The sequence below is a fragment of the Miniopterus natalensis genome, chromosome 2 (genome assembly GCF_054644295.1).
Source record: "Miniopterus natalensis isolate mMinNat1 chromosome 2, mMinNat1.hap1, whole genome shotgun sequence".
Taxonomy (NCBI): domain Eukaryota; kingdom Metazoa; phylum Chordata; class Mammalia; order Chiroptera; family Miniopteridae; genus Miniopterus; species Miniopterus natalensis.
The window spans coordinates 93466389-93610567 of record NC_142082.1 but is presented as its reverse complement, the minus strand read 5'-3'; the positions used below and the strand labels follow the sequence as shown (position 1 = coordinate 93610567).

The 144179-nt window shown below is 38.6% G+C and overlaps 1 protein-coding gene across 3 annotated transcripts; it reads right to left on the bottom strand.

The window, feature by feature from the left end:
* Window positions 1-71261: 71261 nt before the first annotated feature.
* Window positions 71262-127284, bottom strand: USP18 (ubiquitin specific peptidase 18). 3 transcript variants are annotated; one of them, XM_087814404.1, is made up of 11 exons: window positions 126988-127284; window positions 122572-122668; window positions 116894-117039; window positions 80392-80451; window positions 80229-80308; window positions 79782-79928; window positions 78916-79005; window positions 77681-77848; window positions 73740-73871; window positions 73172-73221; window positions 71262-71885 (listed from the first exon to the last, which is right to left on the bottom strand). In XM_087814404.1, the coding sequence occupies exons 2-11, from the start codon at window positions 122595-122597 to the stop codon at window positions 71840-71842; spliced, it is 945 nt and encodes a 314-aa protein (XP_087670530.1). In that variant the 5' UTR covers window positions 122598-122668; window positions 126988-127284; the 3' UTR covers window positions 71262-71839. The 3 variants fall into 3 exon arrangements, with proteins under 3 accessions (XP_087670530.1, XP_087670531.1, XP_016051271.2); XM_087814405.1 differs by having other exon boundaries at window positions 127096-127276; XM_016195785.2 differs by lacking the exon at window positions 80392-80451 and having other exon boundaries at window positions 127096-127184.
* Window positions 127285-144179: the final 16895 nt, after the last annotated feature.

Sequence of the window (144179 nt, the reverse complement as noted above, 5' to 3'; positions counted from 1 at the left end):
CTCAGAAAAAGACACTAAAAAAACAATACTTTTTACCACTGAAACTAAAAAATAAGATACCTAGGAATAAACTTAACCAAGTATATAGAAGACCTGTACTCAGAAAACTACAGAACACTGAAAAAAGAAATAGAGAAAGATATAAACAAGTGGAAGAATATACCATGTTCATGCATTGGAAGAATTAGTATCATTAAAATGTCCATACTACCCAAAGCAATTTATAAATTTAACGCAATTCCTATGAAAATACGAACAGCATATTTCACAAACCTAAAACAAACATTTTGAAAATGTATATGGAACCCAAAAAGACCCCAAATAGCTGCCGCCATCTTGGTAAAAAAAAAAAAACAAAAAAAACAACACCCCACAGTGTTAGGGATCACTTTATCGGACATCAAACTGTACTACAAAGCCATTGTAATCAAAACAGCCTGGTATTAGTACAACAACAGACATATAGATCGATGGAACAGAACAGAGACCCCAGAAATAGACCCATGCAATTATTGTCAGTTAATATTTGACAAAGGAGGCAAGAGCATACAATGAAGTAAATACAGTGGTGCTGGGAAAATTGGACAGATACATGCAAAAAAATGAAACTAGACCACCAACTTTCACCATACACAAAAATTAACTCAAAATGGATAAAAGACTGAAATGTAAGTCACGAAACCATAAAAAACCATGGAAGAAAACATAGGCAGTAAAGTCAGACATCCCATGTAGTGGAATTTTCACTGATACATCTCCTAGGGCAAGACAAAAAAAAGAAAAAATAGACATATGGTACTACATCACACTAAGAAGCTTCTGCACAGCAAAAGAAAACAGCTTCAAAATACAAAGGAACCCCACAGCCTGGGAAAACATATTTGCCAAGGATGTATCTGATAAGGGGCTAATTTCCAAAGTGTACAAAGAACTCATACTACTCAGCAAGAGGAAGACAAACAATCCAATTTAAAAAATGGGCAAAGGACCTGAACTGACACTTCTCCAAAGAGGACATACAGATGGCCAAGAGACATTTGAGAAAATGCTCAATGTCACTAATCATCAGAGAAATGCAAATTAAAATCACAATGAGGTATCACTTCACACCTATAAAAATGGCCACCATCAACAAATCAACAAACGATATGTGCTGGTGAGGGTGTGGAGAAAGGGGAACCCTAGTACACTGCTGGTGGGAATGCAGACTGGTGCAACCACTATGGAAAACAGTATGGAGGTTCCTAAGGGAAATAACCCAGTTAGAGAAAGACAAGTACCACATGCTCTCACTTATATGTGGAATCTAATGAACAAAATAAACTGACTAATAAAATAGAACCAGAGGCACAGATTCATGGAACAGACTGACAGAAGTCAGAGGAGATGGGGGTGGAGGAGAAACTTGGTAAAAGAAGGTGAAGAGCCTGGCCGGGCGTGGCTCAGCGGTTGAGCGTCAACCTAGGATCCAGGTGATCGGGGTTCAATTCCCAGTCAGGGCACATGCCTGGGTTGAGGGCTCGATCAATGACTTTCTCATCATTGATGTTTCTATCTCTCCCTCTCCTTTCCTCTCTCTGAAATCAATAAATATATATTTAAAAAAAAAAAAAAAGTGAAGAGAGTAACAGAAAAACATATATGCATAGCCCATGGATGCGGACAATAGAATGGTAAAAGCCAGGAGAGGGATGGAAGTGGGCAAAGTGGAGAGTAATAGGAGACAACTGTAATAGGGTGAACAATAAAATAAATAAATAATAATAATAAATTTACTTGACTTATGTTGCTCAGTGGTTGAGATGACCCATGAATCAAGAGGTCACCAGTTCAATTTCAGGTCAATGCAAATGCCCAGGTTGAGGGCTCAATCCTCAGTAGCGGGCATGCAGGAGCCAGCCAATTGATGTTTCTCTCTCATCAATGTCTCTATCTCTTTATCCCTTTCCCTTCTTCTCCCTCTAAAGTAAATTGAAACATTAAAAAAATAAAATAATATTTTTTAAAATTAAAGCTTATTATCTGAAAAGAAAAACACCATATTAAGAAAATTGTAAGTTAAACCAAAATTGATATATTACTACTCACTTATTAGAATGACTAAAATGCAAGCCATTGACAGTACCAAATGCAGTAACTCATTCATTGCTAATGAAAATGTAAAATGCCACAGACACTTTCGAAGATAACGTAGAAGGGTTTTTTGGTTTTTTTTCAAGACTAAAATTATAATTACTATACTATCCAGCAATTACGCCTTTTAGTATTTACCCAAATGAGTGGAAAACGTATGCCTACCAAAAAAACCCTGCAAGATTGAGACCTAAGACGGGAAGCTGGTATCTGAATCACCTAATGTTCTACCCAAGTGAATGACTACTGCAGTATACCCTGTCCTCCAAGCCTATAAGAGAGTAGCTGTGCAGGGGAGTGGTGGGCACAGGAGACCCATCTGAGGCTCTTCAGCTCACCCTGGGATTAGGGGATTTTACCGCCTGGGGGACTGCCTCTTTCCCATATTCCCAACTAAAAGCCAAATCAAGTGTTTTTTCCAAATAAAGTCTCAACTGGCTCCGCCAAAAGCAAACAAAAAACTGCACATAATTGTCAAGATTTAGAACAACAAAGATGTACTTCAATACATATAACCAAACTGTGGTATATCCACACAATAAAACATTGTTCAGTGATTAAAATAAATGAGCTATCAGACCATGAAAAGAAATGGAGAAATAATAAATTCATTTGTTAAGTTAAAAAAAAATTTAAAAAACCAAAAACATTTGAAAGGCTACATACTGTATACCCATACATATGTCCAACTATATGACATTCTAGAAAAAGCAGGACTATGGAAATAATAAAAATATGAGTGATTGCCAAAGAGTCAGGGATATATTAGAAACAGTGAATACATAGAGCCTAGGGGAATTTTAGGGTAGGTAGTGAAGCTACATTTATGTTCCTGTAAGGAAGGATACCTGTCAATATACACTTGTAAAAATACAAAGAAAGCACAACACAAACCTTGACTGTAATGTAAACTATGGACTTTAATTAATAATAATGTATCAATATTAGCTCACCAATTGTATTAAATATACCACACTAAAGCAATATATTATTAACTGGAGAAAGTGTGTGTGTGTGTGTGTGTGTGTGTGTGTGTGTGTGTGTGTGTGTGTGTGTGTGTGTGGTAGGAAAAGGGAATGCATGAGAACTTCCTGTACTTTCTCAGTTTTTATGGTAAATCTAAAATTTCTCTAAAATATAAACTATATTAATTTTTAAAGAGAAATGTAATGAACAGACATTTATCAAAGGAAGATAAACAAATGAGAAATAATCGAATAAAAGATGCTGAACATCACTAGACATTTGGGAAACACAAATAAAAATCATGATATACCACTTCACACCCAGTAGGATGATTATAGTAAATGAGACAGACAATGCCAAGCAATGGTGAGATATGGAGAAATCAGAACCCTCACATGTTGCTGGTGGAATCATGGTAGAGCCACATTGGAAAAGTTTGGTAGCTCTTCACAATGATAATGATAGAATTCATTACCGTGTGCCTCAGTAATTCCTAGGCATATACCCAAGAGAAATGAAAATCTATCCACACAAAAACTTGTACATTAATATTCATAGCTGCATTATTCATTATAGCCCAAAAGCAGAAATAATCCAATTATAATCAACTGATAAATGGATGAACAAAATTTGATATGTTCATACAATGGAATATTATTCAGTAATTTAAAATGAAAGTAATACTAGCACATGCTATAACATGGATTAACTTTGAGAATATTATGCAAAGAGAAAGAAGTCAGACACAAAAGACCATATAATGTATGATTTTATTTATTTGAAATATTTATATTAGGCAAATCCATAGAGACAGAAAGTAAATTAGTGATTGCCTACACCAGGACAGGGGATAAGGTGGGAGCATCTGCTAATGTGTACAATTAGTACAAAGGTGCAGGGATTCCTTTTGAGATGACAGAATATTCTGAACTTGATCCACTGTGAATATATTACTCTTGAATATACTAAAACACATTGTATTATGTACTTAAAAAAAGTTTTTTGCCTTTAAATAGTACATTATATATTAGACTTTTCATTCTTCTTTGTGTTTTGCATTTGAGCCTCCATTAAAGTTTAGCATTAATCATCTCATTTTTTACAGACAGAGACATATGACTGCAATAGGTTAGGCTAGTTAGTTGCAAAGCTAGCAAGCAAATGGTTTATTCTGTAAACCCTCCCTCCTACTCCATGTCCTCACTATCACCATTTTCTGTCTCTCCACAGAACAAGAGCAGGTTGTAGCACAGAGGGACCTTAGAGTCTGTCCAATTTTTCTTTTCTTTTTTAAAATTTATCTTTATTGTTGAAAGTATTAACCCCCTCCAACCTGCATCTGCCCCCCACCCCCAACCTTCACCACACTATTGTTTTTGTCCATGGGTTATGCATATATGAATATAAGATATAAATTCTTTGATTAATCTCTCGCCACCCACTTCCCCACCCTCACCTTCCCACTGAGATTCACCAGTCTGTTCCATGCTTCTGCGTCTCTGGATCTATTTTGATCCTCAGCCTATTTTGTTTATTAGATTCCACATACGAGTAAGATCATGAAAAACTGAATCAGAAAGAATCAGAAAATCTGAATAGACCAACAACTGATCAAATTGAAGCAGCAATGAAAAAAACTCCCAGTAAACAAAAGCCCTGGTCTGGATGGGCCTCACAGGGGAGCTTTCTAATTCTTTAAGTTGTAGGGTTAGATAGTTTACTAAAACTTTGTCTTGTTTTTTGAGGTAGGACCCTAGTGCTATGAGCTTCCCTCTAAGGACTGCTTTCACTGTGTCCCATAGATTTGGGATTGTTGCATGTTCATTTTCAGTTCTTCCCAGGAAGTTTTTTATTTCTTTCTTGATCCTATTGGTAACCCATTCGCTGTTTAATAACATGCTATTTAGACTCAATGTGTTTGAATGTTTTTGAGTGTTTTTGCTGTAGTTGATTTATAATTCATGCCATTGTAACCTGGGATACTTGATATCATTTCAATTTTGTTGAACTTGTACAGATTGGTTTTGTGTCCCAACATGTGGTCTATCTTTAAGAATGTGCACTTGAGAGGAATGTATATTCTGCAGATTTGGGGTGAAATGATCTGTAAATATCAATTAAATCCATCTGATGTAGTGTGCCATTTAGAGTCACTGTTCCTGTTTTTTTGTCTGGAAGATCTGTCAAGTCAGTGGGGTGTTAAAGTTCACAACTATGACTGTATTGCTGTTGATCTCTCCTTTAAAGTCCTTAAGGTTATTGTTGACAGGTTCTTATTTATTGCCATTTTAGTTCTTTCTGCCTATGTTTCTCTCTCTATTTCTACTTCTAATTAGAGGAGTCCCTTTAACATTTCCTGCAATGCTGATTTGGTGGTGATGAGCTCCTTTAGCTTTTGTTTGTTTGTTTGGGAAGCCCTTTATTTCACCATTTATTTTGAATGATAACCTTGCTGGATAGAGTAGTCTTGATTTCAGATCCTTGTTTTGCATTACCTTCAATACTTCATGTGGTTCCCTTCTGGCCTATAAAGTTTCTGATGAGAAGTCAGCTGACAGCCTTATGGGAGCTCCTTTGTAGGTAACAGATTGCTTTCTCTTGCTGCCTTTAAGATTCTCTCTTTGTCTTGAATTCCTGTCATTTTAATTATGATGTGTTTGGTCATGGGCCTCTTTGGATTCTTCTTGCTTGGGACTCTCTGTGCCTCCAGAATTTGTGGGACTTTTTCCTTGACCAGGTTAGGGAAGTTTTCTGCTATTGTTTCTTTAAACAGGTTCTCTAACCCTTGCTTACTTTCGGCCTCTTCTGTCACTCCTATGATGCAAATATTGTTATGTTTCATGTTGTCCCGCAGCTTCTTTAGACTGTTTTTTTTAATTGTTTTTTCTTTTTGGATCTCTGATTGATTTCTTTCTACCTTGTCTTCTAATTTGTTGATATGATCCTCAGCTTCCTCTAATCTGCTATTTATTTCTTCCATGAGTTCTTTATTACTGCTATGTCATTCTTCACTTCTGACTGGTAAATTTTCATAGTTTTCATATCTTTTTTTTATGTTGTTGAGCATCCTTACAATCAGCATTCTGAACTCTATATCTGATAGACTGTTTATCTCCATTTCATTTAGGTGGTTTTTTGGGGGGTTTTTTTGAGGCTTTTCTTGTTCTTTCATTTAGGGCTTATTTTTTGGTCTCCCCATTTTGGCTGCCTATTTGGGTTTGTTTCTATGTATTAAGTAGGCCTGGTGGGACTGTTTTTTTTAAAGGTCTCTGGTGAAGACCAATGTCAGACACTGTTTGTGCCTGGCCTTAAGTACCCTGCTTGAAGCTATCAACAACCCACAGTTGAGGTCCCCTTTGTTGGGGCTTGGTGCATTTAATAGGACCAAGATGCACAACAAAGTCTGTTTTTCTAAGGCCCAGGTCCAGAAGAAGATCCCGCAAAGACTCAAAGCACTCTGAGGTCTGCCCCTGCTTATAGGCTGATTGATCTGATTCTCTTAATGAGCCTCAGGCTATAGAAACTCCAGGGGGTAGGGCGAGCGATTTTCCAGCAGGGTGAGGCAATTGCTTCCCCCTCAGGCAAAAGTTGCTTGGAAGGCAAATGTTTGCCTCTGAAAGATGTCCTCTGCAGTTTGGGGGAATGACTAGGCACAGAAACCGAGAAGGGTGCCCTCTGAGCTCTATCTCAAGAGCCCACAACCTAGATTCTCCTCACACAGCTCCAGTCCACTCTGCCTTCCCTTTGCTGGAGCCCAAAGTGAGTGGCTGCACATGAAACTTTGTGTGTTGGCTCTTTAAGAGGGTGCCTGCATTTCCAGTCATCTCTCCCTGACAGACAAAAACCTGGCTGCTTTTCATAGCCAGATGTTATGTGGGCATCTTTCCCAGTTCTAGTGCTCTTGGCTGGGAAGCCCAGCCTGGGGTTTAGGCCCCAGAGTCCTCAGTGGGAAGCTGCCCCCCTCTCCACACACACACACAGCTGAGATATTCCTCTGGACCTTCAGCTGCTGCCTGTGGGAGCCCAGCCAGCCCTCTCACACTTCCACACTTCCTACCAGTCTCTATGTGGTCTCCACTTTTCCTCCTTGGTTATGAGGGTGCTCTCCAGCTCATCTTCAGTTGCAATTGATTATTCAGGTTGGTTTTTGTATATTTTAGTTGTAATTCCAATTTGGCCCCAGGAGAGTGTCAGTGTAACTTCCACTCAGTCTGCTGCCATTTTTAATCTCTGTCCAATTTTTCTTATTACTGTACTTACAGATCCTTGCAGGTACCATGTGAATGTTCAGTCACGCTGAGATAAATTTTTATCTATTATATACAAAATGTCATTTATTGGATTTGGAAGATGAGGTGTGTTGATAACTTACTTTGCTCTTATTTGAAAGTCTTAAAAAGCTATACATGTGGGTCAATGTTAATCCTACAAGTAACACTGGAGAACTTCTGTAGGATATTCCCAAAGATTTAGAAAGATTTCCTTTTCTGAAGGCACCATTTAAATTTTCATTTTAATGTTTTGCCTAAGTAGATTTGTCAGGGAAATCTAGCTGGACAGTCTTGAATGTTAATTTCTCTAGAGTACAAGTTTCTCATAAGTAAAATGGAGATGATTAAGGTGTGACCTTATTAGGTTATTGTGATGATTTTATGTAATAGAACATGTAAAAGATTATCACAAAAAGAAAAGAAAAAGAAAGACAATCTGTAAACTGTTAGTAGGGTGAGGTAAAGCTAGAGAGGGGGTTGCAATGTCTCCAGTTAGGACACTACTATAATTTAGAATACATGTAGTAAGTTTCTTAACTAGGGTACTCGAGACAAAAATGGAAAATAGGGAACAGAGAAGAAAAATATTTTGAAGTTTTATCAAAAAATTTGATAACAAAAAAACAAAAAAAAAATTGATAACATTTTAGGGTGATGGACATGGGAATGTAAGAAATCAAAGTTGACCCAAAGAATTCTGAGCCAGAATAAACAAGACATTGATGTTGCTATTAAATAGAATCTAAGCTCAGCAATTTTTTCCCCATTGAGTTTTGTCAAATGGGAGTGGAAAACTGAAGTAAATTTGAGAAGAATCTATAATCAAATGGTCTTTGCTTCAAAATAAAAATAGATTTAATGACTATTTGTTAAATGAATAAATAAATCCTCTGTCATACTAATACATCTTGCAACTTGTTAGCTCCTTTGAATATATATGTTTTAATTTCTACATTCAAGCTTAGTCCAAAATAATCTGAAAAGGAGATGTCGTAAACCAAAACAGATAACTTCTCTAAACTTGGGTGAGTGAGAAAGGCAGGCAATGTGTGCTTTCTGACACAGTTTTAGAAAATTGACTATGGACTGAATAGAAGATAATATGAAGAAATTCATGTTAGTTTTTTGGTGGTGTATACTGAAGTACTGTATGTGCTTTTTGAAGTAATTCAGCAAAAGGGAAAGAGAGGAAAGGGAAATGAATATATAATAAAATCTTGTTAATTGTTGAATCTGAGTGATGGGATTATATTAGCCCTTTCTTTGTTTTTATTTATTTTCTTTTTCTTATAAAGAAAAATTTCTTAATCTTTCTTTAATTTATAAATTTCTTATAAAGAAAAAGAAAGTAAATGACAAGTATAAAAAAACAAAAATCAAGATATTTTAAAAGGTAAAACAAAACAGCTGAAAAACCTTAAAACTGACTACTTCCTGAATACTTGCTAAATAAATAACAAACATCGTGTGGTTTGAGCCAGTCAATCATATTTTTGTTGCTTATATTTGAATACATTGAAATCAATACACCTTGTCCCTATACATGCTATTGAGAACAGATTATTAAATTTAAATTTAAACACATTACTATCATAAAGTACATATTTATGGTTTTAAGAGCTGACTATAATATGAATACTTAAGATTAACAAAGGCATAGTTCCTTTTAAAATTGTGGTGCTCTTTAAAATGGTTAATTATTTTATACATCTAGCTCATTCAAAAAAGTAATCAGCCTGGCCGGGCGTGGCTCAGCAGTTGACCGTCGACCTAGGATCCAGGCTATCAGGGTTCGATTCCCGGTCAGGGCACATGCCAGGTTGCGGGCTTGATCAGTGACTCTCTCATCATTGATGTTTCTCTCTCTCTCTCTCCCTCTCCTTTCCTCTCTCTGAAATCAATAAAGAGATATTTAAAAAAAAAAAGTAATCAAGCTTTTTGCATATATGCAATAATATAAGATTTGGAAAAATGAACAAATAGTCAAAGAAGTCTGTATGGAGGGAAATGAGGTGTTTAGGGAAGTTAAATATATATGCACATAAATATTTTATTTAGTGTGGGTTTCAGCTCAGAGACAATATCGTGATAAGCCATAATCTATCTTCATAGGTACTGGGATATTCAAAACAAAAAGAAATGTCAGTGTCCTGTTTCTCATTAGATATTAATAGTATAAGCTATGTAGGAAAAATGGCTAAATTCGACTCTCTACTAAAATTATATTTTAGCATAGCTAAGAGCATGCTTTACTTCATGTTATCTTTAACTAAACATATATAGTGTTCATGAATAAAGCCGTTTCTTTCAATTATTGAAAAGTGCAAGTTTGGCCCAGCAGGGCATGGCTCAGCAGTTGAGCGTTGACCTAGGATCCAGGCGATCAGGGTTCGATTCCCGGTCAGGGCACATGCCCGGGTTGCGGGCTTGATCAATGACTCTCTCATCATTGATGTTTCTGTCTCTCTCTCTCTCTCCCCCTTTCCTTTCCTCTCTCTGAAATCAATAAAGATTTTTTTTTTAATCAGATTACAGAAAAGTGCAAGTTTGGTCATGATTTTCCATGGATAAAAATTACTAAATATTTATGCCAGGGGAAAAACCAGCTACCTTTCCCAACAGGTTAAGTTTCTGTCCAAGAGATTTTATTTTTATTTTTCAATTAAACAGAGAAATAGCAGGCAGTCTATCATATTTTTCTGAATTTCGTATATTTTTCAGTTCATAAAGTTTTTAAGTATCTTCACTTACAATTGTTGGTTATTTTAATACATCAACACTCTTTTTGCCCACATTTAAAGAAGATCAGTGGTTGCTCTTGTATTTTGTTTTAATAACAAACTAATCAAAATAAATGTACTTCTCTTTGAGATTATTTTTAAATTTCAATAAATAAATATTCAAGAAAATTTAGTTTTAATAAACTAAAACAATTCATATCTGCTTCTTGACTTTTCTGAACAAAGAATACTAAAATAAAATAAAATGTTAAATATGAGTTAGGGGATGTGGTTCCATTGAAAGCAGCATTGGCAAGATAATCTCTATGTTTACCCAAGGTACTATAATTCTACCACTCTGTGAGTAAAAAAAATAATCCAGTTAATTTGAATGCTTAGAAATATTTCCTTTACTGCAAATCATAAACCCAGATGAAGAATAAGATGAAAACACATTGACATGACCTTAAATATTTGAAATTTTTTAGTAAGGTGGGGAACAAAGGATTTATTTCTCTAACTAAAGAATGATTAGATTAATTTTCCCTCATTTTCCCATTAGCAGCTCTGTATCTTATTCCATCCTTTCTCACTTCTTACTCAACCATTTGAGCTTCTCTATCACTAAACTTGTAATGTATTCCTTGCCCAGGCTTCAAAGCGATACTAGCATTCATAGATAAAAGGCTTCATGCACTGTCCGAGCTAGGACTGCCTCAGTAACCTTGAAATGATGACATGAGCACATGATAAATACCCTGACACAAAAAAAGCTATTTTTAAGGGGAGGCCCCCCACAACTATAAGCAAACCTTTGTTGCTCTATCTGTGAGCTAAAGGATCTGTCCTCCCATTGAAAGGCCCGAGTCGACAGACTGACTACTCCAAGCTGCTGACACAGTGGGACAGAACAAAGAATCTGTCCAAGTGTTGATCCCCTTAGTTCAGTGCAGGCCAAGTTCAGCTCAGCCATCTATCAAGGCCCTGGAATGTGCAGCAAGTAAATACCCACATTCTGCCAGGGGAAAAGAAAAGCTAGGTCATTGACTCCTCACAAGAGGAAGGAAATTCCTTACATCAAAAAGGCACCAACAGCCTTCAGTTAGGTCTGCACTGTATAATGGGTAGATTTTCAGCAAGTGCTCAAAAGACAAATGATGCTTTTATCTTGCATTCTCCCCCTTTTCAGTAAGAGTTTATGTTAAAGCCACTTAACTGTCTGGAGTGCAGCCTGGTGAATTACCTGTTTGTAGGAATCAAGCACATTACCTGATCATGTGACAGAAGGGAGTGGGGAGGAGGAGATTTTTGTAAAACTGGTTTTGCTTTGAAGGATCTTCAGCAGTTTTCTGAATGCTCACAAAGACTTCTATACATTCTGGCCCCATAACATGAAAGGATTAAACTGAACAATATGTCAAGTTGAGATACCGTCTTGTATTTCCAGTTATTTTATTAGTTTAGCCTTATTAAATTGCAAGTTCTAAAATCAGCCATTCATTATTGCAAAAAATTGTGAAGTGAATAAAAAATATATCTCTGGAATAGTCTAGACAAGCTTTGGAGCTAAACACCCAGCAGAATTTTAAGATAAGGCTTCATTGGGTAAAGTGAAACAATCTTTGAACTAAAACTGAAAGCCCCTAAAAGTCACTTCTGGAAGATCAGCATTTTGAGGATAGGAATCTTAAATGTTAACAAAGTTGAACTAAAATACCTAAAATGATTAATTGATGAAATTAGCATGAGGTTAGAGCTTTTTGTTACTGAAATATATTTAGATTCCAAGAAGGAATTTTTTTCACATGTCACCCTGATTGAGCTATCCGCTTTCTGTTTTAGACATTTGCTTTCTTTATATATTTGTAATCTCTCTCCACTGAGAGTACATGGTGGATATGAAGAAAATGGCACTACCCAATAGAAAATTATGTACTGAGTCTTGTTATTAAGGCTAATTTCAAAAGTTAATAGTAACTTTAGTGCCTACTACACAGGTTTTTTTAAAAACCAAATAAAAGTGCATATGAAATTGGTTTGAAAAACAAATCTGAAATATTATGACTAATCCATCCTTAGGTTAATTTTAGAGTGTATCTCACTAATATGGAATGTAAATTTAACCTAAAATTCTGTTTTACATTCTATTTTGAATTTTCATCTCTTTAGCAGACAAAGAAATTATGGACTATTAACTGCATAAGAGAAGAGAAAAGTGGACTCTTCAGGACTTTCTGCCCTGGATACCAATTATTTGATAATGGAACTCTCAAATTGGTGCCATTTCTAATTGATACCCAAATCCCATATTTGGCCAGGACAGTGAACCTTTAAATAATCTAAACTTAAAATTCAGGTCTCAATTTCAAATTGAGAAGGATTGATTACTATTTGATGAAAAATAAGTAGATATTTAAAGAACTTGACAAATGCTCTAATTTATAAATAATACATTTATCTAAACACATAATTTCAAAAAGATAAATTATTAGATATTTATTCATATTACAAAAGGTTTATTGACTTTACCAAAATACCACAGCATTAGTTATTCAAAGTATAGTTGTTCTTTAACAACTTTGTTGAGATATAATTGTATATATCATAAACTTCACTCATTTAAATGTACAATTTAATGGCTTTTAGTATATTTTAAAAGTTGTAGCCCTGGCCAGTATTGTTCAGTTGGTTGGGCAGCCCCCCATGCACTGAACAGTTGCTGGTTTGTTTCCCAGTCAGGGCACATACCCAGGTTTCAAGTTCAATCCCTGGTAGACTGCTGACCAATGTTTCTCTCTCCCTCTCCTTCTCACTTCTTCTCTCTCTAAAAATCAAATTTTAAAATCTTAAAAAAGCCTTTCCCATTAGCATTCACTCCCCATTCTTTTTGCCCCAGGTCTAGGCAATAATTAATCTACTTTATGTCTCTAAACATTTACATATTCTGGATAGGTAAATGAGTTCCTATAATATGTGGTCTTTTTTGACTGGCTTCTTTCATTGAGCATATTTTTGAGTTTCATTCATGATCCAGCATTTACCAGTACTACATTCCTTTTAATTACCAACTAATATTCCACTGAATGGATATACAATATTTTGTTTATCCATTCACCATTTGATAGAAAATTTAGTCATTAGAGAAATGTAATAAAAAAGAACACATTACATCCACCAGATGCTATATTTAAAAGGCAGGCAATAGCAAGTGTTGGAAATGTGGAAAAATTTAGAACCCTTATACTTTGTTGGTAGAAATGTAAAAATTGTGCAGCCACTTTGTAAAATAACATTTCTCAAAATGTCAACTACTGAGTTATCGTATGTCTTCCAATTCCATTTCTAGGTATATAACCATGAGAAATGAAAACACATGTACATGAATGTTTATAGTGGTATTATGCATAATAACCAAAGTTTATTTTACACACTATTTTCACAAATGTATTTCTAATACAAAAGTTGATATGCCTAAATTCTATATAACTTATAAACATCTCATGTGACAGTATGCTTAGGGGAAGCTTTCGAAGGGGATATTGTGATAACATTGCCAGGTTTAGATGATCAGTTTCCTGAGGACCAGACTGCATGCTCTCTTGTTTGCTTTACTTTGATTTTAGATATCATCTAGGAAGCATTATGAATGTAGAATTTCTAACAAGCTCTTGAAAAAGTCTTCATTATTAATTAAAATGACTTTATTAAATATGAACAATACAAATTAGTAATTATTATTATTGTTATTGTTATTTTTCTGATAGAGTACTTTGTCTTTGATGTATTAACTATAATCAAAATCTTCATCTTCAGAGTTTGCCCCTTACCTTTAGCGCCCTAGTAAGTCACCAGGTCAGCAAATTTTAAAGACATCTAAGTTATCTAAATGATATTTCATCTCTTCTCTTATTTTCAATTAGTTTATCTCAGCTATGACTCTGTCTTCCATATGTGTGTTACCTGAGCCAAGCTGCATGCTTTTTTTAAAATTTGCTTTTAGAGAGAGGAAGGAAGAGAGAGAGAGAGAAACATCGATGTGAGAAAGATTAATCAAATTGGTGGCCTCCTGCACACCCCCCACCCAAGTGTGAAACCCAGGCATGTTCGCTGACCGAGAATCGAACCAGCAACCTTTTGGTACATGGGAGGATGCCCAACCAACTGAGCCACACCAGCCAGGGACAGGTGGAATGCTTTTTAAAGACTGTCATTTTAATGACTCTGTTTTCTTCTTTTCTTTTTTAATTTTATTTTTGTTTAAAATATTACAGATGTCCCCTTTTCTCCCCAATGATCCATTTCACCCCACCCCACCCCCATCCCCAGTCCCTCTCCCCACCATTGTCTGTGTCTTTGGGTTGTGCATATAGGCATATAAATTCTTTGGTTACTCTCTCTCGCTCCACCCACCTGACCTCCTCCATCCCTCTGACATTTGTCAGTATGATCTATGCTTCCATGTCATTGAATCTATTCTGTTCATCAGTTTATAAGTTCTTTAGATTCTACGTATAAGCGAGATCATGTGATATTTGTCTTTCGCTGCCTGGCTTATTTCACTTAGCATAATATTCTCCAGGTCCATCCATACTGTGCAAAAGGGTACGAGATTCTTCTTCTTTGCAGCTGCATAGTATTCCATGGTGTAAATGTCCCACAGGATTTTTATCCACTCATCTACTGATGGGCACTTGGGCTGTTTCCATATCTTAGCTTTGTAAACTGTGCTGCTATGAACATCTGGGTACATATATTCTTTCTGATGAATGTTTCAGGATTCTTAGGATACAGTCCCAGGAGTGGAATCACTGGGTCAAAAGACAGCTCCATTTTTAACTTTTTGAGGAAACTCCATACTGTTTTCCATAGTGGTTGCACCAGTCTGCATTCCCACCACCAGTGTCCTAGGGTTCCCCTTTCTCCACATCCTCGACAGCACCTGTCATTTGTTGATTTGTTGATGGCAGCCATTCTGACAGGTGTGAAGTGATACCTCATTGTGGTTTTAATTTCCATCTCTCTGATGATTAACGACCTTGAGCATTTTCTCATGTGTCTCTTGGCTATGTGTATGTCCTCTTTGGAAAAGTGTCTATTCAAGTCCTTTGCACATTTCTTAATTGGGTTGTTTGTCTTCCTCTTGCTGAGTAGTGTGAGTTCTTTGTACACTGGAAATGAGCCCCTTATCAGATTCATCCTTGGCAAATATGTTTTCCCAGACCGTGGGATTCCTTTGTATTTTGAGGCTGTTTTCTTTTGCTGTGCAAAAGCTTCTTAGTGTGATGTAGCCCCATGTGTTTATTTTTTCTTTTTTTGTCTTGCCCTAGGAGATGTATCAGTGAAAAGTCCACTATGTGGGATGTCTGTGACTTTACGCCTATGTTTTCTTCCAGGATTTTTATGGTTTCGTGACTACATTTCAGTCTTTTATCCATTTTGAGTTAATTTTTGTGTATGGTGAAAGATGGTGGTCTAGTTCCATTCTTTTGCATGTATCTGTCTAATTTTCCCAGCACCGCTTATTGAAGAGACTGTCTTTACTCCATTGCATAGTCTTGCCTCCTTTGTCAAATATTAACTGACCATAATGGCATGTGTCTATTTCTGGGGTCTCTGTTCTGTTCCATTGATCTATATGCCTGTTGTTGTACCAATACCAGGCCGTTTTGATTACAGTGGCTTTGTAATACTGTTTGAAGTCTGGTAATGTGATCCCTCTCACTCTGTTCTTTTTTCTCAAGATGGCTGCAGCTATTCCGGGGTCTTTTCTGGTTCCATATAAATTTTCAAAATGTTTGTTCTAGGTCTGTGAAATATGCTGTTGGTATTTTAATAGGAATTGCATTGAATTTATAAATGGCTTTGGGTAGAATGGATATTTTAATGATGTTTATTCTTCAAATCCATGAGCATGGTATATTCTTCCACTTGTTTAAATCTTCCTCTATTTCTTTTTTCACTGTCACGTAGTTTTCCAAGTACAGGTCTTTTACATACTTGGTTAAGTTTATTCCTAGGTATCTTATTTTTTTAGTTGCAATGGTAAATGGTATTGCTTTTTAAGTTTCTCTCTCTGAAAGTTCATTCTTGGTGTATAAGAATGCCATTGATTTCCAGATGTTGATTTTGTATCCAGCTACCTTGCCAAATTCATTTATCAAATCTAGTAATACTTTGATAGAGTCTTTAGGGTTTTCTCTGTACAGTATCATGTATGTGCAAATAATGACAGTTTTACTTCCAACTTTCCAATTTGGATACCTTTTATGTTTTCTTCCTTTCTGATGTCTATGGCGAGGACTTCCAGTACTATGTTGAATAAAAGTGGTGAAAGTGGACATCCCTGTCTTCTTCCTGTTTTTAATTAAAATGCTGTTAGTTTTTGCCCATTGAGTATGATGGTGGCTGTAGGTCTGTCGTATGTGGCCTTTATTATGTTGAGGTATGATCCCTCTATTCCCACTTTGCTGAGAGTTTTTATCAGAAATGGCTGCTGGATTTTGTCGAATGCTTTTTCTGCATCTATTGATATGATCATATGATTTTTGTCCTTCATTTTGTTTATGTGATGTATCACATTTATGGACTTGCGGATGTTGTACCAGCCTTGCATCCCTGGAATAAATCCCACTTGGTCATGATGTATGATCTTTTTAATGTATTACTGGATCCGGTTTGCTAGTACTTTATTGTGGATTTTAGCATCTATGTTCATCAGGAATATTGTCCTGTAATTTTCTTTCTTTGTAGTATATTTACCTGGTTTGGGGATTAGGATGATGCTGGCTTCATAAAAAGAGTTTGGGAGTTTTTCCTCCTCTTGAATTTTCTGGAATAGTTTGTATAGAATAGGTGTTAATTCTTCTTTGAATATTTGGTAAAACTCGCCTGTAAATCCATCTGTTCCAGGACTTTTGTTTGCTGGGAGTTTTTTGATTACTGCTTCAATTTCATTAGTTGTTATTGGCCTATTCAAGTTTTCTGCCTCTTCTTGATTCAGCTTTGGAAGGTTGTATGCTTCTAGGAATTTGTCCATTTCCCCCATGTTGTCCAATTTGTTGGCATATAGTTGCTCATAATGTTTTTTTACAATTCTTTCTATTTTTATTGGGTCAGTTGATATATCGCCTCTTTCATTTCTGATTTTATTTATTTGGGTCCTCTCTCTTTGTTTCTTAGTGAGTCTGGCTAAAGGTGCATCAATATTATTCACCTTTTCAAAGAACCAGCTCTTGGTTTCATTGATTTTTTTGTATTGTTTTTTTAATCTCTATGTCATTAATTTCTGCTCTGATTTTTACTATTTCCTTCCTTCTATTTCCTCGGAGCGTTTATTGCTCTTCTCATTCTAGTTCTTTTAGTTGTTGTGTTAGATGGTTCATTAGAGCTTTTCCTTGTTTCTTGAGATAGGTCTGTAATGCTCTGAATTTTCCTCTCAGGACTGCTTTCACCGTGTCCCATAGGTTTGGGGTTGTTGTCTCTTCATTTTGGTTACTTTCCATGAAGAGTTCAATTTCTTCCTTGATCTCATTGGTAACCCATTTCTTGTTTAATAACATGCTATTTAGCCTCCATGTGTTTGAATATTTTTGAGTTTTTTTATAGTGGTTGATTTCTAGTTTCATGGCATTGTGATCCGAGAAGTTGCTTGATATGATTTCAATCTTCTTATATTTGTAGACACTTGCCTTGTGCCCTAATATGTGGTGTATTTTTGAGAATGTTCCATGTGCACTTGAGAAGAATGTGTATTCTGCTGCTTTGGGGTGAAATGTTCTGAGAACGTAAATAAAATCCATTAGGAATAGTGATTCATTTAAGGTCTGCGTTTCCCTGTTGATTTTTTGTCTTGATGACCTGTCCAATGCTGACAGTGGGGTATTAAATTCCCCCACTATGATTGTGTTGCTGTCAATCTCCCCTTTAAAATCCCCCAAGAAATTTTTTATATATTTAAGTGCTCCTATATTGGGTACATAAACGTTTATAAGGGTCATTTCCTCCTATTGGATTGATCCCTTTAGTAATATATAGTGACCATCTTTGTCTCTTGTTATGGTCTTTATTTTGATGTCTGTTTTGTCAGAAATAAGAATTGCTACTCCAGCTTTTTTTTCCTTTCCATTTGCATGGAATATTTTACTCCTTCCCTTCACTTTTAGTCTGTGTGAGTCTTTTGCTCTCAGGTGGGTCTCTTGTAGACAGCATATATTTGGGTCCTGTTTTCTTACCCATTCAGCTACCCTTTGTGTTTTGATTGGACCATTTATTCCAGTTTACATTTAAGGTTACTATTGATGTCAACTTATTTAATGCCATTTTTCTCCTTTATGCTGATGTACCTTTCTCTCACTATTCTTTCTTTTTCTTAAAGCAGTCCTTTTAGCATTTCTTGCACTGCTGGTTTAGTGGTACCAAACTCCTTTATCCTTTTTTTGTCTGAGAAGCTTTTTCTTTCACCTTCAAATTTAAATGATAGCCTTGCTGGATAAAGCAATCTTGGTTGCATTTTCTTGCTTTTCATTACTTGCAGAAATTCATGCCACTCCCTTCTGGCCTGAAGAGTCTCTGTTGAGAAATCAGCTGTCAGCCTTATGGGGGTTCCCTTGTAGATCACTGCTTGTCTGCCTCTTGCTGCCCTTAATATTTTCTCTTTGTCTTTCACATTTGCCATTTTAATTATGATGTGTCTTAGAGTGCATCTCTTTTGGTCCCTCTTGTTTGGAACCCTCTGTGCTTCCTGAACTTGTGTGGCTTTCTCCTTCGCCAACCTAGGGAAGTTTTCTATAATTATTTCCTCCACCAAGTTCTCTATCCCTTGCTCTCTTTTCTCCCCCTCTGGCTCTCCTATAATGCAAATGTTGTTTTGCTTTATGTTGTCCCAAAGCTCCCTTAGACTGTCCTCATGCTTTTTAAGTGTTTTTTCTTTTTGCTGCTCTGATTGTGTGATTTTTTCTACCTTCTCTTCTACGTCACTTATTCTATCCTCTGCTTCATTGAGCCTGCTTTTAATTCCTTCCAGTGCATTCGTGATATCAGATACAGCATTCTTTATCTCTGTCTGAGTTTTATTTATGGTATGTATTTCTTTTTCCATGTTTTCACTAAGGTTCTCAGTCTTATCATCTAGAGTCTTCTTAAGTTCCTTGAACACCTTCATCATCCATCCTCTGAAGTCCATTTCTGATAACTTCCTTAACTCCATCTCATCAACGTCTTTTTCTGGCGATGTTTCCTTTTCTTTAATTTGGGGGTTGTTTCTTTGTCTCCCCATTTTGTTAGGTCTTAGTGTTTGTATCTATATGTTACATATACTTGTTGTCTCCCAGTCTTGTGGGATGGGATTTTGTCTTGTGGGTCCAGTGGAGCCCAGAGGTGTGTTTTCCTTATACCTCTGAGCTCTTTGCTCTAGGAGTGTCTTGTTGGTGTCCCTTTTGTGGTTTTGTTATGTTCTCCTGTTGTGTTTGGGTCTAGATTGTTGTTGATCAGTCCTTGGGATGACCCTCGTCTCAGGTTAGCTAACTGTGTCTCAGCCCCAACCTCTATGCATAAGCTGTTGTACCGGTGCTGGCAAGGCAGGACAATACACAACTAAAATTCCAGGAAGCAAGAGGTTTCTTACAAAATATCTTGACAGTCACAATGAAAACAACCCATGTGAAAATAAAACTGGGAGAGTGAACGGAGAACACACACACACACACACACACACACACAAAAAGTGCTTAAAACAAAAGATAGAGAGAAAGAAAAGTAATGCTTAGAGAGAGAGAGATGTATATTGTTGTTAATACTGGTGAAAACTTAGAAAATAATAATGAACTAAAATGTAAAAAATAGAGAAGCTATTGGGAGATAACAGAAGCAGAGAAAAGATTCTGAAAGAAAGGCCAGCAAAAAATTAAGGGAGAGAATAGGAATAGGATAATAGTTGAAAATGAGAAAACAAAAATACAATAAAGACAATAAGAGAAAATAACAATCGGACAGGAAGACAGAAGGGAGCATAAGGAAAGAATGAAAGAAAAGTAGAAAAAGAAAAAGAAGAAAAAAGTTGTGCCAATGGATTGAGAGGAGAGAGAGAGATAAAGCCCAGGAAGGCAGGGAGTTCTGTAAGAGATTTGGGGGAAACTATAGAGGAAAGCAGCAAACTTGGTTATAATGATAAGGTCCCAGTGGTTAAGCAGGGATATGAAGAAAGTCTTGATATTAGAAGTAAGGATAAAACAAAACAAAGCAAATAACCAAAACAAAACTAAAAACAAGCTAAGCAAGACAAAATTCTTTTATAAAAAAGAGAAGAAAAAAAAATTTAGTTAAAATTTAAAAAAAAATTATTATAAAATTTAAAAAAGAAGAAAAAACAAATTTTCTCCCCTTTCTCTTCTCCCTAAGGAAAAGAGAGAAAAAATAAACAAACCCACAAACAAAAAACAAACAATAAAACCCAAAAACCAAAAAAAAAACAAAAACAAAAAAACTAAACTAAACTAAACAAAAAAACAGCAGAAAAAGAGGTAGTCAATCAGGTGAGTTTCTTCTGGGCAACTTATGTTGTCTGAAGGTCACTGCTTTTTGTGATTTCAGTTCTCCTGGGAAGTGCTTGTGTATCAGTCAATGTATCAGAGCCGTCTAGGTTTGGCTCTGGTGTCCTTAGGTAGATGGTTGATCTGAGGCTCTCCATGGACCACCTCTTCTTGTCAGCTATTTTGCAACTTTGTAGTTGCCTAGTCTTACTCCAGAGTCTTCTGTAGAGTCTTTAGGATGCAGGGTGGCTAGTGTAGCCCAGGGTATCACTCCCCTTACAGGTGTCACTGTCAGGCGCTCACTCTGCAGGAGTTAGTCTCTGCTCCACCACCAGCTCCTCAGTCCCTATCCTGTCCTCTGATTCTAATTCCTCAGGCTCTGTCCTACTGCAGCTTCAGATTGATTTCAGCCTGTTGCCTTTTCTGTATGGGTCATTTCAGCAGCCTGGGTTCAGTGGGTTAGATTAAAAACATATTCTGGTGAGCCCTTTGCCTGCCCAGCCCCCATCAGGGGATTTCAGCCTTTCCTCCAGTTCCCAAACAACAGTCCGTGAGAGTCTTATTCTTATAAAGTCCTCCTGTGAGCTGCTCTCCCTTCCCCCTCAGGACTGTGCCCTGCGGATGTGTCTGGGGCTTCAGTGAGGGGGACCCACCCCTTTCCTATTGGGGGCAGTGTTCCAGGCTGCAGGAGAGGCCGGCAGGCTCCGCCCCTCCCTGATCAGCTCTGGTTGGCTGGTAGCACCAGGCAGCTCCTCAAACCATCTACTGTGCAGACCCCAATCACAGCCTCTATTGGTCTGTTCATGCAGTGCACACCGGGAAGGTGGGAGCCAGTTCTGCAATCAAACTCACAAAAGCACAAAGCAACACACAGGCAAAGAGTCTGCCCTGCTGGGTCCCACCGCCCTTGCTCCAAAGCAGCCAGTGGGAGGGTGCTCCACACAGCTCTCCGAACCCCTGATCTCAGCAAAGCTGGAGCGGCTTCATGTGCCACCACTGCGCCCCTCAGGGCTGGTCACAGATCCCAGCCTCTTGGCACCGGGAGCTCAGGGCAGGAGGACTCCTCCCCTCCCCCATGCCACGCATACTCAGCACTTTCTGGGGCTCAACACAATGCCCCACAGGGAGGCAGAGGGTCCCCCTGTGTGGCTGCTCAGCGCAGTCCTCTGGTCCCTCACCACTTGGGTGCCACACCTTGGGACAGCTTTCCCTATTGTCGGCACCCCGAGCACCAGACACCGGTCGCAGCTGGCAGTAGAGGCTTTGTTTCCTAGGAAGGCGCCATGCCCTCTGGGACTCACCGCTCCCCTGCGTCCCTCTGCCCTGTGTGAGGGGCACTCCTTCCCCTCTCCTTGCTCCTGGTGTGAGATCCCCACTTTTGGATGCCGTCCACACTCCCAGGGCAGGAGCTTTGTAGCCTCCAAGCCTCGGGGCTCAGAGCCCAGCACAAGCTTCAGGGGGACTCCCCCTTCCTACACACCCCCTCTCTTACCGAACTCCGTGGTGTTTCTTCAGTGCTCCACACTCCCACTTTGCCCACTCAGGTATGTTTCTCTGGTTTTTTCAAGCTGGTTACATAGGATTTTAGGAGTAAATTGAGTCCATGGCTGGGAGAGGGGGAGCTCTGCTGCTTCTCTCAGGGCGGCCATCTTCCTCGCCCCCAGTTTTAGTTTTTGCCCATTGAGTATGATGGTGGCTGTAGGTCTGTCGTATGTGGCCTTTATTATGTTGAGGTATGATCCCTCTATTCCCACTTTGCTGAGAGTTTTTATCAGAAATGGCTGCTGGATTTTGTCAAATACTTTTTCTGTGTCTATTGATATGATCATATGATTTTTGTCCTTCATTTTGTTTATGTGATGTATCACACTTACTGATTTACGAATTTGTAACAGCCTTGCATCCCCGGAATAAATCTCACTTGGTCATGATGTATGATCTTTTTAATGTATCACTGGATCTGGTTTGCTAGTATTTTAGTAAGGATTCTAGCATCTGTGTTTATCAGAGATATTGGCCTTTAATTTTCTTTCCTTGTAGTGTCTTTATCTGGTTTGGGGATTAGGATGATTCTGGCCTCATTAAAAGACTTTGGGAGTTTTCCCTCCTCTTGAATTTTCTGGAATAGTTTGACTAGAATAGGTGTTAATTCATCTTTGAATGTTTGGTAAAACTCGCCTATAAATCCATCTGGTCCAGGACTTTTGTTTGCTGGGAGTTGTTATTTTTATTACTGCTTTAATTTCATTAGTTGTTGTCAGCCTATTCAGGTTTTCTACCTCTTCTTGATTCAGCTTTGGAAGGTTGTATGCTTCTAGGAGTTTGTCCATTTTCCCCATGTCCAGTTTGTTGGCATATAGTTGCTCATAATATTTTCTTACAATCTTTTGTATTTCTGTTGGGTCAGTTGATATATCGCCTCTTTCATTTCTGATTTTATTTATTTGGGTCCTCTCTCTTTGTTTCTTAGTGAGTCTGGCTAAAGGTGCATCAATCTTATTTACCTTTTCAAAGAACCAGCTCTTGGTTTCATTGATTTTTTTGTATTGTTTTTTAATCTCTATGTCATTAATTTCTGCTCTGATTTTTATTATTCCCTTCCTTCTACTTCCTCAGGGCTTTTCTTTCTGTTCTCATTCTAGTTTTTTTAGTTGTTGTGTTAGATTGTTCATTAGATCTTTTTCTTATTTCTTGAGATATACCTGTAATGCTATGAATTTTCTTCTCTGGACTGTTTTCACCATGTCCCATAGATTTGGGGTTGCATCTGTTCATTTTCATTACTTTCCATGAAGTGTTTGATTTCTTCCTCGATCTCATTGGTAACCCATTCATTGTTTAATAACATGCTATTTAGCCTCCATATGTTTGAATATTTTTGAGGTTTTTTCATAGTGGTTGATTCCTAGTTTCATGGCCTTGTGATCTGAGAAGATGCTTGATATGACTTCAGTCTTCTTATATTTGTAGACACTTGCCTTGTGCCCTAACATGTGGTGTATTTTTGAGAATGTTCCATGTGCACTTGAGAAGAATGCGTATTCTGTTGCTTTGGGATGAAATGTTCTATAAATGTCAATTAAACCCATTAGGTCTAGTGAGTCATTTACGGTCTGCATTTCCCTGTTGATTTTTTGTCTTGATGATCTGTCCAATGCTGTCAGTGTGGTGTTAAAGTACCCCACTATGATTGTGTTGCTGTCAATCTCCCCTGTAAAGTCCCCCAAGAAATTTTTTACTGTTTTCTTCTTATTTCTACCTTAGGGTTAGGGTGCTCCAGGCTCAGGAGGAAAAGGGAGAATTGATTATCTATAGATATAAATAGACCTGTCTTGCTGAGGTGTTTGTGGAAATACCCTAAAGAAGTGAGAGAATAGTTTTATTATTATTTTTCATCTAAAGTTTAAGCCATTGCTATCAGATTACTCAATTCCCTGCTTTCAATTTTTAGTGAAGCACATTTTTTTTTTACAAGTCTTGGAATATAAAACTTAATAAGCACTCTAAATAGGAAAATCATATACAACTTTAGAATGTGTCCTTCATTCCTTCATTGTATCCTATGTGTGCTGAAAATAGTGTAAGGCACATTGCAATTTCTCAATGAAGGTTCTAAAATGGATGACCTATAGAAGTGAAGATAGTGTTGCTGAGTAGTTAGAGCCTCTGCCCACTCACTGGAAGGTTCAGGGTTCATTTCTCTGTCAAGGGCACAAACATACCTGGGTTGCAGTTTCGATCCCCCACCCCCATCAGGGTATGTGCGGAAGGCAACCAATCGATGTGTCTCTCTCACATAGATGTCGCTCTCTCCCTCTCTGTCTCTCTGCCTTTCCTTCCCTCCCTTCCACTCTTTCTAAAAATATCAATGGAAAAAATATCCTCAGATGAGGAATAAAAAAAAAAGGTAAAGAAAAGAGCTGAAGCTGGAGATAGGGACAAACAGGAGTTTAAAATGATTAGATTTCAATTGCAGAAATATTTAACTGGGCTCAGTATTGGGGAAAAATTGGAGAAGACGAGACAAGACAGAGACAAGATGAGACGCAGAGAGTCTGTCCATGTAGAGAAAATGGGGGCCTGAGCTAAATATAGGAATTAAAACAAAAAAGTATTATTTGAGATAGGTGGAGGAAATTGACTCTGTGAAGCTGAACAACTCACTGAACGTAGAGGGTAAAGGAAGCACCAAAGATGGCATCCAGTTGATAGGATCAGATGATGGCCCAAAAGAGGCCCTGTGCACCTAGGATAGGAACTTACTTGGATTGGGATTGGAGAAGGAAAGTTAAGTTTGGTGCCAGTGGAGGGTTCTGTGTCTGGATAATAACCTTGGGAGTAAATGAGCTCTTTGGGAAAAGGGCATAGGATGAGGAAAGGATTAAGCATGGAGCCATAGGAACTGATAAAATGTAAGGTATAGACAAACTCCCTCACTATAATTAGAGGGACTAGGTTACTCAGAAAATCCATTGTTATTAATGGAGCTTCAACCACCATTGTTATGGGTTTAAAGGTGTCCCCTAAATACACTTACGTGGATGTCCTAAGTCCAGAACCTCAGAATGTGACTGTATTTGGAAATAGGGCCATTGGATGTAATCAGGATGAAGTCCTACTGGAGTAGGGTGGGCCTCTAATCCAAAAAAATGCCTTGGAAAGAAACAGACATAGGGAGAACACCATGTGGAGACTGGAGTTATTCTGCCACAAGCCAAGGAACTACCAGGTGCTGGGAAAGAGGCCTGGAACAGATCCTTCCTTAGAAGCCTTCAGAGGAATCATAGCCCTCCTGATATCTTGATCTCAAACTTAGAACTGTGAAACAATAAATTTCTGTTTTTTTAAGCCACACAGTTTGCAGTACTTTGTTTTGGCAACTTCCACAAACTAGTACAACACCTGCCCTATGAAAAGAAGTGAAGTTTCTCTTTATTATATTCCAACTTTCTGTAACACACCCTCTTCTAGCTTCTGGCATTCTTCTTCGATATTTGCCCCCCGATTCTCAGAGGTTCCTACAGGGATAGGTCCCCCCCATATGTACTCTTCCCTTATTCCCTAGAACCCTGAAAATCTAATTACCCTGGCACATCTCAGCCACTTCAGACAGCCTAGATTCCCCCACTGCTTGAAATAAGCCAGGAAATAGCACTGTACATCAATTTTCTTATTTCAAAATAAGGTGGTTAGATTTCAAGATCATTTCCAGATCTGAGTTTCTAAAATGAATTGGATTGAAAATAATTCGCAGAAAGGTGGGGATGAAAGTAACAGTTTTTCCCTACTTTCCCCCCTCCTCCCTCCCCTCATCTCTCCTCACCCAAAAACTTCCTAGGCTTTTGTCTGAGCAAAGGTAGAAACCCGCCTTGGGACATTAACTGATAAATCTTCGTGATTTGCTTGGCATATTTTTTAAGCTTTTCCTATAGGCCTCTAAAATATGAAAGCCCACAACTTAAAACACACTGTATTACTATTTTTTCCCTTTGTCCTAAATTGTCACCTTAAAGCTTCAAACTTTACTATGATTTGAGGTTAAACATGACTTGTAAACTCACATTTATAAGTCCATGATTCAAATTATTCTCAGACTTCATCCTAGAGTCATAGTTGTCTTAATTCTACCACTCCCAAAGCCTGTATAATTTTTACTTCACCTTTTGTTCCTCTTTCTGTGCTGTCAAGATTAGATTATTCTTCATTTGCATTTATAACCTCTCCTTCTCCAACTACATTATTCTAACTTGCAATTCCAAATTCAGGTTTTTTTCATAAAACTAAACAATCACCTAACAAAACAAAGGAAGGTCCTTAGTGTCATTTTGGCTTTAGAATCTGCAGCTCACCCTGGAATTAAGCACCCTGCACCAAACCCGTGGTGTTAGCAGCATGTCTTAAATACTCTTATCTCAGTGTTATTAAAATTTTATCACATTCCAACTTGAGGGGAAAAATATGCATATTTTTTAGATAAGACAGCAATCACTCAGTCCAAGGAATATACCTGAGAGTAACATTTCTCACTGTTGTTGTTTTTTACTGTCATTATGAAAGCTGTGAAATGCAAAATTCATAAAAATAGTTATATCACTCCATAAAGTCCAAATATATTGTTATTTCAGATCTAGTAGTAACTGATAAAAAATTATATGTTCTTTCCAGTTTTAGCTTTAGTATGAATTTTTAAATATTTTATCCTAATATCAAAATAAATAAAATTTTTGTTCTTTCATCAACCAAGCACAATCCAGGGTCTTAAAAAAATAAAACATTGTTATCCAAAAGCCCAGTTTATAGTGTTGAACTTTATTTTTAACTTAGTGCTTTTATATCTAAGTATGTATTTTATTGGCGTTTCACAATTAATAGGAAGCAGCCCTTTAATAAGTGATTGACAAATAGCCCCACTTACAGTATACGGTAATGATCTATTCCTCAAAATAGGGGGGTACCAGGGACATTAATTAAGAGTCCTTTATCAGTGAGGATTCAAGATATTTATCTCAAAACAGCTCTCTCTGGGTCATGTTGCTTAAACTATTTTCTTGATAAAGGAAATGAGTGTCCTATCCTGAAACTAGTAAGTGACAGAGTTAGGACCATCTCTATCCAGGTTTACCACATCATCTGATTTCTGCTCATCAGAAAAAAAAGCCTTTAACAAGACATCTATCTTAATGAAAATAATCTGAATTCAAATTTAGTAGATTCCAAGTTAATAGAGTTTTACTTCACTATTTCTGAAATTCTACCTATTGTAAGTGGGATTTCTTTCCAATTCTGAGTCCCAAGATCTATTCTAAAAAAACTTTCGCTGTCTCTCTCTGACTCTCTCCCTCTCCACTTCTCTCTCTAACACACACATGGGATGCACACATACATTATTACCCATGTTTAGGGAACTGTAGACTTGTTTTTACTTCCATATAAATCAGTGGGATAGAACACATATTCTTTTTTCCTGGCTGCCAAGGCACAATAGGTATATTAGTGGATTTATGGTGCCATCATGTGGTAATATGAAGATACTCATTGTATTTTTTTACATGACTTTTTCCTTTTTATTGAATTTATTAGGGTGCCATTGGTTAAAATTATATAGGTTTCAGGTACACAATTTTGCAACACATATTCTGTACACTGTATTGTGTGTTCACCACCCCAAGTCAAGTCTCCATCCATCGCTGTTTATCCCCGCTATACCCTCCTCCCACTGCAGTCACCACACTGATGTCCATGAGTGTTTTCTCTTTTTCTTTTCTATTTTGATCAATCTCTCCACCCACTCCACCCAACTCCACAACCCCTCCCTCAACAATTGTCAGCTTTCTATCTATGAGTTTGTTTCTATTTTGCTTGTTAGTTCATTTTGTTCATTAGAGTCCATATATGGGTGAAATCATATGGTACTTGTCTTTCTCTGACTGGTTTATTTCACTTAGCATAATGCTCTCCAGGTCCATCCATATCATTTTTAATTTATGAAATATTTCAAATGTATTTTAAAAGTCCAGAAATACTATATTTACTTCAGATCCCTCTCTTAATTAAAGAAATAAACTTTGCAGATGCAACCAGGTCAATCCTCCCCACCATTTCTCCCTTCTCAGAGGTAACTGCAGACTTTTGAATATTTAGTTTTGTTCTTTGTCCAAACAAATATATATTTATTATTTATATATATAGTCATAATGACAGTAAACTATTATTTTGTAATTTGAACTACATATACACATACACATAGATACATGTGGCATAATTCTAAATATATTCTCTTTCCTCAATGTCAGGGCTTTTAAACTTCTATGTTCTTGTTGGTGTGTTGTTATGTTGTTACTGTTATGCCTTGCTCTTCTGGCTAACACTTTAACCCTGATGTTGAATAGATGCGATGATAAAAGACAGCTTTCTGTAGCATTCTTGACATCAAAGGATTGTTTCTACTATTTCACCATTATGCATAATATTTGCTGTAGGTTTTGGTAGATAGCATTTAGCAGGTTAAGAAAATTGCATTTTGTTCCACATTGCTAAAAGTTTTATATTGAATAAATACTATTTTTAAAATCTTTTTTCTGTATTTATTGACACAGGGCCTAATGTGTTCCCTTTTTGAACAATGAAGTGAACCACTTTCATTATCCCTGCCACAGTTGAGCAAATTGGAGGATGTAGGTTAACTCTTTATTTTTATATTAAAAATATTACAAAGAAAATGACCTTGAAAATACTGTCTTAGCTAGGAATACACTACATAACTTTGTTTCTGTCAATGATGAACTGCATATAGAATGGTTGTCCCATAAGATTGTAATGGAGCTGAAAAATTCTTATTTCCTAGTGATGTCATAGCTGTCCTAACACTGTAGCACAATGTTTTACTCATGTGTTTGTGGTGATGCTTGTGTAAAGACCTGCTGCACTGCCAGTTGTATAAAAATGTAGCAGATACAACTATGTACCAGTACATAATACTTATAGTAATAATAATAATAAATGACTGTGTTACTGGTTTATGTACTTACTATGCTATATTTTTTATCATTATTTTAGAGTACACTCTTTCAGTTATAAAAAAGAATGTTTGCTGTTAAACAACATGCCATTTCTGCTGGGTACAGCCTCATACATCTCACATTCTCTATCTTTTTTTAAAATTTTATCTTTCACTTACAGTTAACATTCAATATTATTTTGCATTAGTTTCGGGTATACAGCATAGTAGTTACACAATCATATACTTTACAGGTGTTTCCCCTGATATATCCAGCACCCATCTGGCACCATACAGAGTTATTACAATATTGACTATATTCCCTATGCTGTACTTTATATTCCCCATGACTATTTAGAAACTACCTATTTGTACTTCTTAATTCCTTCACCTTTTCCCCCATCCCCCAAACCTCCTCCCCTCAGGCAACCATCAGTCTGTTCTCTGTGCAAATGAGTCTATTTCAAGTTTGTTTTTTTATATTAGTCTTTAGATTCCACATATAAGTGAAATCATACAGCATTTGTTTTTCTGTAATGGACTTATTTCACTTAGCATAATACACTCTAGTCCATTTAAGCTGTCACAAATGGTAAGATTTCCATTTTTAAATTTTATTTATTTATTTATTTATTTATTTATTTATTTATTTATTGCTAGTTGGTAAAAGAGTCCAAAAGAGGATGAATAAAAAAATGGGCTGAGCATCGTCAGTTATCTGGTACAGGCTGCCTTTCTCTTAGCTCACAGTATGGTGCTGCCTCTGTCTTAAGCTGCTCCTTTACTGTAGACAATAGGTTTGGCTTTAGATTTCATTATTTTTATGGCCAAGAAATATCCCAGTGTATATATGTACCATATCTTCTTTATCCACTTATCTAATGATGGGCACTTAGGTTGCTTCCATATCTTGGCTATTGTAAATAATGCTGCAATGACCATAGGGGGTGCATATATTCTTTTGATTTACAGTTTTGGGTTTCTCCAGATATAGACCCAGAAATAGAATCACTGGGTATTAGGCAGCTTTATTTTTAATTTTCTAGACTCCCTATTAGAGGTTCTACAAATTTGCATTACCATAAACAATGCACATGAATTCCCTTTCTCCACATCCTCACCAACACTTGCTTGTAGATTTTTTGATGATAGCCATCCTGACAGGGTGAGGTGATACCTTATTGTGGTTTTAATAAGCATCTCTCTGAGGATTAGTAACATTGAGCATATTTTCATATGTCTATTGGCCATCTGTATGTCCTTTTGGGAGAAATGTCTATTCAGATCCTCTGCTCACTTTTTAATTGGATTGTTTGGGGTTTTTGGTGTTGAGTTGTATGAGTACTTTATAAATTTTGGATGTTAACCCTTTATCAGATGTATCATTGGAAAATATCTTCTCTCTCATTTAGTAGAATTTTGTTTTGTTTTGTTTTGTTTTGTTTTGTTTTGTTTTGTTTTGTTTTGGTCAATGGCTTCCTTTGCTGTACAGAAATATTTTAGTTTGATGTAGTCCCATTTGCTAATTTTTCTTTCGTTTCCCTTGTGGAAGGAAATATATCGGGGAAAAATATTAGTAAGAGAAATGTCAGATATTTTAAAGGCTATCTTTTCTTCTAGAAGTTTTATGGTCTTGAGAACTACATTTAAGTATTTTATCCATTTTGAGTTTATTCTTGTATATGAGTGTAAGAATATGGTCAGGATTTTTTTAATTTATTATTTATTTATTTTTGCATATCTGTTCAATTATCCCAATACCATTTATTGAATAGACTATCTTTACCCCATTGTATATTCTTGCATGCTTTGTCAAATATTGATTGACCACAGAGTAATAGGCTTACTTCTATGCTCTATATTCTGTTCCCTTCATCTATATGTCTATATTTATGCCAGTATCAGGCTGTTTTGCTTACTATGGCGTTGTGGTATAGTTTGATATCAGGTAGTTTGATGCCTCCAACTGTTATTCTTTTTCAAGATTGCTCTGGCTATTTGGGCTATTTTGAGATTCCATATAACTTTTGGGATTATTTGTTCTAGTTCTGTAAAATACACCATTGACATTTTAATAGAAATTGCATTGAATCTGTAGATTGCTTTGACTAGTATAAATATTTTAATGATGTTAATTCTTCCAATCTGTGAGTATGCTTTGTGCTTTCATTTATTTGTATCTTTAGTTTCTCCTTCAATATCTTATCATTTTTTGAGCATAGGTCTTTTATCTCCTTGGTTTCATTTATTCCTAGGTATTTTTTCTATGCAATTGCAAATGGGTTTTTTTTTCTTAGTTTCCTTTCTGATAGTTCATTATTGATGTATAAAAATGCAACCAATTGCTGAATATTTATCTTGTATCCTGATAGTTTACTGAATTCATTTATCAGTTCTAGTAGTTTGGTGGAATATTTAGGGTTCTCTATATTCAGTATCATGTCATCTGCAAAAAATGACAGTTACTTCTTCCTTTCCAATTTGGATGCTTTTTATTTCTTCTTGTCTGATAGCTGTGGCTAAGACTTCCAGTACTATGTTGAAAAAGAGTAATGGAAGTGGACATTCCTGTCTTGTTCCTGATGTTAAGGGAAATACTTTTTGACTTTCCCCAGTAAGTATGATGCTAGCTGCAGGTTTGTCAAATATGGCCTTTATTATGTTGAGTATGTTCCTTCTATTCCCACTTTGCTGAGAGTTTTTATAATAAATTGGTGCTGGATTTTGTCAAATGCTTTTTCTGAATCTACTGATATAATCATATGATTTTTATTCTTCATTTAGTTAATCTGGTGTATCACATTAATTGACTTGTGGATGTTGTACCAAATTTGTATCCCAGGAATAAATGCCACTTAATCATGGTGTATGATCTTTTTCATGTATGGCTAAGTTTGGTTTGCTAATAATTTGCCAAGGACATTTATATCTATGTTCATCAGGGATATTGGCCTATAATTTTCTTTCTTTGTAGTGTCTTTATCTGTTCTTGGAATTAGGATAATTCTGGCCTTGTAAAATGAGCTTGGGAGTCTTTCATCCTCTTGAATTTTTTAAATTTATTTTTTATTGAATCTATTGGGGTTATATAGGTTTCAGGTGTGCAATTCTATAATACATTATCTATATATTGTATTATGTGTTTACCACTCCAACTCAAGTCTCCTTCCCTCACCATTTATTTCTCCTTTATTCTAGCTCCTCCTACCCCTCATTCCTTCTGACAATCATCATACTGCTGTTTGTGTTTGTGAGTCTTTTTTTTTCTTTGCTTAATCGCTTCACCCTTTTTGCTCAGGCCTTAACGCCCTCCCCTCTGAGAGCTGTCCGTCTGTTTTCTGTACCCATAAGTCTGTCTCAACTGTGGTACATTTACACAATGGAATACTACTCAGTCTTAAAAAAGAAGGAAATCTTTGCTTTAAGACACTATGGATGAACCTGGAGAGTATTATGCTAAGTGAAATAAGCCAGTCAGAGAAACCCAAGTACCATACAATTTCACTTATATGTGGAATCTAATGATCAAAATAAACCATCTTCTTGCTTTTTGGAATACTTTGAGATGGATAGGTGTTAGTGCTTCTTTAAATGTTTGGTAAAATTCACTTGTGAAGCCATCCATTCCAGGACTTTTGTTTGCTGGAAGTTTTTACATTACTGCTTCAATTTCACTAGTTGTAATTGATCTATTCAGATTTTCTGATTCTTCTTGATTCAGTTTTGGAAGATTATATGTTTCTATAAGTAATCCATTTCACCCAGGTTTCTAATTTGTTGGAATAAATCTGTTCATAGTATTTTCTCACAATTCTTTGTATTTCTGTGGTTTCACTTGTTACTGCTGTTCTTCATTTGTGATTTTATGTTTTTGGGTCCTCCTTTTTCTTGATGAGTCTGGTTAAAGGTTTTTCAATCTTCTTTATATTTTCAATCAGTTCTTGGTTTCATTGATCTTTTGTATTTTTTTTTAGTCTATTTTATTTCCACTTTGATCTTTATTATTTTCTTACTTCTAATCACTTTAAGCTTTGTTTGTTGTTCTTTTTCTAGTTCCTTTAGGTGTAAGGTTATATTATTTATTTGAGAATTTTCTTGTTTCTTGAAGTATTGCTATGAACTTTCCTGTTTTGCTATGAACTTCCCTCTAAGAATTGCTTTCACTGTGTCTCATATATTTTGTGGTGGTGTGTTTTAATTTTTATTTGTCTCAAGGTAATTTTTTATTTCTTCCTTGATGTCATTGTTAACCCAGCCATTGTTTAGTGACGTGTTATTTAGCCTTCATGTGTTTGTGTGTTTTTATTTTTCCTCTTGTAATTGTTTTCTGGTTTCACACCATTGTGGACAGAGAAGGTGCTTGATACAATTTCAATTTTTCTTAAACTTGAGATTTATTTTTTGTCCTAACATTTGGTCTGTCCTAGAAAATGTTCCTTATGCACTTGAAAAGGATGTGTATTCTACTGCTTTGATGTGAAATGCTCTGAAAATATCAATTAAATACATCTGGTCTAGTGTGCCTTTAAGGCTTTTGTTTCCTTGTTGAATTTCTGTCTGGACGATCTATCTATTAATGTCAATAGGATGTTAAAATCCCCAACTATGACTGTATTACTGTTGGTCTCTCCCTTTATGTCTATCAAGATTTTCTTTATATATTTAGGTGCTCCTATAGTAGATTCATAAATGTTTATAAGAGTTATATCATCTTCTTGTGTGGGGAGCTGCTGTGGCCCCAGTCATGGAGGAGCTGCCTGGGTGAACTGCAGATGTGCTCCCCTGCTCCCTGGGAGATGTGGGGAGCTGCTGTGGCCCCAGGCACAGTGCCTGGGTGAGCTGCAGATGTGCTCCCCTGTTCCCAGGGAGGTGTGGGTGAGCTGCTGTGGCCCCAGGCACAGAGGAGCTGCCTGGGTGAGCTGCAGATGTGTTCTCCTGCTCCCTGACCCAGACCTTGAGGCACCAAGGTGATACTAATTTAGCTTGCGGCCATAAATTCTAGAAAGGAAGCTGGCCCTGGGCCTGAAGGGTTAAGGGACAGTCAAGCCACATACCAAGCCAAGGACTCAATCCTCCCCAAAAAGTTCCCATTAGAAGCCGAGACAAAGGTAGTTACCAAGGCCTGAGCTCCTGCAGGAGGCAGGATGTTTACTCTGAAAGAGCATTCATACGGCCTTGAAGGAATTATTTTGTATCGGGTAAGGGGAAGGAATGTGGGGCGGGGTGCTATTCAGCAAAAACAACAGAGCCAGTATAAATTGAGCTTGGAAAATAAACTCGGGGCTGCAGCAGTCACGAGCTGCAGTCCTCCCTATCCCATCTTTTTTGTGTCTGTCTTTTCTCCATCCTTGCCCCTTCCTCAGGACCGTTCGACTCTGCCAGCAGGCTCCGGCATTCTTGGATTGATCCCATTATCATTATTAATGTCCTCCTTTGTCTCTTATTATAATTTTTGTTTTAAAGTCTATTTTCTGATATAAGTATTGCTACCCAGATTTTTTTTCATTTCCATTTGCATAAAATATCTTTTTTCATCCCTTTACTTTCAGTCTGTGTGTATCTTTCATTCTGAAGTGGGTCTCTTGTAGGCAGCATATATATAGGTCTTGTTTTCTTATTCATTCAGCAATCATGTCTTATTATTATCAACTACATTCCCTATGCTGTACTTTACATCAACAGGAATATTATGTAACTACCTATTTGTACTTTTTTAAATTTATCTTTATTGTTGAAAGTATTACAGATGTCCCCTTTTCCCCCCATTGACCCCCTCCACTCCACTTCAGCCCCCTCCCCAAGCCTCCACCACACTGTCGGTCCAGGAATTATGCATATATGCATACAAGTTCTTTAGTTAACCTCTTGATTTAATCAATTTATAGTAAAAGTGATTATGGATATGTATATATTTATTGCCAGTGTATTCTTTATAACTATGTTTCTTTTTTTCTTCTTCTAAAGAAGTCCTTTTAACATTTCTCATAAAACAGGTTTGGCAGTAATGAACCCCTTTAGCTTGTTCTTGGCTGAGTTCTTTATTTCTCCTTCAATTTTAAATGGCCTTGCTGGGTAGAGTAGTCTTGGTTGTAGGTCCTTCCTTTTCATCATTGAATATTTTATGCTAATTCTTTCTGGCTTGATGTTTCTGTTGAGAAGTCAGCTGACAGTTTTATGGGAGCTCCCTTGTAAACTGTCTTTCTCTTGCTATTTTTAAGATTATCTTTATCTTTAACCTTTGCTATTTTAATTATAATGTGTCTTGGAGTGAGCCTCTCTGGGTTCATCTTGTTTGGGATTCTCTGTGCTTCCTGGACTTGTGTGTCTTTTTCCTTTACAAGGTTAGGAAAGTTTTCAGTCATTATTTCTTCAAATAAGTTCTCAATCTCTTGCTCTCTCTCTTCTCCTTCTGGTACTAACTTCTCTTGATTGCATCATTTTCTCTTGTGCTTGATTTAATCCCATGTGGCTTTATATAGTAACAGACTGTACTGGCTTGCTGTCTAGGAGCAATAAATTATACCATATAGCCTGGTTTAAGCATCTCCAATCTTTTGAGGATGTCTGGTTACACATTCAAGACCAGTTACTAATATTGCTTCCTGTTTGACAATGCTGTCAGATGCCATCAATGACATTTTTAGATAAGCCCCAACAGGTTTGCTGGCAGAAGAGACTGCAAATGCTCCAGGCCTGAAACTGCACAGAACTGTTCAGTACTTTAGATCTTTCTTTTTCTTTTTTTGGTCAAGAGTCAGACCAAAGACTTGCAAAACCTTGCACCTAGTTGCATAGGTGAATCCTTGCAAAGTGTTCTCACAAGTGGTGTATATTCCAGCTCCCTGCCCACTCAGGTCCATTCTTCAGATTTGGCAAGGATGATTTCTGGGACTGGTCTGGGTATCCCACAGCTTCTGTGCAAAAAGTTTTTAATGACTGAAGAAGAAATCAAGAAAGAGGAAAGGAAATAAAGATGGCAGGAGGGATACTAGCAATAGCACTGATTGCAGACAGACTCCCTAGCAAAGCAAAGTGAGAAACAAAGAAGTACATCCTGAAACATGCTATGAAAAAAATAATAATAATGTGATGAAATAAATCATGGCATTTTATTAACATCTGTTTGCAGTGTCCATAATATTTTGCCACTTTGAGCTTTTGAAACTTTATAATATACCAATCTTTTATTGTATTAAATTTCTTTGTGTGACATAGAAAATATAGACAGTGACCTTTTGAGATGAGAGATTTCATTTCAGGCAAAAAGAGAAAGAAGATCTTTCCTTTTCATGTTGTTTTCTCATTTTTCTTTAATATACATAAAATATATATTTGTATTTTATAGTCAGCAGAGAGTTATAAAAGTCATGGGATTATTTAATGGTTTGTCCTGACAATCACAAAGTAAAACCTACCTAGTCAGAATTATTAATCTTTTTGTGTATTAATATTTCATTAAAGACCTTTTATATCTATGTTCTCAAATAAGATATCTGCTTCTAAGTCTTTATTTTTTTCTATTTGTTGCATGTTAATTCAGAGCTGCACATAAAGAAACATCAGATTTTCCCTCATTTTTATAAATTTATATGTGTTCGAAATTTGATTCATGAAAATTGATATGCTATTTGGGATATCATGCTATCAAAAGAAACTGTCTTCAGCATCATTAATTTAACAAATAAGCCACCGCTGATTGTGATTAATTGTCTATTTGTTATTTAAATCCTCGTTATCATTACTCACTTTTATTTGATTGATTTGTTTTCTGAGAGTGGTGTGTTAATAGTAGAACACCTGTAATATTTATATCTTCCCTAAAAATGAATTATTTTTTAAAAATTGAATCTTGTCTCCTGTTTTCGTATATGGTTATCATCTGATCATCTAGAATTTTAGTAAGAATATGTTTTAATGTCTTGTTTTAAAACTAATTAATTTAGATACACTAATTTTTCTTTTCCTCACTATTCTTGTTATGTCTTTCTGGGTTCACATTTCTTCTTGATGATGTAACTTCTTTACCAGTTCTTTCACTGAAGTCCTGTGGAAGGTCAATGTAAGTCCATTTGTATGATGAAAAATGTCTATATCTTTCTTTGACTCGCAGTTTGGCTAGATATTTATTTTAGATTCAAAGTAATTGATTTTACTTCGTTAACTTACTTAATATTTCTGAGCCTCTGTATCTGTAGCTATAAAATGGAGATAAAGCCCTAAAGATGATGAGTGTAACTAATATAATGCATGCAGAGACTGTCAATCATGATGCTTAGTAGGTATTGTCACCCATAGTGAAAGACATGATCATCACTATAGTCTTCAGAAAGTATGTTCTTAGAGAATGCCTGATTAAATCTTTCTCATTTAATTACAACTGCCCCATAATGTTCCATGCAATAAATACCTGATTTTTTAAAAGTATTCCTAGTTGATGGGCACAATATTTTCTCTGTTGTTGGTAATATAGTCTGTGAAATATTGAATAATATTTACAAACTACCTGTGGAAATGTACTTATTTTTGCTATTTAAGTTACCTAAATATATAATAAAATTGTTGATCCTAATGGTAAAGTCATTATTGAATTTGATGTAAGGTAATGGCCACGTAATTTTTATATTAGATATATACAGTTGTATTGCCCTTAAAAAAGTATTTATAAGTTTGCTTTCCAAATCATATGGTCTAAAGTGTCTAGGAGTCTGCCTCTTGCCAGTGACCTCTGTGCCGCCAGGATATGCTGTGGGTCTGAGGAGAGAAATCATGACATTGAAGGGATGTTAAACCATCCTGATCACTGGGTATTTTCTGGCTTCTAATCACTTTTCTTACTCTGTTATGACTTTTACCTTAGGCACAAATGACCCAGATGTATGTCAATGTATAAATTTTTAAAACCTTGATACTTTTCTACCATGAAATACTACTCAACAATACAAAGGAATTATTCATACATGCAGCAACATGGATGAATCTTATGAGAGTTATGCTGGTGAAAAATTCCAACCCAACTGTTATATACCTAATGATTCCACTGATATACCACTTTTTACATAGCAGATTTATATAAATGAGGTACAGATAACAGATTAATGGTTATCAAAGTTAAAGGTGGGGGATGAAACCTGAAGGGAAGAGATTACAAATATAAAAAGGTAACCTGGAGTATGCAGATGGAAATGTGTATCTTGAACTGTATTAAGGTCAATATTCTGGTCTGAATCTAACACTGTTTGTATTGGGGGAACTTGAGTAAATTGGGCGCATTGGATCATGTTGTATTATTTCTTATAGTATCACATAAGTATAAAGTTATTTTGAAATAAAAAGTTTAATCAAATATTAAAAGGTTGACTAGAATTTATAGTATTCAGTAATATATAAAAAGGTAAAACATCAAGAGCAAATAGAGATCATTCTAGGAATTGAAGGCTGATTCAATATTTAAGAATGAATGTTCATTAGATTCTACATATATATGAAATCATATGGTACTTGTCTTTTTCTGACTGGATTATTTCACTTAGCATGTGGAATCTAATGAACAAAATAAATTAACAAAAAAATATAGAGAATAGACTGAAAGCTATGAGATGAGAGGGGATTGTAGGACTGGGTGAAAAAGGTTGAGAGAGCCCTGGCCAGTCTGGCTCAGTGGTTAGAGCATTGGCCCTTGGATTGAAGGGTCCTGGATTCAACTCAGGCCAAGGGTATGTACCTTGGTTGCAGGCCCGATGCCTGGCCCTGGTCAAGGTCTTTTGTCTTTTTCACATCAATGTTTCTCTCTCTCTCTCTCTCTCTCTCTCTCTCTCTCCATTCCACTCTCTTTGAAAAGCAATGGAGGAAGAAACAAGATGGTAGCATAGAAAACAGCTGCACCCACCACCTCCCACAACCACATCAAAATTATAACTAAAATACAGAACAACCATCGCTCAGAGCCTCCTGAAATCTGGCTGAACAGAAGCCCTACAACCAGGGAACTGAAGAAGCATCCAGACCTGTAGGCGGGACAGAGACGCGAGCACATAGGGGCTGAATCCCGGAGATGTGGCCACGGGCCCAGACCCAGTGCTGCAGTTTAAGCCCAAGAGGGACACCTCCCTGGAGGAGGTTTCCTGGAGGAGAGAGGTCCCAGCCCCACAGCAGGCCCCAGAACAGGCCTCCAGGGCCACAAAGAGAAGTCCCAACAATTTGGGGCTGTGAAAACCAGCAGGACTGTCGCTGAGAGACATGGAGGCTGCTGGAGTCACAGGCAGCTCCTCTTAAAGGGCCCATGCACGGACTCACTCAGATGCACTCCCTCTGAGACCCAGCACTGGGCAGCAGCTTGAAAGGAACCTGGGACATTGGGGAGGAACTAACCTGCCTGAAATCTGGGCGAGAGGTGGATGGGCAGCTTTCTCCCAGGCAAAAGGGCTGGCAGAGGCCATTGCTCCTTTGGTGAGCCCTCCCTGCACACAGCCAGCAGGCAGGCACCATATCTGAATTTCCAGCAACTCACTCACACCTTTGGCCCAACCGCAGTGATTTCTGGAAGCCCCACCCCTCCCTATGTGCAATCTCATCCAAGCGGTTTCCAGTGGCTTTTTTATGCAAGTGGCCTTTCGAGCCTTATGCTTAGGACTTTCTTAAAATCTCTCAAACAAGCAGTAGTGTGCCCCATATGGCTTAATAAGGGGCCCCAGGCCTGGCACTAGTGGCAGCCTGCATTGGTTCATAGCTTGGCCTCTCCTGGACAATGTCAAGCTCAGCACAAGTAGCAGCCAACTACGGTTTGCTGTGTAGCTCATGCTTAGTGGTCCTGGGCAAGGCACTGGCAGAGGCTGACTTTGCACCTCCCAGGAGGCCCCAGAGACAATGCACCTGGTGGTCAGACTCGACCATGCTGGATTACAACCCTACCACATCCACGAGTGAGAGGCACACCTTTATTTACAATTAATAGTTGACAAAGAAGGCAAAAATATACAATAAGCTAAAGATAGTCTATTCAATAAATAGTGTTGGGAAAATTGGAAAACATGCCAAAAAAATGAAATTAGATCACCTTCTTACACTACACACAAGAATAAACTCAAAATGGATTAGACTTAAATGTTAGATTTGAAACCCATAAAAATCCTAGAGAAAAACATAGACAGTAAAATCTTGAACAATTCTCATAGCAATATTTTTTCTGATATATCTCCTTGGGCAAAGGAAGCAAAAACAATTTAACACATGGTATTACATCAAACTGAAAAGGTTTTTTACAGCAAAGGAAAGCATCAACAAAAAGAAAATACAACCCACTGAATGGGAGAGCATGTTCACTGATACATCTAATAAGGAATTAATATCCAAAATTTGTAAAGAACTTATAAAACTCAACACCAAAATAACCTAAGAGTCCAATTTAAAAATGGGCAAAAGGCCTGAACAGGCACTTCTCCAAACAGGACATACATATGGCCAATAGACATATGAAAAGATGTTCAATGTCATTAATCAGAGAAATGCTAATTAAAACACCAATGAGATATCACCTCACACCCATCAGAATGGCTATCATCAAAATGTAAACAACAAATGTTGGCAAGGATGTGGAGAAAAGGGAACCCTTGAGCACTGTTGGTAGGAATGCAGATTGGTGCAAAGGAGTAAGGAGTTACCTCAAAAATTAAAAATGGAACTGCCTTATGACCCAGCAATTTCAGTTCTGGGAGTTTATCCTGAAACACTACTTCAAAAGAATACAGTGGTACCTCGGTTTTTTAACATCTCCATTGATGAACATTTTGGTTTAGGAAGGCTGTAAACCTGGAAGTAAATGCTTTGGTTTCTGAACACTCCTCAGAAGTCAAACATGGTACATGGCTTTCACTGAGTGCAAGATCCTGAGGCCTAGCTTTTGGCTGTTGATCCCTCGGTTTTCAGATGTTTCAGAACTCGAATGGCCTTCTGGAATGCATTACATTCAAAAACCAAGGTACCACTGTGTATGCACTCTTATGTTCATTGCAGCATTATTTATAACAGGCAAGATTTAGAAGCAGCCCAAGTGTCCATCAGTAGATGAGTCAATAAACAGCTATGGTACATTTACACAATGGAATACTACTCAGCCATAAAAATGAAGAAAATTTTGAGGAGATTGGAGGCTGGCAGCAGAGTAGGTGAATCTTTTCCCCACCTCCTCCCAGAATCTAACTGGAATTAAAACTACATTGGGAAATATTCACCCTGAAATACCAGCTTTAGACAGGCTGAAGAGGATATTTTTAAACAAGGAAGGGCAGAAACCACCTCAAGACTGGTAGGAAGAAAGGGGACATGAGAGGCACTGACCCAGCACCCAGGATTGGCAGGCCAAAGGTGTAGATGATTCCCAAAGAGAACAGAGAGTCCTTGGCCCCAGGCAGGGCTCAGCAGTCTGGGAGAGCCAGAGCCGGGAACAGTTGCCAACAGAGCAACCAGAGGTGGGGCTTCTATCAGCCAGGGAGCTGAGCTGCCCAGAGACCAAGCCACTTTTTTAAAGAGCTGAAGGACAGGATTTTCATTACCCAATATTCACCCTGGGTTTTGGCCTAGGGAGGGTGGTGCAGACTACAGTCCCCTGAGAAGAGACAGGGATGAAAAGAGTTAGGGAGAGTCACAATAAGGGCAACTGCCAGGATATCTATGCTGAGTCATCCATCCCATATCACTACAGACACTTTTCCTGAGACACACAAACCCCTCCCAACAACAGAAACCTGGTGAACGGCAAATACTCTGCTTCCCAGGATACAACTCACCCCACCCTAAGGAATCATGCTTGACAGACTCTGCATCTTGATCCCTGCTGAGGAGGCAGTCTTAGGAAGTGTCAGTGGCTGGCTTCAGGGCAGGGACATTCCCTGCACATTCCTAAGAACCTGGCTGGTGCTTCTCTCTCCAAGAAGAGCTGATAGAAACTCCTGGTTTCAGGCAGACCCCACCAGCCTGCCTAAAAGTGACTCCAACCTGCTGACAATAAGGAATTGGTCAGGGTACACACCCACTATTTTCCCTGAAGTCTGAACTTTTAATGACCCCCCCATAGGGCCCCATGCTGCTAAAAAATAGGCTTGGTAGTTCAGCTTAGCCCCTACCATTTATTTCTTTTCCTTCTTTCACTTTATCTTTCTTTCTCCTCCTTTTACCTTTTCATATTTTTTTCTTTCTGCATTTCTTTTTTACCTTTTTCCCTTTCCTACTCTTCACTCTTATTTTTTTCCTTTTTTATTCTCTCTTTCCTTTCAGAGTTTTTTTCTTCCCCTTTCCTCTTCTGGTATTATTTTGTTTCTATTTTTTTCTTTCTTTTTCATTTATTATTCTTATTCTCTTTTCTAATTCTCTTTTGTGGTTCATTTTTCTGTGGCTATCAGGTTCTTTTGTATGTTTTCATTGGTTTCCTGCTTTGTTTTGCTTTGTCCTGTCAACACCTGTACAACAGTTCACACAATGTAGTTGAAATTAGCCTTACCGTTAGCCAGCGTGAGAATAGAACCCGCCCTCAAATGGGACAACAATAATCAAGAACTAATTACAACAGGAGACCAAAATAACCCAGAAAACCTTAATAGGCCAATAACAACTAATAAAATTGAAGCTGTAATAAAACAAAAACCCAGAGACCAAAAGTCTGGGACCTGCTGGATTTACAGGCAAATTTTACCAGACATTCAAAGGAGAATTAGGACAAATTCTGCTCAAACTATTTCAGAAAATTCAAGAGGAGGGGGGACTCTCAAGTTCTTTTTATGAGGCCAGCATTATTCTAATCCCATAACCAGATAAAGACACTACATAAAAAAAAGAAAATGACAGGCAAATGTCCCTGATGAACATAGATACTAAAATCATCAACAAAATATTAGCAAATCAGGTCCAAAATATATTTAAAAGATCATACACCATGACCAAGTAGGATTTATTCTGGACATGCAGGGTGGTATAATATTTGCAAATAAATAAATTTGATAGATCACATAAACAAACTGAAGAACAAAAATCAAATGAGCATATCAACAGATGTAGAAAAAGCATTTGACAAAATCCAGATCCCATTTTTGATAAAAACTCTCAGAAAAGTGAGAATAGAGGGATCATACCTCAAAAGAATAAAGGCCTTATAAGACAAACCTACAGCCCACATCATACTCAATGGGCAAAAAATAAAACCATTTCCTTTAAGGACAAGAACAAGACAGTGTTGTCAGCTTTCACCACTCTTACTCAACATAGTACTGGAAGTCCTTGCCAAAGCAATCAGATAAGAAGGAGAAACAAAGGGCACCTAAATTGGAAAGGAGGAGGTAAAACCTTCATTATTCGCAGAAAACATGATATTGTACATAGAAAACCCTAATGATTCCACAAAAATACTACTAGATTTCATAAATGAATTCAGCAAGATACAATATTAACATCCAAAAATTGACAGCATTTTTATACACCAATAATGAACTCTCAGAAACTAAAAAAACAACACCATTTACCATCACAACAAAAAGAAAATAAGAAACTTAGAAATAAACTTAAGGATGTAAAAGACCTGTACACTCAAAACTATAGGAAACTCAAAAAAGAAATAGAGGAAGATACAAATAGGTGAAAGATTATATCATGCTCATGGATTGGAAGAATTAACATCATTAAAATGTCCATACTACCCAAAGCAACCTATAGGTTCAATGCAATTCCTATTAAAATACCAAAGGCATATTTCACAGATTAAAATATTCCAAAAATTTATATGGAACCAAAAGGACCCTGAATAGCCCCAGCAATATTGAGAAAGAGGAACAAAGTTGGAGGGAACACTATAACAGATATCAAGTTATACTACAAAGCCACTGTAATCAAAACAGCCTGGTACTGGAACAAGAACAGACATAAAGATCAATGGAACAGAATAGAGAACCCAGAAATTGACCCACACCATTATGGTCAATTAATATTTAACAAAGGAGGCAAGAACATACAATGGAATAGTATGTTAAGAAATGGTGCTGGGAAAATTGGACAGGTACATGCAAAGAAATGAAACTACAGCAGCAACTTACACCAAACACAAGAATAAACTCAAAATGGATAAATGACTGAAATGTAAGACATGAAACCATAAAAGCTATAGACAAAAACATAAGCAGTATAATTTCCGCCATCTCTTGTAGCAGAATTGTCTCTGGTATGTCTCCCAGGGTGAAGAAACAAACAAAAAACAAATGGGACTACATCAAACTAAAAAGCTTCTGCACAGCAACAGAAAACAGCCTCAAAATGCAAAGTAACTTTTGGTATGGGAGTACATATTTGCCAATGATACATCTGATAAGGGGTTAATTTTCAAAATATACAAAGAACTCATACACCCCAACAAGAGGAAGACAAACAATCCAATTAAAAATGAGGAAGGATCTGAAGAGACACTTCTCCAAAGAGGACATACAGATGGCCAATAAACATATGAAAAAATGCTCGAAGTCACTAATCATCAGAGAGATGCAAATTAAAACCACAGTGAGGTATCACCTCACTCCTGTCAGAATGGCTACCATCAATAAATCAACGAATGACATGCTGGCAAGAATGTGGAGAAAAGGCAATCCTAGTACACTGCTGGTGGGAATGAAGTTTATTAAGTTTATTACAGCCACTATGGAAAACTGTGTGGAGTTTCCTCAAAAAATTTAAAATAGAACTGCCAGTTGACCCAGTGATCTCACTCCTAGAAATATATCCAAAGAAACCCAAAACACAAATTAGAAGGAATATATGCACCCCTATGCTCATAGCAGTGCAATTTACAATAGCTAAGATCTGGAAACAGCCCAAGTGCCCATCATTGGATGAGAGGATTAAAAAAGCTGTGGTACAGAATACTCAAAAGAACAGTATGCAGCAGTAAAAAACAAAGGATCTGTTACCCTTTGAAACAACATAGATGGACCTGGAGGTTATTATGCTAAGCAAAATTCACCTGTCAGAGAAAGACAAATATCACATGATCTCACTTATATATGGAATCTAATGAACAAAGTAAACTGATGAACAAAATAGGACCACAGACATGGAAGCTTGAAACAGACTGACAGAACTCAAGGGGAAGGTGAGAAGGAAGGTGGAAAAGGATTAATTAAAGAGCTTATATGCATATAGGCATAGCCCATGGACACAGACAATAGACAGGTGAAGGCCTGTGGTGGGGTGAGAGATGCATCGAGGAGGGCAAAGGGGTATAAGTGGGGAACATCTGCAATACTCTCAACAATAAAATAATTTTTTTTAAAAGAACCAATTAAGACAGGACAAACCAATAATCCACACAAGGGAATTTCCAGGAATATCCAGATGAGGAGATCAAAGAGATGGGACAATGGGGTCCCATAGAACAGTTATTACATAACACCACCCCTTGAAAACTGGGAGCCATAGCAGTTTGATATAATACATAGAAACAAATACAAAGGGAGAGCAAAAATGGGTAGACAAAGAAATAATCCCCAAAAAAAAGGAAAGGAGGAAGTTCCAGAATAAGAGATAAATGAAATGGAGGCAAGCAATTTATCAGATATAGAGCTCAAAGTAATTGTTATAACAATGCTCAAGGAACTGAGTGAGATTTAAAAGAAATGTAGTGGCAATTACAAAAGCATGAAACAAGAAATAGAAACCATGAACAAGGATGACTGGGAAAATAATAATATATCTGACATCAAGAATACACTGGAAGCTTGGCCAGTCATGGCTCTGCGGTTGAGCATCAGCCTAGGATCCAGGCGATCAGGGTTCAATTCATGGTCAGAGCAAACGTCCGGGTTGCAGGCTCAATCCCCTGCAGGGGGCATGCAGGAGCCAGCCAATCAATGACTCTCTCATCATTGATTTTTTTTTCTTTTTTTATATTTTAACTTATCTTTATTGTTGAGAGTATTACAGGTGTCCCATTTTTCCCCCCAATTGACCCCTCCACTTCACTCCCATCCCCTCCCCAGGCCTTCACCCCATTATTGACTGTGTCCATGGGTTATGTATATATGCATATAACTTCTTTGGTTAGTCTCTTCCCACCCTACACCCTCCATCCCTCTTTCCTCTGATATATGATTGTCTGTTGCATGAGTCAATGTCTCTGGATTTATTTAGTTCATCAGATTCTTTTGTTCATTAGCTTCTTCTTAAAGAAAACCCTTCAGCTTTTCCTGTAGTGCTGGTCTGGTGGTGATGAACTCATTTAGCTTTTTCTTATCTGTGAAGCTTTTTATCTGACCTTCAATTCTAAATGATAGCTTTGTTGGGTAGAGCAATCTTGGTTGTAGTTCCTTGTTTTTCATTGCTTTGAATATTTCTTGCCACTCCCTTCTGGCCTGCAAAGTTTCTGTTGAGAAATCAGCTGACAGTCGTATGGGTGCTCCCTTATAGATAACTAACTGCTTTTCTCTTGCTGCTTTTAAGATTCTCTCTTTGTCTTTAATCTTTGGCATTTTAATTATGATGTGTCTTGCTGTGGGCCTCTTTGGGTTCCTCTTGTTTGGGATCCTCTATGCTTCCAGACTTGTAAGTCTATTTCTTTCCCCAGGTAGGGGAAGTTTTCTGTAATTATTTTTTCAAATAGGTTTTCAACTTCTTGGTTTCTTTCTTCCCCTCCTGGCACCCAATAACATGAATGTTGGGCCTCTTGAAGTTGTCCTAGAGGCTCCTTATGCTATCTTCATATTTCTGGATTCATTTTTCTTTTTGCTCTTCTGGTTGGGTGTTTTTTGTTTCCTCATGTTCCAAATTGCTGATTTGATTCTCAGTGTCCTCTACTCTACTGTTGATCCCCTGTAAATTATTCTTCATTTCAGTTCCTGTAGCCTTTATTTCAAATTGGTACTTTATTATGTTATCAATTTTCTCAGTTATTTCCTTAATAGTCTGCTCGAACATCCTTATAAACAAAATTCTGAACTCTATATCTGGTAGTTTGCTTCCATTTCATTTAGGTCTTTTTCTGGAGATTTCTTCTGCTCTTTCACTTGCAACATGTTTCTTTGTCTCCACATTTTGGCTGTTTCCAGGTTTTTGTTTCTATGTGTTAAGTAGAGCTGTTATGTCTCCTGGAATTGGTAGAGTGGCTTTGTGTAGTAGGTGTCCTACGGGGTCCAGTGGCTCAGCCTCCCCAGTCACCTGAGCTGAGCTTTCTAGGTACTCCCCTGTGTGGGCTGTGTGCACTATCCTGTTGTAGTTGAGCCTTAGTTGCTGTTGGTGTCACTGGGAGGAACTGACCTTAAGGCCAATTAGCTGTGAACCAGCTGCACCTACAGCCAGAGAGCTGCTGTGCTGGAGACACCTCTAATGGAGCAGGATTTATTTCAGTGGAGCTTTGGTGTTCACCAAGTGCACCCCTTGACTGTGTCACTCGTGGATGAGTATGACCACCAGGTTCACTGTCTATGGGGCCTCCCAGGAGATGAAAAGTCAGCCTCTGCCAGTGCTTTGCCCAGGGCCACCCAGCATGAGCTATTCAGCAAACCATAGTTGGCTGCTACTTGTGCTGGGCATGGAGGTGTCTATGAGAGGGCAAGCTATGAAACAATGCAGGTTGCCACTAGTGCCAGGCCTGGGGCCACTTATCAAGCTGTATGGGGCATGCTGTTGCTTGTTTGAGAGATTTTAGGAAAGTCCTAAGCATGAGGCTCGAGAGGCCACTTGCATAGAAAAGCCCCTGGAAATGGCTTGGATGAGCCTACAGGTAGGGAAGGTTTGGCCCTCCGGGAATCACCGGGCAGTGGCCAAAAGTGTGAGTCAGGTGCTGGAAATTCAGATATGGCACCTTCTTGCCGGCTGTGTGTGGGGAAAACTTGCCAAAGGAGCAATGGCCTCTGTCAGCTCTTCTGCCTGGGAGAAAGCTTCCCCTCCAGCTCCCTCCCTGATTTCAGGCAAGTTAGTTCCTCCCCAAGTGTCCCAGGTTCCTTTCAGGCTGCTGCCTAGTGCTGGGGCTCAGAGGGAGTGCATCTGGGTGAGTCCATGTGCGGGCCCTTTAAGAGGAGTACCTGGGACTCCCTCAGCCTCCACGTCCCTCAGCAACAGTCCTTGCTGGGTTTCACAGCCCAAAGTTTTGGGTACTTCTCTTCCCAGCCCTGGAGCCCTGGGCTGGGGGCCTTGTGTGGGGCTGGGACCTCTCACTCCTCTGGGAAACCTCTGGCCCAAGATGTCCCTCCTGATTTAAACTGCAGAACTGGGTGTGGGCCCATGGCTGTGTCTCTGAGATTCAGCCGGGACCCGCCGGCATCCCTGCCCCTCCTACTGATCTCAGTGCTTCTTCAGTTCCCTGGTTGTAGGGCTTCTGTTCAACCAGATCTCAGGAGGTTCTGAGTGATGGTGGTTCTGTATTTTACTTGTAATTTTGATGTGGTTGTTGAAGGCAGTGGTTGGAGCTCTTACCTACACCGCCATCTTCTCTACCTCATCATTAATGTTTCTATCTCTCTCTCCTTCTCCTTTTTTCTCTCTGAAATCAATAAAGATATATTTTTTTTAAAAAAGAATACACTGGAAGAAATCAAAAGTAGATTGAATGAGACAGAGGATTGGATCAGTGATTTAGAAGACATCCAATTAGAGCAGCAAAAAGAGAAAGATTTAAAAAGCAGGAGGATGGTTTAAGGGAACATTGGGGCAGTATGAAATGGAGCAACATGTGCATTAAAAGGTACCAAGAAGAGAAGAATCTGATCAACAAATAGAGAACCTGTTTAAAGAAATAATGACAGAAAACTTTCCTAAACTGGTGAAGGAAAAAGTCACACAAGTTCCAGAAGCACAAAGAGTACAAACATGATGAACCCAAGAGACCCATGCCAAGACACATCATAATTAAAATGACAAATATTAAAGGCAAAGAAAAAATCTTAAAGACAGCAAGAGAGAGACAGAAAGTTAACTACAAGGGAGTACCTATTTTAGAATGTCCCTTAATTTCTCAATGGAGACACTCCAGGCCAGACAGGATTGGCATCAAGTATTCAAAGTAATAAAAAGCAAAGACCAGAAATAAAGACTACTCTACTCAGCAATGCTATCCTTTAAAATTAAAAGCAAAATAAAGAACTTCCTAGACAAACATTTTTTAACAAAAAGGATAAAGGAAGAGGGAAAATGGCTGCACTGTAAGAAGCAGCAGAGCACCTCCACTCCCAGCCACACACTCGATTTGTTCCTAAAATACTACTTAACTGGCTTGGAAAAACCAGAGGTACATACCTGAGTGGATATAGTGTGAGTAGGGCATACTGAAGGAACATCATAGTGTCCAGTAAGAGAGGGGGCATAGAAAGAAGGAGTCCCCCTGAAGCCTGTGCTGAGCTCTGAGCCCCAAGGCTTGGAGGCTGCAAGCTCCCTTCCCTTGGGAGTACAGACTGGCATCCAAAGGCGAAGATCTCACACCCAGAGTGGAGGAGAGGGGAAGGAGTGCACTGCACAGAGGGCAGAGGGACCCAGGGGAGCTGTGTGCCTGTGAGGAAGGGACAGTGTCTTCCTAGCAAAACAAATCTTCTAATGGTGGAAGCAACTGGCATCTAATGCTCAGGGTGCTGACCATAGGAAAGGCTGTCCCAAAGTGTGTGGCATCCGAGTAGTAAGGGAACAGAGGTCTGCACTCAACAGCCGCACACAGGGAACCTCTGCCTCCCTGTAAGGCATAGTGTTGAGCACCAGAAAGCATTTAATCTGCATGGTGCAGAGAAGGGGAGGAGAGCCTTCACACACTGAGCTACTGGTAGGGAGAGTCTGGGATTTGTGGCCAGCCCTGAGAGGTGCCATGGTGTCTCTTGGAGCTGCCCCAGCTTTATTGAGATCAGCAGTGCAGGGGAGCTGTGTGGAGCTCACTTTGTGTCCCCTCCTACTGGGTGCCTTGGTGTGCGAAAGGGGGGACCTTGCAGGGTGCATTCTCTCCTTGTGTGTTGTTTTGTTAGTTATTGAGATTTGATCACTGAACTGACTCCTACCTTCCCAGCATGCACTGGGTGTACAGACGAGCAGAAGCTGGGATTTGGGTTTGCATAGTAGACTGTTTGAGGGGCATGCCTGGTGTGACCAGCCAACCAGATCTGGGAAGGGAGGGGAGTAGTGCCTGCCTGCCTCTCCTGCAGCCTGGGAGCAACACCCCCAACAGAAAAGGAGCTGGTTCAGCTAACTGAAGCTGAAGAAATCCCCTGCAAGGAAAGTCCTCAGGGGGAAGGGAGAACATCTTACAGGAGGACATTACAAAAATAAGACTCTCAGGAACTGTTGTCTGTAAACTGGAGGAAAAGCTGAAAACCCCTGCTGGGGGCTTGGCAGGCAAACAGCTCACTGGAATGTCTTTTAATTGAACCCACTGAGCCCAGGCTACTGAAACTGCCCATAAAGAAAAGGCAACAGCCTGAAATCAATCTGAAACTGCAGCATGCCAGTGCATGGGGAACTAGATTCAGAGGACAGGGTAGGGACTGAAGAGCTGGTTGTGGAGCAGAGACTAATCCCCATACAGTGAGGGCCTGACAGGGAAACCTCTAAATACAGAGTGATACCCTTGGCTACACTACCCATCCAGCACCCTAAAGACTCTACAAAAGACTCTGGAGTAAGACCAGGCAACTACAAAGTTGCAAAATAGCTGACAAGAGGAGGTGGTCCACGAAGAGCCTCAGATCAACCATCTACCTAAGAACACCAGAGCCAAAACTAGACAGCTCTTCACATTGGCTAATGCACAAGTGCCTCCCAAGAAAATAGAAATCAGTGAGCCTCAGACAATATAAGATGCCCAGAAGAAACTCACCTGATTGACTGTCTTTTTTGTTTGTTTGCTTATTTGTTTTTTCTCTTTTTCCCTTAAAAAGAAGAGAAAGGGGAAAAAACTATTTGTTTTTTATTCTTTTTAAATTTAATAATATTTTTCTAATAGAAAAAAATTTTTAATTAATATTTTTCTTTTTTTATAAAAGAATTTTGTTTTCCTTAGCTTGACTTTTGTTTTGTTTCTCTGTTTTGTTTTGTTTATTTGTTTGTTTTGTTTTATCCATGCTTCTACTATCAAGACTTTCTTGATAGTCTCTGCTAAATTGCTGGAACGTTGTCATTATAGCCAACAAGCTAACTGCTTTCCTCTATAGTTTCCCCCAAATCTCTTATTGGAATCCCTCCCTTCCTGGGCTTTATCTCTCTCTCTCTCTCCTCTCAATCCATTGGCATAACTTTTTCTTCTTATTATTCTTTCCTTTGTTTCTTTTGTTTTCCTCCTTTCTGTATTCTTGTATTTTTGCTCAATTGTTAGTTTTTCTTATTCTCTTTATTGTATTTTTATTTTTTCATTTTCAACTATTATCTTATTCCTGTTGTCTCCCTTAATTTTTTGCTGGCCCTTCTTTCAAAATCTTTGCTCTGCCTCTATTATCTCCTAGTAGCATGTCAACTTTTTGTATTTTAGTTTATTACTATATTCTAAACTTTCATCACTTTCAGCATTATTTTTCTTTTTTTTTAAAGCTATTTTTTTTCTTTAGAATTAGTGTTCTCCCTTCACTCTCCCACTTCTGTTTTCACTTGGGTTGTTTTCATTATGATTGTCAAGATATTTTGTAAAATACCCCTTGTCTCCTGGAAGTTTAGTTGTGTATTTTGTCCGGCCTTCCCAGTACCCGTACAACAGCTTACACAATAAAGTTGGGGCTGAGACACACAGTTAGCCAACCTGAGAGGAGAGTCCTCTCAAGAACTGGTCAACAACAATCTAGACCCAAACACAACAGGAGAATCCAAAGAACCACAAAAGGGGCACCCACAAAAGGGACATGCCTAGAGCAAAGAACTCAGAAGTATAAGGAAAATGCACCTCTGGGCTCCACTGGTCTCACAAGACAAAACCCACCACACAAGACTGAGAGACAACAAATATATCAAATATATACATACAAACACTAAGAGCCACCAAAATGGGGAGACAAAGACACAATCCCCAAATTGAAGAAAAGGAAAAAATCACCAGAAAAAGACTTTGAAGAGATAGAGTTAAGCAAGCTATCAGAAAGAGAGTTCAGAGTATTCATTATAAAGATGTTCAGGAACTTAATGAGAAAAATAAGGTACTAGAAAATAAGATCGAGGACCTCAGTGAAAACATGAAAAAAGGGATACCTAACATAAACAAAAATCATACAGAAATAAAGAATGCTGTTTCTGACATCAAGAATACACTGGAAGGAATTAAAAGCAGGCTCAATGAAGCAGAGGATGGAATAAGTGACTTAGAAGACAAAGTAAAAAAAATTAATCAGAGGAGAAAAAAAAACATTTAAAAAGCATGAGGACAGTCTAAGGGAGCTTTGGGACAATCTAAAGCAAGACAATATTTGCAATATAGGATGTCCAGAGGGGGAAGAAAGACAGCAAGGGATAGAGAACTTGGTGGAGGAAATAATGACAGAAAACTTCCCAATGCTGGCGAGGGAAAAAGCCACACAAGTTCAGGAAGCACAGAGGGTTCCAAAAAAGAGGGACCCAAAGAGACCAACCCCAAGACACATCATAATTAAAATGGCAAATGTGAAGAAAAAAGAGAAAATATTAAGGGCTGCAAGAGAGAGACAAGGAGTGACTTACAAGGGAATCCCCATAAGGCTGACAGCTGATTTCTCAACAGAAACACTTCAGGCCAGAAGGGAGTGGCATGAAGTTCTCAAAGTAATGAAAAGTAAAAACATGCAACTAAGATTGCTTTTTCCAGAAAAGCTATCATTTAAAATTGAAGGTGAAATGAACAGCTTCCCAGACCAAAAAAAAAAAAAAAAGCTAAAAGAGTTGAGTACCACCAAAGCAGCATTGCAAGAAATCCTAAAAGGACTGCTCTAAGAAAAAGAAAGGATAGTGAGAGAAAGGTACATCAGCATAAAGAGGAAAAATGGCTTTAATAAGTTTATATCAGTAGTAATGTTAAATATAAATGGAATAAATGGTCCAATCAAGAGATATACAGCAGCTGAATAAATAAGAAAACAGGGCCGAAATATATGCTGTCTACAAGAGACCCACCTGAGATCAAAAGATTTACACAGGCTGAAAGTGAAGGGATAGAACAAAATATACCCTGCAAATGGAAAGGAAAAGAAAGCTGGAGTAGCAATAGTTATTTCTGACAAAAAAGACTTCAAAATAAAGAACATAACAAGAGACAAAGATGGTCACTACATAACAGTAAAGGGATGAATCCAACAGGAAGAAATAACCCTTATACATATATATGCACCTAACATAGGTGCACCTAAATATATAAAAATTTCTTGGTGGAATTTAAGGGGGAGCTTGACAGCAACACAATCATATTGGGGACTTTAACACCCCACTGTCAGCATTGGACAGATCATTAAGACAAAAAAATCAACGGGGAAACACAGACCTTAAGTGACTCACTAGACCTAATGGATTTAATTGACATATACAGAACATTTTACCCCAAAGCAGCAGAATACACATTCTTCTCAAGTGCACATGGAACATCCTCAAAAATAGAGCACATGTAAGGACACAAGGCAAGTCTCTACAAACACAAGAAGACTGAAATCATATCAAACATCTTTTTGGATAACAATGATGAAAATAGAAATTAACCACTATAAAAAAAACTCAAAAGTATTCAAATACATGGAGGCTAAATAGCATGCTATTAAACAACGAATGGGTTACCAATGAGATCAAGAAAGAAATCAAACACTTCAAGGAAAGAAATGAAAATGAATAGAAAACAACCCAAAGTCGATGGGACACAATGAAAGCAGTCCTGAGAGGAAAGTTCTTAGCATTAGAAGCCTATCTGAAGAAACAAGAAAAAGCTTTAATGAACCATCTAACACAACAACTAAGAGAATTAGAACAGGAACAGCAAGAAAAGCCCCAAGAAAGTAGAAGGAAGGTAATAATAAAGATCAGAGCAGAAATTAATTACATAGAGAATAAAAATCAATACAAAATATCAATGAAACCAAGAGCTGGTTCTTTGAAAAGATAAATAAGATTGATGTACCTTTAGCAGACTCACTAAGAAAAATAGGAGGAGCTAAATAAATAAAAGCAGAAATGAAAGAGGTGATATAACAACTGACCCAACAGAAATACAAAGGATTCTAAGAAAATACTATGAGCAAATATATGCCAGCAAATTGGAAAACATGGGTGAAATGGTCAAATTCCTAGAAGCACACAACCTTCCAAAGGTGAATCAAGAAGAAGCAGACAACCTGAAAAGGAATGAAAACAACTAATGAAATTGAAGCAGTAATCAAAAAACTCCCAGCAAACCAAAGTCCTGGACCAGATGGATTTACAGGCGAGTTTTACCAAACATTCAAAGAAGAATTAACACCTATTCTATTCAAACTATTCCAGAAAATTCAAGAGGAGGGAATACTCCCAACCTCTTTTTCTGAGGCCAGCATCATCCTAATCCCAAAACCAGATAAATTCATTGCAAAGAAAGAGAATTACAGGCCAAATACCTGATGAACATATATGCCAAAATCCTAACTAAAATACTAACAAACTGGATCCAGCAATACATAAAAAAATCATACACCATGACCAAGTGGGGTTCATCCAGGATGCAAGGCAAGTATAACATTTGCAAATAAATAAGTGTGATACATCACATAAACAAAATGAAGGACAAAAATCATGTGATCATATCAATAGATGTAGAAAAAGCATTCAACAAAATCCAGCGCCCATTTCTGATAAAAACTCTCAGCAAAGTGGGAATAGAGGGATCATACCTCAACATAATAAAGGCCATATATGACAAACCTACAGCCAACACCATACTCAATGGGCAAAACCTAAAACCATTTCCATTAAAAACAGAAACAAGACAGGGATGTTCACTTCCACCACTCTTATTCAACACAGTACTGGAATTCCCTGCCACAGCCATCAGACAGGAATAAAACATGAAAGGTATCCAAATTGGAAATGAGGATGTAAAACTCATTATTTGCTGATGACATGATATTGTACATAGAAAACCTTACAGACTCCATCAAAGTACTACTATATTTTTAAACGACTTGGCAAGTTAGCTGGACACAAAATCAACATCTGGAAATCAATGGCATTCTTACAAAACAACAATGAACTTTCAGGGAGAGAAACTGCAAAAACAATACCACTTACTATTGCAACAAAAAAATAAGACACCTAGGAATAAACTTAACCAAGGATGTAAAAGACCTGTACTCAGAAAACTACAGGACACTGAAAAAAGAAATAGAGGAAGATATAAACAAATAGAAGAATATACCATGCTCATGGATTGGAAGAATTAATATGATTAAAATGTCCAAACTATCCAAAGAAATTTATAAATTCAATGCAATTGCTATTAAAATACCAATAGCATATTTCACATATCTAGAACAAACACATCAAAAATTTATATGGAACCAAAAAAGACTCCGAATAGCTGCATCCAATTAGAGAAAAAAACAACAGAGTGGAAGGGATCACATTACCAGACATCAAACAGTACTACAAAGCCATGGTAATCAAAACAGCCTGGTATTGATATAACAACCGGCATATAGATCAATGGAACAGAACAGAGACCTCAAAAATACACCCACACCATTATGGTCAGTTAATATTTGACAAAGGAGGCAAGAGCATACAATGGAGTAAAGACAGTCTCTTCAATAAGTGGTGCTGGGAAAAATGGACAGATACATGCAAAAAAATCAACTAGACCACCAACTTTCACCATACACAAAAATAAACTCAAAATGGATAAAAGACTGAAACGTAAGTCACGAAACCATAAAAATCCTGGAAGAAAACATAGGCAGTAAAGTCACAGACATCCCACGTAGTGGAATTTTCACTGATACATCTCCTAGGGCAAGACAAAAAAAATAAAAAATAGACATATGGGGCTACATCACACTAATAAGTTTCTGCACAACAAAAGAAAACAGCCTCAAAATACAAAGGAACCCAACGGTCTGGGAAAACATATTTGACAAGGGTGTATCTGATAGGGGTTAATTTCAAAGTGTACAAATAACTCATCCCACTCAGCAAAAGGAAGACAAACAACCCAATCAAGAAATGGGAAAGGACCTGAATGGACACTTCTCCAAAGAGGACATACAGATGGCCAAGAGACATATGATAAAATGCTTAACGTCACTAATCAGAGTGATGCACCTTAAAACCACAATGAGGTATCACTTCCCACCTGTAAGAATGGCTACCATCAACAAATCAACAAATGACTTTTGTTGGTGAGGATGTGGAGAAAGGGGAACCCTATTACACTGCTGGTGGGAATGCAGGCTGGTGCAACCACTATGGAAAACAGTATGGAGGTTCCTCAAAAAATTAAAAATAGAGCTGCCTTTTGACTAAAACACTAATCACAAAGAATATATGCAACCTTATGTACACAGCAGCACAATTTACCATAGCTAAGATCTGAAAACACCCCAAGTGCCCATCAATCGATGAGTGAATAAAAAAGCTGTGGGACATATACACCCTGGAATACTACACAGCTGTAAAGAAGAAGAATCTCATACCCTTTGGTATAGTATGGATGGACCTGGAGAATATTATGCTAAGTGAAATAAATCAGGCACAGAAAGACAAACATCACATGATCTCACTTATATGTGGAATCTAAGGAACTTAATATACTGATGAACAGAATAGATTCAATGACATGGAAGCATGGATCAGACTGACGAATGTCAGAGGGATGTAGGAGGGTGGGTGGGTTGAGGGGGAGAGGTTAATCAAAGAATTTATACGCACATATCCACAACCAAGGACATGGGACAATGGTGGGGAAAGGGACTGGGGAGGGGGATGGGACAGGGTGGAATGGGTGACTGTGGAGAAAAAAGGACATCTGTAATATTTTAAACAAAAATATAAAATAAATAAAAAATTTTTAAAGAGGATAAAGTAGTACATTACCACCAAACCAGCATTGCAGGAAAAGTTAAAAAGACTGTTGTAATAAGAAGAAATTGGGCGGGGTGGGGGGATGCGGGGAGATAGGTAGAAAGAAAAAAGGCAGTAAATAAGTACCGTTCAAGAATAATATTAAAAATAAATACACTAAATACTGCAATCAAAAGACATAGGGTAACTGAATGAAGAAGAACGCATGACCCATATATATGCTGTCTACAAAAGATTCACATAGACTGATATTGAAGAGATTGAAAAAAACATTGCATGTAAATGGAAAAGGAAAATAAAGCTCGCGTAGCAAAACTGATATCTGACAAAACAGACTTCAAATCATAGGCCATAATAAGAGGCAAGGAAGGACACCACAAATACTAAATGGATTATTCTAACAAAAGGATATAACCCTGGTAAACATATATGTACACAATATAAGAGCACTTAGGTATTTTAAAAAAAAACAAACTCATGGAAGACTTTAAGGTAGAGATAGACAGTAAAACATTCATAGTAGAAAACTTTAACACCACACTGACATCACTGCATAGCTATTCCAGACAGAAAATTAATAAGGAAACAGCATCCTTAAATGATGCAATTAGATAGATTTCACTGATACTTGCAAAAGAGAACATACATTCTTCACAAGTGCACAGGGGTCATTCTCAAAGATAGAGCACATATTAGGACACAAAATAAGCCATAACAAATTCAAGAAGATTGAAATCATATCAAGTAGATTCTCAGATCACAATGGCATAAAACTTGAAATCAACTAAATAAAAGTCCAATATATTCAAACACATGGAGACTAAATAGCTTTCTATTAAACATTGATTGGATTACCAATGAGATCAAGGTGGAAATCAAAAACTTCTTGGACATAAACAAAAATGAACACACAACAACCTAAAATCTATGGGACACAGCTAAGGCAGTCGTGAGAGGGAAGTTCATAGCATTACAGGGACACCTCAAGAAACAAGAAAAAGCTCAAATAAACAATCTAGCCCTACAACTAAAAGAATTGGAAAGAGAACAAGAAGCCCAGAGTAAGTAGAAGGAAGAAAATAATAAAAATCAGAGCAGAAATAAATGACATAGAAACTAAAAAAAAAAAAAAAAATACAAAAGACCAATGAAACCAAGAGCTGGTTCTTTGAAAACATGAACAAGATTGATGAACCTCTAGCCAGGCATATCAAGAAACAAAGAGAGGACCCAAATAAATAAAATCAGAAATGAAAGAGGAAAGGTAACAACTGACATCACAGAAGTACAAAGAATTTTAAGCCCTGGCCAGTGTGCCTCGGTCATAAAAGCATTGGCTCATACACTGAAGAATCACAGGTTTGATTCCTGGTCAAGGGCACATAACTGGGTTGCAGGTTCAATCCCCCACTTGTGTCAGGGCTCATGAGGGATGATACCAATCGATGTATCTCCCTCATATCGATGTTTACTTCTCTATTTATCTATCACTCAGTGTCTCTTTCTGTTTCTCTCTCTTTCCCCTCCTTCCCTTCCACTCTGTCTAAAGTCAATGGAAAAAATATCATAAGGTGAGAATTAACATTTTAAAAAGAGGACTTTAAGAAAATACTTTGAACAACTAACTGTATGCCGACAAACTGAACAACCTAAGTGAAACAGACAAATTACTAGAAACATACAGTCTGCAAAAACTCAATCAGGAGAAATCAGAAAATCTGAATAGGTAATAAAAATGAATGAAATTGCAGCAGTAAATACTCCCAGCAAACAGAATCCCTAGACCAGATGGCTTCACAGGTGAGTTTTACCAAACATTCAAAAAAGATCTGACATCTATCCTCCTCAAACTATTTCAAAAATCCAAGAGGAAGGAACACTTCTCAGCTGTTTTTGCAAGACCAGCATTACCATAATTCCAAGACCAGATAAAGACACTACAAAGAAATAAAATCACAGACCAATATCCGTGATGAACATAGATGGTAAAATCCTCATCAAAATCAGATCCAGCAATATATTAAAAACATCATACACCATGACCAAGTGGGATTATTATGAGGATGCAAGGCAAGTAAAATATTCGCAAATCAATAAATGTGATACACCTTATAAACAAATAGAATAAAAATCACATGATCATATCCAGAAAGCAAAATTCAACAAAATCCAGTCCCCATTTTTTAAATTTTTTCTTTTTTTATTGATTTCAGAGAGGAAGGGTAAGGGAGAAAGAGATAGAAACATCAATGATGAGAGTCATTGACTGGCTGCCTCCTGCATGGCCCCCTGGGGACAGAATCCACAAGCTTGGCACATGCCCTGACTAGGAATCAAATCCAATCTCCTGGTTCATAGGTCAACGTTCAGTCACTGAGCCAAGCCAGCTGGACAATCCAGACCCCATTTTTGATAAAAACTCTCAGCAAAGTGGGAATAGAGAGCAAATACTTCAACATAATTAAGTCCATATATGACAAACCTACAGCCAACAATATACTCAATGGGCAAAAACTAAAACCATTTCTCTTAAGATTTGGAACAAGATAGGGATATCTGCCTTCACTACTCTTATTCAACATAGTATCAGAAGTTCTAGCCACAGTCAACAGACAAGAACAACAATAAAAGGCAAAATTGGAAAGGAGGAAGTAAACCTGTCATTATTCCCTGATGACATGATATTGTGCATAGAAAACTCTAAAGACTCCACCAAAAAAACTGCTAGATTTCATAAATTTGTCAAAATAGCAGGATACAAAATTAATGCCTGGAAATATATGGCATTTTTATACACCAACAATCAACTCTCAGAAAGAGAAACTAAAAAAACAATCCCATTATCATTACAACAACAACAAAAAGAGACACTTGGGAATAAACTGAACCAAAGTGGTAAAACACCTGTACTTTGAAAACTATAAGACATTGAAAAAGGAAATAGAAGAAAATACAAACAAATGGAAACACATATTGTGTTTATGGATTAGAAGAATTTATATCATTAAAATGTCCATACTACAAAAAGCAATCTATAGATTCAATGCAATCCCTATTGAATACCAAATGCATATTCTACAGATCTAGAACAAATATTCCAAAAATGTATATAGAATTTAAAAAGACCCTCAACAGCCGCAGCAAGCTTAAGAAAGCAGAACAGAATTGGAGGGATCACAATAATTTATATCAAATTCTACTGCAAAGCCATTGTATTCAGTACAGCCTGGCACTGGTACAAGAACATATAGACCAGAAGAGAGACACCAGAAATTGACCCAGGCCAATATGGTCAATTAATATTTGACAAAGGAGGTAAGAGCAAATAATGGAGTAAAGATAGTCTCTTCAATAAAGGATGTTGAAAAAATTGGACAGGTACATGCAAAGAAATGAAACCAGACCAGCAACTTACAACATACAGAAGAATAAATTCAAAATGGATAAAAGACTTAAATGTAAGTTGCAAAACCATAAAAATACTAGAAGAAAACATAGGAAGTAAAATTTCAGACATTTCACATAGCAGTATTTTCACTGCTACATTGGCAAAGACATGGGAAAGAAAGGAAAAAATAAACAATTCAAACTGCATCAAACTAAAAAGCTTCTGCATCAACAAAATGAAAAGTGAATACACTGTATGGGAGAACATATTCTCCAGTGATACACCTTATAAGGGTTACTTTCCAAAATATTAAAGAACTCATACAGCTCAACACCAAAAAGACAAAAATTCGAATTTAAAAAAAAAAAAAAAAAAAAAAGGACATTGGACCTGAATAAACACTTCTCCTAAGAGGATATATAAATGGCCAATAGACACAAAAAAATGCTCAAAGTCACTAGTCATCAGAGATAATGCAAATTAAAACTAAAATGGGGTATCACCTCACACCTGACAGAATGGTGACCATCAATAAATCAACAAATCACAAGTGTTGGCAAGGATGTGGAGAAAAGGGAAAACTAGTACGCTACTGGTGGGAATGCTGACTGGTGCAGCTACTATGGAAAACAGTATGGAGGTTCCTCAAAAAATTTAAAATGAAACTCCTGAGAGATCCAAGATGGTCGCAGACTGACTGGAAGCTACACTGACACTCTCCCAGGACCAATCTGGATTTACAACTAAAACACAGAAAAACCATCCTGAAAAACAACTGAAGATGAGCTGGAGAGCACCCTCATAACCAAGGAGGAAAAGTGGAGACCACATAGAGACTGGTAGGAAGTGCAGATGTGAGAGGGCTGGCTGGGCTCCCACAGGCAGCAGCTGAAGGTCCAGAGGGATATCTCAGCTGTGGGGGGTTCTGCCTGAGGACTCTGGGGCCTAAACCTCAGGCTAGGATTCCCAGCCAAGAGGACCACAACTGAGAAAGGTGCCCACATAACATCTGGTTATAAAAAGGAGGAGGGTTTCTGTCTTCCAGGAAGAGGCAACTGGAAGTGCAGCACCCTCTTAAAGAGCCACCACACAAAGTTTTGTGTGCAGCCACTCACCTTAGGCTCCATAGGAGGGGGAACAGAGTGGACTAGAGCTGTGTGGGGAGAGTCTGGGGTTGTGGGCTCTGGAGAGTGAGATCAGGGGATGACCATCTGGATTCCTGTTCCCCATCATTCCCCTAGATTGAAGAGGACATCTTTCTCAGGTGGAAAACTTTTGCCTTTTGCCAGAGGAGGAAGGAATTGCCTCACTTTGCCAGAAAGCCTCTCACCCTGCCCAGAGGAGTTTCTATAGCATGTCTTGTTAAGAAACTGATAACAACCAGCTGCCCCACCCTGAGGAGTTTCTACAACCTGAGGCTCATTAAAAGATTCAGATTAATCAGCCTGCAGGCAGAGACAGACCTCAGAGTGCTTTGAGTCTTTGCCTGATCTGCTTCGGGAACAAGGCCTTGGAAGAGCAGACTTTGGTGTGCATCTTGGTCCTGTCCAAATGCACCCAGCCCCAGCAGAGGAGACTGCAAGCCTAGGGTTGTTGATAGCTCCAAACAGGATACTCAGGGCCAGTGACAAAGAGTGTCTGACACTGGCCTACCAGAGACCCTGCAAAAAGACTGAGAGTCCTAGCAGATCTACCTAATACTTAGAAACACCCCCCAAAAAGTAGGCAAAAGGGGGAGACCTAAAAACAAGCCCTAAATGAAAATACAAGAGAAGTCTCCAGAAAAAAAAGCTAAATGTAATGGAGATAAGCGATTTCTCAGATATAGAGTTCAGAATACTGATTGTAAGGATGCTCAACAGCATGAAAAAAGATATGAAAACTATGAAAAATGACCAGTCAGAAATGAAAAATGACATAGCAGAAATAAAGAATACACTGGAAAAAATAAATAGCAAATTAGAGAAAGCTGAGGATCAGATCAGTGAATTAGAAGACAGGTTAGAAAAAATCACTCAATCAGAGTCCTAAAAACAAAAAACAATTGAAAAACATGAGGACAGTCTAAGGGAACTGTGGGACAGCATGAAACATAACAACATTCATATTATATAAGAGTGCCAGAGGAGGTTGAAAGTAAGCAGGGGTTAAAGAATATGTTGGATGAAATAATGGCAGAAAACTCCCCTAACCTGGTCAAAGAAAAAGTCACACAAATTCTGGAGGCACAGAGTCCCAAGCAAGAAGAATCCAAAGAGGCCCATGCCCAGACACATCAGAATTAAAATGCCAAGAATCCAAGACAAAGAGACAATCTTAAAGAAAGCTAGAGAAAAGCAATCTGTTACTTACAAAGGAGGCCCCATAAGGCTGTCAGCTGACTTCTCATCAGAAACTCTACAGGGCAGAAGGGAATGGCATGAAGTATTCAAGGTAATGCAAAACAAGAATCTGAAACCAAGGCTACTATATCCAGCAAGATTATCATTCTGTAGATGGTGAAATAAAGAACTTCCAAGACAAAAAAAGGCTAAAGGAGTTTATCACTACAAAACCAGCATTACAGGAAATGTTAAAGGTAATGTTATTATTAGAAGTAGAAATAGAGAGAATGAGAAACATAGGTATAAAGAAACAAAATGGCAATAGATAAGTATCTTTCAATAATAACCTTAAATGTAAATGGATTAAATGTCCCAATAAAAAAATATAAGGTGACTGAATGGATAAAAAAACATGACCCAAATATATGCTGTTTACAAGAGACCCACCTCTGAACAAAAGATGCAAACAGGATGAGAGTGAAGGGATGGAAAAAAATTTTAGAGGCAAATGGAGATTTAAAAAAACCTAAAAACTGGGGTAGCAATACTCATATAAGGACATAATAGACTTCAAAAGGAAGACCAGAATGAGAGACAAGAATGGTCATTACATAGTACTAAAGAGATTAATCCAACAAGAGGATATAACCCTGATAAACATATGTGCACCAAATATAGGAGCATCTAAATTTATAAAAAAAACTTCTAGAGGACTTTAAGGCAGAGATTGACAACAATACAGTCATACTAGAGGACTTTAGCACCCCACTGACTTCACTGGATTGGTCTTCCAGACAAAAAATCAACAAGAAAACAGTGACCCTAAATGACACACTGCATCAGATGGATTTAATTGACATTTACAGAACATTCTACCCCAAAGCCACAGAAAACACATTCTTCTCAAGTGCACACGGGGCATTCTCAAAGACAGGCCACATGTTAGGACACAAAACAAGTCTCTACAAGTTCAAGAAGATTGAAATCATATCGAGCATCTTCTGGGACCACAATGGCATGAAATTAGAAATCAACCACAATAAAAACACTAAAAAACATTCAAACACATGGAGGCTAAGTAGCATGTTTTTAAGCAATGAATGGGTTACCAAAGAGATCAAGAAAAAAATCAAAAAATTCCTGGAAACGAGTGAAAATGCGCACATAACTCCAAATCTATGGGACACAATGAAAGCAGTCCTGAGAAGGAAGTTCAAAGCCCTATAAGCCTACCTCAAAAAACAAGAAAAACTTCTAATAGATTCTCTAACCTTACAACTTAAAAACATAGAAAGAGAACAACAGGAAAAGCCCATAGTAAGTAGAAGGAAGGAAATAATAAAGATCAGAGCAGAAATAAATGACATAGAAGCTAAAAAAAACAGTACAGAAGATCAATGAAATCAAGAGCTGGTTTTTTGAAAAGATAAACAAGATTGATGAACCTGTAGCCATACTCATCAAGAAACAAAGAGAGAGGACCCAAATAAACAAAATCAGAAATGAATGAAGTAACAACTGACCCAACAGAAATACAAAAGATTGTAAGAAAATACTATGAACAACTATATGCCACCAAGCTGGATGAAATGGATAAATTCCTAGAAAAATACAACCTTCCAAACTCAATCAAGAAGAGCCAGAAACTGTGAATAGGCCAATAATTGCTGATGAAGTTGAAGCAGTAATCAAAGGGCTCCCAGCACACAAAAGCCCTGACCAGGAAGGCTTCAGAGGGGAGTTTTACCAAACACTCAAAGAAGAATTAACACCTACCCTCCTCAACTATTTCAAAAACTCCAGGAGAAAGGAACACTTCCAAACTCTGTTTATGAGGCTAGCATTAGCCTAATACAAAAAACAGATAAAAACACTGCAAAGAAAGAGAATTACAAGCCAATATTCTTGATGAACATAGATGCTAAAGTCCTCAACAAAATATTAGCAAATTAGATCCAGCATTATATTAAAAATATCATACACCATGACCAAGTGGGATTTATTCCAGGGATGCAAGGATAGTACAATATTCACAAATCAATAAACGTGATACATCACATAAACAAATTGAAAGACAAAAAATCATATGGTGATATCAATAGATGCAGAAAAAACTTTGGATAAAATCTAACATCCATTTTTGATAAAAACTCTCAGCAAAGTGGGATTAGAAGGCTCATACCTGAACATAATAAAGGCCATATGTGACAAAACTACAGCCCACATCATACTCAATGGGCAAACACTAAAACCATTTCCCCTAAGAACAGGAACAAGACAGGGATGTCCACTTTCACCACTTTTATTCAAAATAGTACTAGAAATCCTAACCACAGCAATCAGACAAGAAGAAAACATAAAGGGCATCCAAATTGGAAAGGAGGAAAGGAAACTGTCATTATTTGCAGATCATTGATATTGTACATAGAAAATCCTAAAGACTCCGCCAAAAAACAACTAGATTTAATAACTGAATTCAGCAAGGTAGAAGGACACAAAATTAACACCCAGAAATCTATGGCATTTTTATACAGCAATAATGAACTCTCAGAAAGAGAAACTAAACAAACAATCCCATTTACCATTGCAACTAATAAAAATTAGATACTTAGGAATAAACTTAACCAAAGATGTAACAGACCTGTACTCAGAAAACTACAGGAAACTGAAAAAAGAAACAGAAGAAGATATAAACAAATGAAAAAATATACCATGTTCATGGATTGGAAGAATTAACATCATTAAAATGTCTATACTACCCAAAGTAATCTATAAATTCAATGCAGTCCCTATTAAAATACCAACAGCATACTTCACAGATCTAGAACAAACACTTCGAAAATTTATATGGAACCAAAAAACACCTCCAATAGTCACTGCAATCTTGAGAAGAAGAACAAAGTAGGAGGGATCACAATACCAAATATCAAGTTATACTACATAGCTACTAATCAAAACTGGCACAAGAACAGACATATAGATCAGTGGAACAGAAAAGAGAATCCAGAAATTGATCCACTCCATTATGGTCAATTAATATTTGAGAAAGGAAGCAAGAACATACAATGAAGTAAAGACAGTCGCTTCAATAAATGGTGTTGGGAAAATTGGACAGGTACATGCAAAAAAATGAAACTAGACCATCAAATTACACCATACACAAAAGTAAATTCAAAATGGATAAAAGATTTAAATGTAAGACATGAAACCATAAAAATCCTACAGGAAAAAATAGGCAGCAAAATCTCAGACATCTCTCATAGCAATATGTTTGCTGATACATCTCTTAGGGCAAGAGAAACTAAGGAGAAAATAAACAAATAGGACTGCATCAAAATAAAAAGCTTCTGCACAGCAAAAGAAATCATCAAAAAAAAACAAAAAGTGAGCCCACTGTATGGAAGAACATATTTGCCAATGACACAACTGATAAAGGGTTAATATCCAAAATATATAAGGAACTCATGCAACCTCACAAAAGGAAGACAATTAAAAAATGGGCAAAGGACCTAAATAGACACTTCTCCAAAGAGGACATACAGATGGCTAAGAGACATGAAAAAATGTTCAATGTCACTAATTATCAGAGAGATGCAAATTAAAACCACAATGAAGTATCACTTCACACCTGTCAGAATGGCTACCATCAACAAATCAATGAACTACAAGTGCTGGCGAAGGTGTGGAAGAGAAGGGAACCCTGGTACACTGCTGGTGGGAATGCAGACTGGTGCCGCTACTATGGAAAGCAGTATGGAGGTTCCTCAAAACATTAAAAATTGGCCTGCCATTTGACCCAGTGATGTCACTTCTAGGAATATATCATAAGAAACCCAAAACACCAATCACAATGCATCTCTGTGTTCATAGTAGAGCAATTTACAATAGCTAAGATCTGGAAACAGCCTAAGTGCCCATCAGTAGATGAGTGGATAAAAAAGCTGTGGCACATTTACACCATGGAATTGTACATATTTACACCATGTAAACTTACACATTTACACCATGCAGCTGTAAAATGAAGGATCTTTTATCCTTTTTATCTTTTATCCTTAGCATGGAGGGAACTAGAAAGTATTATGCTAAGTGAAATAAACCAGCCAGACAAAGACAAATACCACATGATCTCACTTATATGTGGAATATAATAAACAAAATAAACTGATGAACAAAATGGATCCAGAGACATAGAAGCATGGAACAGACTGAGGGATCTCAGGGGGAAGGAGGGGGGAGTGGGAGGGGAGAGATTAATCAAAGAAGTTATATGTTTATAAGCGTAACCCATGGACACAGCCACTGGTCTGGGGAAGGCCTGGGGGTGGGGTGGATGTGGGGTACAGGGGATCAATGGGGGTAAAAATGGGACATTTGTAATACTTTCAACAATAAAGAATCTTAAAAAAAATGGAACTGCTGTTTGGCCCAGCAATCCCACTTCTGGGAATATATCCCAAAAACCCCAAAATACCAATCAGAAAGAATATATGCACCCATTTTCATAGCATTATTTGCAATAGCTAAGTTCTGGAAAGAGCCCAAGTGCCCCTCAGTAGATGAGTGGATAAAAAAGCTGTGTTACATTTACACAATAGAATACTATGTGGCTGTAAAAGGAGCTCTTACCCTACAAGACAGCCTGGATAGACCTAGAGATTATTATGCTAAATGAAATAATCCAGTCAGAGAAAGACAAATATCACATAATCTCACTTATATGTGGAACCTAGTGAACAAAATAAACTGAGGAACAAAGTAAATTCAGAGATGTGGATGTGTGGAACAGAATAACAGATCTCAGTTGGGGTCAGAGGGGTGGAAGGGATCAGAAAAGATTAACCAAAGAACAGATATGTATATATGCATAAGCCATGGACACAGACCATAGTATAGAGAAGGCCTGGGGTGGGGCCAGGGTTTGGTGGAGGGGGGCAAAAAGGGGAAAAATTGGAGGTCATTTGTAATACTCTAACAATAAAAAAAGAATATAAAAAAAATGTACACTTGAAACCCATATAATCTTATTAACCAGTGTCACACCAATAAATTTAATTTAAAACAAAGAAAAGCTATTTTGAAACAAACCCTGAAAAAAATGCAACAATTTAAATGAATACTATCCATCTATATACAGACTTGAACATTTTTGTAATACAATTTTATGTGTAAAAGGTAATGAGCAGGATAATTTGTACACTTATAATTGATGGTGTGAGGGCACAGTGAAGATAGGGAATATATAAACTGGTATCACTTTAACCAAGCTGCTAAAATTGTTAATATTGTAATGTTTGAGGAATGAAGAAAGATTCTATTCTTGGCCTAACTAGCCTGGGAACTTAAACTGTTTGAACTTTCCAGTCCTGTGTCAATGCCTAGTCATACATCTGGACCTCCAGGTAACCCTTTCATTATCCCCTGCAGCGCTCACATGTACATCTGCCTGACTTCCATTATCAAGACCACCCGGTGTGACCAGACCTCCTGGCACCCATCATGAATAATAACCATCCTGAACCAATCCTAGGGCTATGAATGCAGGACTAATAATCCACAAGAATGTACTGTTTTCTATAAAAACTTTTAACTTTTCTCTCTTCTTTGGACACTTCTGAGTTTTGGCCTAGCTGTATTTTCATTTGCAAATTCTAAGACCCTTGAATAAATCTCTATCATTTATCTCTGGCAAAGCCTCCAGACTCTTTTTGAGTTCATGTGACACATGTAAAAATTACTTATAGCTATATGTATATGCAAATGTATATAGAAAGGACTAGAGGGATACATACCTTTAACTTCATTGAATAGTGTCCCCCTCCCCCAAGTTCATATCCACCTGGAATTTCAGAATGTGAACTTATTTGGAAATAGGGTCTTTGCAGAGCTAATTAACCAAGTGAAACAGAGGTCATATTGGATTAGGGTGGGCCCTAAATCCAATGGCTTGTGTCCTTATACAAAAGCCATGTGCAGACACTCAGGGAAGAAGACCACATGAAGATGAAGGGGGAGACAAGAATGGGTAGGATATCAAGGATTGCAGGCATCACCAGAAGCTAGGAGGCAAAAGACAGATTCTCCTTCAGGGCCTCTGGTAACAACCAATGCTGCTGACTCCTCAATTTCAGATTTCTAGCATCCTGAACTGTAAGAGAATAAATTTCTGTTGTTTTAAGCCATCCATTTTGTGATAATTTGTTACGACATCTCTAGAAAACTAACACACCTGTTTAACAATGGTTAGCTCTAAGGAAGAGAATCTATATATTTCTATATTGTTCGAATATTTTACAATGAAAATTTATTCTTTTATGGCTTTTTTTCAAAAAAAATAAATTAATAAAGAAGTTACCACCCCGCCAGAGTGGTTCAGCGGTTGAGTGTTGACCTATGATCCAGGAGATCAAGGTTTGATTCTTGATTGAGGCACATGCCTGGGTTGCCTGCTCCATCCCCAGCAGGGGGCATGCAGGAGGCAGCCAATCAGTGACTCTCTCTTATCATTGATGTTTCTTTCTCTCTCTCCTTCTCCCTCCTCTCTCTGAAATAAATAAAAATATATTTTTTTAAAAAAGAAGTTACCTACATTTTATGTTGGAATTTTCAGCTCTGCCACTTATCAAGTATGAAATCTTGAACAAGTCACTAACAATATGAGGGTCTCAACTGCTATTACCAGAAAGGGGACCTGGGCCTTGGCAGGTCTGCCTAGGTCCAGCCGGTGGTGTGCGGGTTCTTGACTTCGTGCAGGAAAAATTCCACAGCACAAGTCCAGATGACTATGAGGGAACATGTTAAAAATAGGGGCAGTAAAACAAGAAAGGGCTTAGCATAGAAGTAACAGCGGAGCCTAGGCTGGGCTGCCCTGGGTCTCTGGGAAGTCAGACAAAAGGAGGCCTTCGGAACAGGTTCAGGGGATTAGTCTGCAATAAGCTGCCTCTGCCCATTGCTGCCCTGGTTGCAAGTCTCATGGGGTCCCTTAGAGTTTAGGAGATACAGGCCTGTGGGGAAGAGGGGAAAGGGAATGGGAGGGGCACACTGAGTCCTCTGTCTTGTGGCTTTTATTTCTCTCTTGAAGGCAGGAATCTTAAAGGAGGTCACAGGGAGGTGTCTCAATACAATATTCATCAGCTTTCCAGGTGTGCTCTTTCAGGGTCATGGTCTCCGACTGGTCCGTGCCAAGGCAGAGGGTTGTTAGTCAATGTATCTGGTCCTGAGGCAGCCTTGGCCCCACTTGTCTGGTTTCACTGCTTGCCTGGGCCTGGAGGTGAAATACAACTGAGGCCTAGATGTTATCTTTAGGGAGGAAATGGTCAGGGGTCTAAACTGCATGACTGGAGATACGCTAGGGGGGATAGGTTACCCTGGGGGCAAGGTTCTTATTTTCCCAGTTTTGCCCCTCCCTCTCAGCATCTGGCCCATCTAACACAAACCACTTACTCTCAAGTTGTTGCAGAACTGGAGACGTTCACCTTACAGAAAGACCAAGCAGCACTCAGAGGCTCGAGATTCAGGAGGTTTATTTTACCCCGGCAGGCCCAGAGAAGTCCAACTCCAAAGCCTGAGCCCCGAGCGCAATTGGGCAAGGAGTTATATACCGTACATGCTTCCACCTACATGGCAGCTATGTCTTGCTAGGGCAGGGAAAAGCCCTTTCTGGTTTGGCACGCGCGGAAACATAGCAGGATGGCAATAGGGGAAGCCCCGGCGGGGAAGGGGGGGAATCGGCCATTTTAGACCTTGTTTTCCCTTATCAAAGTGTCCTTGATTTAGGGAAGATAGGATTTACTAGGTGGCTGCAAACCGCTGTCTCAGTTTCCCTGTTCCACTTGTTCTGGCTTACTGGCCTGTCTCATTGCTTCATCTGTAAAATGGAGATGTTAACATTCACCTTGTTCACTTCCCAAGTTGGTATTAGAGTCTCCCTGGACCCTTCTTCTCTCACTATCCACATCCTTTCTTCCTCAATGGCTCTAGTGACTGTAAATGCCTTACAGTTCACCCTACCATCCCTAGGGGCCTCTAATCCATGTCTCCAGCCCCCAGCAGATTCATTTTACCAAAATACTACTACATGTTCCTCTCCTTGTGAAGTCCTTCAAAGTTTCTAATTATCAATTAAACTAAATCCAAACTTCTTAGTTCAGTTCAAGACCCTCTACATTCAGAACCTTACCTACCTGCCATCATTATCACTCACCACTTGCTTCCTTGGTTTGAAACAAGGTTCATAGAAAATCTCTGAACGTGAGTCTTGCCTTTTTCAACCATGCCATTGAGTATGTTCTTCCCTGTAAGTGCATTGTCCTCCATCCTAAGCCCTTTTCTAGCCTGAAGTCTCCTCCCATGGTTCCACAATGGAAGTGATTTTTCTTTCCTTTGAATTCCTACAGAACAAAACCTCAGTATCTTTTGTATTTTAATTATTACCCATTAAACTGCAAACGCCTTTGAGAGAAAAAAAGTTTATTCATTATTGTGCCTAGCATGCAATCTTATAGAGAGTGATCAGCACATATTTGAATAACAAGTATAAAACACCCGAGTTTTATGAAATTAACATGGGTTTTAAGAATACATTTAAAAGGTATAAACAGAAATTATACTCAGCCAATACATACCAGTACAGTCACACTAGTTGTAAAATATTTAAATGCTTCCCTACCATTGCCTCTTGCCACCTGAAAGCTTCCCATTACCACTGCTAGCCAGCTCTCTCCTTTCCTGAAAGCATCTGGACTCCCACAAGCTCTCAACTAAAAGATTAATGTCTTGCACAGCAGGGAACACACAAGACACTGCTCCAACCATGTGGCCAGAGTCCACTGGTGGAAACATCCATTCTGACTGATCAAGACCTGTAGAGTATCACTGTTAAAAATTTTGATAATCACCCCTGATTACAAATAAAGTTTAATTATACAATTTGAAAACAGTGCTTCTCTTCATTGTAAAATCTCTTAAAAGAGCAGATTCAGGAATAGACAAGGAAAATGATTCTTGGTCAGTCTTTGAAGATTTAGGGTACATCCATTAAGACTCAGTCTTCATGTAAACCAGAAGATAGGCAGTTTCCCGCCTAGAAAGGAAAAAAAATGCAACATCATAAAAGAAATGAAACATTCATAGTTAACCGATACATTATTAACTCACCATAGGAAAATCAGCAAACTTTCCAGGTTGTTGGATAAAGTGTTCATCTATCCATCACACCAGAGGAAAACAAAATATGTGGCCTGGGTAAATAACCACTAAACTGCAGTTAGGTAACATCTAAATCAGGGGTTGACACACTAGGAACCCACACGTCAAATCTGACCCTGTATCTGCAAATAAATTTAATTGGAACACAGCCACGCTTTCATTCATTCATGAGTCATCTGTGGCTGCTTTGGGCTACAAAGGTAGAGTTGAATAGTTGCACCAGAGACTGTGTGGTCCACAAAGCTTAAAATATTTTTTCTCTGGCCCTTTATAGAGAAAGCCTGCCCAACTGTGACCTAAATAATGGGGGAATAACTGACAACCAGAAAGTGACAAAGAGTGAGCATCCAAGGGAAGTGGTTATAAGAAAGAGAAGAGAAAAGGAACATTGGAGAAGGATTTCAAACACAAATTTCACTTCATGCATTATTTTTCAAATGATCTGGCCTACTTCTGCAGCTGAAGTCATCTCAAATATCACCTTTGGTATACAATGTCAATCCTAACCCAGAAACTCAGCTGGAAAAACTTACAAAGTATCTAACTTAATTTACCCAACTTTTTTTTTCCAGCTTCCCCAATGTAGTTATTGATTTCTAAAAATACAGCTAATGATATTTACTAAATACAAGCTACTGCACCAGACAAAAAAGAGAAAATGAGTGATCCTTGCCCCGCAAGAGTTCATAGTCTAATGTGAAAGTTATGTAAGCAAACAATTACAAAACAGTGTGGCCCTTTCTATAAAGGAATTATGCTCAAAACACAGTGAAAACACCCGAGAAGCCCCTGGGTGAATCAGTGCAGGCTTTTAAAAAGTAGGAAAACGCCATGAGCAGAGGTACTGAACCATGGATAAGACTCTGCCTTGATGATAAGTTAAGAGAGGGTAATACTGGCCAGAAACTACATGTGCAAAGCCACGAAGAGCAAATGTAGGATATGATGTTTGGGGAGCTGCTTCCTCTTTAGTTATCGTTGGAGTCTAAATTGTGAGAAAATTATGGTGCAGTGGGATGGGTAGTGAAAAATGAAGCTGAACAGTTAGTTACTGACGAGTTATGCAAATATAAAGGTCAATTGAATCCATGAGAGCATCACACATCAATAAGAACCCAGTGTAAGCTCATTGAATTTCCATCACTCATACACTTCTCTTACCAGCGGCAGTTATGATTTCCATAGGTACACCGGATGTCTTCCCAGGATACCTGGAAGTACATAACATGTAAAGTAAAGCATCCAGCTGACATCAGTGAAGCATCCAGAGTACAGTATACTACAATCTGCCCTCCCTCACTCCTCCAGATGAATCTACCCCTAGGAACTCCCAAGACCCACAGCATTAGTGATAAATGCCATGTACATGAAGTCTCTTTTAGTACCCTTGTCCCTCTTTAAATTTGGTTATGCTCAGCCAGCCCAGACTTCAACTTCTTATTTCTAACTCTTCTTGCTTCCCATAAGTTTCCCACAGATTTTGAAGCTGCAGGGCACTGAGTTTAGAACACCAAAAACCTAGACACTGAGCTAAGTGGACTCAGAGAGCTATAAACCAGATGGGCACTTCATGCAGAAAACAGCTTTCAAGCTCATAAAAGGTCCCACACACAGAGAACAGGACCATAATGTGGCTTGCTTGACCTTGAGGACCCATCCAGCTCTGGGTTCAGAATATAGTAGAGGTAGCTAATATAGGGCAAGAAGCAATTTGGATGATGTTCCTCACCCAACAAACACTGGAGTCGTTGAAGCAGAACCATTTTCCATCTACAGAATTTCGGATATAGGCACAGTAATGACCGAAGTCAGCCAGCCCCACATGGGCAATCACAGCAAAGAGTTCATACTGTTCTCCAAGCTGAAAGAACACAAGGCATAAAATGATTCATCCATCATCCCTCCTCTTCTAACCCTCTTTTAGAATAAGGAAACATTTCATCACACATTTATTCATTGCTTACTCCGTGTCAGGCCCTGGTGCTTCAAGGGGACTAGAAAACATTCCTTGACTTCAAAAATTTCACAGCTTACTAAGCCAGAATTAGAATGCCATTGTTTATACCAGATGCATTTACAGGTAAATTCTGGAAAACACAACTTTTGCCCCAAAAAGGAAAAGGAACAACCAGCTGACGAAAAGCTGAGGAGCTAGGGGAAAAGTTCCCCAGAGAAGACATGCTTGAAATGATCTTGTAGACTGAACAAGATTGGTAGACAAGTTGTGGAAAGGGGGTATACCTAAATGTGGCCCCAGAAACTGTGAAGTTCTGCAGCATAACACTGCAGAGCGTACTAAGGAAAAGGAAGACAAGGAGGGTCCTAGGGAGCCACGAGAGATGAGGCTCCGAAGGCCAGATCAGGAATTAGAACTTTATCCCATGATGATTGGGAGTCAGCAGAAAGTTTTTAGCAGAGGAATATCATCAGATTTGTATTTGAGAAATACACTGAAATAATGTGGTTTGAAAATTGGATTCAGAGTTCATGTGAGGCAGAAACCAACAAGACACATTAGGGTATCACAACAGTGCAAGGAAGAAATGGTAATAACCTGAATAACTGCTATCAGTGGTGAGCACTAAAATGATAACCATTATTAACAAAATTATTATTAGCTAACTTAGGCACTCACTGTCCATTTGGCCAAGTCTTTACATGCATTCTTTCATTTAATAATATCCACGCAAACCTATAAGCAGGGTGCTAGTATAAATCTTACTTTACAGGGGTGAAATCTAAGCTCAGGGGGGTAAAGTAATTTACCCAAAGTTCAGAGCTTATATATAGAAGAGGCAGGATTTCAACTCAGGTCTGTCTGGCTTCAAAGCTCAAACTCAACTCCTACACTGAGGAAGTGAGAGTAGAGGTGGAGATGAGAAAACAGATTTGTGCAAAATTAAATGTACGTTATAACTGATTGGATGCAAAGGTGGGAAGTAAGCCAAAGGCACTATAAATTTGAATCCCAGATTTCTGGGTTAGAAATTAGTCTTCAGTTTGAGGTGATCATTGAAACTACAAGAATTAATAAGATGATATGTGAAAAATGGGGAGAAGAAAGGATGAAATTGAAACCAAATACCAACAAAAGGATGGGCAGAAAAGGATCCAGCAAAAGGGAAACCTAGGGTAGATCGGTTTTGAAGAAGAGTAGGATCAATAGCCTAGAATATCACAAAAAGATCAATTAAGAGTAAGACCAAGAAGTATCCATTAGATTTTACACAAAGTCATTCGACTTGCTCAATTCTTAGAAAGTCAAGATAAGAAATGATTCTCTGTGAAAAGGGAACAGTGGCAGGAGAGGCAGAGTTTTGATTGACTATGAACAGGATCTCCATGTTAGTCAGGAATATTCTATTTTCCCACACAGTCAAATAATGTTCCTAACCTGAGACTTAGAAACAGGAACAATGAAGCAGGACAAGGGTCAGGATAATGCAAATGAAGCTAAGTCACCCAAAAGGGAGGGCTCAAATTATTCTCTATTTTCATTTGGAGGCTTTATGCTGGATTTTTTTAAATGTAAGGCAATATCTAGATCTAACCATCTAATTTGCAAGAAATACAAGAGATAGAGGAACATGTAAAATCACACCAACAAGCCAATTTTGTATATCTATAAAAAAACCCTTCAACCAAATTAATTGCAAGGTAAAGGAGAAAAAACATAAAAAGTGAAACTTAACCTAAAAGAAGAAAGAAAGGAAGGGAGGGAGGAAACAAACTTTAGCAAATGCAAGTGTAGACCTTGTTTTTATCTGGATTCAAACCAAACAAATTACAGGACAGTCATGGGAATCTGAATATTGTCTGGATGTTAGATGATATTAAGGAATTATGAGGTAGAATTGGCTATTTTAGAAAAAGAGTGCTTATTCTTTAGAGAGACATAGTGAAATACTAATGAAATGGGATTTACTTCAAAATAATACAGGAGACAGGGAAATAGGAGAATAGGGGTGTTGATAAAGCAAGACTGGACATGAGTTTTGGTAACAGTTTAAGCTGCTTGATGGACATGGGGATTCATAGCATAATTCCTCACTACTTTAGTATATATTCAAAATTTTCCATAACAAAGTCATTTTTTGGTTGTTGTTGTTGTGTGTGTGTGAGAAAGAGTCTTTTTCTTTTTTTCGTTTTTGTGGTGTGGCAAGATTTATTCCAGTTGAAATAGAAGGCTACTTGTGGGTTTCCACTGTCCATCTCCCTCCATCCCACCATGGAAAAAATCCAATCTGGTCTTCATCAAGGCCAACACAAAGGCCAGTGTCCAGAGTTTCTGTTTCATATTAAAGCTTAGTCTTTTGAAGCTCACAAGGTCTGCCGTGGGCCCCAGGTGGGGCTGTTAAACCCACGTGGTTGCTACAGTGAGAACGCAGGGAAGAATGGGTGAGCACAATGGGTGAGCACACACTGTTAAGGAAGAGAAAGAACTCATTGTTCTCTGGAGCTACTGCTTGGGAAGGACCAGGAGCTTTTTCAAAATAACCAGTCAACTTCAAGCTTTCCCTGCCTCCTGACCAATCCATTCTTTCTCCAGGCTAGACTGACAGGCTTCTATGGTCAAGCACCTCTCCTTGCACCATTTTGACTTCTACTGTCATGTGCTTACCTCCCCTTTCATTGTTCTATACCTTCCCCCAATGATCTCTGGGCAACAAAATTGTGGTTCCCTGGGGAGTGTCGTTTTTAAGTAGAAAAGTTTTAAGATATACTTCATTAAGTAGACTGTGCAAGTAAAAAGAAAGAAAACTAAGAGAAAAAATTAAAATCCTATAAAGTGTATATGCCCTGAATTGGTAAATAAACTATATTATAATAGATGCTATTCTAACATATTATCAGGCCTCAATATTTAAAATAGTAGAGCATGAATAGTAAACAGACTGATGGAACAAAACAGTTCAAAAATGGGTATATACAGCTAAATGTAGAATGTGCTAAATGTAGAATTTCAAATGTATGGAGAAAAAATATTTATGTCACTTTTTTCTCAGAATTTCCCAATAAGTTATTAGCTCAAGACAACTGAATTCAACTTTACTTTGATTAAATTTGATCCAAAGTACTGGCTACATCCTTATTATTCTCAAAGTGAGCACAAGCTGTTTTAAGAAAACTTGGTAGGTATTATATTTAGAGCCCAAGATGTTGTGTTTACCTATATACATGTAAGTATTACACATCTTATTTAAAAGGAAGGTCCTGAATTATGGGTTCTTTCCCTCGGGTTCCTTGCTGAAGCATATGAGTACAAACCCAATATTTAGAAATTTAGTCTTTTGAATCTTAAAAGAAAAGCAGCTACAAAGAGCAAATGGTGGGGTGGTGGTGGTGATGGTGGCATTTTGATAACAATTCACCATTGTTGTTCAAGAACACACAGGTTTCCATCATTAAAATACTGTTTTAAAAAGTGTTTCTTACATATATAAAAATGTTTTTACGAATTACATCCAGCTGTTGGTGAGTTTTCCTCCCTTTTTGTATACCAAACATGGCCAGCAGAGGAGATAATTTCTGAGAGAATGACACAGATGAGACACCCAAAAATGCCATTTCTGATGCGTGTGTAACTTCAAACAGCTTAGGGGAGAGGGAAAAATTAAAAGGACACTGTCTAATGAGATGGCAGTTGACAGGAGGTGAGGAGCATGTCACCTGGTACTTAGCATTGCAGAGGTCCTTCTCAGTCAGAAGAAACTGATTTAAATCCAAATTCTGGGGGAAATAGAGTGAGTGGCAGATTTTTTCTGTCCGCAAATTCCTGATGGAAAACCGCATGAGGTGGATTGTCAAGGTCTGGGGCAAATGTGTCATCTTCAAGACCTACAAAAGCAAAATCACTGTGAAGATGAAGTCCTAAAGCACTTGAAATGGGTAGATTCAGAGAAATACCACAATAAATAGTATATTAAGACAGAAGCAGATACGTAGCCCATGGATACAGATAACAGTGTGGTGAAGGCCAGGGGAAGGGTGGTGGGGGCTGGGTGGAAGCGGGAAAAGGGGAAGGGGGAGTAGGAACATCTGTAATAGTGTCAACAATTTTAAAGATAAATAAATAAATAAATAATAAATAAATAAATAAAATTAAAGTTAAATAAATCTCTTCTTCCATTCCCTTAAGCATACATTTGAGACACTTATTTCTCTATGAGTGTTGTTAAACAAAACAAAGAAACAGTTTAGATATACTACATTATCTCCTGCTAGTGGCACTGTCACCAATCCAACCTAGATAATTTAACAAGAAAAAAGCACATTCATCATGTTAAAAACTTTAAATATGGACAAACTTAAAATACTAAATATTGTTATAGCATTTAATATGGGAAATTCCTAATTTACTACCAAGGTTTGTTTAGTTGTTATGACTGTGAAATGATAAAAAGAATTAAGGGTTTATAAGCAATCCTCTATTAGCCATCTATATGTACACTTCTAGTGAATAAAATGGTTTTCTGAAATGTAATTTTATGCCCCTTTAAAATACTAAAATATATGAGCTTGGGGGAAAAAAGAGGGGAGCAGACTGATACAATACAGAGTAGAGCCCCATTGGCTGTCTGTTGAGTTCTCCCGCAGAAGGCCTGAACAGACCAGGTTCTGCATGGGCCTTGGAATCCAGGGCAATAAAGGAGTCTGCTCTAAAGAGCTAGTCTAGCCTTAAGGAAGAAACTCTGTCCCTGCTCTTCGACCTTCTCTTCTTACCCAAAAAAGGTTCTGTCCCTCTAAGTGATGTGATCTGAGGAACCCTAGGATACATTGGCCAAGTCAGGAATCCCTCCCTCAACCACCATGAGGTGCCTTGGAAACTCTGTGAAGAGTCTCTCAGGAAGCCCTCTGGGGGCAACCCCAGACTGGGAAAGAATCTGGTTTCACAGAGTGAGTACCTGTTTCCCACAGGTCTTCTTCCCACAGTTCTCACAGAAGCACTTGTTCAAAAACTCCCTGGGCTGGAAGAAGCAGTGAAGGGCATCCTCCTGTCCCAGGAGAACAAGAAAAAAAGCAGGGTTGGTATTTTCCATCTAGAGTACAGCCCTTCACCCTCCAGATGGGGATTTAAGCTTTTCTTCTAGTTATCGCCTTGTCCCCCTTAATGTCTGGCTCGGAGTGGTGCACAGGTGAGGATCTCAAAAAGCACCTACTGACCAGAGAAAAAAACAGAAGGGGACACTTGAAAGTGGAAATAGAAGGGAAAAATTATGTTTTGCCAAATCAAAGGAGAACTTTGGAAGAACCATGCAAAGGAAACAGAAATGACTTCTTAAAAGCCAGTGGTGAACTAAAGAAGCCCAGTTAGTGAAGTAACGAAGCAAGAAGATGAAGGGATTAAGCAAACACACACACACACACATACACACACACACAGCAGTGGGCAAAAGTAGGCGGCTTACAGTTGTATGTGAAACACAGAGTTTATTTTTGTATTATTATTTATTATTGTATAAAATATTTTATATATATATAAAACATAGATACAGATAACAGTGTAGTGATTGAGGGAAAGGTGATGGGGGTAGGTGGAGGTGGGCAAAAGGGAGAAAAAAGGGGAAGGAAGGAGACTTTGCTTGGGGTTATGGGTACATGATGCAGTGTGCAGATGATGTTTGAGTTGTACACTTGAAACCTGTATGGTTTTGTAAACCAATGTGACCCCAATAAATTCAATTTTTTTAAAAAGAAGGAAGAGAAGCAAGGGGCATTGGCAATACTTGGTTGTGTAGGAACAGGAAATTCACCAAGAGAAATCCCTTACCAGTGTTCTCAGGGGCTTTGAGTCCATATCAAAAAGAGAAAGTGGGAGGGTCAGCATGCTATTGTTTCTGCTACTCTCTACCGTACATTCAAGGCAAATCAACGACTCCTTCATCTGAATCGTATACAGGTCCTTCAGTCTCTCCACCTACAAGACAGAGAAGGGGAGAGATAAGAAGGACACAGAGCCATAAATAAACTAGGTCAGGACAATTTCCACAAGTTGGAGCCACTAGAAAGAAGCTCCAGAAATGGCATCCACTAATGAATGCTCTTTACTCCACTCAAAAAGGTGGAAAATAATAATATTAATAATATTATGGAATTGTGATAAACATTTTATGGGATTTTCTCTTTTAATTCTCTCTGTATATTACATTAACAATTGCTGAATGAGTTAAATGAATAGCATCTTAAACTTCTGAGTTGTCTAGTTCTAGAATCTTACCAGGTCCACATCAGTGATTTGGCTCTTAATTAGGTTCCAGACTGTGAGGTAGAGTTGAGCAGCATCATGTTGGACAAACACTGGCCAAAGAGAAAAGAAACAGCCCAATCAGTGAGTCACCAAGGATACTTCTCATACTACCTAGGTGCACATGAGCACTCACCACTTTGCATTTTCTTAGCCTTTGCCTCATTTTCAGGCTGTTTCCACCACATGTTAGGCGCTTGAAATGGAAAAAGGGTTGGTATTGATTTTTGAGAGCTCCTCTAAAACTTAAAATTCAAGTTTTCTGTCCTCTGATTTTCCACCCACACTCTAATTGGACTCCTATGGCCATCCATTTCTCCGTGCTTTTATTTTCTTTATTCTCTGTATTTTCTTTATTCACTCTCCTAAAAATTGAGCAGTTTCCCAGTACTCATATCTGACCCAGGTCTTCCCCAATAGTGTCTAGGAAAACAAGAGAAAGGACCATTGCAGTGATAGATGATGCTCGCTAAGAGGAGGCAAGACTGAAGCAGTGAATTCTATATGTGTTATATAAGTAGACATAAAGCTAAAATGGTTATGTACAGTTCTCCTAAGAAAGAAACTTAGGAAGACAAAGAAATGAAAACACACCGAGGACTATCTTACAAAAGGACATATATCTGCCAAAATACAAAAACTTTGCAAGAAAAGGTCATTATTGTAAGTGTACTAAATATTCATATCTGCTATCTCAACATCATTTTATTTCCTTCATGATACTTATCACAATTTGTACTTAATGTTTGGGGTTTTTGTTGTTGTTGTTGTTTTATTTTTGTTTTGGCCTGTCTCTCTTCTAAACTATAAACTCCATGGAGGCAAAGACTCTATTACTCTTATTACCTTATCTACAGCACCAATACAATACCTTGCACATAATAGGTAACTATTATATATTAGTTGAATGGATTAATCCATCCATATTCTAAGATAATAATCCCAAAACTTAAAGACATACAGTAGGGTTGCACTGATGCTGTCTCCGGAAAATTACTTACAGAAGGCTGCCTGCTATTGAGCCAACACTGGACATAAAGGCAGAACCTTGCCATGAGAAGGCATTTTGCCTCATCTGACCATACCTAAGAAATACAGGGATATTTGTCCAACCAGTAATTGATTTAACACCTGCTATGTGCAAGGCATTGCACATGCCAGAGGAAGTTTCTGTCCTAAAAATACCTATATTCTAGTGGAGGACAAGTATTTATATAATCATAATTCAAAGAAGAATAAGAAAATTTCTCCAAAATATACAAACAAAAGGAAGGTGAGAATAAAACTGGAATAGTACAGTGAGGGTCTCTGTAAATCTACTCCCCCATAAAAGCAATGAAAATGCTGATAAAAATTGTCAAAATAAATTTTTTCACAACTCTGGAAATTAACCAAAAGTTTACAAAAATCTTAAAAATGTTTATGCAATAAAAACTACAGCATCTAAGTAAGAAGAGGTTTTTTCATCTCTTTTCAAGATGGTGGTGGAGTATTTGGATGGTGCTCTTACTCCTCCCAGATCCAAACCAGAAAGACAACTTAATTGGGGAACAATCACCCTGAATTACCAACTAAAGACTCTCTAAAGAGGAAACTTTTGACCAAGGATTGGCAGAAGAAAACACCAAGAGACTGGTAGGAAGGGCAGAAATGCAAAGGGGGCTGGCCCACACCCCTGGGTGGTGCCCGAGGTTATGGAGGGATAGCTCAGCTTCAGGAGATTTTCTCTGAGGGTGTGAAGACTAAACCCCAGAACAGGCTCCCCAGATGAGAGCACCAGAGCCAGGAACAGGTGCCCACATACCATCTGGCTGTGAAAAGTGGTAAGGTTTCTCTCTGCCAAGGAGTGGTGGAGCCAGCTAGAGATAAAGGCACCCTCTTAAAGGGCCAATATGCAAAATTTTGTCCACAGTGACTCACCGTGGGCTCCAATAGAGGGAGGGCAGTGCACCAGAGTCACCTGAGAAGAATCCTGGGTTTGTGGCTTTGGGGAGACATATGGGGCACAGCCACCAGGATCCCTGTACTGAGTCATCTTGCAATACTGCAGCAGCCATCTTTCTTGGGTGGAGCAATCTCCTCTGAGAGACATCAGCCTGGGAAAAAGCTATTATCCCATCCCCAGGAATCCCTCTCACCCCTGTGGATCTTAAGCCCTGCTGAGGAATCAGAGGAATTTGCCAGGGCTCAGAAATCTGGGCAGACTCAGGAAGGGTCAGTGACTGGCTTTGGAGTGGGGCCATTCCCCCAACTTCCCCGTGAACCAGACTGGCACTTCCCCCTCAGGGAAGGCCCAATATGTTTCTATGGATGGGCTTTGGAGGCTCCATCCACCTGACCACTAGGGGTTCTGCCTTGTCAAGGTCAAGGAAAAATCTGGGACAGACTAGGATGTGTGGCTCTGGGGTGAGGGATCACACCCACCATCTTCCCTGAAGTCTAAATGGCACCTCCCCCTCATAGGAAATGTACCGCCTCATCCTCCTGATTCTGCCAGAGGCACTTCCAGTGGCTGAGCTCTTTCAGTAACTAAAACTAACAGTGAGACAGCAGATGAAGGTAGTTGGAGGCAGATCCCAGAGTACCTTGAGATGCTTGCTGATGCACCCCTGGGCCCTGTGCTGAAAAAAGCTGGCCTCAAAGGGCAGCTTGGTCCTTCTCATGCACAGCAAAGTCCAGCAGCAGCAGCCACAAACTGTGAATCATTTGTAGCTTCAAACAGGTTGCCAAGGGCCAAGCATAGATAAGAGTTTGACATTGGTTTACACCAAAGTTCCTCCCAAAAGGTGCAGAACCAAAATACCTATTGGCCAGCTTCAAACAACATTCAAGCAGGATCCAGCAAGCTCCACAAACAGCATATCTAAAGGGAGAGTGCAGCAGGCACTAAATTCTGCTGAGGCGAACTCCAATTTTTTTTGTTTATTCGTTTCTTTATCATTCTTTTATGTCTCTTTACTTTTCTTTTTTCTTTTATATAATTTTCTTCTCCTTTTACTTTTTCTACTTTTTCTATCTTTTCTTATTGTTTTCTTTGCATTTTTCTTTTACTCTTTATTATTTTTCCTTTTTTTATTTTCATATTCTTTTCTGTTCTTTTCCTTAATTCTTCACATATTTTTTTTTTCTTTTTTCATTTCTTATTCCTTTTTCTTGTGGTGGTGGTAGTTGGTTTTTTTAATTTTCTATTTTCTTTGTTTTGCAGCACGTGTATAGAAGCTTGCATGCTGTGGTCAGGGTTCAGCCTCACTTCAGCAGCCTGAGAGTATATCCTACCCTTGAACAGGCCAACAGCAACCGAGACCCAATTACAACAGTAGGGCCAACTTAATCCACACAAGGGACATTCCTAGATCACCCAGCTCAGGAGATCAAGGAGACTGCACAACTGGGAATCACAGGACACCTACTACATAAGGTGAACCCACAAAGACTGGGAGTCATAGCAGTTCTGTCTAATACATAGAGACAAATACAAAAAGACAGCCAAAATGGAGAGACAAAAAAAAAACACAAACAGGCCCCAAATGAAAGAACAGGAAGAATCTCCAGAATAAGAGTTAAATGAAATGGAGGCAAGGAATTTGTCATAAATAGAGTTCAAAGTAATGGTTATAAGGATGCTCGAGAAATTTAGTGACAACTACAACAACATGAAAAAGGACATAAAAACGATGAAAAATAACCAGTGGTAAATGAAGAACACAATCAAGAATACACTAGAGGAATAAAAAGTGAGTTGGAAAAAGCACAGGGCTGAATCAGCAATTTGGAAGACAAGGTAGAAAAATCACCCAATCAGAGCAGCAAAAAGAAAAATTAATTAAAGATAATGAATATAGTTTAAAGGATACTATGGACAAGATAAAAAATAACAACATCCACAGTACAGGAAACAAGAGGGAGGAGAAAGTGAGCAAGGGATAGAGTATCTGTTTGAAGAAGTAATGGCTGAAAAAGTCCCTAGCTGATTAAGAAAAAACTCACACTAGTTCATGAAGCACAGAGTCCCAAACAACATGAACCCAAACCGACCCATACAGAGACACATCAGAATTAAAACGGAAAAGATTAAAGACAAAGAGAGAACCTCAAAGGTAGCAAGAGAGAGACAGTTACCTACAAGAGAGTTCCCATTAGGCTGTAAGATGATTTCTCAACAGAAACACTCAGGCCATAAGGGATTGGAATGAAATATTCAAAGTAATGAAAAGGAAGGACATGCAGTCAAGACTACTCTATCCAGCAAAGCTATCATTTAAAGTTGAAGGCAAAATAAAGAGCATCCCAGGCAAAAATAGGTAATAGGCTACATTACCACCAAAGTCTTCAATTCCAAAAGAGTGAAATCATCGTCTTGGATCACAATGGCATGAAACTAGAAATCCACTACAATTTAAAAAACTCAAAAACATTCAAACATATGGAAGCTAAATAGCATGTTATTAAAGAATTAATGGGTTACCAACAAGATTAAGGAAGAGATAAAAAATTACCTGGAAACAAATGAAAAAGAACACACAACCTAAAATCTATGGGACACAGTGAAAGCAATCCTGAGAGGAAAATTCTTAGCATTACAGGCTTATCTCAGGGAACAAGAAATATACCAAATAAATAATCTAACCCTACACCTAAAAGAATAGAAAAACAACAAACAAGTCCAGAAATAGAAGAAAGAAAATAATAAAGATCAGAGCAGAAAAAAATGACATAGAAACTAAAAAAAAAATACAAAAGACAAATGAAAACAAGAGCTGGTTCTTTGAAAAAATAAATAAGATTGATGAATCTTTAACCATACTCATCAAAAAACAAAGAGAGAGGCCCCAAATAAATAAAATCAGAAAGGAATGAGGAGAAGTAACAACTGACATCACAAAAATACAAAGGATGGTAACAAAGTCCTGTGAACAACTATATGCCAACAAATTGGACAACCTGGGAGAAATGGACAAATTCCTAAAAACATACAATTTTCCAAAACTGAGTCAGGAAGAATCAAAAAATCTGAATAGACAGATAACAACTAATGAAATTGAAGCAGTAATCAAAAGACTCTCAGCAAACAAAAGTCATGGACCAACTGACTTCACTGGTGAATTTTGCCAAAAATTAAGAGAAGTACTAACACCTATCCACCTCCACTTATTCCAAGAAATTCAAGAGGAGGGAAGACTTTCAAGCTTTTTACAAGGCCAGTATTATCCTAATTCTAAAACCACATTAAGACACTACAAACAAAGAAAATTATAGGCCAATATCCATGATGAATATAGATGCTAAAATGCTCAACAAAATATTAGCAAATAAGATTCAAGCAATACATTATAAAGGTCATACACCACGACCAAATGGGATTTATACTGGGGATGCAAAGTTGGTACAATATTCACAAATCAATAAATGTGAATCATCACATAAACAAAATGAAGATTAAAAATCACATGTCAATAGATGCAGAAAAGCATTTAATAAAATCCAGCACCCAGTTATGTTAAAAACTCTCAGCAAAGTGGAGAGAGAGGGATCATACCTCAAAATAATAAAGGTCACATATGACGAATCTACAGTCAACATCATACTCAAAGAGAAAAAACTAAAAGTATCTCCCTTAAGATCAAGAAAAATACAGGAATGTCCACTTTCACCACTCTTATTCAACAAAGTATGGGAAGTCCCAGCCACAGAGATCAGACAAAAAGGAGAAATAAAAAGCATCCAAATTGGAAAGAAGGAAGTAAAACTGTCAGCATCTGTAGATTATATGATACTGTACATAGAAAACCCTAAAGACTCCACCAAAAAATATACTAGATCTATTAAATAAATTCAGCAAAGCGTCAGATAAAAAATAAATATCCAGAAATTGGTGGCATTTTTATACACCAATAATGAACTATCAGAACAAGAAACTAAGGAAGCAATCCTAATTACTACTGCAACAAAAAATAATAATAAGGTACCTAGGAATATAATTTACCAAGGAGGTAAAACACCTGCACTCAGAAAACTATATGACACTGAATAAAGAAACTGAGGAAGAAACAAACAATTGGAGGCATATACCCTGTTCATGGATTAGAAGAATTAACATAATTAAAATAACCATGCTACCCAAAGCAATCTACAGGTTCTATGCAATTCTTATTTATATATCAACGGCATATGTCACATATCTAAACAAATATTCCAAAAATTTATATGGAACCAAAAAAGGCCCTGAATAGACTCAGCAATCTTGAGAAAGAAGAACAAAGTTTGAAGGATCACAATATTGGATTTCAAACTATACTACAAAGTCATTGTAATCAAAACAGCCTGGTACTGGCTTAAGGACAAGCACATAGACAATGGAACAGAACAGGGAGCCCAAAAACCAACCCTCGCCCTTATGGTTAGTTAATATTTGACAAAGGAGGCAAGAGCATACAATGGAATAAATTCAATAAATGATGTTGGGAAAATTTGACAAGTACATGCAAAAAATTAAACTAGACCACCAAATTACACCATACACAAGATAAACTCAAAATGGGTAAAAGAATTAAATGTAAGTTGCAAAACGATAAAAATCCTAAAAGAAACAATAGTTAGTAAAACCTCAGACATCTCTCATGGCAATATTTTTGCCAATATATCTCCTAGGGCAAGGGAAACAAGGAAAAAAATAACCAAATAGGACTATGTCAAACTAAAAAACTTCTGCATTGCAAAAGAAACCACCAACAAAACTAAAAGGGAACCCCCTGTATGGGAGAAAATATTTATGAATGATGCATCTCATAAGGAGTTAACTTCCAAAGTATACAAAGAACTCGTACAACTCAACACCAGGAAGAAAAACAATACAATTTAAAAAATAGGCAAAGGACCTGAATAGACACTTCTCCAAATAGAACATACAGATGGCCAAGAGACATTTGAAAAATTGCTCAATGTAACTAATCACTAGAAAGATGCAAGTTAAAACTACAATGAGATGTCACCTCACACCTGCCAGGTGGCTAGCATCAATAAATCAACAAACAATAAGTGCTGGTGAAAATGTGGGGGAAAGGGCACCCTAGTGCACCGTTTTGAGAATGCAGAATGCTTCAGCCATTATGGAAAACACTATGGAGTTTCCTCAAAAAATTAAAAATGGAGGGGGGAGGGGAAAGATGGTGGCACTGTGAGAAGCAGCAGAGTGCCCCTGCTCCCAGCCACAAACTCGATTTACTGCTAAAATACTGCAAAACCAGTTTAGAAAAACCACAGAAATATACCTGAGTGGACATATTTCAAGTAGGGAGTACTGAAGAAACATCATAGAGTCTGCTAAGAGAGGGGGGCATAGAAAGGGAGTGTTCCCCCTGAAGCTTGTGCTGGGCTCTGAGCCCCTGAGGCTTAGAAGATGCAAAGCTCCCTCCCATTGGGAGCATGGAGTGGCATCCAAAAGCTGGGATCCCAATCCCCAAGCAGAGGAGAAGGGAAGGAGAGACCCGCTCAGAGGACAGGGGAACCCAGGGGAACAGTGTGCCTGCGAAGAGAGGACTGCGCCTTCCTAGTGAGACAAAGCTTCTAACAGTGGCTGCAACAGGCAACTTTCACACAAGGTGCTGACCACAGGAAAGGCTGTTCCACAGTGTGTGGCTCCCAAATAGAAAGGGGCCAGAGGGCTGCACTGAGCAGCCACATACAGGGATCCTCTACCTTCCTGTAAGGCATTGTGCAAACCTCAGAAACCATTTGATCTGTGTGGCACTGGGAAGGGGAAGGGAGCCCTCCCGCTGCCAGAGGTGGACTAGAGCTGGCTATGGGGCAGATAGGTTCTCCAGCCACCTGAGCTCCTGGAGGGGCAAATCTGGGATTTTGGACTCACCCTGAGGGGTGCAGGGAGAGATCTAAAGGAGCTGCCCCAGCTTTACTAGGATCAGCTGTGCAGGGGAGATGTAGGAGGGTGACTTTGTGACCCCTCCTGCTTGGTGACTAGGCTCAGGGAGGGTGGGACCTTGCAGGGTTGATTCTCTGCTTGTGTGTTGCTTTATGCATGTTTGAGTTTTTGACTGCTTAATGGGCGTCACCTTCCTGGCTTGCATTGGGGAAACAGAGCAGCAAAAGCTGGGATTTGTCTGCATTGTGGAGAGTCTGAAATTAGAGCAATCAGCCAACAAGACCTGGGAAAGAAGGGGCAGAGCACACCTACCTCTCCTGAAGCCCAGGAGCAACAACTCCAACAGGAAAGGGGCTGGTTCAGCTCACTGAAGCTCCAGATATCCCCTGCAGGGAACGGTACTGAGGGGGGAGGGAGAATGGTTCACCGGAGGACATTACAAGAATAAGACTCTAAGGGACTATTTTTGGGGAACTGGAGGAAAAGCTGAAAACCCCTGCTGGGGCTGGGCAGGCAAAGGGCTCAATGGAATGTTTTTTAATCGAACCCGCTGAGACCAGGCTGCTGAAACTGCCCATATAGAAAAAGCAACAGACTGAAGTCAATCTGAAACTGCAGCAGGCCATTGTATGGGGAACTAGAATTGGAAGAAAGGGTAGAGACTGAGGGGTGGGCTTTGAAGCAGAGATTACCTTCCCCACAGTAAGTGCTTGACAGCAAAACCTCTAAGTAAGGGGAGCAATAGCCAGAGCTACACTAGCCATCTTGCACCCTACAGGCTCTTCAGAAGATGCTAAAGTAAGACCAGGTAACCACAAGGGGGAGGCAAAACAGCTGACAAATGGAGGTGGTCCACAGAGAGCCTCAGATCTGCCAACTACCTAAGGACACCAGAGACAAACCTACAAAGCTCCTGACATTGGTTGATACACAAGTACCTCCTAGGAGAACTAAAATCAGCATACAAAACAGTGAGCAGCAGACATGATAAGCTGCCCAGATGAAACTCACCTAACTGACTTCTTTTTCCCCCTTAGGAAAAAGAGAGAAAAGAAAAAAAAAATTTTCCTTTTAAATTTTTTAATTAATTTTTTTAATTTGTTTTGCTTTGCTTGTTGTTTCTTTTGCTTTGTTTTGTTTTGTCTTTTGTTCTATTAACAAGATTTTCTTGATATTCACTACTTAATTGCTAAGACATTATCATTATAACCAATAAGTTTACTGCTTTTCTCTATTGTTTCCCCCCTATCTCTTATTGGACTCTCTCCTTGCCCCTGCTTTATCTCTCTCTTCTCGTTCCATTGCCATAACATTTTTTTTCTCTTTTATTTTTCTCCCTTCTGCCTTCCTTTTTGATTGTTAGTTTCTGTTTGTCTCTTTATTGTATTTTTATCTTTTCATTTTCAAGTATTTCCCTATTCCTATTCTCTACCCTTCATTTTTTGCTCACCCTTCTTTCAAAATCTTTTCTCTGCACCTTTTCTCTCCCAGTAGCTTCTCTATTTTTACTTTTTATTTTAGTCTACTCTTATTATTTATTTTTTGTTACTATTGGTAATAATTTCCTTTACTATTTTTTTCTTTTCTTTTTTTTTTTTTGCTTTAGCATTTGTGTTCTCACTTCACTCTCCCAATTCTATTTTGTTTTCCTTGGGATGTTTTCATTGTGGTTATCAGGATATTTTTAAAGATACTGCTTGTTTCCTCACAGTTTGGTTGTGTATTGGCTTGCCTTGCCAACACCCATACCACAGCTCACATAATGTGGTTGAGGCTGAGACACACAGTTAGCCAAGCTGAGAGGAGAATCCTCCCAAGAACTGGTCAACAATGATCTAGACCCAATGACTACAGGAGAGCTGAAAGAACCCACAAAAGGGACACCCACAAAAGGGACACACCTAGAGCAAAGAGCTCAGAAGTGCAGGAAAACACACCTCTGGGCTCCACTGTCATACACTACAAAATCCCACCCACAAGACTGGAAGACAGCAAAAATATCTAATATATAGATACAAAATGGGGACACTAAGAGTCATCAAAATGGGGAGACAAAGAAACAATCCCCTAACTAAAGAAAAGGGAAATTCGCCAGGAAAAGACCTTGATGAGATGGAATTCAGAGTAATGATTATAAAGATGCTCAAGGAAATTAATGAGAACACGAAGACACTTAATGGAAAGGTCAAGGAACATAGTGAAAACATGAAAAAAAGAGATAAATATCATAAATAAGAATCAGGCAGAAATAAAGAAGACTATACCTGATATCAAGAATATGCTGGAAGGAATTAAAAGCAGGCTCAATGAAACAGGATAGAATAAGTGACAGAAGATAAGGTAGAAAAAAACAATCAGAGCAGAAAAGAGAAAAAACACTTTAAAAGCATGAGACAGTCTAAGGGAGTTTTGGGACAAAATGAAGAGAAACATTTGCATCAGAGGAGTACCAGAGGAGGAGGAAAGAGAGCAAGAGATGACAACAAGATGGAGAAAATAATGATAGAAAACTTCCCTAGGCTGGTGAAGGAGAAAGCCACAGAAGTTCAGGAAGCACAGAGGGTTCCAAAAAAGAGGGACCCAAAGAGACCCAGTGCAAGACACATCATAATTAAAATGGCAAATGTTAAAGACAAACAGAGAATATGAAGGGGTGCAAGAGAGAGACAAGCAGTGACCTACAAGGGAACCCCCCATAATTCTGACAGCAAATTTCTCAACAGAAACTCTTCAGGCCAGAAGGGAGTGGTTGAGGTTCTCAAATTAAGAAAAGTAAGAACCTGCAATCAAGACTGCTTTATCAAGCAAGGCTATCATTTAAAATTGAAGGTGAAATAAAGAACTTCCCAGACAAATGAAGGCTAAAGGAGTTCAGTACAACCAAACCAGCACTGCAAGAAATGCCAAAAGGACTGCTTTAAGAAAAAGAAGAAATATTGAGAGAAAGGTACATTAGAATAAATGGGGAAAAAGGCATTAAATAAGTATGTATTCTGTTTACTTAAATGTAAACAGAATAAATACTCCATTCAAAAGACATATAGTAGCTGAATGGATAAGAATAAAAGACCCAAATATATTCTGTTTTCAAGAGACCCACTTGAGAGCAAAAGATTCACACAGGCTGAAAGTGAAAGGATGGAAAAAAATATTTCATGCAAATGGAAACAAAATAAAGCTGGAGTAACAATTCTTATTTCTGACAAAAAAGACTTCAAAATAAAGATCATAACAAGAGACAAAAAAGGTCACTACATAATACTAAAGGGATCAACCCAGTAGGAGGAAATAATCCTTATAAATATATATGTATCCAATATAGGAGCACCTAAATATATAAAAAATTTCTTGGTGAACTTTAATGGGGCAATCGACAGCAACATAGTCATAGTGGGGAATTTTAACACCCCACTGTCATCACTGGACAGATCATCAAGACATAAAAATCAACAGGAAACATAGATCTTAAATGACACTCTAGATCTAACAGATTTAACTGACATTTACAAAACATTTTATCCCAAAGCAGCAGAATACACATTCTTCTCAAGGGCACATGGAACAGTCTCAAAAATAGACTATATAATAGGGCAGAAGTCAAGTCTCTACAAGCTCAAGAAGACTGAAATCACATCAAACATCTTTTCAAATCACGATACCATGAAACTAGAAATCAACCGCAATAAAACAACTCAAAAATATTCAAACATATAGAGGCTAAATAGCATGTTATTAAGCAGTGAATAGGTTACCAATGAGATCAGGGAAGAAATCAATAACTTCTTAGAAAAAAACAAAAATGAACAGACAACAACCCAAAATCTATGGGACACAGCGAAAGTAGTCCTGAAAGGTCACAGCAGTGCAGGCGTACCTCAAGAAATGAGAAAAAGATCTAAAAACCATCTAACACAACAACTAAAAGAACTAGAAAGAAAACAGCAAGAAAACCTCCAAGGAAGTAGAATGAAGGAAAAAATAAAGATCAAAGCAGAAATTAATGACATAGAGACTTAAAAAAAAAAAAAAAAGAAATCAAAGAAACCAATAGCTAGTTCTTTGAAAAGATAAGATTGATGCACCTTTAGCCAGACTCACAAAGAAGCAAAGAGAGAGGACCTAAGTAAATAAAATCAATAATGAAAGAGGTGATATAACTACTAACCCAACAGAAATACAAAGGATTGTAAGAAAACACTATGAGCAACTATTTGCCAACAAATTGGACAACATGGGGGAAATGGACAAATACCTAGAAGCATACAATCTTCCAAAGCAGAATCAGAAAGAGGCAGAAAACCTGAATAGGCCGAAAACAACTAATGAAATTAAAGCAGTAATCCAAAACTCTCAGCAAACCAAAGTCCTGGACAAAATGGATTTACAGGTAGTTTTACCAAACATTCAAATAAGAAATAACGGCTATTCTCAAACTATTACATAAAATTCAAGAGTAGGGAAAACTCCCAAATTCGTTTTATGAGGCCAGCATCATCCTAATCCCAAAACCAGATAAAGGCACTACAAAGAAAGAAAATAACAGGCTAATATCCCTGAGGAACATAGATGCCAATATCCTCAACAAAATACCAGCAAACCAGATCCAGCAATATATTAAAAAAATCATACACCACAACCAAGTGGAATTTATTCCAGAAATGCAAGGCTGGTATAATTCACAAATTAATAAACGTGATACATCACATAAACAAAATGAAGGACAAAAATCTTATGATCATATCAACAGATGCAGAAAAAGCATTTGACAAAATCCAGCATTTATTTTTGACAAAAACTCTCAGCAAAGTTGGATTAGAGGGATCATACCTCAACATAATAAAGGCCATATACGACAACCCTACAGCCAACATTATACTCAATGGTCAAAAACTAAAACCATTTCCCTTAAAAACATAAACAACAGAGGGATGTCTGCTTTCACCACTCTTATTCAACATCATATTGGAAGTCCTTGCCACAGCCATCAGACAGGAAGAAAACTTAAAAGCTATCCAAACTGGAAAGAAGGAAGTAAAACTGTCATTATTTGCAGATGACATGATATTGTACATAGAAAACCCTAAAGATTCCATCAAAGTACTACTAGATTTGATAAAGGGATTTGGCAAGGTAGCTGGATCCGGAAATCAATAGCATTCTTATACAACAACAATGAGCTTTAAGAGGGAGAAACTAAAAACACAATACCATTTACCATTGCAATTAAAAAAATAAGATGCCTTGGAATAAACAACCAAGAACATAAAAGACCTATACTCAGAAAACCACAGAACACTGAAAAAATGAAATAGAGGAAGATATAAACAAAGTGGAATAATATATCATGCTCATGGATTGGAAGAATTAATATTAAAATGTCCATACTATCCAAAGAAATTTATAGATTCAATGCAATTGCTATTAAAATACCAACAGCATATTTCACAGAGCTAGAACAAATATTCGAAAAATTTATATGGAGCCAAAAAAGACCCAGAATAGCTGTAGCCATCTTGAGAAGGAAGAAAAGCATGGGAGGGATCACTTTACCAGAAATCAAACTGTACTACAAAGCCACTGTAATCAAAACAGCCTGGTATTGGTACAACACCAGACATATAAATCAATGGAACAGAACAGAGACCCCAAAAATAGACCCAAGCCATTATGGTCAGTTAATATTTGACAAAGGAGCCTAGAACATACAATGGAGTAAAGAGTGTCTTCAATAAATGGTGCTGGGAAAATTGGACAGCTACATACAAAAAAAATGAAACTAGACCACCTACTTCCACAATACACAAAAATAAACTCAAAATGGATAAAGGACTTAAATATAAGTCGTGAAACCATAAAAATCCTGGAAGAAATCATAGGCAGTAAAGTCACAGACATATCATGGTGTGAAATTTTTACTGGTACATCACCTAGGGCAAGAGAAAACAAAAGAAAAAGTAAACAAATGGAACTACATCAAACTAAAAAGCTTCTGCACAGCAAAAGAAAGCAGCCTCAAAATACAGAGAAACCCCACAGTCTGGGAGAAAGTATTTGCCAGGGATGTATTTGATAAGCCGCTAATTTCCAAAGTGTACAAAGAACTCATACCACTCAACAAGAGGAAGGCAAACAATCCAATTAAAAAATGGGCAAAGAATCTGAATAGACACTTCTCCAAAGAAGACATACAGGTGGCCAAGAGACATATGAAAAAATGCTCAATGTCACTAATCATCAGAGATGCAGATTAAAACCACATTGAGGTATCACTTCACACCTGTCAGAATGGCTACCCTCAACAAATCAACAAATGACATGTGCTGCCAAGGATGTGGGGAAAGGGGCACCCTGGTACCCTGCTTGTGGGAATGCAGACTGGTGCAGCCACTATGGAAAACAGTGTGGAGGTTCCTCAAAAAACTGAAAATTAACTGCCTTTTGACCCAGTGATCCCACTTCTATGAATATATCCTAAGAATCCTGAAACACTAATCAGAAAGAATATATGCACCCTTATGTACACAGCAGCGCAATTTATAATAGCTAAAATCTGGAAACAGGCCAAGTACCCATCAGTAGATGAGTGGATTAAAAAGCTGTGGGACATTTATACCATGGAATATTCTGCAACTGTAAAGAAGGATCTTGTGCCCTTTGTGACAGTATGGATGGACCTTTAGAATATTATGCTAAGCAAAATAAGTCATTCAGAGAAAAACAAACATCACATGACCTCACTTATGTGGAATCTAAAGAACTTACTGATGGACAGAATAGATTCAATGACATGGAAGCATAGATCAGACTGACAAATATTAGAGGGAAGTAGTGGGGCGGGTGAGTGGGTGGGGAGAGATTAACCAAAGAACTTATATTCATATATGCATAACCAAAGGACAAAGACAGTGGTGTGGTTGGGGATGGGAGTGTGGAGGGGTGGAATGGGTCAATGGGGAGAAAAAGGGACATCTGTAATATTTTGGGGGAAAAATTAACAATGGAGCTGCTTTTAGACCCAGTGATCCCACTCCAGGGAATATATCAAGAATCCCTAAATGCCAATCAGAAAATATATATGAACCCCTATGTTCATAGCAGCATTGTTTACAATAGCCAAGATTTGGAAACAGCCCAAGTGCCCATCAATAGATGACTGGATAAAAAAGCTATGGTACATTTACACAATGGAATACTATGCAGCCATAAAAAAAAGAAATCTTACCCTTTGCAGAAGCATGGCTGGACCTGGAGATTATTAGCTAAGGAAAATAAGCCATAGAAAGAAAAATACCATATGATCTCACTTAAGTGTGGAATCTAATGAACAAAATAAACTGACGAACAAAATAGAATCAGAGGCATGAATACCTGGAACAGACTTACAGCTGTCAGAGGGGAGGTGAGTGGAGAGGACTGGATAAAGCAAGGTGAAGAGATTAGCCAAAGAGCATATATGCATAGCCCATGGACACAGACAATAGTGTGGTGAAGGTGACAGGGAGGGCCACTGGGGACTAGGTGGAGGTGGGCAACGTGGGGGTAAAATGGGGGACATCTGTAATAATGTCAACAATAAAAAAAAGATGTTTTTCATTTGTCCTATTCCCACTTCTTCTTCAGAACTCTGTGGTATTTTGAAAACCAGAGACCTTGCAACCACCGGAGGGCTTGGGCTAGGACTGGAAATCCTGAAAAATCCCATCCCAAGAGCATTTTCATTATTTGACCTATCTTGCAGCTCTGTGGAAAAGCCTCACTTGAAGGATGTTATTATTTGACCTGTTATCAAACTCCTATCCTCAGGGCATTCGGGGGAAACAATCAGTGACAATATTGCAGTAGCCTAAGGCCACAATACCAGCTGGGACAAAAAAGAGCCTGGCCAAAAACTTAAAAGACAGACCTGGAGAATGAGATGTCCATAGGAGACTTTTAAAAAGTCTGACATATTCAAAATAATCTAGAAGACCATTTTTATATCCAGGTAAAACCTGAAAGGGCCCCAATTTCTTAGATATGGCTGACTTTGAGGTGCTGTGGAAGGAAGAACTGGAGGCTAAAAGTGTCATAAGCTGCCTGAGCTTTGAAGGTGTGCCCCAATAGACACAAAGCTATTCAGCAAAGACTGCAAGTCTTATTGGTCATGGCAGTAAAGAAATCTCTGACCAATCATTAATTGACATGAAGCTAACTGAATAGAAACTTCAGTGGTCACACACTACAGGGAATACAGACTTTGTAGAATTAGTCCAGGGAGTCACTAAACAAAGAGCAACAACAAAAACAACAGCAACAAACCCCAACAATGAACTCTGATTTCTGATTTTCACTGTTGCCACACTGTATTATCTAAAATGTTTAGTTTTTAACAAAAAAATACCAAACACAAAATGAAACAAAAAAGTATGGTCCACACACAGGGAAAAAAGCAATCAGTAGAAACTGACACTGAAAAGACCCAGATGTTAGCCTCAGTAGAGAAACACTTCAGATTAGTTAATACAATATTTTCAAAGAACTAAAGAATACCATGTTAAAATAACTAAAGTTTGAAAACAATGTCTTACCAAATGAATATCTATAAAGAGAAAAAATTAACTTTTTTTTATATGATTTTATTGATTTCAGAGAGAGGAAGGGAAAGAGAGAGAGAAACATCAATGATGAGAGAGAATCATTGATCGGCTGCCTCCTGCATGCCCCCTACTGTGGATCGAGCCTGCAACCTGGGCATGTGCCCTGACCGAGAATCAAACCTCAATCTCCTGGATCATAGGTTGATGTTCAACCTTTGAGCCATGCCGGCCAGGCAGAAAAAATTATTTAAAAATACAAGATAGAAATTCTTAGTTGAAGAATACAATGACAGAAATGAAAAGTTCAGTAAAGATGGTCAACAGCAGATTTGAGCTGGGAGAAGAATCATGAAACTTAAAAATTAGTCAGTTGAGATTATAGAGCCTGGAAATGAAAGGAAAAATAAATGAGGTAGGGAAAATGAATAGAAAGGAAAAATGAATAGAGCACCCAATGGGTTCAGTAATAAATTCTATCAAACATTTATGAAAGAAATTATACCAATTCTCAAAAATCTAAAATTTTGCATAAGCCCTGGCTGGGTGGCTTGGTTGGTTGGAGCATTTTCCTGTACATGAAAAGGCTGCAGGTTCAATTCCTGGTCAGGGCACATGCCTAGGTTGAGGGCTCAGTCCCAGATTGGAGTTCGTACTGGAGGCAGTTGATTGATGTTTCTCTCTCGCTTTGATCTCTCTCTCTCCCTCTCTCTGGTGAGGATTTTAAAATATCTCTTCATAAGATAGAAGCAGAGGTAATTACTTCCTAATTCATTCTAAAAAGGCCAGCATTACCCTAATACCAAAACCAGGCAAAGACTTTACAAGAAAACTACAGATGAATATCCCTCATGAACATAGATTCAAAATCTACAATAAGATATTAGCAAATACAATCCAACAAAATATAAAAGAATTATATACCATAACCAAGTGAGATTTATCCCAGGTATGCAAGACTACTTCAACATTTGAAAATCAATTAATGTAATCCATGTCATAAACAGGCTAAAAAACAATTCACATGATCATATTAATAGATGTAGAAAAAGCACTTGACAAAATCCAACATTCGTTCATGATAAAAACTCTCAGGCAAGGAACTGACAGGAACTTCCTAATCTTCAGAAATCCTACAGCTATCATCACACTTAATGGTGAGAAATTAGAAGCTTTTCCATATGATAAGGAAAAAGACAAAAAAGTCCCCTCTCAACACTCCTTTTCAACATATTAGAAGTTCTGACTAATGCAATAAGAAGAGGAAATAAGGACATACTGATTAGAAAGGAAGAACTAAGAGTGTCCTTGTTTACAGTTGACATGATCTTTCATTATAGAAAACCAAAAGTAAACAAAAAACTCCTGGAACTAATAAGTGATCATAATAAGGTTGCAGAATACAAGGTAAATATATAAACATCAACCAATTTCCTATATATCAGCAATGAACAAGTAAAATTTTAACTTAAGAACATAATGTCACGTGCTGGCCAGTGTAGCTTAGTTGGTTGTATTTTTGTCCCGTGCACTGAAGGGTTGCAGGTTCAATTCCCAGTCATGGTGTAGACCCAGGTTGTGGGTTTGAACCCCAGTTGGGAGGGGCAGCCAATCAATGTTTCACTCTCTCATAGAAGCTTTGCTTTCTCCTCCCTCCCCTCTCTTTCTCTCTTTCTCTTTCTCTCTCTCATCAATGAAGAGCATATCCTCAGGTGGGGATTTTAAAAATTAATTAATCTTTTTTTAATATGTCTTTATTGATTTCAGAGAGAGGAAGGGAGAGAGAGGGATAGAAACATCAATGTGAAAGAGTCACTGATTGGCTGCCTCCTACATGTCCCCTACTAGGTATCGAGCCTGGAACCCAGGCATGTGCCCCAAACGGGAATCAAACCTAGATCTCCTGGGTCATAAGTCAATGCTCAACCACTGAGCCACACCAGCAGGGCAAAATTAATTAATAAAAAACACAACGTCACCCTGGGCGGTATGGCTCTGTTGGTTGAGCATCATCCCATGCACCAAAATGTTGCCAGGTTGATTCTCAGGGCATATGCCCAGGTAGAGGCTTCAGTCCCTGGTAGAGGGGGGCATGCAGGAGGTGTTTCTCTTCCTCATGGATGTTTCTCTCTCTCCCTCCCTCTTCCTCTCTAAAATCAATAAAAACATATATTTTTAAAAATCACAATGTCATTTATGTTAGAACCCATGAAAATAAAATACTGAAGTATAGCTCTAACCAAATATGTACAAGATACATATGACAGTCAGAGGAAGATGGCGGCCCTGTGAGAAGCAGCAGCGCCCCCGCTCCAGCCACAGACTTGATTTTCTCCTAAAATCCTACATAACCAGCTTGAAAAAAAACAGAGAAACACACCTGAGTGGACAAAGTGTGAGTGAGGAGCACCAAAGAAACATCACGGAGTCCGGTAAGAGAGGGGGGCTATAGGAAGGAGGAGTCCGCCCTGAAGCTTGTGCTGGGCTCTGAGCCTGAAGGCTTGGAGGCTGCAAAGCCCCGGGACGGCATCCAAAAGTGGGGATCCCACACCCAGAGCAGAGAGGGGAAGGAGCACCCTGTGCATAGGGCAGAGGGACCCAGGGGAGCGCTGAGTCCGGGAGGAGACGGCGCCTTCCTAGGAAACAAAGCCTCTAAGGGAGGCTGCAACGGGGCGTCTGGTGCTCGGGGTGCCAACCATAAGGAAGGCTGTCCCAAGGCCTGTGGCACCCAGGTGGTGAGGGACCAGAAGACTGTGCTGAGCACCGGCACACGGGGACCCTCTGCCTCCCTGTGGGGCATTGTGTTGAGCCCCAGAAAGCCCTGAATCTGCGTGGTGTGGGAGAGAGGAGGAGCCCTCCCACCCTGAGCTCCCTGTGCTGGGAGGCTGAGCTCTGCAACCAGCCCTGAGGATGTCCTCCCGCCCTGAGCTCCCGGGTGCCAAGAGGCTGGGATCTGTGACCAGCCCTGAGGGTTCCCATGGTGGCAGTGAAGCCGCCCCAGCTTTGCTCAGACCAGCGGTGTGGAGAGCTGCATGGAGCTGACTTTGGGTCCCTTCCCGCTGGGTGCCTTGGAGCAAAGGCAGAGGGACCTTGCTGGGCAGACTCTCTGCCTGGGTGTTGCTTTGTGCTTTTGTGAGTTTGATTTCGGAACTGGTTCCCACCTCCCCTGCGTGCACTGCACCGACAGACCAGCGGAGGCTGTCATTGGGGTCTGCACAGTAGACAGTCTGAGGGGTGGGCCTGGTGCGACCAGCCAACCAGAGCTGAGTGGGGAGGGGTGGAGCTGGCCGGCCTCTCCTGCAGCCAGGAGCACCGCCCCCAACACGAAAGGGGCATGTCTCACTCACTGAAGCCCCAGACACACCTGCAGGGCACAGTCCTGAGGGGGAAGGGAGAGCAGCTCCTAGGAGGACTTTACAAGAATAAGACTCTCAGAGACTGTTGTTTGGGAACTGGAGGAAATGCTGAAAACCCTGCTGGGGTCTGGGCAGGCAAAGGGCTCACCAGAATGTGTTCTTAATCGAACCCACTGAGCCCAGGCTGACAAAAAGGCCCCTACAGAAAAGGCAACAGGCTGAAATTAATCTGAAGCTGCAGCACGACAGAGCCTGGGGAGCTAGAATCAGAGGACAGGGTAGGGACTGAGGAGCTGGTGGTGGAGCAGAGACTAACTCCCACAGAGTGAGCGCCTGACAGCAACACCTCTAAGGGGAGTGATACCCTGGGCTACACTAGCCACCCTGTACCCTAAAGACTCTACAGAAGACTCTGGAGCAAGACCAGGCAACTACAAGGTTGCAAAATAGCTGACAAGAGGAGGTGGCCCATGGAGAGTCTCAGATCAACCATCTACCTAAGGACACCAAAGCCAAACCTGGACGGCTCCTCACATTGGGTGATACACAAGTACCTCCCAGGAGAACTAGAATCACAAAAAACAGTGACCCTCAGACAAAATGAGTTGCCCAGAAGAAACGCACCTGATTGACTACCTTCTTCTCTGCTGTTTTTTTGTTTTGTTTGGTTTTGTGTTTTTGTTTTGGGATTTTTTTTGTTTTTTCTTTGTGGGTTTGTTTATTTTCTATCTTTTTTCCTTAGGAAGAAGAGAAAGGGGAGAAAATTTGTTTTTTCTTCTTTTTTAAATTTTATAAAAATCTTTTTTTCTTTTTTAATTTTTTTTTAAACATTTTTTTAACAAATTTTTTTTTTTTATAAAAGAATTTTGTCTTGCTTAGCTTGTTTTTGGTTTCGTTTTCGTTATTTCCTTTGTTTTGTTTTATCCTTGCTTCTACTATCAATACTTTCTTGATATCCTTGCTTAACGACTAGGACTTTATCATTATAACCAAGTTTATTGCTTTCCTCTATGGTTTCCCCCAAATCTCTTACCAGATCCCTGCCTGCCTGGGCTTATCTCTCTCTCTCCTCTCAATCCATTGGCATAACTTTTTTCTTCTTTCTTTTTCTACTTTTCGTTCATTCTGTCATTCTTTCCCCTTCTGTTTTCCTGTCCGATTGTTAGTTTCTCTTATTCTCTTTATTGTATTTTTGCTTTCTCATTTTCAAATATTATCCTATTCCTATTCTCTCCCTTAATTTTGTGCTGGCCCTTCTTTCAGAATCTTTTCTCTGCTTCTGTTATCTCCCAATAGCTTCTCTATTTTTTACATTTTAGTTTATTATTATCTTCTAAATTTTCACCAGTATTAACAACAATATACACCTCTGGGCTCCACTGGACCCACAAGACAAAATCCCACCCCACAAGACTGGGACACAGCAAATATATCTAATATATAGATATAAGCACTAAGACCTACCAAAATGGGGAGACAAAGAAACAACCCCCAAATTAAAGAAAAGGAAACATCGCCAGAAAAAGATGTTGATGAGATGGAGTTGAGCAAGTTATCAGAAACAGAGGTCAGAGTATTGATGATGAAGATGTTCAAGGAACGTAAGAAGACTATAGATGATAAGATGGAGAACCTCAGTGAAAACATGAAAAAAGAGATACATATCATAAATAAAACTCAGACAGAGATAAAGAATGCTGTATCTGATATCAAGAATGCACTGGAAGGAATTAAAAGCAGGCTCAATGAAGCAGAGGATAGAATAAGTGACTTAGAAGACAAAGTAGAGAAAATCACACAATCAGAGCAGCAAAAAGAAAAAACACTTAAAAAGCATGAGGACAGTCTAAGGGAACTTTGGGACAACATGTAGCAAAACAATATTTGCACATTATAACAGTGCCAGAGGGGGAGGAAAAAGAGCAAGGGATAGAGAACTTGGTGGAAGAAATAATTATAGAAAACTTCCCTAGGCTGGCGAAGGAGAAAGCCACAGAAGTTGAGGAAGCACAGAGGGTTCCAAACAAGAGAGACTCAAAGAAACCCACTCCGAGACACATCATAATTGAAATGGCAAACGGCAAGGACAAAGAGAAAATATTAAGGGCTGCAAAAGAGAGACAAGCAGTGAACTACAAGGGAACCCCCATAAGGCTGACAGCGAATTTCTCAACAGAGACTCTTCAGGCCAGAAGGGAGTGGCATGAAGTTCTCCAAGTAATGAAAAGCAAGAACATGCAACCAAGATTGCTTTATCCAGCAAGGCTATCATTTAAATTTGAAGGTGAAATAAAAAGCTTCCCAGACAAAAAAAAAGGATAAAAGAGTTCAGTACCACCAAACCAGTATTGCAAGAAATGCTAAAAGGACTGCTTTAAGAAAAAGAAGGAATGTTGAGAGAAAGGTACATCAGCATAAAGGGGAAAAATGGCATTAAATAAATGGATATCAATAGTAACCTTAAATGTAAACGGAATGGGCCAATCAAAAGACAAAGGATAGCTGAATGGATAAGAAAACAGGACTCAAATATATGCTGTCTACAAGAGACCTACCTGAGAGCAAAAGGCTCACACAGGCTAAAAATGAAGGGGTGGAGTAAAATATTCCATGCAAATGGAAAGGAAAAGAAAGCTGGAGTAGCAATTCTTATTTCTGACAAAACAGACTTCAAAATAAAGACCATAACAAGGGACAAAGATGGTCACTACATATTACTAAAAGGATCAATCCAACAGAAAGAAATAACCCTTGTGAACATTTATGCACCCAATACAGGAGCACCTAAATATATAAAAAAATCTCTTGGGGGACTTCAAAGGGGAGATTGACAGCAACACGATCATAGTGGGGGACTTTAACACCCCACTGTCAGCATTGGACAGATCATCAAGACAAAAAATCAACAGGGAAACACAGACCTGAAATGAATCACTAGACCTAAAGGATTTAATTGACATTTATAGAACATTTCACCCCAAAGCAGCAGAATACACATTCTTCTCAAGTGCACATGGAACATTCTCAAAAATGCACCACATGTTAGGGCACAAGGCAAGTCTCTACAAATATAAGAAGATTGAAATCATATCAAGCATCTTCTCGGATCACAATGCCATGAAACTAGAAATCAACCACTATAAAAAACCCAAAAATGTTCAAACACATGGAGATTAAATAGCATGTTATTAAACAATGAATGGGTTACCAGTGAGATCAAGGAAGAAATCAAACACTTCATGGAAAGTAACAAAAATGAACAGACAACAACCTAAAACCTATGGGACACGGAGAAAGCAGTTTTAAGAGGAAAATTCATATCATTACAGGCCTATCTCAAGAAACAGGAAAAAGATCTAATGAACCATCTAACACAACAACTAAAAGAACTAGACCAAGAACAGCAAGAAAAGCCCAGAGGAAGTAGAAGGAAGGACATAATAAAAATCAGAGCAGAAATTAATGACACAGAGACTAAAGAAACAATACAAAAAAATCAATGAAACCAAGAGCTGGTTCTTTGAAAAGGTGAATAATACTGATGCACCTTTAGCCAGACTCACTAAGAAACAAAGAGAGAGGACCCAAATAAATAAAATCAGAAATGAAAGAGGCGATATAACAACTGACCCAACAGAAATACAAAGGATTGTAAGAAAATATTATGAGCAACTGTATGCCAACAAATTGGACAACATAGGGGAAATGGACAAATTCCTAGAAGCATACAACCTTCCAAATCTGAATCAAGAAGAGGCAGAAAACCTGAATAGGCCGATAACAACTAATGAAATTGAAGCAGTAATCAAAAAATTCCCAGCAAACAAAAGTCCTGGAACAGATGGATTTACAGGCAAATTTTACCAAACATTCAAAGAAGAATTAACACCTATTCTATTCTAACTATTCCAGAAAATTCAAGAGAATGTAAAACTTCCAAACTCTTTTTATGAGGCCAGCATCATCCTAATCCCAAAACCAGATAAAGAAACAACAAAAAAGAAAATTACAGGCCAATATCCCTGATGAACAAAGATGCTAAAATCTTCACTAAAATACTAGCACACTGGATTCAGCAATACATAAAAACGATCATACATCTTGACCAAGTGGAATTTATTCTGGCGATGCAAGGCTGGTACAACATCCACAAATCAAAATATGTGATACATCACATAAAAAAAATGAAGGACAAATATCATATGATCATATCAATAGACGCAGAAAAAGCATTTGACAAAATCCAGCACCCATTTCTGATAAAAACTCAGCAAAGTGGAATTAGAGGGATCATACCTCAACATAATAAAGGCCATATATAACAGACCTACAACCAACATCATACTCAATGGCCAAAAACTAAAATCATTTCCATTAAAAACATGAACACTACAGGGATGTCCATTTTCACCATTCTTATTCAACAAAGTACTGGAAGTCCTTGCCATAGCCATCAGACAGGAAGAAAACATAAAAGGTATCCAAATTGGAAAGGAGGAAGTAAAACTGTCATTGTTTGCAGATGGCATGATATTGTACATAGAAAACCCTAAAGACTCCATCAAAGTACTACTAGATTTGATAAACGAATTTGGCAAGGTAGCTGGATACAAAAATCAACATCCAGAACTCAATGGCATTCTTTATACACCATCAATGAACTTTCAGATAGAGAAACTAAAGAAACAATACCATTTACTATTGCAACTAAAAAAATAAGATACCTAAGAATAAACTTAACCAAGGGTGTAGAAGACCTGTACTTGGTAAACTACAGGACACTGAAAAAAGAAATAGAGGAAGATATAAACAAGTGGAAGAATATACCATGTTCATGGATTGGAAGAATTAGTATCATTAAAATGTCCATACTACTCAAAAATTTATAAATTCAATGTAATTCCTATTAAAATACCAACAACATATTTCACAGATCTAGAACAAACATTTCAAAAATTTATATGGAACCAAAAAAGACCCCCATCTTGAGAAAAAAGAACAGAGTGCAAGTGATCACGTTGCTGGACATCAAATTGTACTAGAAAGCCATTGTAATCAAAGCGGCCTGGTATTGGTACAACAGACATATAGATCAATGGAACAGAACAGAGTTCCCAGAAATAGACTCAAGCCATTATGATCAGTTAATATTTGACAAAGGAGGCCAGAGCACACACTGGAGTAAAGACAGTCTCTTCAATAAGTGGTGCTGGGAAAATTAGACAGTAACATACAAAAAAATGAAACTAGACCACCAACTTTCACCATACACAAAAATAAACTCAAAATGGATAAAAGACTGAAATGTAAGTCACGAAACCATAAAAATCCTGGAAGAAAACATAAGCAGTAAAATCACAGACATCCCACGTAGTGGAATTTTCACTGATACATCTCCTAGGGCAAGAGAAACAAAAGAAAAACTAAACATACGAGACTACAGCAAACTAAAAACCTTCTGCAGAGCAAAGAAAAACCAGCTGCAAAGTACAAAGAAACCCCACGGTCTGGGAAAACATATTTGCCAACGATGTATCTGATAAGGGTCTAATTTCCAAAGTGTATGAAGAACTCATACAACTCACACCAGGAAAACAAACAATCCCATTTAAGAATGGGCAAAGGACCTGAATAGACACTTCTCCAAAGAGGACATACAGATGGCCAAGAGACATATGAGAAAATGGTCAACGTCACTAATCTTCAGAGAGATGGAAATTAAATCTACAATGAGGTATCACCTCACACCTGTCAGAATGGCTATCATCAACAAATCAACAAACAACTTGAACTAGCGAGGATGTGGAGAAAAGGGAACCCTAGTACACTGCTGGTGGGAATGCAGACTGCTGCAACCACTACGGAAAACAGTATGGAGGTTTCTCAAAAAAATAAAAATAGAGCTGCTTCTGACCCAGTGATCCCACTTCTAGGAATATATCCTAAAAATCCTGAAACACTAAGCAGGAAAAATATATGCACTCCTATGTCACAGCAGTAGAATTTACAATAGCTAAGATCTGGAAACAGCCCAAGTGCCCATCAGTACATGAGTGGATAAAAAAGCTGTGGGACATATACACCATGGAGTACTATGCAGATGTAAAGACGAAGGTTCTTGTACCCTTTGGGACAGTATGGATGAACCTGGAGAGTATTACGCTAAGTGAAATAAGCCAGGCAGAGAAAGACAAACATCACATGATCTCATTTATATGTGGAATCTAAAGAACTTAATAAACTGATGAACAGAATAGATTCAATGACATGGAAGCAGAGATTAGACTGACGAATGTCAGAGGGATGGAGGAAGGCGGGTGGGTGGAGAGGAGAGAGTACCCAAAGAATTTATATGCATATATGCACAAGCCAAGGACCCGAACAACGGTGTGGAGGGAGACTGAAAAGGGGGTGGGATGGGGTGTAATGGGTCACTGGGGAGATAAAGGGACATTTGTAATACTTTAAATAAATAAAATAAAATAAAATGCAAAGGTTAAGGACAAAGAGATCATATTAGGGGCTGCAAGAGAGAGACAAGCAGTTACCTACAAGGGAACCCCCATAATGCTGAAGACAGATTTCTCAACAGCAACTTTTCAGTCCAGAAGGGATGGTCATGAAGGTTTCAAAGTAATGAAAAGCCAGAACCTGCAACCAGGATTGCTTTATCCAGCAAAGCTATCATTTAAAATTGAAGGTGAAGATGGCGTAGGTAACAGCTGCACCCGCCGCCTCCTGCAACCACATCAAAGTTACAACTAAAATACAGAACCACTATCACTCAGAACCTCCTGAAATCTGGCTGAACAGAAGCGCCACAACCAGGGAGCTGAAGAAGCACCGAGAGAGGTAGGAGGGGCAGAGACACGGGCGTATCTAGACTGAATCACAGAGACACGGCCGCGGGCCCACACCCGGTGCCGAGGTTGAAACCCGAAAGGGAATCTCAGCGGTGGAGTTTTCCTGGAGGAGGGAGGGGGGTCCCAACCCCACATTGGGCCCCCAGTCCAGGGCTCCAGGTGGGGAAGAGATGCCCCCACAGCTTCGGGCTTGTGAAACCAGTGGGGACTGTCGCTGAGGGTAGCGGAGGCTGTGGGGGCCCCAGCAGCTCCTCTTAAAGGGCCCACGCACGACTCACTTGGGCGCTCCCTCTGAGCCCAGCGCCGGGCAGCAGCCTGAAAGGACCTGGGGACACTTGGGGAGGAACTAACCTGCCTGGAATCTGGGCAAGAAGAGGAGGGGTGGCTTCCTCCCAGGCAGAAGGGCTGGTGGAGGCCATTGCTCCTTTGGCCAGTCCTCCCCACACACAGCCGGCAGGCAGGTGCCATATTTGAATCCGCAGCACCTGACTGACGCCTTTGGCCCCGCCCCGTGATTCCTGGAGGCCCCGCTTCTCCCACCTGCAGGCTCATCCAGGCCATTTCCAGGGGCTTTTCTGTGCAAGTGGCCTCTCGAGCCTCATGCTTAGGACTTTCCTGAAATCTCTCAAACAAGCAGCAGCGGGCCCCATACAGCTTGATAAGCAGCCTCAGGCCTGGCACTAGCGGCAGCCTGCATTGGCTCATAGCTTGGCCCCTCCTGGACACCTCCAAGCCCAGCACAAGTAGCAGCCAACTATGGTTTGCTGTGTAGCTCATGCTCGGTGGCCCTGGGCAAGGCACTGGCAGAGGCTGACTTTTCATCTCCTGGGAGGCCCCATAGACAGTGAACCTGGTGGTCAGACTCGACCATGCTGGATTATAACCCTACCACATCCACGAGTGACACACTCAAGGGGCGCACTTGGTGAACCAAAGCTCCACTGAAGTAAATCCTGCTCCATAGGGGTGTCTCCAGCACAGCAGCTCTTTGGCTGTAGTTGCAGCTGGCCCTCACAGCTGATTGGCCTGGGGATCAGTTCCTCCCAGGGATGCCAACAGCAACCAAGGCTCAACTACAACAGGACAGTGCACACAGCCCACACAGGGGAGCACCTAGAAGGCCCAGCTCAGGTGACTGGGGAGGCTGAACCACTGGACCCTACAGGACACCTGCTACACAAAGCCACTCTACCAATTCCAGGAGACATAGCAGCACTACCTAATACATAGAAACAAACACCTGGAAGCAGCCAAAATGTGGAGGCAAAGAAACATGTCACAAAGGAAAGAACAGAAGAAATCTCTAGAAGAGGAACTAAATGAAATAGATCCAAGCAAGCTAACAGACAGAGAGTTCAGAATTTTGGTTATAAGGATGTTTAAGCAGATGCTTAGGGAAATAACTGAGAAAATCAATAACATAATAAAGTACCAATTTGAAATGAAGGCTACAGGAACTGAAGTGAAGAATAATTTACAGGGAATCAACAGTAGAGTAGAGGACACTGAGAATCAAATCAGCAATTTGGAACACGAGGAAACAAAAAACACCCAACCAGAAGAGCAAACAGAAAAAAGAATCCAGAAATATGAAAATAGTATAAGGAGCCTCTGGGACAACTTCAAGAAGCCCAACATTCATATTATTGGGGTGACAGAAGAGGCAGAAAGAGACCAAGGAATTGAAAACCTATTTGAAAAAATAATTACAGAAAACTTCCCCTACCTGGGGAAAGAAATAGACTTACAAGTCCAGGAAGCACATAGGGTCCCAAACAAGAGGAACCCAAAGAGGCCCACACCAAGACACATCATAATTAAAATGCCTAAGGTTAAAGACAAAGAGAGAATCTTAAAAGCAGCAAGAGAGAAGCAGTTAGTTACCTACAAGGGAGCACCTACACGACTGTCAGCTGATTTCTCAACAGAAACTTTGAAGGCCAGAAGGAGTGGCAAGAAATATTCAAAGTGATGAAAAACATGGAACTACAACCAAGATTGCTCTACCCAGAAAACCTATCATTTAGAATTGAAAGTCAGATAAAGAGCTTCACAGATAAGAAAAAGCTGAAGGAGTTCATCACCACCAGACCAGCACTACAGGAAATGTTAAAGGGTCTTCTTTAAGAAGAAGCTAATGAACAAAAGAATCTGATGAACTAAATAGATCCAGAGACATTGACACATGTAACAGACGATCATATTTCAGAGGAAAGAGGGAAGGGGAGTGGAGGGTCGGAAGAGATTAACCAAAGAAGTTATATGCATATATGCATCACCTATGTACACAGTCAATAACAGGGTGAAGGCCTGAGGAGGGGGTGGAAGTGAAGTGGAGGGGGTCATTTGTGGGGGAAAATGGTATACCTGTAATACTCTCAACAATAAAGATAAATTTAAAAAGTCAAAAACTAAAAAATAAAAAATAAAATAAAATTGAAGGTGAAATAAAGAGCTTCCCAGACAAAAGAAGGCTTAAGGAGTTCAGTACCACCAAACCAGCATTGTAGGAAATGCTGAAAGAAATGATTTAAGAAAAAGAAAAACTATTGAGAGACAGGTACATTGGCATAAAGGTAAAAAATGGCATTAGTAATTATATATCAATAATAACCTTAAATGAAAATGTAATAAATGCTCCAATCAACAGATATAAGGTAGCTTAATGAGTAAGAAAACAGGACCGATATATATTGCTGTCTACAAGAAACCCATCTGAAAGAAAAGATTCACACAGTCTAAAAGTGAAGAAATGGAAAAAAACATTCCATGCAACTGAAACAAACAAATAAAAAAGCTGGGGTAGCAATACTTTTTTCTGACAAAAAAGACTTCAAAATAAGGACCATAACAAGAGACAGAGAAGGTCACTGCATAATGCTAATGGGATCAATCCAATTGGAGGAAATAACACTTATATTATATATACACCCAATATAGGAGCACCTAAATATATTAAAAATTTCTTGGTGGATTTTATAGGGGAGATCAACGGCAACACAGTCATAGCAGGGTACTTCAAAATCCCACTGTCATCACTGGAAAGATACCAAGACAAAAAATCAACAGGAAAACAGAGACCTGAAATAAAACACTAGATATAATGGATTTAATTGACTTTTACAGAACATTTCACCCCAAAGCAATAGAACACAAATTCTACTCAAATGCACATGGAACATTCTCAAAAATAGACCACATATTAGGGTACAAAACACGTCTTTTCAAGTTCAAGAAAATTGAAATGATATCAAGCATCTTCTCAGATGACAATGGCATGAAACATGAAATCAATCACTATCAAAAACTTAGAAATATTCAAAAGCATGGAGGATAAATAGCCTGTTATTAAACAATGAATGGATTACCAATGAGATCAAAGAAGAAATCAAACAATTCCTAGAAAAAAATGAAAATGAAGAGACATCAACCCAAAATCTATGGGACACAACAAAAGCAGTCCTAGGAGGAAAGTTCATAGCATTACAGCCGTAACTCAAGAAACAAGAAAAAACTCTACTAAACTATCTAACATAACTTAAAGAATTAGAAAGAAGACAGAAAGAAAAGTCCAAAGTAGAAGTAAGGAAATAATAAAGATCAAAGCAGAAATTAGTGACATAGAGACCAAAAAAATCAATGAAACCAAGAGCTGGTTCTTTGAAAAGATAAATAAGATTGATGCACCTTTAGCCAAACTCACCAAGAAACAAAGAGAGAAGTCCCGCATGAATAATATCAGAAATGAAAGATGCGATATAACTGACAGAACAGAAATACAAAGGGTCGTAAAAAAATACTATGAGTAACTATATGCCAATGAACTGGGCAACCTGGGTGAAACTGAAAAATTCCTAGAAACATACAATCTTCCAAAGCTGAATTAAAAGAATCAGAAAACCTGAATATGCCAATAACAACTAATAAAATTGAAGCAGTAATAAAATAACTCAAGCAAACAAAAGTCCTGGACCAGATGGATTTACAAGTGGGTTTTAACAAACATTCAAAGAAGAATTAACACCTATTCTCCTCAAACTATTCCAGAAAATTCAAAAGGAGGGAAAACCCCAAAGCTCTTTTTATGAGGCCAATATCATCTTAATCCCAAAACCAGATAAAGACACTACAAAGAAAGAAATTACAGGCATATATTCCTGGTGAACATAGATACTAAAATCCCCCAGAAAATACCAGCAAGTAGGATCCATCAATACATTAAAATGATCACACAACACCACGGAGTGTAATTTATTCCAGGGATGCAAAGCTGCTATAATATTCACAAACCAATAAATGTGATACATCACATAAACAAAACGAAGAAAAAAAAAATCCTATGATCATATCAATAGATGCAGAAAAAGCATTTGAAAAAATCCAGCACATATTTTTGATAAAAACTCTCAGCAAAGTGGGAATAGAGGGATAATAACTCAAAAAAATAAAGCCATATACAACAGACCTACAGCCAACATCACAGTCAATGGTCAAAAACTAAAACATTTCCCTCAAAAACAGAAACAGGGATATTCACCTTCACCCTTCTTTTTCAACATAATATTGGAAGTTCTATCCACAGCCATCACATAGGAAGAAAACATAAAAGGTATCCAAATTTTAAAGGAAGAGGTAAAACTTCATTATTTGCAGATGGCATGATATTGTATATCGAAAACACTAAAGACTCCACCAAAGTACTACTAGATTTAATATATGAATTCAGCAAGGTAGCTGGATACAAAATTAACATCTGGAAATCGGTGGCTTTTTATACCCAAAAATGAACTCTCAGAAAGAGAAACGAAAAAAACAATGCCATTTACCATTGCAACTAAAAAGTAAGATACCTAGGAATAAACTTAACCACGGATGTAAAACACCTATACTCAGAAAACTACGGGACACTGAAAAAAGGAATAGAGGAAGACATAAACAAGAGGGAGAATGTACCATGTTCATGGATTGGAAGAATTAGTATCATTAAAATGTCCATACTACTCAAAGCAATTTATAAGTTCAATGCAATTCCTATTAAAATACCAACAGCATATTTCACAGATCTAGAACAAACATTTCAAAAATTTATATGGAACCAAAAAAGACCCCATCTTGAGAAAAAGAACAGAGTGGGAGGGATCATGTTGCCAGACATCAAACTGTACTAGAAAGCCATTGTAATCAAAATGACCTGGTATTGGTACAACAACAGACATATAGGACAATGGAACAGAACGTAGACCCCGGAAATAGGCCCAAGCCATTATGGTCAGTTAATATTTGACACAGGAGGTAAGAGCATACAATGGCGTAAAGGCACTCCCTTCAATAAATGGTGTTGGGAAAATTGGACAGCTACATGGAAAAAAAAAAATCATACCAGATCACCAACTTACTTCATACATAAGAACAAATTCATAGTGAATAAAAGATTTAAATATAAGTCACGAAACCATAAAAATCCTGGAAGAAAACATAAGTAGTAAAGTCACAGATATCTCACGTAGTGGAATTTTCACAGATACATTTCCTAGGGCAGGGAAATAAAATATATATACGCAAATAGGACTACATCAAAAAAAAGCTTCTGCACAGCAAAATAAATCAGCCTCAAAATGCAAAGGAACCCACGGCATGGGAGATCACATTTGCCAAGGATGCATCTGATAAGGGGCTAATTTCCAAAGTGTACAAAGAACTCATACGACTCAACACCAGGAAGACAAACAATTTCATTTAATAATGGGCAAAGGGCCTGAATAGACACTTCTCCAAAGAGGACATACAGATGGACAAGAGACATATGAAAAAATGCTCAGAGTCACTAATCATCAGAGAGATGCAAATTAAAACTACAATAAGGTATCACTTCACACCTGTCAGGATGGCTACTATCAACAAATCAACAAATGGCATGTGCTGGTGAAAATGTGGAGAAAGGGGAACCCTAGTACCCTGCTGGTGGGAATGCAGACTGGTGCAGCCACTATGGAAAACAGTGTGGAGGTTCCTCAAAAAGTTGAAGATGGGACTGCCTTTTGACCCAGTGATCCCACTTCTATGAATATATCCTAAGAACCGTGAAACACTAATCAGAAAGAATATATGCACCCCTATGTTCACAGAAGCTCAATTTACAATAGCTAAAATGTGGAAACAGCCCAAGTGCCCATCAGTATATGAGTGGATAAGAAACTGTGGGACATTTACACCATGGAATACTATGCAGCTGTAAAGAAGCATCTTGTACACTTTGGGACAGTATGGGTGGGCCTGGAACATAGTATGCTAAGCGAAATAAGCCATTCATAGAAAGATAAACATCACATGATCTCACTTTTACATGGAATCTAAAGAACGTAATAATCTGATGAACAAATTAAAATCAGAAGCATGGAAGCATGGAACAGTCAGACGAATCTCCAAGGGAAGGTAGGGGTCAGTGGGTGGGTGTGGAGAGATTAACCAAAGAATTTATATGCATATATGCATAACCCATGGACACAGGCAATATTGTGGTGAAAGCCTGGAGTGGTGGGGTGCAGAGTGGAGAGAATCAATGGAGAGAAAAAGGGGAACATCTGTAATACTTTCAATAATAAAGATAAATTTAAAAAACAAAACTTTTTTAAATGCTTAGGAATAAATTTAGCAAAAGAAGTGTAACACTTGTACACTGATACAACAAACCATTTTTTTTTTTAATTAAAGGAAACCCACATAAATGGAAATGCATTCCATATTTATGGTTCTGAAGAATAAATATTAAAATAACAAACTCCACAGACTCAGTGCAATACCTATAAAAATCCTACCTGGCTTTTTCACAGAGATTAACTAAGTGATCTTAAAGTTTATATGGAATTGCAAATAGCCAAAACGATATTGAAAAAGAATAAAATTGAAGGACTCACACTTTCCAACATCAAAATATACTAACAAAGCTAGAGTAATCAAAACAGTGTGGTACTGGCATAAGAATAGACATCAAGATCAATGAAATAGAATTACAGTCCAACATGGCTGCAGATTAGGTGGAAGCTACACTGACCTTCCAAGACCAAACTGATTACAACTAAAATACAGAAAAATCATCCTGAATAATCAACTGAAGACTAGCTGTAGAGAAGCCTTATTACCAAACACTTAAAGAGGAGGCCACATTGAAACTGGTAGGAAGCACAGAGGTATAAGAGAGCTCACTGGGTTCCCACAGGCAGAAGCTGAAGTTCCGGAGGAATATCTCAGCTGCGAAGGTTTCCCCGAGAAGTCTGGGGTCTAAACCCCAAACCAGAAAAACTGGAGATGTACATGCAAAAAAAAAAGAAAAAGTAAGAAAAAAAAGGAAGGGGAGGGGAGGGGAGGGGAGGGGAGGGGAGGGGAGGGGAGGGGAGGGGAGGGGAGGGGAGGGGAGGGGAGGGGAGGGGAGGGGAGGGGAGGGGGGGAGGGGGAGGGGAAAGGGAAAGGGAAGAGGAAAGGGAAGAGGAAAGGGAAGAGGAAAGGGAAGAGGAAAGGGAAGAGGAAAGGGAAGAGGAAAGGGAAGAGGAAAGGGAAGAGGAAAGGGAAGAGGAAAGGGAAGAGGAAAGGGAAGAGGAAAGGGAAGAGGAAAGGGAAGAGGAAAGGGAAGAGGAAAGGGAAGAGGAAAGGGAAGAGGAAAGGGAAGAGGAAAGGGAAGAGGAAAGGGAAGAGGGAAGGGAAGAGGAAAGGGAAGAGGAAAGGGAAGAGGAAAGGGAAGAGGGAAGGGAAGAGGGAAGGGAAGAGGGAAGGGAAGAGGGAAGGGAAAGGGAAGGGAAAGGGAAGGGAAAGGGAAGGGAAAGGGAAGGGAAAGGGAAGGGAAAGGGAAGGGAAAGGGAAGGGAAAGGGAAGGGAAGGGAAGGGAAGGGAAGGGAAGGGAAGGGAAGGGAAGGGAAGGGAAGGGAAGGGAAGGGAAGGGAAGGGAAGGGAAGGGAAGGGAAGGGAAGGGAAGGGAAGGGAAGGGAAAAACTAGATCACCAGAGCACTAGAACTGGGAATGGTGTCCATATAACATCTACTGTGAAAAGCAGCAGGGTTTCTGTCCGCCAGGGAGAGACAGCTGAACATGCAGGCACCCTCTTAAAGGGTCAAGGCACAAAATTTTGTTTGCAGCCACTCACCTTGGGCTCTGGCAGAGGGAGGGCAGAGTGGAGTAGAACAAAATAAAGATGGACTCATAGATAGAGAGCAGAAAGACAGCTCTGGTGAGTGGGAAGGGGGAGAGGAATTAAGCAAAAAAGAGAGAGAAGCCCAGCCAGCATGGCTCAGCAGCTGAGCATTGATCTATGATCCAGGAGACTGAGGTTTGATTCCCGGTCAGGGCACATGCCCGGGTTGCTGGCTCGATCTCCAAAGGGGGGCATGCAGGAGACAAAAATCAATGACCCTCTCATCATCAATGTTTCTATCTCTCTCTCTCCCTTTCCCTTCCTCTCTCTGAAATCAATAAAGACATTTTTTTATTTTATTTTTTTAAAGGGAGAAAGAGAAAACACATAGATATGGACAACAGTGTGGTGATTACAGGGGTGGAGGGGGCTGGGTGGAGGTGGAAGAGGGCATAGATGGGATAAATGGTGATGGAAAAAATTAAATTTTTTTAAAAGAATTAGAGTCCAGAAATAAACACTTACTCTGATGATCAATTGATTTTTGACAAGAGTATGACAATAGCCTGGCTGGCGTGGCTCAGCAGTTGAGCATCAACCTATGATCCAGGAGATCGAGGTTCAATTCCCGGTCAGAACACATGCCTGGATTGCAGGCTCAGTTCCAACTAGGGGGCATGCAGGAGGCAGCTGATCAATGACTCTCATCATTGATGTTTCTATCTCTCTCTCCCTCTCCTTTCCTCTCTTTGAAATCAATATAAACATATTTTTTTTTTAAAAAAAAAAGTGTGACAATAATTCAATGAGGAAAGAATGCTCTTTTCAACAAATAGTGCTGGAATAATTAAATGCTCACATGCAAAAGAATAAAATTGGGATCCCTATCTCACAACATTCACAAAAATTAACTCAAAATGAAACACAAATCTAAATGTAAGAGCTAAAAGTATAAAACCTAGAAGAAAATAAAATAGAATTATGAGTGACTGCTAGTAGGAATGGGGTCTCTTTGGGGTGATAAAATGTTCTAAAAGTAGATTATGATTATGATTGCACAACACTGTGAATGTGCTAAAACCCTCTAAATTGTATATTTTTAAAAGAGTGAATTGTACAGTATGATGTACATCTCAATAAAGCTGTTTTGTTTTTTTTAATAACCAATTTATGAGTTTCCTTTGATAGAACATGGTTTCTCTTTATTAATCCTTTATTCTGTTTTCCTGGGATTCCTTACCTGCAGCTGAATCAGGAAATTCTTAGGCTTATTTATTTTACTAAGAGGCAGAAAAGGGGTGAGTGTAAAAGTAATATATGCATAAATAACACCAAATCTGTGCCTGTAAAAATGTAGGTTCTTCAAAATATTTCAGGTCTACATAAATGCCTTCAATACAAGGGGTCCACGGTCTATATAACCTCCTTCCTAATTCCTCTCTTCCCCCACTCACTATCTCCTGCTCACCCTTACCCTCTTCCTCCTCCTCTCCTTTCCTTCTCTCTCCCTGTCCCTCTCCTTCTCACATGCCTTCTTCCTCTTCATTACCCTCTCCTCCCCCCTCCCTTCTCCCTCTACTCTCCCTCCCTCTCCATCCCTCTCCCTCCCTTTCGCTCTCCTTCACCTTATCCTCCTCTGCTCCATCCCTCTCCCTTTCCTCCCCTCCCCTCCTTATCTCCCTCCCACTCTCACTCACCCTCTCCCCTCTCCTTCTCCCTCCCTCTCTCTCCTCCCTTTCTCCTCCCTCTTCCTCTCTTCCCTCTCCTACTCCTTCCTATCTCTCCCTCTATATCCCACATCCTTTAGAGCACTAGACTAGGAATAAGTGCTGGGAGCACTGTCTTACATGGTACATTGTACTTCTGGAGACAATAGACGAGTTCCATGGGCCGCACTGCCTTCTGTCGACTGTCCTGCATCTTCTCCAGCAGTAAGAGCAGCTGGAAGGGGACATTTCTCCTCTGCTCTTCCACTTCCCTTGGTACTGTTATCCTGTCAAATAAGAACATCCATGAACCTCCTGTTCCCACAATTCTCAATGTTAGGTGCATATTAGAAACACTTGAAGACACTTCCAAAAGTCTCCATGTCCAGGCCATTCTGTAGACTAACTAAATCAGAATTTCTGGAGGTGGGGTCCAGTTATTAAAATTTTTCAGTTTCTCAGATGATTTAAGTGTACAGACAAGGTTAAAAAATACCATACTAGTAAATCAGCTATAGTGAGTAACCTCTTGAGAGGGTATCAGCACAACTGCTGCCTCACTTCTCTCCCCACTCTGCCTAACATTCACACTAAAATAAAAGTCAGACACAGTAGGTCCTCCTGGGTCCAGAGTAAAGTGGGCATGCAGCCTAATGTCCACCCTGAAGCACTCCAAACACTCATCTAGGTCCTGGGAAGAAAGGGCAACATGAAGGTATATCAGTGTACTTTAGAAATGATTTCTTTAATTATAGGTATCTCAAAATTGTCTATGCCAATGGAAGAGGGAAAAACAGAAAGCATAGGGCAGAATAGAATGTAGAATAATACATATGTGTGTGTACCATAATATGTATATTATCATATGTGTGTTTTGTTTGAAAAAATCAATAGAGACTTTGCATGTACTTATTGATTTATTCCTCCTTTGACACTGGTCTAACCCCAAATTATATTTAATCAAATCAGTGGCTATCAATCCTGAATGCATTGTTATATCACTGGGGCATTTTTTGAATAGTACCAGTGGCTGGTACTATTTTTTTCCCCAAAATACTGAGAAGTTTATTGCATTTTTAAAGTAGCCACAATCTTAAATATCCTGTTTCAGATTTCCCCAGAATTCCTTCATAGCACATCACATTGAATATTGACATGAAGCCCTCACAATGTTACACTTGAAAACCCCATGAAGAACAATATTTTAGGAAATAGAGGGTTTAAGGCCAAATGAAATCAAATATCTAGGGGTAGTACCAGGCATTTATATTTTAAACTTCTTAGGTGATTAGAATGCACAGTCCAGAATGTGCAGAACAAGACTTTTCTTTGGTAACTTTTGAAAGAAGACTTCTAGAAGTCCAAGGCACTGTGGGCTTCCAGTCAAGATGGCAGGGTAGGTAAATGCTATGCTTATCTCCTGTGAACACATCAAAATTACAACTAAACTACAGAACCACCATCACTGAGAACCACCAGTCTAGCTGAACAGAATTCCTACAGCTAATGATATACAGGAAAAGGCACATCAAGACTGGTAGGAGGAGTAGAGACGCAGAGCAGGCTGGTCCCACATCCACATGTGGTGGTTAAAAATCAGGAGGGATATCTCAGTTGCACATGTCCCCCCAGAGGAGCAAAGGGCCCCAGTTCCACACAGGGCCACCAAGCCCAGGGTTCCAGTGCCAAGAAGAAAAGTCCTCATAACCTCCAGATGTAAAAACCAGTAGAGGTTGTGGCTGACTGAGACAGAGGGCAGTTGGAGTCCCAGGAGTTCACAAATTTATCCACTGATGGACTCACTCACTCTGAGCTCCAGTGCTGGGGCAGCAGCTCAAAAGGCACCAGGGACATAGAGGGAGGAACAGAATTATCTGGCTTTGGGGTGAGGGCTGGAGGGCGAGCTTTCTCCCAGACAGAAGGGCTGGCAGAAGCCATTGTTCCTTTGCTGAGCCTTCCCCCTGCAGGTGCAGGCAGGCACAAGATCTGAGTATCCATCAGCCTGGATAACACTGTTCACCCCGCCCTGGCGATTCCCTGAGACCCTGCCCTACCAAATTTGCAGGACCAACCAAGTCCAGTGGCTTTTCCATACAAACAGTCTATCTATTCTCGTGCTGAGGATTTCCCTACAGTCTTTCAAAGGTTCACAAACCCCAAGCAAGTAGCATCTGGCCTTGGCATGCCCCATCCTCTTGCTAAGTAGCCCCAAATCCAGCACTAGCAGAAGCGAGCATCAGTTTGCAACTTAGCCTCTCCCAGGAGCCTCCAAGTTCAGCACAAGAGGCTATCACCTGCAGATCACATTTTAGCTTATAATAGGTGGCCCCAGGCAGGGCACAGGCAGCGGTTGACCTTGGCCTAACCTCCCAAGAGGCCCCAGAACCAACACACCTGAAGGGCGAGATTCAGACCATCACCCAACCACCTCCACAAATGAGACACCCAAAAAGGTAAACCCAGCAGGCACCAGAGCCCAGCTAAAGTGAATTCTGCTTCCTAGTGTTAGACTCTGCATAATAACTCCTCCACTGTAGTTATGGCCAGTCCTCACAACCAATCAGCATGAGAGTCAATCCCTCCCACTAAAGTGCCAACAGCAATCAAGGCTCAACTATTACAGGAAGGAACACACAACTCACACCAATGACACACCTGGAGCACCGCCTCAGGTGATAAGGGAGACTGTGCTACTGGGCCACACAAAACACCTACTACATAATTCCAGTCTGCCAAGTTCAGGAGACATAGCAGATCTACCTAATACATAGGGAACATACACAGAGAGGCAGCCAAAATGAGGAGTCAAAGAAACATGTCCCAAATGAAAAAAAAGGACAAAACTCCAAAAAAAAAAAAAACTAAACAAAATGGAGACAAGCACTCTTTCAATTGCAGAGTTCAAAACACTGGTTATAAGGATGCTCAATGATCTCAGTGAAAACTTCGATAAGAGTTAGGAAACATAAAAATGGAGATAGAAAACATTTTTTAGAAGCAGTCAGAATTTAAGAAAACAATATCTGAAATGAAGAATACATTAGAAGGAAACAACAGTAGATTAGATGAAGCAGAAGTTCAAATCAATGATTTTGAAGACAACAATTTTGAAAACCATAAGAAAAGGAAAAGGAAAAAGAAGAAAAAATGAGGAAAATTTAAGGTGCCTCTGTACAACATCAAGTGTACCAACATTCACATCATAGTGATAGAAGAAGAGAGAGAGAAAGGGATTGAAAAGTTATTTGAGGAAATAACAGAAAACTTCCCTAACTTGGCAAAGAAAATAAGCATACAAGTCCAGGAAGTGCTGAGGATCCTAAACAAGATGAACCCAAAGAGGTCCACATAAAGATACACTGTAATTGAAATGCCAAAGATTAAAGACAAAGAAAGAATCTTAAAAGCAGAAAGAGGAGAGCAGTTAGTTACCTACGAGGAGCTCCCAGAAGACTATCACCTGATTTTTCAACAGAAATTATGTGGGCCAGAAGGTATTGGTGCAAAATATCCAAAGTTATGAAAGATAAGGACCTACAACCAAGATTACTCTACCCAGCACAACTATAATTTAAAATCAAAGGAGAAATAAAGAGCTTCCCAGACAAGAAAAAACTAAGGGATTTCATCACCACCCAACCAGTATTACAAGAAATGTTAAAGGGACTTCTTCAAAAAGAAGAAAAAAATATCAAAAATATGATAATAAAAGGGCAATAACTACCTATATATCAACAATTACTTTAAATGTAAATGATTAAATGTTCCAATAAAAAAAATAGGATGGCTGAATGCACAAGAAAACAAGACCCTTACATATGCTACCTACAAGAGATTCACTTCAGATTGAAAGACACACATAGACTAAAATAAAGGGATGGGGAAATATTTTTTCATGTAAATGGTAACAAAACAAAAAAAATCTGGGGTAGCAATTACTTTACCAAAAAAATGAATTTTAAAAATAAAGTCTATAACAAGAGACGAAGAAGAACCCAGCAATTCCACTTCTGGGTATATAGCCAAAGAAACCCAAAACACTAATTTGGAAAGATATATGCACCCTTATGTTCATTGCAATGTTATTTACAATAGCCAAGATATGGAAGAAACCTCATAAATTGAAACAGGTACCAAACTTATGAACGTTGGTTGTAGAGAATATTTTATGAACTTGATCCCAAAAGCAAGGGGAGTAAAGGCAAAAATAAATGAATGGGACTGTATCAAACTAAAAAATTTCTGCATAGCAAAAGAAACCAATGACAAAACAAAAAAGCATCCAACCAAATGGGAGATGATAGTTGCAAAACAACAGCTCTGACAAAGGTTTATTATCTAAAACATATAAAGAACTCATAAAACTCAACACCAAACAACCCAATCAAAAAATAAGCAGAGAACCTGAACAGACACGTCTCCCAAGAAGACATACAGATATATGAAAAGATGTTCAACCTCACTAGCAATTAGGAAAATACAAGTCAAAACTACAATGAGATACCACCTCATACCTGTTAGAGTGGCTATTATTAAAAAGACAAGTAATAACAAGTGCTGGAGAGGTTTAGAGAAAAGGGAACCCTCATTCACTGCTGGTGGGAATGTAGACTGGTACAGCCACGATGTAAGTCAGTCTGGCGATTCCTCAAAAAATTAAGAATAGAACTACTATATTACCCAGCAATCCCTCTCCTGGGTATATACCCAAAAAACTCCAAAACATGTATTCACAAAGGTATATGTACATCTATGTTCATTGCAGCATTATTCACGGTGGCCAAGACATGGAAACAATCAAAGTGTCCTGTGGTAGAGGACTGGAAAGAAGACGTGGTACATGTACACAATGGAGTAGTACTCAGCCATAAGAAAGGATGAAATATTGTCATTTGTGGCAATATGGATGAACTTTGAGAATATTATCCTAAGTGAATTAAGTCAGAGAGAAAAAACTAAGAACCGTATGATTTCACTCACATGTGGGATATAAAACTGAAACTCGTCGACACAAACAATAGTGTGGTGGTTGTCAGAGGGAAGGCAGTGGGGGGTGAAGGGGACCTAATATACGGTGATGGAAGATGATTTACCTTTGGGTGGTGGGCACATAGTGCAATATAAAGATCTTGTAACAGAAACTCACACCTGAAACCTATATGATCATATTAACCAATGTCACCCCAATATACTTAATTTTTTTTAAAAAGGAAAAAAATAGATAAAGGGATAAAGAAGAAGTAGTATGTATAGACAATGGAATATTACTTGGCCATAAAAAAGGAGTTAAATCTTACCATTTGTGACAACATGGATGGACCTAGAGGGTATTATACTAACTGAAATAAGTCAGATGGAGAAAGGCAAATACCTTCTGATTTCACTTATATGTGGAATCTAAAACACAAAATAAACAAAAAGCACAGACACAATCATAAATACAGAGAACATTTTGATGGTTGCCAAATGGGAGTGGAGTTAAGAGGATGGATGAGAAAAGTAAAGTAATTAAAAAGTACACATTGGCAGTTACAGAATAGTCATGGGGATGTAAAGGGCAGCATAGGGAATATAGTCAATAATATTCTAATAGCTATGTAATGGTTTCAAGTGGGTACTAGACTTATCAGGCTGATCACTCAGTAAGTTATATAAATGTCTAGTCACTACATTGTACATCGGAAACCAATATAATATTAAATGTCAACCATAATTGAAAAGTAAAAAATTATTTTTAAAAAGTCGAAGTAACTGTGAATAACTGAATATTTGAAAACATAAAGTGATACACATGTTTATAGCCTGAATAATAGTCTTACCGTTTCAGTATCTGGGTGAAGCCCATGTTCTTGATCAATACCTGGATCAGGGAGTTAAGGCAACATGTCTGTCCAATGTTGTGTAAACCAACTGGGTCTATAAGGAGAAAAGAAAAAAATACTGAAGACAAGACCTAGCTAAGGGATTTAACAGAAGTCATATGTTTTCCTAGAATCTACTTTAAGGACATGAAATACTGTAAAGTACTCTCAAAGGCACGAAGAATTCATTAGGGAGCTTGCAAAATAATTGGGAGAAAGAGATAAAGCATGAACTCTGAAAAGTGAAACAGCAATAACAGTTTTATTAGTCCATGGGGAAAAGAGAGATGTCACAAGAAATTGTATTACTCGTTGTTTTATGTTTTGTTTTGTTTTTTATTGTTCAAAATATTACAGCTGTCCCTTTCTCTCCCCATTGACCCATTTCGCACTAACCCACCCCCCTCCTCAGTCCCTCACCACACCATTGACTGTGTCCTTGGGTTATGCACATGCGCCTATAAATTCTTTGGTTAATCTCTCCTCCTCCACTCACCCACACCCCTCCATCCCTCTGAGATTCATTAGTCTGATCCATGCTTCCATGTCATTGAACCATTTCTGTCCATTAGTTTATTAAGTTCTGTAAATTCCACATATAAGTGAGATCACATGATGTTTGTCTTTCTCTGAAAGGCTTGTTTTGCTTAGCATAATATTCTAAAGGTCCATCTATGCTGTGCCAAAGGGTACTAGATCCTTCTTCTTTACAGCTGCATAATATTCCACGGTATAAATGTCCCACAGCTTTTTAATCCACTCATCTACTGATGGGCACTAGGACAGTTTCCAGATCTTAGCTACTGTAAATTGCACTGCTATGAACATGGGGGTGCATATATTCTTTCTGATTAGTGTTTCAAGATTCTTAGGATATATTCCTAAAAGTGGGATCACTGGGTCAAAAGGCAGTCCCATTTTCAACTTTTTGAGGAACCTCCATGCTGTTTTCCATAGTGGCTGCACCAGTCTGCATTCCCACCAGCAGTGTACTAGGGTTCCCCTTTCTCCACATCCTCACCAGCATGTCTCATTGCTGATTTGTTGATGGTAGCCATTCTGACAGGTGTGAAGTAATACCCCATTATGGTTTTAATTTGCATCTCTCTGATGATTAGTGACTCTGAGCATTTTTTCATATGTCTCTTGGTCATTTGCATGTCCTATTTGGAGAAGTGTCTATTCAGGCCCTTTACCCATTTTTTAATTGGATTGTTTGCCTTCCCCTTGTTGAGTTGTATGAGTTCTTTGTATACACTTTGGAAATTAGCTCATTATCAGCTACATCCTTGGCAAATATATTCTCCCAAACCATGGGATTTCTTTGTATTTTGAGGCTGTTTTCTTTTGCTGTGCAGCAGCTGTTTGATGTAGTCCTATATGTTTATTTTTTGTTCTGTTTCTCTTACCCTAGGAAGTGTATCAGTGAAAATTCCACTATGTGAGATGTCTGTGACTTTACTGCATACGTTTCCTTCCAGAATTTTTATGGTTTTGTTACTTACATTTAAGTCTTTTATCCATTTTGAAGTGGGGTTTGTGTGTGTGTGTATGGTGGAATTTGGTGGACTAGTTTAATTTTTTTCCAAGTACCTGTCTACTCTTCCCAACACCATTTATTGAAAATAATGTCAATCCATTGTATGCTCTTGCTTCTTTTGTCAAAAATTAACTTACCATAACGGCTTGGGTCATTTCTGGGGTATCTGTTCGATTCCATTGGTCTATAAGTCTGTTCTTATACCAGTACCAGGCTGTTTTTATTACAATGGCTTTTAGTATAGTTTGATATTCAGTAAACTGATCCCTTCCGCTCTGTTCTTCATTCTCAAGATGGCTGCGGCTATTCAGGGTCTTTTTTGGTTCCATATAAATTGTCGACATGTTTGTTCTAGGTCTGTGAAATATGCTGTTGGTATTTTAATAGAAATTGCATTGAATCTATAAATTTCTTTGCGTAGTATGGACATTTTAATGATATTAATTCTTCCAATCCATGAGCATGGTATATTCTTCCACTTGTTTATATCTTCCTCTATTTCTTTTTTCAGTGACCTGTAGTTTTCCAAGTAGAAGTCTTTTACATCCTTGGTTAAGTCTATTCCTAGGTATCTTATTTTTTAGTTGCAGTGGTAAATGGTACTGTTTTTTTAGTTTCTCCCTCTGAGAGGTCATTGTTGGTGTATAAAAATGCCATCAATTTCTGCATGTTAATTTTGTATCCAGCTACCTTGCCAAATTCCCTTATCCAATCTAGTAGTACTTTGATGGAGTCTTTAGGGTTTTCTATGTACAATATCACGCCATCTGCAAATAATGACAGTTTTACTTCCTCCTTTCCAATTTGAATACCTTTCATGTTTTCTTCCTGTCTGATGGATGTGCCAAGGACTTCTAGTACTATGATCAATTAGAGTGGCGAAAGTAGACACCCCTGTCTTGTTCCCGTTCTTAGGGAAAATGATTTTAGTTTTTACCATTGAGTATGATGTTGGCTGTAGGTCTGTCATATATAGCCTTTATTATGTTGACGTATGATCCCTCTAATCCCACTTTGCTGAGTTTTTGTCAAAAATGGGTGCTGGATTTTGTCAAATGCTTTTTCTGCGTCTATAGATATGATCATATGATTTTTGTCCTTCATTTTGTTTATGTGATGTATCACATTTATTGATTTGCAGATGCTATACCAGCCTTGCATTTCTGGAATAAATTCCACTTGGTCATGATGTATGATCTTTTTAATTATTGCTGTATCTGGTTTGCTAGTATTTTGTTGAGGATTTTCACATCTATGTTCATCAGGGATATTGGCCTGTAATTTTCTTTCTCTATAGTGTCTTTATCTGGTTTTGGGATTAGGATGATGCTTGTCTCATAAAAAGAGTTTAGGAGTTTTCTCTCCTCTTGAATTTTTTGGAATAGTTTGAGTAGAATAGGTGTTAATTCTTCTTTGAATATTTAGTAAAACTCACTTGTAAATCCATCTGGTCCAGGACTTTTGTTTGCTGGGAGTTTTTGATTACTGCTTCAATTTCATTATTTGTTATTGTCCTATTCAGGTTTTCTGCCTCTTCCTGATTCAGCTTTGGAAGATGATATGCTTCTTGGAATTTGTCCATTACATCCATGTTATCCAGTTTGTTGGCATATAGTTGCTCATAGTATTTTCTTACAACCTTTTGTATTTCTGTTGGGTCAGTTGTTATATTGCCTCTTTCATTTCTGATTTTATTTGGGTCCTCTCTGTTTCTTAGTGAGTCTGGCTAAAGGTGCATCAATCTTATTTAATTTTTCAAAGAACCAGCTCTTGGTTTTGCTGATTTTTTGTATTGTTTTTTAGTCTCTATGTCATTAATTTCTGCTCTGATCTTTATTATTTCCTCCCTTCTACTTTCTCCAGGCTTTTCTTACTGCTCTCTTTTAGCTGTTGTATTGCTCATTGTTAAATGTGTAGTACAAGCCATTGTTGAGGAGCAAAGGAAAAGTGAGAAACATTATAGAAAGTGTGCCTGGGAGAATTATGAGTTCCTGACAGGACTGAGTCAGAATTGGTATCTATGGGGCTCAGGGTTAAGAGTAATTTCAGATTCCAGGAGAAAGGCCCTGCCCAGGGTTTGGAGAAATCAAAAGAAAGTTTTGGGGGAGATCCACTAATCTAAACTCCTCTCCTGGGGCTGGAAGCCAAAAGGAACTTATGAGGAGGTGAAAAAAACAAAAGATAGTACTTCTCTAACCCACTTACAACCAATCTCTCCTTTCCCAACCCAGCCTTGGGCTCCACAGCCCCCACAAAAGTGAGTAATTTAAGAGGAAGCAAAGCCCTGGCCAAGTGGCTCGTTTGGTTGGAGCTTTGTCCCATTTACCAAAATGTCGTGGGTTTGATTCCGTCAGGGCATATACCTAGGTAGATCCCCAGTCAGGGCACAGGGGAGGCAACTAATCGGTGTTTATCTATCTATCATCTATCATTTATCTTCCCCTTCCTTTGTCTCTCTCAAAATCAGTGAAAGCATACCCTTAGGGTTGGATTTTAAAAAAAAAGAGGGAGCAAGGACCACTAATCTTAGGAGCCCCCGGGGAAAGGGCTTTGGTGTACATGAGATAGGACAATAAGAACATAAAAGCAAGCCATTGTTTTTATGGAGTAACAGATAATCACAAATGTACTATATTGAATGAGCAGAAGCACTTGTCTCTAGATATACTTGCATACAAGTACAACAATAAAGACAGGAACTAATACTAACTGCTACTATATGCCAAGCATTGGTCTAAAGCAGTTTCCACAGATTGTCTCATTTATTCCTCCCAACAACTGTATGCACTCCGTACTATGATTAGTCCCAGTTAAAGATGCAGAAATGAAGGTACAAGGAATCAGGAGTCATTAACCATAAAGCTCTACTGCTTCCGAGTATAGTGGATAAACAAAACATTTCTATGCAGTCAAAAATAGAAAGATGGGAGGAAGGTAATGACCCTGAGGGCAGTCCCAGGCACCAAACTGTTTTAGTAGCTGCTCCCTCTTCTTCTTCATGTTGCTGTTCTCCTGCTTCTTCTCAATAGGGTCTGCCGAGAAATGCTGAGACTCAACCAGGACTGATTGGGAAATTTCCTCAGGAGCCCAAACACTTTGCCCATTAGTGATCACTCCCCAGGCTGGTTGCTGTTCATCACTGCATGACCTCACTTCCAGGAAGAGCTCTCATGAGTCAGCCTTGGTGGAACTTCTGTGAAAATATACCACAGGCAGTTAAGGATAAGAGAAGGGAAAAGTACACTCATATGACCAGTTCTGCTTCCCAGGAGTCAAGTCTGGGAGGGAGATAAATGTATGTAAAGACTGGCTCACAAAGCTCTAGTGCTAGAAATGAGAACTAGGCTACACACCCACTCTCCTTGTCCCCTCCATCTCCATTCTTAATTCATCAGAGAGGATTGCCCTATTTTCTCCCACCCCCACCCCCAACTAAGGTCCTCTATTCTGGCAAATGACACAGTACTCACCAAGGAGTGCAAACCAGAGGACTCCTGTCCCCTTGCACCTCCTTTCCAGGCCCAATTCTACTGCCTAAAGGCTGCTCATAAGCACTCTCCTTGCTATCCATACCCTTGGCTTCCTTGTGTAAACAAATAATATAAACAGAGCCACTTTAAAATAAGTCAGAGCTGCCATGCCAGAACTGCCTTGCAGGTCTTATGCCTAAAACCTTTGGAATGTTCAAACGGCAAAATAACCTTTGGACTGGGACTAAAGCAACAGTGTATCTCAAAGAATTGTTTGCAAAGATAACAAGAAAACAATATTATGACTAAGGGCCTGATGACTACCAAATTGAAATTTAAAACATTGTTTAGAATTAGTGTCACAAGGTTAGCCTATCTGAACCAATAGAACTGCCTTCCCTTCCCTTTCTCATACATGCCCCTTGCCTCTGTGCCCTAATCAGAATATTAATTGGGTTTCCCCCTGAATCAGAGCTTCCTGAAGAGCTGTTCTTTTATCTCAAATAAATACTTGTTGGCTCTTGGCCTTTTGTTTTTAGGTTAACTTTGGAAAGCCTGTCCTGGCTCCTCAGGCAAGCCTAGGTGTTGTCTATGCTCCCAGACACTTTGTACACAGAGCTATTAAAATACTTGGCTCATTATATTCTAATGTGCAGAAGAGCTGTCTCTCCACTTGCAGTGAATGAGTGCATTATTCAGACTCCTGCACGACAGACACCAATCCCCGGCTGAGGGGAGTGTTAGTGGTTGACAGCTCCCAACTGAGACTCTCCAGGAATTTACCCCAGCAAGTAAAGCTGGCCCAATCCCTATTCATTGACCAGACAAGTAGTGAGTATAAAGGTTTAATGCCTTGCCTCAAGGTAAAATAGCTCTGAAGGGTCAGTCATCCAGCCCTAGAGCTCCCCTTAAGACCTGCTGAGGCCTCTGATGTAACTGTCTGGCAGGTCACCTCTTCCTTCTTACCATCCCTGCTTTGTTCACCCTTGTGATTATTTCTAAAGATACTCCCCAATAAATCTCCTGGATGCACATTTCAGACAGAGTCTTAGTGTATAAACTGACATCCAACTGTGAGCACTGTGTATTTTCAACTGCTTCCATTACACCCTGCACAGTGCATAGTGGTCATTCAAAAAATGAATGAATGAATGAATGAATGAATGAATGAATGAATGAATGAATGAATGAATGAAGATCTTATAGGGAACAAAATAATTGTTTCTAAATAACTAAAAGGCTGTCATGTGGAAGAGACATAATTAGACTTATTGGCTTTGGGGTCTGGGGGTGAGAGGATCAAACTAATGTGTAAACTACAAAGAAACACACTTCATTTCAAAACAAGTAAGACCTTTCTCATAGCCAGCTCAAGCAGCAGAAATTTGTCCCTCAAACAAGCAGAGATTGTTAGGCCAGCCCTTGAAAGAAGTAGTATAGAAAGGAATTGAACAGTTGGGGGCTGGGGTGGGAAGGGTGAGATGTGGGGAGTGCAATCTTTCATTTCTCTTCCAAACCTGAAGCCTGTGACTGGTTCTTCCATCTAAATTTTCATTTTCATTCAGACAGAAGCATTCAAATGTGCCCCACTTAAGTTTGTATTGTGAAGAATTACCGTAGCAGTTGGAAAGACAAATCACTGCTGATCCTGGAGAAAACAGTTACCTTACACAGACACAACACCCCCTCCCCACAGAGAAAATACTTTTCTCCATAATTTTTTAATATTGTTATTTTTTTTCCTTTTAATTTTTAAATTAATTGGGGTGACATTAGTTATAAGATCATATAGGCTTCAAGCGCACACTTTCATGATACAGGATCTATATATTGCATTGTATGCCCAACAGCCAAAGTCAAATCATGTAACGTCACCTTATACTTGACCCGCTTTAACCTTTAATATCCCTACCCTCCTTCCATCTGGTAACCACCATACTGATGTCTGTGTCTATGAGTTTTTCTTTATTGGTTTTTCTTGTTTGCTCATTTGCTACTTTCAGTTTTATATCACACATATGAGCAAAATCATGTTTCTTAACATTTTCTGACATCTTTTGTTTAGCATGATATTCTCAAGGTCCATCCATGTTGTCACAAATGGCAGTAGTTCATCTTTTCTTGTGCCTGAGTAATATTCCATGGTATATATGTACCACTTTTTCTTTATCCAATCATCTATCAAAGGACACTTTGGCTATCTCCATGTCTTGGCCACAGTGAATAATGCTGCAATGAACATAAGGGTGCATATCTCTTTGCAAAAAAATGTTCTCAAATTTTTCAGATAGATACCCAGGAAAGGGATTGCTGGGTCATATAACGTTATTCTTAATTTTCTGAAAAATCTCCATACTGTTTTCCATAGAGGCTGTACCCGTTTACATTCCCACCAGCAATGAATGAGGGTTCCCTTTTCTCCACAACCTCTCCAACACTTGCTACTACTTGTCTTGTTGATAATAACCATTCTAACAGTGTGAGGTGATATCTCATTGTAGTTTTGATTTGCATTTTCCTAATAGCTACTGAAATTGAGCATCTTTTCATGTATCTGTTGGTCATTTGTATGTCTTCTTGGAAGAAGTGTCTGTTCAGGTCCTCTGCCCATTTTTTAATTGGATTGTTTGGGTTTTTTGGTGTTTGGTTGTGAGTTTTTTATGTATTTTGGATATTAACCCATCATAGCTGTTGTTTGCACATATAACCTCCCATTTGGTTGGTTGCTTTTTGTTTTCGGTTTCTTTTGCTGTGTAGAAGCTTTTTGGTTTGATATAGTTCCATTCATTTATTTTTGCCTTTACTTCACTTACCTTTGGGGTAAAATTCATAAAATGTTCTCTAAGACCAAGGTCCATAAGTTCAGTACCTGTGTTTTCTTCTGTTATTGTTTCAGATCTAATATTTAGATCTTTGATGCATTTTGAATTAATTTTTGAACACTGCAACAAATTATAATTTAGTTTCATTCTTTTTCATGTGGGTTTGCAGTTTTCCAGCACCATTTTTGAAGAGACTTTCTTTTCTCCATTGTATGTTTTTAGCACCTTTATTAAAATTATTTGCCCATATACATGTGGGCTCACTTCTGGGCTCTCAATTCTGATCCATTGTCTGTGTGTGTATTTTTTGCCAATACCGTGCTGTTTTGATTATAGTAGCTCTGTAGTATAATTTGAAGTCCAGTAGTGTAACACCTCTGCCTTCACTCCTTTTTTCTCGGGATTGCTTTGGCTATTTGGGGTCTTTTATGATTCCATATAAATCTGATGACTTTCTTAGTTCCATTTCTTTTTTAAAAAGTCATCGGGATTTTGATGGGGATTGCATTAAACCTGTATATTTTGGGGGTAATATGGTCATTTTAACTATGTTGAGTCTTCCAATCCATAACCACAGAATGTATGTCGATTTCACTGTGTCTTTTTCAATCTCTTAATAATGCTTTGTAGTATTCAGTATATAGGTCCTCCACATCGTTTGCTAAGTTTATTCCTAGGTATTTTAATCTTTTTGTTACAATTGCAAAATGAATTGTTTTCATTCCTTTCTCTTAAACTTCATTGTTAGTATATAAAAATGCAGTGGGATTTTTGTATATTGATTTTGTATCCTACAACTTTACTGTATTTATTATTTCTAATAGTTTTTTGCTGGAGTCAGTGTTTTCCATAGAAAGAATCATGTAATCGACAAAAAGTGACATTTTACTTCTTCATTCACAATTCAGATGTCTTTTATATCCTTCTCTTCCCTGGTTGCACTACCTAGGAGTTCCAGTACTATGCTGAATAAAAATGGTGCGACTGGGCATGCTTGTCTTGCTCCTAATCTCAGAGGGAAAGCTTTCAGTTTTTCAACACTGGTAGTAATATTACCTGAGGGTTTGTCATATATTGTCTTAAATATGCTGAGGCTCTTTCCTTCTATACCCATTTCAGTAAGTGTTTTAATCATAAATGGATGTTATATCTTATCAAAAGCTTTTTCTGCATCGACACTACCATACAATTTTTATCCTTTGTTTCGTTTTTGCGTGTGTTTTGAATTTATCTTTATTGTTGAGAGTATTACAGGTGTCCTCTTTGCCCCCATTGATCCCCTCCACACTGCACCCACCCCCAGCTTCCAGGCCTCCACTGCACTATTGTCTGTGTACATAGGTTATGCATATATGCATATAGTTCTTCAGTTAATCTCTTCCCACCCATCCTCCTCTGAGATTCCTCAATCTGTTGCATGCTTCCATGTCTCTGGATCTACTTGTCAGTTTTTTTTCATTAGATTCCACAAAAAAGTGAGATCATGTGATACTTGTCTTCCTCTGACTGGCTTCTTTCATTTAGCATAATACTCTCTAGTCCCTCCATACTGTCCCAAAAAAAGAGAGGTCCTTTTTCAAAGCTGCATAGTATTCCATGGTGTAAATGTACCACAGTTCTTTTATCCACTCACCTACTGATGGCCAATTGGGCTGTTTCCAGATCTTAGCTATTGTAAATTGCACTGCTATGAACATAGTCATGCATAAGTTCTTTGTGATTGGTGTTTCAGGTTTCTCAAGATATATTTCTAGAAGTGGGATCACTGGGTCAAATGGCAGTTCCATTTTTAACTTTTTGAGGAACTTCCATACTGCTTTCTATGGACAGCACCAGTCTGCATTCCCACCAGCAGGGTACTACGGTGCCCTTTTCTCCACATCCTCGCTAGCACTTGTCATTCATTAATGTGTTAATGGTAACCATTCTGACAGGTGTGAAGTGATACCTCATTGTGGTTTTAATTTGCATCTCTCTGATGATTAGCAACTTTGAGCATTTTTTCATATGTCTGTTGGCCATCTGTATGACCTCTATGGAGAAGTGTCTATTTAGATCCTTTGCTCATTTTTTAATTATATTGCTTGTCTTCCTTTTCTTAAGTTGCATGTGTTCCTTATATATTTTGGATATTAACCCTTTATCAGATGTGTTATTGACAAATATGTTCTCTCATACAGTGGGCTCCCTTTTCATTTTGTTGATGGTTTCTTCTGCTGTGCAGAAGCTTTTTATTTTGATGCAGTTCCATTTGCTTATTTTCTCCTTTGTTTCCCTTGTTCTAGGAGGTGTACTGGCAAACATATTGCCACAAGAGATGTCTTGAGGCTTTGCTGCTTACGTTTTCTTCTAGGATTTTTATGGTCTCACGTCTTACATTTTAGTCTTTTATCCATTTTGAGTTTATTTTGTGAATAGTGTAAGTTGGTGGTCTAGTTTTGGTTTTTTGCATGTACCTGTCCAATTTTCAAAGAGACTGTCTTTATTGTATGCTTTTTGCCTCCTTTGTCAAACATTAATTGAGTGTAATGGCTTAAGTCAATTTCTGGGTTCTCTGTCCTGTTCCACTGTTCTGTATATCTGTTCTTGTGCCAGTACCCAGTTGTTTTGATTAGAGTGCCATAATAATACAACTTGATACCTGGTATTGTGATCCTTCCAACTTTGTTATTCTTCCTCAAGATTGCCGTGACTATTTGGGGTCTTCTTTGATTCCATATAAATTTTTGAAGTGTTTGTTCTAAATCTGTGAAATATGCTGTTGGTATTTAATAAAAATTGCATTGAATTTATAGATTGCTTTGGGTAGTATGGACGTTTTAATGATGTTAAGTCTTCCAATCCATGAACATGGTATATTCTTCCACTTGTTTATATCTTCCTCTATCTCTTTTTGCAACATCCTGTAGTTTTCTAAGTACAGGTATTTTACCTCCTTGGTTAAGTTTATTCCTAAATACATTAACTTTTGTTGCAATGGTAAATGCGGTTTTTTTTAGTTTCTCTTTCTGAGAGTTCATTGTTGGTGTATAAAAATGCCATTGATTTCTGGGTGTTAATTTTGTATCCTGCTACCTTGCTGAATTCATTTATTAAACCTAGTAGTTTTTTTGGAGTCTTTAGGATTTTCTATGTACAATATCATGTCATCTGCAAATAATGACAGTTTTTATCCTCCTTTCCAATTTGGGATGTCTTTTATGCTTTCTTCTTGTCTGTGGTTAGGATTCCAGTACTATGTTTAAGAGTAGTGAGAGTGGACACCCCTGTCCTGTTTCTGTTCTTAGGGGAAATGCTTTTAGTTTTCCCCCACTGAGTATGATGCTGGCTGTAGATTTGTTATATATGGCCTTTATTATGTTGAGTTATGATCCTTCTATTCCCACTTTGCTGAGAGTTTTTATCAAAACTGGGTTCTTTTTCTGAGTCTATTGATACGATCATGTGATTATGGTCCTTCAATTTGTTTATGTGGTGTATCACATTTATTGATTTGCAAATATTGTACCAGCCTTGCACCCCTGGAATAAATCCCACTTGGTAATAATGTATGACCTTTTTAATATAATGCTGGATCCAATTTGCTAATATTTTGTTGAGGATTTTAGCATCTATGTTCATCAGGGATATTGACCTGTAATTCTCTTTCTTTGTAGTGTCCTTATCTTGTTTGGAATTAAGCTAATGCAGGCTTAGTAAAAAGAGCTTGGAAGTAAGTGTTCCTTCCTCTTGGATTTTCTGGAATAGTTTGAGGAGGATAACTGTTAGTTCTTCTTTGAATGTTTGGGAAAACTTCCCTATGAAATCAGCTAGTCCATGAGTTTTGTTTGCTGGGAGTTTTTTTGATTACTGCTTTAATTTCATTAGTAGTAATTGGCCTATTCAGGTTTTCTGATTCCTCTTGTTTCAGTTACTGAATATTGTATGTTTCTAGGTTTTATCCATTTTGCCCAGATTGTCCAATTTGTTTGCATACAATTGATGGTCATAATATTTTCTTACAATCCTTTGCACTTCTGTTGGATCAGTTGTTACTTCACTTCTTTCTGTTCTGGTTTGTTTATTTTGGTCCTCTCTCTTTGTTTCTTGATGAGTCTGGCTAAAGGTTCATCAATCTTGTTCATCCTTTCAAAGAACAAGCTCTTGGTTTCATTGATCATTTGTATTATTTTTTTAGTCTCTATGTTATTTATTTCTGCTCTTATCTTTATTATTTCCTTCCTTCTACTTACTCTGGGCTTTTTTTATTGTTCTCTTTCTAGATCTTTAAATTGCAGTTAGAGAGATTATTAGTATTTCTTTTTGTTTTTTTGAAGTAGGCCTGTAGTATTATGAACTTCTCTCCCAGGACTGCTTTCATTGTGTCCCATAGATTTTTGGGTTGTTCTGTGTTCATTTTCATTATTTTCCAGGAAGTTTTTCATTTCTTCCTCAATCTCTTTGATAACCCATTCAGTGTTTAATAACATGATATTTAGCCTCCATGTGTTTGAATGCTAAAAGTGTTTTTATTGAGTTGATTTCTAATTTCATGCCCTTGTGGTCTGAAAATATGTTTGATCTGATTTCAATATTCTTGAACTTGTAGAGACTTGTTTTGAGTCCTATCGTGGTCTATCTTTGAGAAGGTCCCATGTTGCACTTGAGAAGAATGCTTTGGGGTGGAATGCTGTGTAAATGTCAATTAAATCCATTGGATCTAGTGTGTCATTTAGGGTCAGTTTCCTTGTTGATTTTTGTATGGAAGACCTATACAGTGAAGTTCAGTGGGTGCTGAAGTTCCCTACTATGACTGTATTGCTTTCTATCTCTCCCTTAAAGTCCTCTAGAAGTTGTTTTATAAATTTAGGTGCTCCTATATTGGATGCATATATGTTTATCAGGGTTATATCCTCTCCTTGGATTGATCCCTTTACTGTTATGTAATGACCTTTCTTGTCCCTCGTTATGGTCTTCATTTTGAAGTCTATTTTGTCAGATATGAGTATTGCTACTCCAGCTCTTTTTTTCCATTTCCATTTGCACGGAAAATTTATTCCCATCCTTTCACTCTCATCTTGTGTAAGTCTTTTGTTCTGAAGTGGGTCTCTTGTAGACAGCATATATTTCGGTCTTGTTCCCTTATCCACTAAGCTACCTTATGTCTTTTGATAGGACCATTTAATCCATTTATATTTAAGGTTATTATTGATATATACTTACCTATTGCCATTTTTATTCTTTATGCCTATGTTTTTCTCTCTATTTCTACTTCTAATCACAGCAGTCCCTTTAACATTTCTTGCAATGCTAGTTTGCTGGAAATAAACTTTAGCTTTTTTTTGTCTGGAAAGCTCCTTATTTCACCACCTAATTTGAATGAAAGCATTGCTGAATATAGTAGTCTTGGCTTCAGATCCTTGTTTTTCATTACCTTGAATACTTCATGCCATTCCCTTCTGGCCTATAGAGTTTCTGATGAAAAGTCAGCTGACAGCCTTTTGGGAGCTCCTTTGTAGGTAGTATATTGCTTTTCCATTGCTGCCTTTAAGATTCTCTGCCTTGAATTTTTGGTATTTTAATTATGGTGTGTCTGGGAGTGGCCTCTGTGAGATCCTCTTGCTTGGGACTCTCTGTGCCTCCTGAACTTCTGTGACTTTTTCCTTCACCAGGTTAGGGAAGTTTCCTGCCATTATTTCTTCAAACAAATTCTCTACCCTTCTTATCCTCTTCCCCTTCTGGCATTCCTCTAATGGGAATACACCTCCCTTAAACTGTCCTCCTGGTTTTTGTTTTTTCTTTTTGGATCTCTGATTGAGTGATTTTTTTCTATCCTGTCTCCTAATTCAGTGATCTGATCCTCAGCTTTTTCTAATCTGATGTTTATTCCTTCCAATGTATTCTTTATTTCTGCTGTCATCCTTCATAGTTTCCATATCTTTTTTCATGCTGTTGAGCATCTTTACAATCAGTATTCTGAACTCTACATCTGAAAGATTGCTTATCTCCATTTCATTTAGCTCTTTTCCTGAGACTTCTCTTGTTTTTTCATTTGGGGTTTGTTTTTTGTCGTCTCATTTTGGCTGCCTATTTGGGTTTGCTTCTATGTATTAGGTAGATTTCTAGGACTCTCAGTCTTTTTGGAGTGCCTCTGGTGCAGGCCAATGTCAGACACTGTTTGTGACCGGCCTTGTGTAACCTGTTTGGAGGTATCAGCAACCCATGGCTTGTGGTTCCCCGTTGGGTTGGCTTGTTGTTCCCTCTGCTGGGACTGGGTGCATTTGAAAAGGAACAAGATGTACACCAAAGTCTGCTTTTCCAAGGCCCAGGTCCAGAAAAAGATCAGTCAAAGACTCAAAGGTCCCAGAGGTCTGCCTCTGCCTGCAGGCTGATTGATCTTCTTCACCCAAAGAATTTTCATTTTAAATAAGTATATAATGTTAGGTTGTTTACTTGAGAACTTTTTGTTTCTTGAGATAGACCTGTAATGATATAAACTTCCATCTGATTACTGCTCTTGCTGCATCCCAAAAGTTTTGATATGTCGTATTGTCATTCTCACTTCTCTGTATGCCTTTTGATCTCATCTTTTAGTTCTTCTTTGACCCAGTCATTTTTACTAGCATGTTGTTGTTTTGAAAATTTTGTTGATTTTTAGAGAGAGAAAAAGGAGAGGGAGGGTGAAAAAAACACTGACATGGGAGTGAAACATCAATCGGCTGCCTCCTGCACATATCCCAACCGGGCATGGTACACACAACCCAGGCATGTGCCCTGACGAGGAACCAAACTGGTGACTTTTTGGTGCAGGGGACAATGCCCAAGTAATTGAGCCACATCAGCCAGGGTTGTAGTATGTTATTTAATCTCTACATATTTGTGAGTTATTTTACTTTTCTTTTGTAGTTGATTTCTAATTTCAAAGTATTCTGGTCAGAGTATGTGCTTGGCATCATTTCAATCTTCTTAAATTTGTTGAGGCTAGTTTTGTGCCTCAACATATGTTCTATCTTTGAGAATGTTCCAGGTGTGCTAGAGAAGAATGTATAATCTGATGATCTGGGATGAATGGCTCAGTAAATGTCAGTTGTGTCCATTTGGGCTAATGTGTCATTTAAGGTCCATATTTCTTTATTGATTTTTCTGTTTGGATGATCTGTCTAGAGCTCTCAGTGGGATATTTATGTTCCCTACTATGATTTTGTTTTTGTCAGTTTCTCCCTTTAGTTCTGTTAGTAGTTGCTTTATATATTTTGGTGCTCCCTGATGGGTGCATATATATTAAGAAGTATTATGTCTCCTTGATGTACTGTCCCCTTTATCATTATAAAATATCCATCTTTGTCTCTTGTTACCCTTGAAATCTAGTTTGTTTTGAAATCTATTTTGTCTGATATGAGTTTGGCTACACCTGCTTTTCTGTGGATGCCCTTTGCTTGGAGAATCATTTTCCACCCTTTCACTTTCAGACTAAAACGTTGTCCTTGCAGCTTAGATGTGTCTCCTGAAGGCGGCATATGGTTGGGTTTTGGTTTTTGATCCAATCTGCTACTCTGCACTTCTTTAATGAATTCAGTCCATTTGCATTTAGTGTAATTATTGATGTATTAGGATATCCTACAGCCATTTTATCTTTTATCTTCAGGTAGCTCTGTGCCTCCATCGGTTTTGTTGGTTTTTTTCCTTTGTGTTTCTGTCATTTTTATTTGGTGGTATTCCATACTTTTTTCCTTTGTTTCCACAAATACAATAATCCTTTTTTTTAATGTATCTAATCCCCACCTTTGTATTTCAGATCTTTACCCCCTCTCTTTTATGTTTCTGTTTTCACAAATTATCCCTGCTTATGCTGAGTTTGTTGGTGATCTTATTCATAATTCTGTGACCTTTTGTTCTTTTTTCAGGTAAAGAATCTTCCTTGTGTATTTCCTGTAACGGAAGTCTTCTGGTGTTTAATTTCCTTAGCTTCTCTATGACTTGAAAAGTCTGTATTTCTTCTTCATATCTAAAATATAACTTTGGCTGGTAATTTCTCTTTTTCAGTAGTTGAATATTTGGTTCTACTCTCTTCTAGCTTGTAGGGTTTCTGCTGTAAAGTCTGATGACACTGTAATGGACTTTCATTTATAGGTTACTTTCTTTTTTCCCTTGATGCCTTGAGTATTTTTTATTTGTCATTAATTTTTGACAATTTTAAAACAATGTGCCTTGGAGAAGGCCTTTTTGGATTGAGGTAATTAGTTGTTCTGTTTGCTTCTTGGATGGGAAGATCTAGCTTTTTCCATAGGTTTGGGAAGTTCTCATTAACTATTTGTATGAATAGGCTCTTTGTTTCCTTCTCACTCTTTTCTCCTTCTGATATGCCTATTATTCTAATATTGCTTTTTCTGTTGAAGTCAGATAATTCTTATAGAGTTCTTTTTTATATATACTCAAGGCCCTCTCTTCTTCCCTCTACATCATTTCTAGATGTCATTCTTTGATATCACTAATTCTTTCCTCCATTTGGTCAGCTCTTCCTATGCTCACTAGTTCATTCTTTGTCTCTTTTACTGAGTTCCTCACCTCCAGAATTTCTATTTGGTTCTTTTGTAAAGTTTCTATCTCTTTAGTAAAGTACTTGTTTTGTTCATTGGTTTTGTTTCTGAGCTTACACTGCCTGACTGTTTTCTAGCATCTCACTGAGTTTTTTCAGAACAGCTATCTTGAATTCTCTGTCATCTAAATCACATATTACCATATCTTTATTTTCCAGAGAGATTTCATTTTCTTTATAAGCTGCCTCATTGCCTTGGTTATTGATTGTATTTGATGGATTCTTTCTCTGTCTAGGTATCCATGTTTTAGTGGCACTTCTCTAGAAGACTGATAAGAAGTCTATTGTTTTCCAGTATGTGGCACTGAATCACAAATTTTTAAGCTCTGTATCACTCCTCTAACTTTTCAGATCTCTGCCTGCTATTGGAAAATGGCCTGTGTTCCCTGGGAAGGCGGGCATCTCCTCTGTTTTACAGTTGCCTCAATCTCAGGGGACCAATCCCACAGGGGATTGTGGTGGGCAATGGGACTCCACATTTGACATCCCAGTGCTGTCACCTGCAGCCAGACACTGCTGGGCAGTGCAGCTGCAATGTGTGTGAATGGGGTGAGTTAGGAGAATTTGACTGCTAAAGAGTTGCTTTGCTTTTCCAGTAATTGGGACTGGCATTCCTCTGTGGCATTCCCTCTGTGTCTCCACCTCACCCTGGGGTTAGATGCAGAGTGTGCCTGTTTCTAAAGTACCAGCTCTGGTTTGCAAATAATGTGCTCTGCAACCCAACATGAAGGGTGAAGGAAGCGAGCTTTGGGAGGGTAGGGAAAGGCAGCAAGGCTCTATGGCTTTGTTTCTCCACCTAGAATGCCAATTGCAGACAACTGTGGCTGCAGCTTTGTGCTTCATCCTTGCCCGGGTCACTGGTCTCAGCCACAGCTGCAGCTCATACTGCCTACTCCTGCAGGTATGTTCACTGAATCTCTCTGTTCCTCCCAGCTGAAGAGAATGCTAGGGACAGCCTTTCTTCCCCTCCCCCAGGCTGAGCCACACAGTGAGTTCTGGGTGTGAGCTGCAAACCCTAGCCTCTATGGCCTATCTCAGTTCTGCTTCCTTCCCACTTTCATAGTTCTCTCTCACTTGTACACCTTAAGATGTTTCAATGTGCATATCTCTATGACTTGTTTGTGCATTGAGCGGGGAATACTTTGTTGAACTATAGTTGTTCAAATTGTTGAAACTTCAAGGGGAGAGACCAAGGAGATCTCTCACACCACCACTTCTCTAGTGTCACCTGCTGTTATTTTTTAAATGGTGCTAACTTATGAAGAAAATTCTCAAAATTCAGAAAATATAAATTACTCAACATCCCAAGACCTGGGGACAACTATCATTGGTATGTATATTCTCAATATTTTTCCTATTTATTATTACATGATTGATATTATACTGCTCTTCCAGTTTCAGATTATAACAAAAATTTTCCCAAGTCATTACAAGCTCTTTATAAATATTTTTTGATGCCTGATATAGCAGCAAAACATTGTGTTATATTCTGGTTGTTTTTAAATTTTTTATAGTTACAAAAAATACTATACTACATTTTTAAGCAAAAACTTTTTTCTACCTATTTGATTTTTCCTCCTGCAAACCAAAGTCCATGGACACAACAAAACTAATCATAAATGAGGTCATTTTAGCCACAACACTCAAATTCCCCTAGTCTTTTAGTTTCTTCCTGACAAGACATATTTCAACCGCCTGTAAATTCTCCCCAAGTGTGTTCTGGAATCTCAGGAGGAGTCTCTGTGTTTTGGAAAAAGGTCACAAACATCGTACCCTGTCGCTATCCACCCAGAGTGTCTGCTGAGGATCTTCAGGGCACTGCCAGACACAGCAGTCAACACATAAATGTTCCTTTTTATCTCCAAGTCGGGGCTCACTTTGTGGAAGTGGGAAAACATGCTCAGCTCCTCCCACTGCCTTGTGTCTTTTGATTTCATTGAGTTTCTTCTGAAAAGCTCCAACTTCTGCCTGCTGCCAGTCTCTCCCGAGGATGCTCAGTCATGTCTCCAGGTCTAAACCAGGGAGCATAAATCATGGTATCTTCTCTATGTCTCCTTTCTCCCCCACTCAGGAGCATATAAGCAAGAGTCCCTCAATTGTTCCCCTGTCCCCATGCATATAACTCTACAGCACTCTAACTTCTCCAACCATCAGATACAACCAAATGCTAAATCAAGGTTTAGGAGAGATTCTTAGACTTGTAATTACAAGGTCAAAGTGCACAAAGTTTAAGAATCTTAATATATGTTCTTAATATATGCACCAGTTTATACTCTGACAAGTAGGGTGTGACAGGCCCATCGGTACTCAGTGTTTAAATGAAATAACCTAAGTTCACTGATGTTTACAAGGACAGATTTCATAGAAAAAGTGAGTCTGGAACTGAGTTTATTAAAGAGGAAAAGGTATGGTTTGAAATAAGGGGCATCCTGAGGCAGGGCAAGTGATGCACCAAAAAGATCAGTGGTTGGGGGAGGAGGATACAGGGAAGAGTATGCAAAAGATGACAAGCAGATTTTCACAGGTTAACAACAGAACTGAAATAAAATGTAAAAGTTCAAGAATTTTAATTTTTATAAAAAGTAACTGGTCTATAGTAGTCAGGGAAATGCAGATCATGACCATGATGATACACGATTCAGTTGGCAACAATTAAGAATTCTGATTGAACCAAGTATTGAAGAAGATGTGGATAAATAAGATCTTTTATATACTACTAAGGTAGTGGTATAAAAATGGTACAATCACTTGAGAAAACAATTTGGCATCATCTTGTAAAGTTAAACATTCCCAGAGACATTCTTACATGTGTACCTGGAGACACATACAAGAATGTTCAAAGCAGTACTATTTGTAATAGCAAAAACCTGGAAACAATCCAAGTGTCCACCCAACTGACAGAAAAATACATGCATAAACTGTAATAAATTACACAATAAAATAATGTTCATTAGTTGCATATGAGTTAACTTTATATAGCACATATCACAATATGGCAACTCAGGAACATAATGTTGAGTCAAAAGCAATTCTTAGAAGAAAATATATAATATTTCTTTTTATAGACTTAAAATTTAAAAAATGAAACATTATGTGGTAAAGCTTTTTTGTTTTATTGATTTCAGAGAGCAGAATTGAGAGGGAGATAGAAACATCAATGATGAGAGCAAGTCATTGATTTGCTGCCTCCTGCAATCCTCCTACTGAGGATCGAGCCTATAACCCAGGCATGTGCCCTGACCAGGAATCTAACTGTGACCTCCTGGTTCTTAGGTCAACAATCAACCACTGAGCCACACTGGCGGGCTGTGGTAAAGCTTTTTAAATCAATCATGCGAAAAATCACAAAGATCAGGCGGTTACCTCTGATAGGAAAGCAGAGTGATAAGACCAGTAAGAACTGCTTTTGACCCAGCATTATTCACTATGTTGTGACATTGCTAGTCATGTTCTACTTTGGAGGTGAAGGGGATTCATAAGTGTTTATCTTATGAATAATTAGTTAATCAGTTAATTGGAACTTGTAGTCAAGGCTAATGGTCTAGGAAAACAGACCTGATCTAAGATGGACCTGAGAGAATCATTCTTCTCTCTGCACAGAGCCCATGCACAGCTCAAGCAGCTATGGCAGAGCTAACACAGTTAAAGACAAATCTGAATCACAAATCCCTTTGTGGATTTTCCCCAACATTCAGTTTAAACTGACTGTGGGGAGGAGTCCTTAAAGGCAGAAGTACTGTCACAAAGCTCTGACTGTAGAGAAAAATGGAAGACAAACCAGGTTTGTGTATGGAGGCACTGTCCCCTAGTGGAATATATGAAGAATATCCAGATAGAAACAACTGAAGAAAGATTGTCAAGCACTGGACCAAGTAAATAAAAATGAGAACACATTAAACAACAAATAATAAAAGATATAACATGAGAACCCTAAATAGAAAATGGAAAAGTGAATCATTCTTATCAATGGTCAGGGCACTTAATGCAAGTGGCACAGCATTCAAATGCATTCTAAACATTGTACAAACACTTAAATTTTTTAGATGAAGTAGAATGGTCCCAACTGTGGATGTGACATCATCATTCAGCCATTATCTGTTCCTTGGACTCAACTCTGCCTCAACCTTTAAAAGACCAAGTAACCAAGTACCCCCTTCCATGGCAATTCTGGCATCCCTACGCTTGTGCATGATTAAGTGACCGCTTTGGTTACCAACATATGGAATCACTGTAACAAAAAGAGATTAACTACTAATACTGAATATCCAGTTGCAAATATTCCACACATTACTCAGGGTACAGTACTTTGTATGTTGAGATATAAAAGCATAATTTTTTACTGCAAAAGTAAGATGTTGCAATAATGAATGGTTTGGACCTCTAATTTTACATATTTATTATTTTTAAATCTTAAAAAAAGGAAAACAAATTAAAAATTAAGACATATATTAAAGAGAGAATATATTAAGTTTTAATTATTTAATCCCAATTAAGCCATGAGTCTTTCAAGAAAAAAACATTCTGAAAAGTATTCTAGGAGGTGAGACAAGACGGCCGCATAGGTAACCGCAGTACCTGCTGCCTCCCGCAACCACATCAAAATTACAACTAAAATACAGAACCACCATCACTCAAAACCTCCTCACATCTAGCTGAACAGAAGTCCTACAACTAGGGAACTGAAGAAGCACATCGAGACTGGTAGGAGGGGCTGAGATGAGGGCGAAATCTGGGCTGAACCATGGAGATGCAGCCAGGGTCCAACACCCAGGTGCTGCGGTTTAAAATCGGGAGGGATATCTCGGCTGTGGAGGTTTCTTGGAGGAGTGAGGGGTCCCAGCCCCACAACAAGCCCCCCAGCCCAGGGTTCCAGTGCCATGAAGAGAAGTCCCCACAACCTCGGGCTGCAAAAGCCAGCAGGGATTGTGGCTGAGTGACATAGAGGCTGTGGGAGTCCCAGGCAGCTCCTCTTCTAAGATCAGTGCACAGACTCATTCCGACACACTCCCTCTGAGCTCCAGCACTGGGTAGCAGCTTGAAAGGTACCTGGGACATTTGAGGAGGAACTAGCTTGCCTAAAATCAGGATGAGAGCTGGAGAGGTAACTTTCTCCCAGACAGAAGAGCTGGCAGAGGCCATTGCTCTTTTGATGAGCCCTC

Bases quoted from the DNA above. Each gene is read 5' to 3' on its own strand.
- USP18 (XM_087814405.1), bottom strand. From the start codon at position 127,153: ATGAAGAAGAAGAGGGAGCAGCTACTAAAACAGTTTGGTGCCTGGGAC. The intron at 79,929-80,228 runs GTAAGATTCTAG...TCTGTCTTGTAG, and splicing joins AAATCACTGATGTGGACCTG to GTGGAGAGACTGAAGGACCT. The intron at 79,006-79,781 runs GTAAGGGATTTC...CTCCTGGGACAG, and splicing joins CAAAGCCCCTGAGAACACTG to GAGGATGCCCTTCACTGCTT.